Genomic DNA, 127,648 nt, shown 5'->3' on the forward strand with positions numbered 1-127,648 from the left:
GATGGCTTTGGATATGAAGATTTGTCGAAATGAGGTGAAATTCGAAATTTAATGTGAAAAATTGCTGTGGACAATATTTATGACCAGCAGCATCCAATTCCACAGGAAAACTGTGGCCCTGGCCACACTGAGGCCTCTAGAGTTCTCTCACTGACCTGCAGAGGCTGCACTAGCATTATTGATTGACTGCAGGTGTTGGGCTTTAGGTAGGATCCTGATCAGAGAGGCCGGTTTAATCCTGGAATTAGCTGTAGGGTCTGGCAACCAAAAGTGAGTTGTTCATTTTGCTTAGTGATTGGATAATCAGCGTGAGAACCAAAACGGCAAATGAAAATATCAACAACTTGGCTATCATGTATAACTACAATGTTTTTGTAATTAAGTCATTAAGTCATCATTACAATTGAAAAGCAACTGATTTGAACATGTTTACATTGTATCTGGGGAAATAGATAGGTCATGTTTTGTCTGGCTGTTTTTAAATGTGCTATATAAATGAATTGTATTTGATTTAATGGTCATGCCATTTGAAAAACAATTTCTACAAACCCTACCTTTAAGGAAAATATCTTCCCGCGACCCCGGGGAAGAAGAGGAGATGGAGAGGCTGGGGGTGTTTTGTTCTGAGATGGTCGGGTTTGGGAAGAGTTTGGACAAATTGTTTTCAATGGCAGGGCGACAAAGGGGAGTGAACACTTTTACTTTATTGTATGTATTGAATGGATTAAGAGCTGTTTGTCATAGAAGCAATTTGTTCCCAAATACATAATTTCACTTATAAAAGTACATCCTGAGCTTGTCTTACCTGCTTTGATTATCTTCCTGCCCTGTTGTCACCCCCTTGTTCCACTTCTCTGCTCTCACATTTCCAATTTGCTTCTTCTACATTTTTGTCCTTCCTGCCTCCTTCACCTCTGTAATCCTCTGCTTGGGCCGCTTTGCCTTTATCTCTGCTTTCTGCCCCATTTCCACTCTCCCAGTCTTCCTATCCTTCTCAGCACTTTCGAGGCTTCCCTAGTTAGTGCTCCTTCAAATAAATTATACATTTGACACGTTGTAGTTGAAGCCAGCAGTTGCACGTGCACATTACGGCTTCACTGTATGGCTCCCAACAAGAACACTTCTCCCTCCTTTGGGGTCCATTTGAGTTTGTGAGGGCCACATTTCTGTACATGAATATGTATAAGTAGATGTGGAGTATACTATATGTTCAGTGATTCTTGTTCTATTCTCAGACCGAGATGGTGTTCGGCTCGGTTAAACAAGTGTCCGCTCACCGTAGTATGTCATTGGGTGTATTTGTGAGCTGTACTGTACAGCGCTGTGGGCTAGGATTAGGGATCAAGTGGAGAGCTCAAATGATCCGGGCCCAAGGGCATGAGCGCTGGCCCGTCAATGGGGCCCTGAATGCAGCCACACAGACACTGATCCTGCCAAGAGGCTCCCAGGGCACACAGGCAGAGGGTGAGCCCGGTGCAGAGCGGACACTTCTGCTGCTGCAAGACTCTTTATCAGAACTCGTCCAAAAAGGTGGTGTACACATAGGGCTGCATTCATGATATTACACACTACTGTAACAACATCTTTCAAATTGATTTTTACAATATGAAACTAGGGCTGTGCAAGTAATTATGTATATAATTGTGATTTCAACTATTACTCGGGACAGAGGTGCAGACACAAGTTCCATAGCTAAGACAATAAAACAAAAACTTAAGAGTAATAGTATTTACAGTATGTTAAAAGGACATACAAATATGTTAAATACCTTCTGTTCAGAATTATAAGTGCACTCAAAATCTGGAACAACACCCCTTTTCTAAAACCTTGCTAATAAAATATATATTTGTGGTCTATACATTCTCTACAAGTTCATGTTGATAGTATAGAAGTAATTGCTTGAAATATACAAGTATTGATTATAATTAGTTGCCATAATCGAGCAGTCCTATATGAAACTCGACAAAAGTACAAGAACACTGACAATGACAGATTGAAAGACGCTACAACTGCTATGCTCTCTCTTTTTTTTTTACGGTATAGCATAAAACACATGCTTTGAAGACGTACAACTACAGTAGGTGGTGGTAAATGCACCTTTTCAGTTGGTTACCAACCGCCATTAAAAGTAACACAACTACAACGACGCTACAACTACTTTGATTTTCATAGTGTAATAAGAAGGTGAAAAGAACAAGTTAATTAAACAATTTGTTTTGTACAGATTTTTTTTTAATACATTTAAAATGTTTGACTGAATGCTTTTAAACATAGAGTATTTGTAATTATGGTTAGGTGGTAGAAATGAAAATAAATTTAATTTCCAAATGTATTATTTTGTATGTAATAATCCTGCTGTCTTTGTTATAAAAGGTTTTATATGTTTTAGAGTCTGTATAGTCCCGTTAACAATTACGATTATCAAAATACGACTAGTAACTTCTAGTCACAATTATTTCTATTTTTCTATTTTGTTGCAGGCCTAGAAAACTAAATTAATAATTAATTAATGTCAATGCAATCTTACGATAGTACCATTAAATTGTAATAGATAAAATCTTTTAAATCTCACAATTATAGGCAAGGCAAGGTTCATTTGTAGTGCACAATTTGTACCCAAAGTAATGGAAAGTGCCTCAGAGGACAGAAAAGATGCATAAATACAATATATTGTAAGCAGATCAAATCCTTTCAGTCAAATGGAAGGCTAAACACTACAACTGTTTGAGTCTAGATTGTGTGTCTCACATCTTCAGGAACAGTTTCTGCGTAAAAAAGAAATGCTGTCTGTTTAGTCCTGACTAAGTTTAGTCAGGACTGTTTAGTCCTGAAGAGGCCGGTTCCTGAGGTCCTCAGAGAGTTGGTTCATATAGCACTAACATGTACGAGATGTTCTTTGGTGCTAGGCCATGGAGAGCAGAGCTGAGACCTGAGCACAGGAAGATGTGATTGTACGTCTTGGTTGTAGTGAGCATCTGAGCAGCAGCGTTATAACTTAATGTGTCGTTTTTAATCCGACGCATTTTCAGATTGATTCATAATCAATCTGAAAATCATCAATCTGAAAATATGTTGCTTTAGGCTCCAAATACCATTCAGCTGCAACAGTTCTGTTTAATTTAAAATTCAAAAGGCAGCAGTCACCCACACAGAATGTCCAATGTTTAGCACCTACAGGGACAGACTAAACTTTCCACTGATCGGGTAATGGAGCCTTGTCTTGTGTGAAATCACAGAGAAGCATTTTGTCTCCATTGAACAGGAAGTGCTTGTGAATATTCAAAGTGCCCCATCGATTGTCAATAATCCTGCAGTGAAATTGGGCCAGACCTCAATTGCAAAGTTGCTCAACATGTTTTTACAAGTTGCTTTTCCAATAAAGCAAGACCACCTTAAAGACATTACATTCAAGCATATATTAATCAAAAAATTGAGTATTTTCTGTAAAATTCTCACACCCCCAATAAACCAATGCCAGCAAGAAGACTATAAGCGCTTTGTCAAACAACACAATCTGTGTCTCTCTTCCTTTGAAACATTTCTGTTGCTCATCAAGTGAAGAGATGAGTAATACTTTCTTTTCAATGTTACCTTGGACAGTCATTTATATATAAATAATTCAGTTTGCCAGTCCAAGGACCGACAGTCTTTCATGTGAGATTGCTGATCAGTTTTCACCTTACAAATTGGGGTGAATAGACACTGGGCTGTGCTTACAGGCTGTGCCATCTAATGTGAATGTTTTGGCTGTCACCATCACTCTCCATCCCCAAATTGTCCATATGACAGGTGACATATTAAATCCATCATGGGATATTTGGGCTGGAGACTTTGCCACCTCACACTCACTAAATAATGGGAAACATGAGCTGTCCATTGTGGAGCAAAAATAGACATGTAGCATAACCAAATTGTGTGTAAAAAAACAATTCAAAAAAAGAACTGGAAAGGATTTCTTTGCATATATATCTTACTGTGTCAGAACAGTAGCTACATCCCTGCTTTGTGAGGTACTTAACAGTCCGAGCGTTATGTAATTACACCGTGTCGTTGTAAGAGCGGGGAGGGTTCAGAACCGTAAAAGGAGCAGGAAGTGAAATGACAGGAAGCAGCATGACGAGGATGGCAACGCTGGGATCATTGATATGAATAGTACCTGCATTAGCCTTGCAAATAGAACCACTTTCTCACTCCTGTGATGAAGGTTTAATACAGATAATGACACCTTGTGGCATATAGTCAAACTACAGCTCAGTTGGGATCTGGATCAAGACTGGTGTAGGAGTTTCAGGAGTTAGTTCACAGCTTTATTGATACATTAGCCTGAACCGTACATTACATAAAGGTTGTGTTCCCTGCTGTCAATTCTTTCATATGATTATTTATTCATGAGCTGTGTTTTGTCATACGACCAGTGTAAAGTCCTCTGCTCATGGCTCTAACCTCTTTATTGGGAAAAAGCACAAGTCTTCATTGTTCTGTGCGTTTTTTAACTTGATGATTCACCTTGTGATGACATTTACGCTTTAAATTGTGAAGACTGAATGAAAGCCACTACAGAGCTAATGACATCATGAGGGTTCAACCTCATACTCCAGTCAGTGATTTACTAGCACACATATTTTGTGCCGTTTGTCTGTCTCTGGCTTTGTATCTTCATGTTCTTCTTATAGGTGATGTCAGTTGCCTAGCAACCGAGCAATCAGGGCCCGATTGTTGCCATGACGACATGGCAGGGGTATCATCACGGAGAGAATAGAGATGAAAGAAGGGAGGGAGAGGCAGATAAGGAGAGATAGAGCTGCCATTGAGGGCAGTGCTGAAGAGAACCCACAGAGCAGCAGCTTGGAGCAGGTAGGAGGATGACCTCTGGTAGGCGGCAGCACACGCCATCACTGCAGCACAGAATAAAAATGTGGCTGCATGAGATCAGCACACACCGTTTGACACCAGCCGGGCCTCACTATGGTGCTAGAGCTGTTTTTACTCACAGCCTAAAGTACAGGGCTAAAGACCCAGGACTGGAGGTGCCTGACCGCTGCATGTGTCATATCCATCCATCAGCTGACAGAGGGCTGCTAAAGTACTACAGAGGGGTCAAAGCACTTTACTCACTCACTGTGTTAGACTCTCACTGTAGGCAGCAGTTATAGAATACTACAACACTACAGCAGCACAGGAACTTGATCTAGAAGCCTGTCCTTTTGCACTCAGCCACGTATTGTAAGCAGATGATGTGTTGTTCATTCTTATGTGATGCTGCATAATATTTATATTTTTGGGTTAGGATCAGTGTACTTTCAAAACTTGAATTTGTGCAGTTTTAAAAACATCAAGCAACTTCAACTTCAATGACTAACATGCAATAAATGTAGTTCTTTGAGAATGAAAAGATGTATAACATTTACAGCTTCAGAGACTGACAAGGTCAGTGATTCATGTAAGTAAATTAGGTATTCTTGGCATTGAGAAAATCTAAGCTTTTATGAAAGGAGGGAACAAATTGTCACACTTGACAATAGAATCCCATATGAGTCACATTTTGAACAAGACACATAAAAGCACAAGGAAAAAAAAGAAATTCTGGACATGATTTAGCCTCTAATTTAAGAAAGAAAATGTAAGCTTTCTTAGCCGTTTATGTTGCAACAACTTTCAATGAAAGAGATGACTAACTGTTGATGATATTTAGAGAATACAATGGTAAGTTGTGTGTTTCTTCATCTAAATTATGCTACAACAAGATAAATGTCAATGTGGCGACTAACTTTATCATAAACGTTTTATCATAAACGAATCTCTTATCACTGACGATCACTGGCTATGTATAAAAATGCAATTGACAAGCTTCAATGTTTTATTATTTCTATGGCCGCCTGTGAGATACTGCTCCACATTTCTACAGCTGCTCACTCACAGATGTACATAGTCTTCACAATAACAATCAGCCATTATATTGATCGATCACTCTAAACAATGGATTTTCAAAAAATCACCTACAACCTACTGTTTTTTGCATAAGCCTCACTAAACATTTCTCTTAAAATGGAATGCATTATGTATGTGGATTAGTGTGCGCCTCGTCTAAGCAGTAGGCTACATTACATAACAGTAGTAGAGAGGACTCCATTGCGGACTGTTTTCCCTCATCACAGAGACAGAGCAGACCTGAGGCGGATGTGTCGCGGTGCAGATGCTGGCTGTTGATCTGATTATGGGAGAATAAAAGTGAAGTATAGGTTTTATTGTCAGTGTGAACGGCTGCATCCCTCCCCTCCCTCCGCTGCCTCACTCAGCACCACGACAACCATATTTTATGAGTCACGGCGGGAGCGATCTGCTAGTGCTATCTGTTCAGACCCATGCCTTTAATAACAACACATATCCAACACCAACAACTGTGGCTTCCAGGAAAACTCTGCTCTCTCTCTCTCCTCCCTCCTCCCCACTTTTGATCCCCCCCATCCTTCCCCTGTCGAGCTCCCCTCTGTCTGGTGCTCCCCATCCCTCTGCTCCTCTACTGCGGGTGTCTGACGGGGAGGCTGTGTTTTTGCTGTCTCTCGCTCATGAAGGGCCGCACTAAGCTCCCTTCCCTCTGCCCGTGTGTGGTAGGTACATACACCGCGCCGCTTCGGTCTTCGTCTCACTGTGCAGCCCTCTCGTCTTGTTTTGCATGCTAGCTCCAGGTTTGCTATAGCGAGTGATTGCTACTGTGGGGCTGCTACGTCTTCCCCAGTGAAGATTACACAGATTCTCAAGGATTGGAACAGAGACGTGGTGTGTAAAAAATACTTGTTTGGTGCTTTCCTGTACATTTGTGTATCCACATAGTTCTGAGTGGTGCGATTTAATGTGGCCTGCACGTGTGTGTGTGTGTGTGTGTGTGTGTGTGTGTGTGTGTGTGTGTCGGGAAGCATGTTGAAGCATTCCACAACAGGGAAACTCCAGGTGACTTGTTGATTACTGAAATCTGATCTCTATAGAAACTAGTGGAATCATATTGTCATATATTTAGATTATATTGCTTTTAAAGCACAGCAGGACACCAGTTTTCTTAAGTAGACAATGAAAATCCTCTAAATGACCCCATCGGAAGGACTGGGAGCACCTGGTGTTAGCGTCAGGGGGTGCCAGTAAGTTTCCCTCTTATGAACACAAATGAAACACTTTGATAAGGAAATGGGACACAAGCAGTTCCTTTTCATTAGAAGAAAGGAAGTGTGCTGATTGTACAAGCTTTGTGTAATTTAGGACTGTTGCTACAAAAGTAAAGGTATGTGTTTTTGTGTAAACATTGTAACTACTTTGAGTACTTAGTTTCTTGTCACTGATTGTCAAAATGTAATGTTGATCCTGGTTCCAGGTTGGTAGCATTATTTTGTTGATACCTGATTTAGGTTAATTTAAGTTAAATAAGACATTTAAGATTTGGAATAATTGGATGATTGACAACACAGATATGATGAAAAAATGTATGGAATTTGTGGAATAATGTCCATGCATTTAGAGTTAGCATGTTCTGTCTAGGTGAGCTACTCAGTATTCCCCCACCTCATACTAGAGTAATCCCCAACGTTTGGTCAAGTCCTGACCAAACGTAACTCAAGATCTGGAATTTGTCTCCAGACGTTGCAGCCCACTGCTCCTGACATGTCCATCCCCTCTAGCAACAGGAGAGAGCATCCACAACACCAAAGTAAAGTATTATTTCCTTTAACTCAAACACATACAAATCCAAATGTCATTGGTTCAATCCCAGATCCAACCAGTGCATATGGCCATAGTGTCCCTGGGCAAGACACAACTGCCACCTTTCCCTGATAGTTGTGTGTGCCTGTATGGTGGGTATTTATCACATTGTGGGGACTAAAATCTGTATTCACATTATGGGGACCTACCTCAAGGGGTGAGGAGGCGGGCTCAACCCTGGTGATTGACAGCAGCTGCCGAAAGGAAACATGGTGGGGACTGACTGGCTAATCTGGATAGGAGCAGACATTCACTGGATGATAGGATGTTAATAATAATGCTAGTGTGTCCACGGTGTTCCCCGCTCGCTCTCACACGCCACGTCTGACTCAGGGATGGGGCTCACAGGGGGTCAGTCGTGGTGTAATTGTCAGACTTATGTTTCAGCAGCGGCCGCAGGTCCAACCGCGAAATTCAAATGTAGTCGCCACAGTTGAACCCAAAAGTCCAACTTTCAACAAATATGCCCTAAAATGGCTAAATAAGGCAAGGGGTGTGTGTATATATACTTATTTTAGACTCATTTACATGGTTAATCAGTTAAAAAAATTGGTTTTGGTGTTTAGTGGCTCAGTGCACCTGTATTTGCGAGTACATGGCCGAACAGCCACAACCTGTTAAATGATATAAGGTTTGACCTAAGGCCGCGGCATGAACATGAGAAGAAAAGGGAAAGAGCGAAAAGAGAGCTGCGGGGGCAAGCAAGGCATGGAGGTGAGAGCGCAGGGGCACGTTCACGTGGCGACGGTGCAGGTAGATGCTTAAACGTGTTTGACCACATGTGTGAGATCACAGATGTGTGTGTTCATAAACACAGGCAGGATGAATAGGCCAGGCTTTTGCTCCTCAGGTAACCTAAATAAAAGCTTTGGGTCAGGTCAGATTACAGTGAGTACAGTTGTCAGGCTTTCTTTTTTATTTAAACGTCTTAGTCATTAACAAGCTTAAATGCTGAGAAACAAAGTGTCTTATCTCTCCTTTTTACCACTTATTTAAAGTCTAATTTGTTTTTAATTCATTTATTTAAAGCCCATAATTTAATTGATTTGTACATTTGCTATGGTGTACTTTTGTACTTTTACTCAAGTGAAGGAGTTTCCAGCTGTACTTTGACATTTACCAGAGTCATTGTAATTGTACTTTTACTTGAGTCGTGAACTTCAGTACTTTAACCACCTCTGAAGTTTAGATACAACACGGAGGGTTTAGGTTTAGGTTAGGCAAGTAATGACTATGGTTATGAACTCCCTTTATGGTTTCTAAGGAGCATAGAAAACGAACATGCCTGTGTCTGTGCGTTTGTGTGTGTGACAATAATCATTACTTTCTCCATTTTCCTTACTGTCTTTTCAGTGTGCCTGTGGCCTGAAATTTTTGTTTATTATTTAGTGGCATCATTCTCCAGAATATACGCCTTAAATTATGATACTTTGACTTGATATTTCTTTTGGTTTAAATTGTTCATATGTCCAAAGCCTGATTCTGACCGAATCAGACTAGAGCGCTGACAGCAGCAGGAGGCCGCAGCCCTTTTGTTCCTTTCTATTGAGGTGGCAACACACTGACTCTGATGAGCCGTAAAGTCTATGAGCATTCTTTATGTGTATCCACACAGGTGTGTAATGTGTGTACCATGTACTATAGTGAATGGTTAAGTGAGAATAGTACTGTGACATATTCTCCAGAAGGTAGTGTGGTAGGAGCCTGGTTAACGGTTGGTGATCTCTCATACGTGCAGTTCTATAGGTCTGACACAGAGGACAGGTGGTGATAGGCAGTTCAGAGCCTGCTTTCCTTCAGTGTGGGAGGATGAGATCACAAGGGATTGTGGAAGCAGGACCAGTGCAATCAGACCATGTGCTCATTGGTCTGTATTGGCCTAAAGAAATTGCGGGTTGTCTACAGACATGCCAACCTGGCACATGTCAGACTGATATTTGTAGCACTCTGAATTGAGTTATACACATTTATTTCTTTGGAAAGTTTTACAAAATATTTAGTATTTCTGCTAAAAGTAGGCCAAACTACGTCAATCAGCGCTGTCATATTAGTTTTGGTTTGTTCGGGCGCTTTACTTTTACCTGGTGATTGGTTCATTTTCTGCTGGACTCTCAAGAGTTTGTGAACTCAAAAATATCATCAGCTTGCATTCAGATGACCCTAACTCCATTTTACGCTCTCCAAGCCTCATTCTTTCTGTTGTCAAACAAAAAAACACAATTGACTGACTGGTCGAGTGATCAAAGGCAATCTGTCCTTGAGCTTAAACATCCCTGTGGATTTCCTATGATTAGTGTAGTGGTTCATAGTAAAAGTCAACTCATGTAACAGACTGTACACTTTTTTTATACAAGCTGTATGCATGCGCAAACATAACTGTTTTGATCATCCTCTATAATGAAAAAAAGCTCAAATTGCTCATGAGTTTATAGATGTTCAAAGATAGTGCATGTTGTTTAAAGTTATGCTTCAGAGTGGGATCAGGCTGATTGTGATGTTGAAGCTGCGCAGATGAGCTGTATCTGGTTGATGGTGGCACAAATACTATAATTTTCACCTCAGGTGTTTTCCTGTAAGCAGAGCTAGGGCGGGCGCAGCCTCAGGAGATTCCCACTTGTTTGCATGTGAGTGCCGCAGGGGGCTGACGCAGGGGGCTGGAGGAAGCTAACGACCTGGAGCTGTTCTTGTAAAAGTGATCTAAAGTGTCTCTCTAAATTTAGCAAACTCACAGCTTGGAGCTATATTTAGACTGCTGCCGCTTCAAGTGGTATGTGTTTTGTGAAGACGGTTTAAAGTGTGATAATAGTAGTGAAATATGATCGCACATCTCACTGTGATGGCGCTCATGGGGCCCAGGTTCAAAGAGTCTCAGAGGACCAGTGTGGCACATGTCGTGTGGTGTACAAACATCCCTGACACAAGCATTAATCTGTTAGAAATGGGGACCGTGACAATGTTGGCATGTAGATGGTGTGTAAGGGATCTGCAGATGTTGTCATGGAAACATTCTTCTGGGGTGCTCTCTGTTTCACACAATGCAGTATTAAGATGTTAATTTTAATGCTGGTGCTGGAACACCACAGTTCAGGCTTCCATATGACACCCACGCTTACATAATGCTGAGTGGAAAAGGGATGCCACCTACAGTAGAAGATCACCATGGAAATCATCCTCAGAGATGAATACATAGGCAGGAGGCAATATTAATTTTGAATGAGTTATTTTCATTAATACCTAGATTACCTACAGTATCAGTATGAGTAAAGTCAGTCAGCCACATGACTGGATTAGCCAATATGGGGGAAAACTCTTGCCAGTTATACAATGGCAAAACGAGAGAATGGAGGACCAAAGTTGAACTCAAAAGATAATACAATTTAAAAAAAAAAAAAAAAAAAAAAATATAATAATAATAATATATATATATATATATATATATATATATAATTTTTTTTTTTTTTTTTTTTTTTTTAATTGTATTATCTTTTGAGTTCAACTTTTGTCCTCCATTCTCTCGTTTTGCCATTGTATAATTAAGTTTGATCACTATTTATTTAACTATACATACTGGCAAATAACACATTTACCAAATGAATTGTAACTGTAGCTATAGAAACTGAGTTGAGAATGCAGTGCTAAAAACAACTTCACACATACATGTAATTATTATACCACAGTGGTGTTAGCCAAAGAGTATAACAAGAAGAAAGGAAAAACATATAATTCTGCTTAAAAGTGCATCGTTAATCAATAGCCCGATAGGATCAAATCTTGCCTTATAGGTTTTACAGAATTACAGAGGTTTCAGCAAACCATATATACACTATAAAAATACTTTACAAGAGCCGATAAGCACATAAGAACAAACCACTTCACTAACAGGGTTCATCAACCCTTCATCAAGTAGATTTCCTGTTATTTCACATTTTATAGGTGAATAAAATTGAATACCATAAATATTTTAACGAACACATATTATGCTAAATTTACTTTTTTGAGCTTTTAACCATGTTCTAACATTGTTCCGTCATCAAAGAGTGAAGTAGCATTTAGCTTCATTCACGCTAGTTTGATGAAGCCTGGTTAGAAAATCCTCTCCCCTCCGAGCGTCAAAAAAATTCCGTTTTGAATCTCCTCGATAACTGATATTTTTTTGAACTGTGACGTAGCTCTGAAAATATTCTCTGCTGTTTTTCAAGTCCACAAATTATCGCCAGACTTGTTCTGTGAATTTCTCCTGTCTAATCACGATCAGTACAACTGCGTCCTGAGATCCAGAAGTGCGCAGCCAGCTTGAAACATGCTTTGCAATGTTGATCTTAAACTGTGTGTAATTCCTTCTAAAACTCAGCTAGTCCTATGGGTAACAGCAGAGATCCAAATGTAATTTAGTTTGTTTAAAAAAAGGTTGTTTGTTCTAAAACATGAGATCCCAAACTAAATGCCAATAGAAATATTGCATAATATTCGTGCTTTAAAGTGCACAGTATCTAATCCTTCAATTATTTGTAGAATTTACAAATAGAGAAGGGAAAGTTACAGTCTAAACTAAGTCACCCACATTATGTTACTTTCTACACTTCCATAGACTTCTATAACTCTCCAGTGGTGATTGTAACGTATAAGTAGACAGTCAATCCATAATATTGCTTTCTTTGAGCGAAAGTATAAGTGACTTAGTGATTCTAAGTCTGGAGAATCTGGACTTCCCGGGAACCTATGCCAGGATCAACCTGCCTGACTCCACCTGCACCTGGATCACTGACTTCCTGACGGATCAGAGGCAGTGAGTGCGGCTTGGGAAGAGTGTCTCAGACAGCACAGGATGTCAACAGGGCTGTGTACTTTCTCCCCTGCTCTTCTACACAACCTGCTGCACCTCCAGCCATGACTCAACAACAAATCAAGTTTGCGGACGACACCACCCTCATCAGGCTCATCTCGGACGGGGACGAGTCTGTCCACAGGAAAGAGGTGGACGGCTGGTGTCCTGGTGCAGCGGTAACAACCTGGAGTTCAACGCCCAGAAGACAGTGGAGATGGTCGTGGACTTCAGGAAAGTTACAACCCCCCAGCCCCCCCTCACTATGACAGACTATCCCATCACCGTGTGGTACGCTGGAGCCACAGCCAGGGACAAACAGAGACTACAGCGCATTGTGCGCTCTGCTGAGAAGGTGATCGGCTGCAGACTTCCATCTCTGCAGGACCTGTACGTCTCCAGGGCTCTGGGACGTGCAGGCCGGATCACAGCCGACTCTTCTCACCCTGGACATGGACTATTTGAGCCGATTCCTCTCAGGCAGGAGGCTACGGTCCATCCGGGCCAGAACCTCCAGTCATAGATACAGTTTCATTCCCTCTGCCGTTGGACTCATGGATACTTCTTAAACACTGTCACTTAAACTATAACTTAATCAAATTATAGTTAAAGTGCACTGTTCACTTTCTGCACTACATCTGTAAATTTAACTGTACATTTGTGTACATAGTAAGCGTATTTTAATTTTGATCCTATATAATTAAATAGTTTTTCTTTGATGCATGCCCTTTTTGATTTTCTATAGGTTGTTTTATTATTGTTAATTGTTTTATGTTGCACCACATCACCAAAGCAAGTTCCTATGTTTTGAATTTTGTTCATTGACAATAGCAATAAACCTTTTCTGATTCTGATTCTAAAGTGTTAGAATAGAGACTACATGAGACATTCATGGCAACTTTCTGAGCTGGCTCCCTTGTTCTCCTCAGCTGAAAGCTCTGCCGCCTCCTCTCTTTGCTTCTCTCTAGAAAAAAACACATCAGCTGGGACATCCCTTTCTCTCTAAAAGGCAGTGTGGTTTGAAAAAAAAAACTGCTGAATTTGGAGCAGTTTCCCTGTTCGATTTTACGCTGACATCACTGAGAACACCGCAGTTGGCCCTGAGATGAATGCACAATATTTAAATCCATCCTACCTGGTTCTCTCACTCCACCCAGTGGTCTCAGTATGTCAGCACAACACAGAGCAGCAGCAGAGCCATCTGAAGGGGGGGAAATCGTCAAGAAATTTTACATTGATGAGTTTTACTATATTTCATAATAATAGGCTATTGGGATAGATTTAGGATAGAAAATGCTGAACTTCTCTAAACTGACCTGTTCTTACTACAGCACTACAGCAAGAAATAAAAGAATAAATACATTTCACTTTATGTTGGTGTAATCCCTCATTCGTCCAGGAGTATTCCATTGTAGAAAAAAGATTCAGTTGTAGTCATCTGGACTCGAAACGATACGTTTTGTTACTCATCCGCGAGTCATTCTCAATCTGTCAAAACAGAGTCCAGATGACTACAACTAACTTTATGTTTATTATGGCCAATTGACATAATTAATTATTATTATTAATGATAATAATATTATATCATTTTATGCATTCTATTGTTTTTGTGCATTTCTTTTCCGCCACTTCTTTAAACTTATGATTAAAGACATTATTAAGAGCTGTCTTATGTAGTTTTTGTAAAAGGGTGCAAGATGAGCGTGCTCAAGACTTGAGTGCTGAACCCAAAAAAGATAACAATTATTACAAATATTTAGAGGCTTACAAAAAATAGGACAAATAGAACAAAGATACTCACATAACACATAAGATACTCACACATAACTTTCTTATTTGGCTACAACTAGCCAGTAAACGTGAAAGTGTTTCGGTATGAAGCCTTCCCAGACAACCTACAATAATAATTACCAGTATTGTCTATTGGTCGGAGGTTCAGTTTCAGCACCTTGGACAGCACCAGTACATTACAACTCTGCTCCTACAGGGGGCGTGCTGCACACACAGCAACAACACGGAGCAGTGGAAACGGCCAGTAATGTGAGTGAAACAACGCTCCACGTTCTTCTCCCTCGTCTCGACAGGACATGGAAGATGTTTTAGATTGGTTTCCAGCACGAACAAATCTAAAACTTTAGCTCCAAACAGTAAGAAGAGCGTGTGGAGGGAGAGAGAGGACGAGAGAGCAGAGCCAAAGGAGAGTGAGAGAGAGAAAAGGGGAGCGTGAGAGGATGGAGCTCACTGTGAGTAATGTTGCCAGTGCAGCGTCGAAGGGCATCATGATGGCAATGTATGGCGGCACACGGCTGTAAAGAAGATGCATGGTTTCAGACGAGGCTTTGGCACAGCTGAATCCAAACTTGCTCGTACCTGTCCGCGACACCGGGCATCGTCTGTCCTGCTCTGCGCCGGCTTCACTGCCAGTGACCGAGTCCAGTCCGCCTCTCCGGACCAGAACCGCTGCTTTCCCGCGTGTCCTTTGATTTGCTTTGGCCGGCGGCGGATCTCGTTTCGCCGAGGACGAAGCCGCTGCTGCCGCTGCTTCTCTCTTTTGTAGCTCGGTTCTGATGTCTCTGCCTATCAAGAACTTGAAGTGTCTCTCTCCGGTCATGTGCCAGTGCAAGCTCATCTGCAGTAACCGGACATTGTCGCTCATGTTCGGGTGTAAGGTAAGGTTCTGTGCGCGGCCCATGTGGCAGTTTTGGCGCCCTCAGCCCTCTTCTTCCTGATGCCGCTGCTTTGACCCGCGCTTTTGTAATTACACATCGTAATGAGCCTAATCGCTTACACTTGACTTGATCTCTGCTCCTTCTGCTTCAGGTTGTGGCTTATTCAAATCACGCTGGTTTACTGAATGTGTGCGTCGCTCGTTTCCATTTACACTCTCCAGGTGCTTTGGCTGGAGCTTTGGCTTGTGTTGTGTTGCAGTAGCAGTGGAATAACGGTGTGCACGCTGCTCCGGGAGAAGCTGTGAGCATATGGCGGTCACATATTCTAGGTTACAGGCTGGGTGCTTGCATGTTGTTTTGCATCCTGTGTGCCATGCTTTTGACCTTGGGAAAGGCACTTTTTTTCCTCTGCTCAAGGCCTCTTGCATATTAGATAAACAGTGCACTGCAATGGAGGCTTAAGCCTGAAATCAGGCGTCCTAACATGAAGAAGGACAATGCTGCTTCTGGCCTGAACCTAAATTGTATTTGTAGAGCTGAGGAGATTCATTGTAATGCATAGTGTAGCCTTGTGACAGTCGCTTTCCTGCTTTTTTAATACAGTATAAAGATAGCACAAGTTACCCCTCAACAGTCTAATACTATTATTATACAATATCGACTTATTAATCGTTTAACTATTGGTGAAACACTATTTTTGGGGCTCGATATTTATTACATGTATGTTTTCTCTACGTTAAAGGGAAAATTGTCCACAACGTCTTGTAACATTTTAGCGGAGCAGTTAGTTATTTGTTGCTGCTCATGCTTAACAATAAGGTACACTTAGAAAAGGTTTCACTAAGATAATCCTTCTTTAAAGTTATTGTGTCAGTGGCATCAAGCTTTATATCATCGTTTATTGTGATATTTCCTGTGACTAATTTAACAAGAGAGCTTGAAGTAGCTGTGCATTTGCAACATACATTTCTGCCGTTTATACTTTTTCAAGAGATCTGTTTGTTTCATTCCTTGGTTTAACTGGTTGATTACTCACTGACTAGACAGATTTCTATATTTAAGCGCGATTGGTGAAGTCATGTGTGGGTTTGAGTGGTCCTGCTGAGCTGAGCAGAGAGTTGTACTACAGCTCCCTGTTGCTAATGTGCCATGTGTGCCTACATTACGCCACCAGCTCCTGGCGCTCACTGTTCCTTCCTCCAGATCTCCATATGACACACAATGGCTTCCTTGTCAACGAGAACTTCATATAGTCCACCCCCATGTACCAGTCGCTTTACATTCATCACGACTAAGAGAACCCACAGCATATATTTACTAAAAGGGGGTCACAAATCAATTCAATGTTATGCTGCTGTGATGGCAGGCTGACAATTATTGGAAGAAGCAACTATAGGTGATGAAATGGACGTGTTAGAAATAATTCACAGTCTCCATCATTTTTTCCATTATAAATGTCCTTTCCAACTAACATCTTTCCTTTGGGTTTATTTGCATCATTTCCAGGCTGCAAGTCATGACAGAACGCAGAGAAACCCCATAGTTCTTGACGAATGTCCACTAATCTAAAGCTTTCTTGTGCTGTTTCATTCAAAGCCCTACAGTCCTTCACTCACAGTAAAGTCTTTATTAAATGGCTCTTTATGGACACATTTAGAAGAAGTGCTCTTCAATGTTCTCTTTATACTAAGCACTCATCGATGGCCACACAATGTTTAATGAGGCCTCTCTTAAGTTTCCCCTTGCGTTCCGCTACTCTGTGCCTATATATTGAAGGCTGTGTAAAGTTGCAGAGGGGCTGTGCTTTAAAAGGGGAATAGAGCAATAATGTAATTAATGATTTATGACTCTGAGATCAGTGAGCCCTCATCTCGCTGTCTGGATGGGTGACTTCAGCCTCTGGATTGATCCGCAAACGTCTTTACTGGAAAAAAGACAGGAAGCTGAGCCTGTTGTCGGCTCCTTCAGATGAGCAGTGGTGCAGAAAATACTGAATAAGGTGACATTAAAGTTGGGGCTTTGCATTTCCACAGTGAGCGGTACTTGGATGAAGCTCTGGATGTTTTTTAGAAGTACATTTTCTATTTTTCACTAGCTTTGTTTGACAGGGACAGTGCAATTTAAACATTGCCGCCAAGAAAGTGACCAAGGCCATGTCAGGCTTATTTGTCAATCATAACTTATGTGGAGGACGGTTTACTTTAGATATTTTGTACAGATTATTTTGTTCATCGTTTAATCCGAGCAATTATTCTAGGTCACCCTTGAAAATGAGGTTTTGATCTCAACATGTTTTAACTGGTTAAATAAAGGTTAGTAAATACATTTTGACGAATTGATAATTGTTTTTTTTTACAAAGTTTGATCCACAAGCTTAAGTGTTAATAATAACAATACATACCACTTCTCTGGGCGTTCAGAGACACTTCACATTGCATTATTCATTCACTTCACACTTGGTGGTTGTAGAGATGCGAGGCTCCCGATCTGTGCCATTAGCCACCATTCACTCATGCACCTGGTGTTCCAGTTGTTTCCCATTCAAGTACTGACCAGGCCCTCTGCAGCTTAGCCTCCCAGATCTGACCGGATCAGATCAGGATCAGGGTGTGTAAAGTCCAGATGCAACAACTGTTCAGTCACTAAATGAGTGGAGGATTTTCTCATTCATTTACTAGTTGAAATTAATCAATGAATTTGTTTCTTCCTTGTGCTTCCCTCAGCGCAGGATAAAAACACTCTTGCTTTTTTACCAATTACTTTTAACATAAACAATAAAAACAAACACACAAAACGACAACAGCGTTCTACTACAGACGCCTGGGGGTCATCAGGCCGAAGATTGCACGAGGGCTAAAGCAAACTAACATGGCGACTTGTCAATGCAAAAATGTAAATCAGTTTCATTGTGTAGAAATAATTGTGGAAACAATGCAACTGTAATAGACAATCCCACAATAATGAATAGTGTGTGGATGAGTTAATTTATTCCATGAGCATTTTGTGCAAGCCGAGTCTTCTAATGTGCTGTTTACGGTTCCCACAGTCAGTGAACGCCACAGTTCAATGTGAGCTTGAATCCCATTATTGTTTATCTTTTGAAACCAAGCACTATGTTAAATGTTTCTGTTTCTAAGTTCTACATCAGGTATTTGAGAACGATAAAAATAAATGATAGATGTGTGCCTACATGAATTTGTGCAAATGTCACTAGCATATCATTTATGAGGAACATTTGCCCAGTTATAGTGTGGCATTTAAACTGTGAGGTGGGCACATCAGCACTGCAGCTGTCACCAGTGGATTGGTTTAAATCAATATAAGTGTGTTATGTTCACAAGACCATGATTACACACATCCATAATCACGACCAACGACAGAACACCTCACAAACTCACGGTAATAAGGAAAGTTCTTGATTTTAAGTCCTTTTCATGTCTTAATGTTATTGGCATTTGTTTGTGTAAAATACAGAGATATTCAAAAAGAGTCCGTCAAAATGCTTGTATCTGTCTCAAGTCTTTTGCAGGATTATGATATTGGAGATGATGAATCCAAATGTCTTGTATAGTGAGTGAAGATCTGTCTGTGAGTAACTGGAAACGTGTTATTGACTTTTATAATATCACCGCTTACACTAACCAAAGGGGTCCCGGGTTTTGTAATAGTGACACACCCGAAGAAATAACAAAGATACCACAAGAAAATACAACCAAACAGCAAATGTGTGATTGAACAGTGGACCAGCGGCAGTGTGAGGGCAGCTGCAGGGCTGAGCTGGGGCCCCCTGTACAAGTGCAACATACATAAAAATGCCAACTCAGCATCAAATGTGCATGCTTGTGTTAGCAGCAGGGATTAATAAATCAAAAGTGAAAGTGTTAAGGCTGCATCAGACACTTCCTCACTGTCGGGGGCGGTAATGACTTGCAGCGTTGTGGTGTTTAGACATAAAGACAAATACAACATCAACATGTCAATTAGTGAACATCTTTCTTGTCTATTTGACAAAATAGATTGTAAGTTATTAGAAGTCATCGCTGTTGAATCTAATGAAGTGTCTAATTATATGTTAACCAGCCTGTAAACACTAAGTCATAAATAAATTCATCAACATGGTGGGAATGTAAACTAGTATATGTTCACAGTTTGGACGTACAATTACCTTTGCACTAATGCGTGGCTTTGTTGCAGCTGCAACATGCTAAAAAACAGGAGGAACTACATTGACCATGGTCCTTTGCTCCATTTAAGTGGAGAAAGTACTTCAACATTTTTAATCCTTTGAAATATGACAGTAGAAAGAAATATGAATGGACATTTGACTATTCAAAAGATACGGTAATTACTATCGAAACGGTGCTAATTTTTCATCCCTTTGAAACCCATGGATAGTTTGTTTGTTCTTCACCTGAAAATTGCAATGATCAATGTGGTGAATATGGGATAATACTGTGAGATTGGAATATGGGTTTATATTATCAGCCTACTAACAGGAAAAAACATGTTGCATAATATATTTGTGAAGCTGTGGTGGAAAAAATCTGCTGCAGTAACATTATGTATTATGCAAATCCTGTAGTAAGCAGGAGCCCGGAAGGATCTATTATAATAAGATGTTAGATATTCACTGACTGTAATCAGAGATAATGTTGACCTGTTTAGCTCTCGACCTGGCTTTGCACTGACTGACTGTAACAGCTGAAAGAAATGTGGAGTTCATTTCGAGGCATTTGAGGCTTGTCGACCTCTTTACATAAATTCGCTCTTTTCACTAGAGACTGTCTTATACTGCATTGAGCTGAGAGCGCGGTGAAGCTGTGTCTGATCCTTTGTAAATGAGCTGGAATTAGAACTTGGGAGGGGAAACGATCTTGTGCCACAAGAATGATCTCGTGAGATTTATTTTCAAAAAACGTACACCGTTTGACAAGCTGTAGTTCCCAAAAACTTCCAAAATTATTTTGAATAAATTATGTCAAAATCTCATCTTGTATCAATCTCACTGACTTCTCATTCTTGTGTTGCCTTGCCTCTTCTTGTGGAAACTCTGTCTCATCCCATTTTGGTTTGTGCTCAAATATTGCACAAAATGGCCCAAAACGCAGTACAGAAATACTGTATAAAGTTACCTTTGGAAGATTACGCTGCAAATTGCAACATTTCAGTTCTGCTTGTGTAAAACTCATTTGAAATTCAGTGTGTAACTGCTTTAAAGCCAGTTATTTTCTCAATTTGGTGCCGTATTAGTAACAGGATATTCAAATTATACATATGTAATCAAACTTTCTTTTACCAATGGCTGTCATACATTCTGGGCTGAACCTACCCAACACTTTTTACCATGACTGTGGAGCCTCTTTGTAAATATAAAGTGGTTTATCACTGCATTAACACTGGTACTGGACAACAGGAGGACACTATGACCAATTCACATGGTTTCGTGTCCTGACCTGGAAGCCGCACCAGACTGTATCACACTGTATGTGAGTACAATGTTACAGTACAGCGCAGTATTAGAAACATATGGAGAGCCTTCTATGTTGTGCTTGAGCATTAGAATGCATGGTGTAAGTTTACCCTTGGCTAATGCCCTGATTCATCGATTATAATATATTGAGTTTCACAGTGAAGTGAGGCCATGCAAAATATAAAACCCAGTGTTTGGGATAACAACATTATAGATGTAGGGAATGAAGCAGCGTCTCTGCTCACCTGCATTAGGAGCGTAACTTTAGTGAAAATGATATGCCAGAGGGACCGGGTTAGTCATGATTTCATTATATAATTCAAAGTCTGCAGCTTGGTCCTGAAATTATAAACTGGGTTGAGAGTAGATGCGTTTTTATGCGTGCTGTGCAGTGAGGGAACTCATCTAGTAGACGTCGTATTGTAGCATGTGCCAGAAAATAGGCTGTGGAAAGCCGTTTGTATCGACCTTTGCTGCTGCATATTTCCGTTCATTATGTTATGTTAGTACCATAACGCCTGGAAACCCCCGGGGCTCCGTGTTGTAGTGGTTTTCTGGTCCAAATGTACCATTAGAGGAGATTTAATTGCTGCCAGCTGCTTTATTGAAAATAAGAATAAGCATTAGCTGCGTAATTATCCTTAATGTAAATTTTAAACAGATTTGACTGTATTATTCAGTACATTTGTGGCGCGAGGAGGCAATTACAGTGCTTATTTATTTAAAGATACTTCTACAATTAAGTAAATACATAATTGATTTGTTAGATGTATTCATAATTTCATTCCATTTGTTCTATCTGGTCATATTCTATTATTCATCCAAGTGTTGTATTTTTCATATCTTAACTTTTCGCAACACGCCCACAGAAAATGTTGATGAATGAACAGCTTTTTGCTCTGAGGAGGTAGAGAGAGTAAAATGAGCCACCTGAAGCTCCACTCAGACAGATGGTGTGCCTCAGTAACAGGACCAGGCAGTTGGAGCTCACACAGAACAGACCCAGTTCATATTCAAGCTTGCTTTGTATTCACATGTTAAAAGGGACATAGTACACAAAATCGACGTATAATGAGCTGTAAATAATGCTATAATGGTTAGACAAATGTGTTCTATTATCATACATGCTTTAGTACTTCTGCTTTGTTCTGCATTGAAGGTTGCAGAGACCCCCTGTGTCTCCACAAAACCTTGTACTTCCTGATAGGGTCCAAAAACATCTTTTTCAATAATAAAAAAGAACTTGTAAGTCCAAATATACTACTAGCTTTAGTGAAAGCAGAGTATCAGTTAAGAAAAAGGTCACATTCGTATTGTTGTCTGCAATTAACAAAATGTAAAATAATGATCTAAGTTATGGTGCGCCAAAAATGTATATCTTGATTTTTTTTTTTTATCACAATTTGTATATATTGCCCATCTCTATTCTACATAATGTTTTATTTTAACACTGAGAACATGAAAAAACCCAATATGTTTTCTCTCCAAAATGAAAGAAAATAAACTAAATAGATCATTGATATTAGTGTTGAATCCCCTTGTCTCTATTTATTGGTGTTCTTTTCTTTTGTCATTTGGGTCCTTTCCCTCCCCCTTCTCTCCTGAATCTCGGTTTTCACTCCTTGTCTTTATGCTGTCTCAGTGTAACATGATCCAGGAGCAACACTGGCAGCCCCAACTGTGGCCCTGCATCCCAGCTCCGGTTGCTAGGCAGTGGTAGGATCAGTGATGCACCCCCGATCCCCGCACCCCCTCTGTCTGCCCCTGTGTCTGTTTGTGACATAAAGAGAGGAGAGAGACATTTACAGCAGACTTCAGTACAAATGTACATGGTTTGATAAGCACTGTAAGCTATTGCTTCAGCCTACTCCTTTTGAGCTCTGTACAACATTATGAAATTAAATGTAAAGTATAATAACGTGAAAAATTAAACCAAAACCAAACCATGTAAAGAGTGTGAGTGTTGAATTAGGAGTGGGCGATATAGCGGTGATGCACCAACATTCGTTTAGTGGTAGAATTATGGCCAGCGCAACTCATAAATTGCCTTTCTTTGATTTTTATGGCCTAATTTTCATCTCTGGAGCTTTTTTGCTCAAATTAATTATATACAGTAAAATGGAAACTGAAATTAGTTTCTCCAATATTCACTTGAACTGGCCTCACAACAATTAGCTAGCATTGATTTCCTCAACACACTCAAAAAAGGAAAAACAGCTGTAGCTCAACTGCATATGATCCCAAAGTTTGTATCAGTAATAAATGTTTGTTTAGTTTCTACTACTGTTTCCTTGATTTGTGTTTTAAGATGTTAAGATTGTTTTAAGATTTAAGATGGCAGAGTTTTAGACTTTTATGGGGTTTTTTTCAGGCTATTGCAGCTCTTACACATTTAGTAGTGTTTTGTGCTCTTACAGGAGAAAATGTCCTTACTCACCATTGACACTTTTTTCCACTCACTGTTAAAATTCAGAATTATGTGATGCCATCTGCGTAACCTCTACTGACGTCTATCAATAACGATAGTCAGATGATATTATGTCAATCCAACAGAAATGTGTTAAAACATATCTTTAAATGTATTAGTTTCGGTTTAATTATCAGATAAATGTGAGATGTCTGTAAAATGAATCACAAATGTCGAGAAATATCATTTTATACTCTTATTTGAACGTTTACAATCACTTTTGTCATTTTTTATCTGCTCTTTTTGCAGATTGTTTTATTAAATACAATATACAGTAGACAATATTCAAAACAACGTTCATGATCTCATCTAAATGTCAATATATTTCTCACCATGTTGAATACAAGGCCGTAATCCTGCCTCATGACCTGCGCACCTCCTGCCGTGTTTTCGGGATTGGTAGTAAAGCAGCATGTTTTGTTTTTTGGTCCTCTCGCCCCCGTGAGTCCTACAGAGAGTGGCTGAAACAGTGGGCTGCTGGCAGAGGGCCCAGGTGTGGTATATGGGCGGGGAGTGTGGTGACGAGGAAGTACAACGCCATGATCTGATGCTGTGGAGCCGCTGTGACTCAGAGCTTTAGTTTGTGAGCCTGTGGAGGACGCTTTGATGACACACAATGGCCCCATTGTCAGGCCTCTGTCTCTATGATGTCCTCACTTTGCGCTCGTAGGCGTCACTCGGCGTGCTATGTGTGATGTGGTGCACTGGATAGGCATGTACATAATGACTAAGTGTGGTCTCTGTGTGTGTGGTTGCAGAAATACCGGTACCAGGATGAGGAGACGCCCCCCTTGGAGCACAGTCCAGCTCATCTGGCTCCAGGAAAAAGTGCCGAAATGCTTCACATGAGCGACAAGAACCTCGCCGCCATGGAGGCCATCCACGGCTATACTCCTCACACACACATCTCGCCTGTCAAGGTACGCTGCCAACACACGGTACATCAGTCAATCAATAATGACACAATACAAGCGGCCTGTACTCCGGCAGCTGTCAGCACCTCACTGGAGTCACTGTATCAATCGCAACACAAACATGAGCTGCTTCAGAGGTGAGCGCACTGCGTTATGTGGTGGGTGTCGCACATCATTATACAGCAGCAGGTCACACTTGCGTCTCCAGAAGCGTCTCCCTAATGGCTCTGACTTTAATAGTATTTTTGACCTGTGAAATCAGTTGGTTTGAGTATAGCGACAATTTACTGTAATTGCTGTGGTTGGTTCTTTTTGCTCGACCTAGACAATTATGTGTAAGTTTAATTTGTTGTTTGTTTTTTATGTTCCAAGATTATTCACAGTGGAACACGAAGGTACACACTCAGTAGAATGCTTATCAGTTGTAATTATGAACCACATTATAATACTAAAGAATTGTGTGTTTGTTTTGCACAAATTGTAATCCGGACAGACAGTGCTGAGTAGGGGCAGATTATCAATATATAGATAATATTGTTCATGTTTTTTTGAAGACATGCAACATTTCAATATAAATTATACTGTTCATGTAATAAAAATGTACTTTTGTGGGTCATTTCACACTTGTCTGATACACAAACCTCAATTAATACATTTAAAGACATGTCTTAGCACATTGACATAATATCATCTCAATATTGTTATTTGGACATGATTGATATATTCTGTTTTGTAAATGTAGCTCAGCCCTGGTGCTGAGCCCTCTGTAGGCAGAGATCCAGCTGACGTCAGGAGCAACATGATCACACTCACTTACTGGACTGCTTTAGTGATGACAGACTGGAACTGCACTGTTAGCACGTGTACATTTAGCACATATTTGAAATCGTGTGATTATTTCCTATGTAAATTCACCTCACTGTTAGTAGTAATAATAAAACAATACAGAGGCTGTTATTTTGGATAGTATTTTTTTCCGGTTGTCTTATTATACATGAGCTATTAAAGATTTCAGCAGAAGACCAGAAAATTAGAACAGGTTTCCTTTTTAATGACCACTATTGACCCCCAGTGACCTCCCTGATCCCAAGCCCCAGTGGAGTTTGGGACACTTTGTTCACACATGGGACACTTTATAATTGTTATGAGAGCATGAAGGGCTAGTTGAACTCCCTAAATGTTCACAATTTCGAAGTGCTCCATGTTCAAAAGCCTTGTTTTTACCTGACTTAATGGTATCTAAATCTAACCTTACCAATTATGGAATAAAATATTGTCAGAGATAAACATTTGCTGACGTGACAAAACTAAAATGTCAAGCTCTCCCCCAGAATTAATTTCTTAACTTTTAACTATTTGACTCCAATGTAAAGTTGGTTACAATAGCTAATTAATTATATAACCAAATAAAGATGCAATGTTTTCACACTAGTCAAATCTTGCATGATATAAAGCAATCCTAGCCTCAGATTAAACCAAAACGAATAAATAAGAAGTTTAAACTTGGAGTGAACGTGGTCCAAACTGTGAAGAGATAATTAAAGAGGGACAAATCCAGAAAAAAAATAAACACAGACAAAACCTTGATTACAAAGATCTTGTTTTATGACCAGCAATGAGTTTTGAGAATAGGTACATACTGTATGAAACAGATACATCCTTGTCCAATGTAAAGGATTATTTATTTATTAAGTTACATCCTACTTCCTGCTTCCTGCCTGCTGCAACTGTCCTTGCCTCCATGTTATTTAGCATAATAAGCCGGAGTGCCTTCAGCTTCAGAGTCAATAATAGCATGGCCCAGTGTGTTTCTATATTCAGCCGTGTAGGAGCACTGATAGCATCTGCAGATACAAGGAGCGGCACTAATCCACCTCCAGGTACACTGTGACCAGCAGCAGATACAGCAGGAGAAGGGGCTCCACAGAGCGGGCGCCTGGAGGAGTGACACGGTCCAATGAGGGTGGATGGACATAGACTTTTGAAATGCAGCGGTGTTTAAATGTTTTGACATTTTTTTGAAAGGTTTTAACACAATATTATACAGGGGATTAGTACTCAAAATTAGTGTTGTACAATTTAGGGCTGCATCATTAATCAGTTAAGTGTAACGAGTCGACGATAAAAATAGTCGTATTTTAGTCATTGTAATCATTACCTGGACTAAACAGAATCTAAAACGCATACAAAATACCTTTTATAACAAAGCCAGTGCATTATAAATCAACATTTAAACAAATTCTCAGATTTCCTCAATAATACACTTAATTTGTATTTATTTTCTGTCTAGCAACTTTCAGTCAGCATATTTAAAATGTATTTAGTTCATAATGTATTTAAAAAGCAATGTCGTAATGTGAAATAGAAATAATTGTTTGACCAGGCGACAAATTGAAAAAGTAATTTACGAGTTGACTACTAAAATAATTGTTAGTTGCAGTCCTAGTACAAATAAGTGTATTTTCTCCCTTTTTACCCTGTGTCACAATATAATGGTTTAGGAGTGGATTGTAGTGATGTGCGCTTCTTGTTGGTTTATGTATGAGGAAGAATAAAGGAGAAAATTGTTGAAAAAAGAAAGACATTTCTTTTGTATCTCTGTCAAGAGCGTTGCAGGCCCCTCCAGACTGTCTCTTGGGTGTCGTGGGCTGCTCTGGGCAGGACACGCTGCCTGTGGGACATATGTTGTGGCAGGTGTGAGTCTCTGTACACCCAGAGGACTCATTGCTCTCTCTGTCCCCTGTGTCCATCCTCACAACCCACACAATTACCCTCTCCCTTCTGTTATTTTGCAGCCAGTGTTGATGTCTACGGGACACACCCCAATGTACACCTCAGCTGTATCCACACTGGTAAGAGCAAAGCCGCTCTGTCCCGCCGCAAGACTTAGCTCTCCATTGTCTTGTGCCATTGTCATTGGTTTGATCTGTGTCGTCTCCCATGAGTCCTGGGACTGGTCAACCTCTGAGGGCCTATGTCCCACTGACCGCCGTCTCTATATTTAACCCAGCCGGATTATGGCAGGTCATCAGTGATGTCCTGCCATATGTCAGTGTGATCATGAACATCAATCATTTTATATCTGTCAGACTCTTTGTTTTGGTCATGTGACAGAAGTGCCAACGTTTTCTATAATTATGTGCCTAGGACCATCCACACCAGTGTTGGAATATTGTTGGCCACCACAAAGAAGTCAAGTAGAGTGAAGTAAAACTGAAACAGAGCTAGATAAGGCAATGAAAATGCAAAGTGTTAGATATGTATCCAATTGAATATCTAGCTGCAGTAGCTTGAGTGCATAGCACTTTTCACTTTTTGGGCATTTAAAAGTACAGAAAATACCTGTTCCCTAATTATGTATAATATAACTCTATGAACCAGTAATTCTTTATTTGCATCACTGACCCTGTCTCTATATAACTACAAACGTTATCAAATAGATAATATTTTAGTGATCAGACCTCTAGGTGTCAGTGTTTGACTGAGCAGTGTGACTTCCCTAACCTTGAAAAGATGGCAGAGCTCCTTTCCTAATAAAACATTTTTACGAGCAGACAGGCTGCATTAGCCTCACAGTCCGTGAAATCACTTTCCGTTTTTTTGGCTTAAATGTTAGGAACAGACTAAGAAAGCTGCAGAAAAATAGATATTCTGTTTTCAACATAAGTATTTAAACGTTTAACAAACTGAGCAATGTAATCTAATAAAATACCTAAATAGTATATGGGTTGGCGAAACTGTTTATCAATAATAAAATATGGTGCATTTAGGGCACTTCTGTTTCTCAGGGACACTGAATTGCAGTTATATTCAAGGTCAATACGTTTGAATGCATCGTATAATTGTTGTCCGACTGCTGCATACACTGCAATCACCACTGCCATGTGCAAGAGTAATGTCTTCATTTACACTCACTCATTTGGCTCGTTCTAGTGTCTACAAATGTATGCAGCCAATTTTCTACACTGGCCACTGAAATAAGTGGCACTCCCAAGAGGCATTGCAGCATCCCTTGTCCATATAGATGTGTTTGCAGCAGGCCCGCTGCTCGTCCATGTGTAGGTGGAGCCAGTCTGTCGCTTTATTGCCGTAACGCTGTGGGCTTTGCCACTTTCACTTGAGCCACCATTGATTTACATCAGCTTCAGAGCTGCAATGCTTTGGCATAAAAGGAACAGGTCCAGAGGTTAGAGATGCTTTAGCTTAGAGATCGTTCAGCAACGAATGACTCCACTTTTTCACTTGGGGAAAAGTGAAATCAAATAAAACTTTATTGAAACTGGCTTAGAAAAAAATGTGCTGCCCGGTGGTCTAGTGGTTAAGGTGGCAGCACATATGCCAGGCTCCATGTGCAGTCAGCCACAGTGTTGTGAGTTTGAGTCTCAGCTCCTACAGTTTATGTCCTCCCTTTTCTCTCATCCCCACTTCACATGAAGCAGTTCTGTCTAATAAAGCCGACAGGGGAAAAAATCCTTTAAAAGAAATAACTGGAGACGTTTTTGTAAAAGAGCAATCATTTTGTTGATCAACAGGAATTAACTACTAGTTTTGCTATACTTCTATACTTGTTTTCTCCATTGTACTTTACTGTTTAAGCAATGGCTAGAAGAGCCCAATTTCCTCTATCTGAAATTCTGTATAAATCAAAAGAAGTACTTTGCACCTGCCCAGTTTGACACATATCAAAAACCAGCTTTTTGAGTAAGTATTCAATTACTGTTTGTACTGTTTTCCCAAGAGCCCTGCATTACCATGCCTTCACTCTTGAATGGGCACTATCACTCTATCTTCATTTGCTCCGTTCTACTGCTTTTCTTTAATAAATGTTTAAATATTTCCCTGCAGCCCTGGTGTAATTACTGAGCAGCAGCAGCAGCTCAGGTCCTCTGGGACAGACAGAGGTGGTGAGGGAGGGAGAGAAGGGAGAGGAGGAGGAGAGTGGAGTTAATGCTGAATGGTGGACTGAGAGGCATGATGGGAAAGGAGATGAGATAGGTAGAAGCAGGATTTTTTTATTGAACAAAATGAGTCTGTCAGCTGACAGCCTGTCCTTCAGCGTGTCCTTACATAAGGCTGTCCCTGTGTGTCACAAGACTGTCTGTGCTCACTTTTAAAACAACTGTAGTTGTAAGTGCGGTTGTGTGGCCTCAGCACTCTTCACTCTGATGAAATATTACACTGATATAAGTTGATGTGGCACGGTAGTAATTCTCAGTTTCATGGTGGCCATAGCAACTTGTTACTGCCTGATCTCGTCTGATCTTGAAAGCTAAGAAGGGATGGACCTGGTTAGTACTTGGCTGGAAGACCACTGGGATGCCAGGGGCCACAGTGGGACGGTAGTGTTGTTGTTTTGTCCTTGGGCAAGACACTTCAGCCACCTTGTGTCCACTGAAGAGACTTATCTCTTATACAATTGCCAGTTGGGTGCACGGTGGCAAAGGCGGTTAGCGCTCTTGCCACCCAAGAAGGAGATCATGGGTTCGATTCCTGGACCAGACCAACATCACATCTGGTCTGGTCATGGAGTCTGCATGTTCTCCCCGTGTTACCGTGGGTTCTCTCCGGGTTCTCCGGCTTCCTCCCACCGTCCAAAGACATGCATGTGTTAGGCAAAAATTGGTAACTCTAAATTGGCCCTAGTGAATGAATGTGAGAGTGAATGGCTGTCTGTAATGTCTATGTCTCTGTGTTGGCCCTGCGACAAGTTGGCCACTGTCCAGGATGTACCCCGCCCAAGGCCCGAAGTCGCTCCAGTCACCCTTGACCCCAAAAGGGAACAAGCGGTAGAAAATGGATGGACAATTGCCAGTGGTGAGATTGGGCAAATTAAAGGTAAATTAATTGGTTATTTAGACAATTTGTTCAAGAGGGTGATGAATAAAAATGGTGAGCTGAACCTTTGTACATATCTCGAGCAAGCTCTTCTAGCATGTGTTAAATGGCCAAAGTTTTTACACCAGATGCTGTTTTGAATATGCACTATTGCCTCAAGCACGAGTAAACTGTGGTCCAAGACAAATGTATTACCGCAACGAGTTTAAGATAAAGGTACTGTTTAAAGATTCTAGTCACAAGAAGTCAGTAAGGAATAGATTTGTTTGGGCTATTATAATTTGGACCTGAACTCAAGTACTATTCCCTGATGCTGAAGCTGCAAAAATGTAGTGTTCTGGTTGACTAGGTGAAGGAAAGGCCCTGAGCCACGTTCTGAAGAGCACAGTCCTTCACAGTGGCTTGTCCTTCTCTGCGGAGCATAAATGCCCCACGCATGTCGCCAACTTCAGCTCTACGCACAGAGACAGCAAAGTAATTGCCATCAAACTTTCCCTGCTCCACTCCTTTTGCCTTTCTTCCTTGTGCGTGTGGAGGGGAGGGACTGCACAGAACAGCAGAGGCAGAAAATATGAACAGCATTCTCCAGGAGCACAGCGCTGTGGCCGGACCAAGCCTCACGCTGCTAATGTGAAGACAGGACAGAGACGAGAAGGACCTGTTCACATCAATGCTTCTTTTTTCCTTCTGAATGGGGGGAATCTTTGGGATGCAAAATAGTGATGAGTCATTCTTGACACTCCAGCATCGACTCAGCAGGAATACACTACTGCCATTCGGGATTTAACTGTTTTTTTCTTGTTTTTTGTTTTGTTCTCCATGGCCTTCTTGCTCCCTTTTTGCTGAAAATTATTTTTTATTTTTTATGAGGAGGCTTGGCAGGCAATAAACATCATGTTTAAAATGTTTGGATTTTAGAGAAATTTTAAATGTCAATATCCCGGTAAAATGTTCACGTCAGTGTGGTATGCCAAAAAGATGGGCTCCCGCTTCTTCGAAAACGTACGGAAAGCCAAGAAACGCCGACTTTATAAGCGGGTATGACATTTTAATTTGAGTCTCAGGTACATTGATTTAGTGTTCGCAAATTCTTGAATTGTTCGCTCTAAAACTGATTACAGAGTGCCTGGGTAATCATCAAATTAAATTCACAAATGCTAATCAGATGTTGCTGCGGCTTCATGTTTGGGAAGAGATGTGTATCTGGCCTTAATCTCCAAATCGAGTTTTTCTCCAACAAAACTCGTAAATGGCCTCACAACGCAGGCTATAATCTTCCCTTACGCTCCTCCAAATTACCCATGATTCAATGGGAAACAAATTATGTGCGCATTGTGCCTGAATTGAGAGTGGAATTAACCTCCTTTCCTTCGCTAACACAAACACATTTGGTTTGGTTTCCTCTTACAAAGTCGTCTGCGATCGGAGCTGACTCACTAAATTACACCTTCCTCTTACACAATGTACCACTGTCTTGCCTTCTGTCCCCCAAATTGCACAGTTAAACCCCCAAGGTAGGTCAGGCTACTGTTCGTATGTTCTCTCTACTGCTCCAGCATCCATCTAAATTCACTCCTGCTGTTGGAAATACTGCTGACAAAGCTGAGCAGTCAGACTTTGCATATTTTCCACAGAGGTCGTTAGTTTGCATGTTGCCTGGGTAGCTTTTATGTGCTCCCAACCTCCCCAGCTGCTGCGAAGTGTGTGCCGGACAGACACTAATGCAGCCTTTGGGTAGTGTCCAGCTCAGCTCATTCTTCTTAACGATATTGGCGTTTTTTTCCTCCAACAGTAACAGTTTTACCAATCAATGCTGGAGGCTAAGAGAGCACGTTTATAGCATAAATAAAAAGGTAGCTGTTGTTATACAAGGGTTTCTTTTATCTCATGGGCTAAACTGTAGTTGCAGCACGCATCTAAAAATAGGAACACTTTGCACAATTCATTGCTCAGTCTGTGTTGATGGCTAATTCAACAATTCTAGTGTTTCATAGTGTGACTCAAGCATTAAAACTGGGGTGATTTTTACACTGTGAAACCGGGCGCAGGTCAAATCTGTTCATAGAGCTCACAAACCCTTTGGCACATTGTTAATATTCACATGCATTAATTTGGAGGTGCGTGCATGGCTTAAGGACAGCTTTTGTCAGGAAGTGAAGTGAAACTGAGGCGGACCACCAAGCACAGCCAATCAAAGCGTTGCTTTTGGCTCTTACTTCCAAGTTGATGAGAAATTGAATACTGTATTATTATCCGCAGACAATGCATAGTCTCATGCTGCTTTTACAAGATACTCTTTAATGAAAAACACAAAATGTACTCATTTATAAAAAACAGCCTTAAACCCCAGCTTTAAATTCAGATTCTTACACTGCTAGATTTCACCTATCATGTTATACTCATTCTTTTCTGTTGGCTGTTCTACGCATATGTAATGTCAGTGCTAGTGAGCAAAGATTTGTTTATTGATTTACTCTGGATGTAGATGAGGGCAATATATCGATATGATTTAGATCATATCGATAATGTTGTTTTGAAGCAGAAGCGTGTGGTCAGGGCAATCAAGCTAAGCTGGCTGAATTCACAGTATCTTTTAGTGGCCTCTACAGGCGGCTGGGAAATACTGCGCAGGAAGCGTGATTCTTCTTTTCCCACAGCTGCGCAGTCTGTGGCTGTGTTCAGAGGCCCATTCTCTAAAATGTGCTTTTACTACCAGAGCAGAAAGCAGCTTCTTTTAGAGGTCTGCACATGCGCTCTGACCCATGGATCTATGATCAAACCACACTAAATAAACCTGAGAGGGAATTGCATGTTTTGCCTTAACTGAGCTTGTGTGAGTAGAAGCGAAGCAACAGCAGCGCCAAGTCTCAACAAACTGACTTAAAACTATCTTTTAGCGACTTTTGTCTTTTTGTCTTTTGTTTTGCTGTTCACGTTTCTAATGATTAGAAGTTAGTTAGAAATACAGGCAGTATTTTAATAACATAATGCTAATTTGTGTAATGACTTAGTCAATGAAGTGAGACTATTTACTCCAGTCAGCACATTGTGCACGTATGGGTGTTTATCTCAGTAGGATTGGCATTTGCCCTTCATACGAAAGACCGGAGTTCAAAACCCACCCTTGCATGTTAGTTTTTTTTCACTTTTGTGTTATCCACTAATTATTGACGAACACGTCAAGTCTGCGTGCCCATCCGTAAAGTCATGCACGCTACTGTTTTGAAGATATGTAAAATTGTTATATTTATAATAAAATAATGCTACAAAAAGAGCTGAGTGCATAGATATGTATATGTTTATATATATATATATATATATATATATATATATATTTCTGATTTTGAAATGATTTTAACGTCAAAATAATATATTTAAAACATGTTTTAACACATTTCTGTTGGATTGATAAAATATACATATAAACGACAACAACAATATTGATTTTTGTCAATATAGACCCCTAGATACAGTGCTTTTTCAGACTTGTTGACTGCATTCAAGACACACTGGCCTTTGTGTTTATGCACCTATGTATGTCCATAACCTGAGTAAATAATAGTTAATGTGCCTTTTAGCATTCATTTATCATGCAGGGGATATAAATGATATGGTGGGGCATGAATGTGAGTGCCGCCTGTAGGAACACAAGACGAGTTAGCTGAATAGGTTGGTGTTATATTATAGGTGGGCTGATGTCCAATGACTACACAGAGCAGAGAGAGAGGAAGAGCGAGTGGGAGAGAGGAAGAGCGAGTGAGAGAGAGGAAGAGCGAGTGAGAGAGAGGAAGAGCGAGTGAGAGAGAGGAAGAGCGAGTGAGAGAGAGGAAGAGCAAGTGAGAGAGAGGAAGAGCGAGTGAGAGAGAGGAAGAGCAAGTGAGAGAGAGGGGCTTTGTCAAAATCCCTGCAGGAAAACTGCCTGGCACCGGGCTTAGATTTCTGCTGCCTATACCCATTATTTCAGTCTCCAGATAAGGATGAATTTGACGTAATATTCAGCCGCGTGGCTCATTGGACAGAGTTACACAGTATTGTAGTGAGGTTTGGCACAAGGACTCTTGAAATCGAACTATACTGGTTTATACAATCGATTTTACTGAGTGACTTGGCCCCATGTTTTGTAAGAACAATTTAAATCTAATTTTAATCTGACTACGGGATGTTTTTCTAATCTTGAGAGCGAATATACAGCTCTTTGCTCATACACAGACTTAGGCCATTTACTCCTCCTATTAGTCAGCCTCTGTCTCTGATTGACAGGTTAATTTACCCAATCACAGTGAAGTTTGAACTTTCAGGCTGAAGCCGATTGCTAGGGCTGCAGCGTGTCGTGACTGGACGACTATGAAAAATAATAAGTAGTAATAGTGATTGTAATCATTAGCTGGACTTTAAATCAAAATGTCCAAAAAGACACACATTTTTTAATGAATTGTAAATATTCCTCTATCTAGAAGACTTCAGTCACCACATTTCAATCTTCATTTTGTTCATCATGTATTTAAAAAATCCCAATGTACAATAAAATATTCATGCACAGTGTTATGGCTTAACGATGAGACACATCAGTAATTCAACTTGGGCATGAGACTCTGTACCATAAATGACACAACCTCACTGTACACCACAGATACTTCTTTGCCGTTACGTGGACCCATTAGCTGGTGTTGAGCATTGTAACTGAGCTTCTATGTTTCGGATATCGTTGTGCATGTGGCTTTTGTTTAACCGTACAATCCATCAATGATAAAATATTGCTGCAAACCAAATTGTCAAAACACGTCAGTTATTTCATAGACAAGTTGCTTTGTTCTGGCTGTTTAATCATCAAACTGTCTGTCTCTGACTTGCAGTTTCCCGGTCTTGTGCAGACGTGCGAGGAGAATGCCACAGCACAGTTTATGTGAATGTGGTGAGGGGAGGATGGATAAAACACGCTACGCTGTTTTGCAATCTAACTCATAGTTGTACCTAAATGTATCATACCATTTTAGGGACGTCGGGATTAATCGGCTTAGTTCTAAATGTGAATAATCAGGTCACAATTGTATATCACAACAGATAAAAGATAACAATTGTGACTATTTTAGAAGCAAAAGTAGGTCAAAAAGTACAGTGATCTTGCTGTTTATGTAACATGTACTTATTTCTTTATCATTCAAAAAGTTTGATATCATAAAGATGGTCACATACTTGAGGATTAGTAGTGTTAGACAATTGCAATGAAAAAAAATTAAGGATTTCTCTGTTGTTTGGTCATGGTGTCAGGAGGAATGTCAAGATTATTTGGTTAGTCGATAACCGTGATTATCATGAACATTTTAGAAGCATTAAGGCTATACTATAAGAAAGTAACCCTGAATGTAAAAAGCTTTTATATATTTTATGTCACAATAAGAATAATTTATTGATGGTGGCATTTGTTTCTGGTACAGCAAGAATCTCCTGTGTTACTGAGCAAAATACCGACAGGCAAAACACATGTACAACACGACACACAACAACAAGACACGTCACCTTAACTTTCATTTATCGTTCATAAAATGGAATTCGATGCAGCTGGAGGGATTGTGACCTATTAGACAATCTGAAATAGAGAAAATTAAGGACTGTTGTTTGGAAAATGTCACTGTTTTTGTAACACTTGTCAATAATTGACAAATTGTGATTTTTCTACCAATAGTTGTAGCACTGCAATTTGATATTGTGACATCTCTATCCCATACAAATCATGTTATCTTTGTGTGTCTACTCTTCTCGGATATGAATATGTTTTCACTGTAAACGCAGCTGTAGGTTTGCCCGTGCTGGAACAACTCTGAGATATACTCCCAACAATAACCTTACTTCCCATTATTTCTTAATAACTTTTCTCCTCTGTCTGTGTCTCCAGGGAAACACTCCTCCTATGGTGGTGAACACTGACACACTTGACGGCTCGCCATATGTAAGTATCAGGCCTAATCACTCTGTCATTATAATAATTTGCTTCATTACATTAAGTGTATTTGTGTCAGTCCTTTGATGGTTTATGTACTTAAACATAGTGGAAAGGTTTGTTTTGTAGAAAATGCATTACCTTCCTTTAGACACAATTTGTTTTAGATGAGATTAAAAAGTGCACCGCCTCCTCAATAAAAAGTCGACTCTCTGATCAGTTTTATTGCACTACATCACTCCTAAAGATTGTTTTCTAGGTCAACTAAAAGAAAAGCGTTTGTCTGAAGTTTTCTTAGCTTCTTTATCTCCTCTGGGACTGGGACTTAATTGCAGAGGTGTAGCTGATGTGAAGGCAGAAGGCAAATTAGACACTGGAAAAGGGGCCCAAGAAAAGTAGAAGAGAGAAGGAAGTTGGGCTAAATTCAGCGCTTCAAAAACACTCTAAACTTTATTTTCTTCTACAGGTAAATGGAACAGAAGGTGAAATTGAATATGAGGAGATCACTTTGGAAAGGGTGAGCGCAACAAAAGAGTTTTATAACATTGCTAAAATGTCTTTGATGAATAAATGTCAACAACTGTAATGTTCTGTTCCGTTTTAGGGAAACTCAGGCCTTGGCTTCAGTATAGCAGGGGGAACAGACAACCCCCATGTGGGCGATGACCCCAGCATCTTCATCACCAAAATCATCCCTGGGGGCGCGGCCGCTCAGGACGGCAGGCTCAGGTACTTTAATAGATGCTCTTAGCTGACAACATGTTAAATCATGTACTTAGTATTGAACTATAACATAAGTAGCATCATTTCATATTTTGTGTAAACCACAATATTGATCTGAAATGACTTAATAGAAACAATTGCCATATCTTCCTGATCAAAACTTATGGACTTAAGCCCCGCCTCCTTCCCATAACGCACTTTTAAACAGTTGGCCAAAGTTCCGTACACAAAACATTTATTTATTTATTTACATTTCATGTGGAATAACCCCTTGAGATGAGTCATCTCATCTTCAAGGGGGTCCTGAGGTCAAATAAGTGAAGTTAATATAAGAAGAACTGTGGCAAACCTGCCAAAAGGTCAACAAAGTACAACTCCCTCAGTGTAAAAAGCTAATGAGGAAAGGTACGTCTTTAAAAACAGGCAGACTGAGCCTGACAAATCTCTAAAGACAAGCAGCAGATTTTCATTTACATGTTTGGATTTTTGAAAAGTCTCTATGTGACATTTAAGAACCCAACAAGTATCATTTGGAGTCCAAATTTTTCAAATAATTACAGGGATGCGAGCGGGGATAGGGCATAGGTGAAAACATGCATGAATCAAAATACAACTTACAACAAACCTATGATAAGGAACTCCCATGGATAAAAGGTCATTAAAAGCGCTTTATTATGTCCCTTTTAAACAAACTCTTTCTCTTCACTGCCGTCGTTTCTCGCTCTTTCCGTGAATCACACCATTTGGCAGTGGGCTGATGGTGTTGTGCTGTGCTCTGCAGTCGTGTGGCTGCTCCTGTCAGCTGTGATATCTGTGCTTGTGTTCCAGTTCATGATTGTTTCCCACCTCTCACACACCTGGGCCACTGCCACTGCCACTGTCATAACTAATGCTAATACACCCCGAGCAGAGGTTTCTTGGACTGTGCAAGAGGCCGGCTGTCTGTGGTGAAACTAGATCCTTGACAGAGCTACTGTTGCAGATTGAGAGCCTCTTGCCTCCTGTGGCGGTGTATTACATTTGTTTTCTTTATAAACGAAAAACAAGCTTGCAGTTTTTGCTGATTCCCTGCCTGCCTCTCTGTCTTTCTGCCAGTGTGAATGACTGCATCCTATTTGTGAATGATGTGGACGTACGAGAGGTGACACACAGCCAGGCGGTGGAGGCACTGAAGGAGGCCGGTGCTATAGTCCGCCTTTATGTTCTGAGGAGGAAACCTGCGGCAGAAAAAGTGACAGAACTCAAACTCATCAAAGGCCCCAAAGGTAAGTGTTGACGGGGTGTGTATGGCTGTTGTGAGGATTACAGATTCTTTAAATGCCACTAAATCTGCTTTTCTAAATCTGCTCCATACGAACGTACTACTTAGCTTAGCCTCTGCTCTGGCTCTTTGTTCGCAGGCTTAGGTTTCAGCATCGCCGGTGGAGTGGGCAACCAGCACATACCTGGAGACAACAGTATCTATGTCACCAAGATCATCGAGGGCGGAGCAGCCCATAAGGACGGGCGTCTGCAGATCGGGGATAAGATCTTAGCGGTCAGTCACTCTTGTGTAATGCTCAGATACAGAAATGCACCCACACAATTTTCACATATTCACATGATGCAGCCTCAGTGTGTTTGAGCGCAGAGCCAAGAGCAATAAATACCGTTTTAATGGCATGGAACTGCTTTCATTAATATGTTAATAAACGAGTGGGATGGGAGCTTAGAGTCTGGATGCCATGTTCACATTAAACCAGCATTACTGCCATCTGGTGAGGAATGTAGGCAGTGCAGTGCAGGCTGTTCTAGTAAATCAACTATCTTCATCAGTAATTATTGAGTTATTAAGAATAAAGTACTATTTATATTACAAATCTCAAGCTTAAGCCTTTTATGATCTATTGTCTTTGACTCACATTAAATGTCAAATCAAAAATGATAATTGTTCAAATTGTGATGGACTTCCTTTATTGTGTCATTAGACTAAAAGTGGTGTGGCTCTAGCAAAACATCTCAAACCTATTATATATCTCTAATATTTAACCACATAACTACCAAACTGCATTGACAAGACCACGAGATACAGGTGATCACACAATTACAAATATTTACTGTATTTTCCGGACTATAAGTCGCTTTTTTCATAGTTTCGGCCGGGTGCGACTTATACTACTTATTTTCACACTTGCAACCTTATTTCATACTCCAGTGCAACTTATATATGTTTTTTTCTTCTCTATTATGCATTTTTTGCCTGGTGCGACTTATACTCCGGAAAATACGGTATACAGAAATCTACAGGTGAACAGTGTATTCATCTGTAAAAAGGCAGATTCAACTCACAACTCAAAATATCCCATTCCATGCTTTCTCCTAAATATTTTCCACTAAAAATATTCTGTCAACTAATAAATGTTTTGGTCCAACGAGACACCATCAACAATTGAATCGACTAAATAACTAAAAGTCCACAGTGCTACTAAGCATCTTAAATTGAATAAGACCTGTGTGTGTCTGTGTGCAGGTGAACAGCGTGTGTCTGGAGGATGTGATGCACGAGGATGCGGTGGGGGCTCTGAAGAACACAGCCGAGGTGGTTTACCTCCGGGTGGCCAAGCCCAACAACCTGTTCCTGACCAACTCCTACAACCCTCCAGACCTCACCAGCAGTAAGCTCGCCTCTGCACCATCTCAGGGTTTAGTCACATGCATTTATAACACCTACAAAACTGTGTGCTTTTCCCAACTGTGGACTGAAATCATGACATCCTTTTTTTAACACCTGTATTAGGACAAGGCCATATGACACAAAATATTTAGGATTTGTTTTCCTCATATTGACTGATCATGATCTTCAATTTCATTTGATTTTGTCAAATATAAATGGCTTTCAATTTTAATTGCTTGAACATAAACAATACAGAGCTTTAATCATTCCTACTTTAAAAAATCAAATCGAGTAGCCCTAGCATGTGATGATGTGGTCAGCAGTGATATGTGTAAAGTCGAGGATTACATCCAGAGATAGAGGAATGGAAAAGTTACTGATTTTCCTAAGGGCGAATTTGGGGTTTCAGAAATTCAGTTGAATCAGTTTTACTGTCATTGTCTGTGAACAAAATTGAAAAACTTGCTACGGCGATAGGTGCAATATAAAACAAAGAATAATAATTGAAATAGAAAACATAAAGTATGATAAAATAAGGCATGCAGAAATAAATATTAGAATAAAAATGTATGTTGGTTCAAAATGAAAAAGAGCACAAACAACAAGCTTGATAAAAGATTGCCCTTATTGTTGAAAACATTATATTAATAACGTCTATTTGAAGACTGAAGAATATATTCAATGTAGAGATACAAATAATAGTACACAGGCAGACAGATGTAAACAAAAATACACTTTAGAGTTTCTTCCAGAGTGTTCTCATTTGAATTCACTTTGAAGTGTTAAGTTAAATTGTATTCATGAATAACTATTATTCTATTTCTTTATTCTTAGCGTATTCTCACATGGACACAGACCTCAGCCATCCGAACTATCTAGGATCTGATTACCCACAAGCCCTCACTCCCACCTCGCCTAGTCGCTTCTCCCCGGTGCTGCACAGTATGATGGGAGACGATGATATCCCCAGGTTTGTAATGATCAATAAACCTTTTAGTTCCCATGTTGATTTTACATTGTGACCTATTTACGTCTTGTGTTTTCTCAGGGAACCTCGGAGAGTTTTGATCCACCGAGGTTCGACAGGTCTGGGGTTCAACATCGTGGGCGGCGAGGACGGTGAGGGCATCTTCATCTCCTTCATCCTGGCAGGGGGCCCGGCTGACCTGAGCGGGGAGCTGCACAAAGGCGATCAGATCCTCAGTGTAAGGATTCCTCTATCTCTCACATGTCGCCCATCACAACAGCGCCCTTTGCTTTGACGGTTGTCCGCTGTGTTTCAGGTGAACGGGGTTGACCTGCGGATGGCCACACACGAGCAGGCGGCAGCAGCGCTCAAAAACGCGGGTCAGACTGTGACAATAATCGCTCAGTACAGACCAGATGGTAACTACTTTTCAAACATTGGACACAAATACATAGTGTGACGGCTTGACATTGGCAGTGGGCGATATTGACAAAAATGATATCGATAATGACATTTTATTGTTAGGAATGCGCTAAAATGTGTCTGTAAATATCTTGGTTGAGGTTCAAGTGTTGCACAAAAAGTGAATGGACCATTACATTAACCTCAAAAATGCAGAAATATTACTTGTTTGGAATATTATACAATATTTGTTATAACATTTTAAATTGTTTTGATTATAGACAATATACTCCTTATTCTAATTTTGCATATCTCCAAAACAACAACTGTAATATTATCAATTTCCCCCCTTTATTTTAAACATGATTTCTTGTGAACAACCTCATCTCATTTTGATAGCATGCAGACTTTCTTCTTGCTATCTGCACTTCAATCACAGCACGCTTCTTCATTGTACAATTGGTTATAAGTTATATCTTATCCTATTTCCATAGTTAGTTTATTTGAGACAGGACAGTGTACAATATGCATTCACCTGCTCAGGAGAGATGGTTGCAGCTCAAGTGCTAATTTGTGTTGTGTTTCAGAGTACAGTCGTTTTGAAGCCAAGATTCACGACTTGAGGGAACAGCTGATGAACAGCAGTATGGGCTCTGGGACCACGACGCTACGGAGCAACCCAAAGAGAGGCTTTTATATCAGGTACCACGATCACAACATGCAGGGCAAGGTCATAAACATGAATTAACACAACTCTGTTCATTAGAGTCTTTCAAAAGCATTTAAGGCCGTTACCATATTGTTGTTGTACAAGATGCAGCTGTTTTAGTATTTCCCTTCAGGGCTTCCTGTTCAATTATGAATGAACGTTTACACTATAGGAGGAAATTTTAATGTGAACATATTTTCCCACAGTAATGTCAGCATAAAGCTAGTCTCCCATGTTGGTACGCACATAAAAAATACATAAAAGCACACTTCACCTTTGTCATTCATTATAAATGAGCCATGCAACTTCATAGTGGAAGTGTGTGGTGATAATACTATTAAACAATACTTGCATTGCATATAAAACTTTTTTTATAGATAATCTTTTATTATCTTATTGAAAACCGTTTGGGAACCTTTTACATAATCAAGTTACATTGATTAATGCTTGTTTGTGTTTTATTTCCAAGGGCTCTTTTTGACTATGACAAGACAGCAGACTGTGGCTTCCTGAGTCAGGCCCTGAGCTTCAGGTTTGGGGACGTGCTTCACGTGTTGGATTGTGGTGATGAGGAGTGGTGGCAGGCGCGAAGAGTCAGCCCCCAAAACGAGGCAGAGGAGGTGGGCTTTATCCCCAGCAAACTCAGGTGAGACATTACTCATCAATGGTTGTCTTTGTAGAAATGATTACAAAATAATGATTGTGAGTTGTTTTCCAGAGTGGAGAGAAAAGAGTGGTCTCGTGTAAACACCAAAGAGAGGGTAAATGAGTCACAAATAATAAAACCAGGTAACATCATTCAAATCTTTGAACAAAAATAATGTTTTTCTCCCACAGGACCATGGACGTGACAGTTTGGGCCCTCAAGGTAATTTGTCTGAATCTATATGTATAAGACAATCTAATGCATATTATCTCATCTAATCATTTATATGTTGTATCTTGAAATTCTCTTTGGCAGGGAGAGATAAAATCTCACAGAGTTATGAGACTGTCACTCAAGTAGAAGGTGAGGTTAATGGAACAGACATTATTGTTGAGAGTGTTTTGAGCTCTTTCTAAATGTTCCTTTTTTGTTATTTTGAAAATGCTCAGTCCATTACGCCAGGCCCATCATCATTCTGGGTCCTGTTAAAGACAGGGTAAATGACGACCTCTTGTCCGAGTTCCCTGATAAGTTTGGATCCTGCGTCCCACGTAAGTGTTTCTGCTGTCAAATAAAACCTCTACAGCTAAAGACCCAATACCTGATGTCGCCCTCTGACAGAAATTGCATTGGCATGAATCCTCCAAACGTCAGCCCTGAGCTCTCTAAATAGTTGTCACTTGCCTTGACAGACACCACGCGGCCCAAGAGGGAGTACGAGGTGGACGGGAGGGACTATCACTTTGTGTCGTCGCGGGAACAGATGGAGAAGGACATTCAGAGTCACCGCTTCATCGAGGCGGGACAGTACAACAGCCACTTGTACGGCACCAGTGTCCAGAGCGTGCGCGAGGTGGCCGAGCAGGTGGGATGTGACTCAAGGATAAGTGCCAAATCAATCTAAATCAAAAGCAAGATAAGCTGGATATTCATTAATGTTGTGTTTTCTCACAAATAGCAAGGGAAACACTGCATCTTGGATGTATCGGCCAATGCTGTGCGCAGACTACAAGCAGCTCAGCTCCATCCAATCGCCATCTTCGTTCGGCCAAAGTCTCTGGAAAATGTGTTGTATGTTAAAATCCTGTTTTTCATAAGTATGTAAACATGTCACAGCTCATTATATTCTTCCTGAATATGTGTTTTTAAGGGAGATCAACACACGACTGACAGAAGAACAAGCGCGGAAAGGAATGGACAGAGCCCTCAAACTAGAACAAGACTTCCTCGAGTGTTTTACAGGTACATGTGCTCGTTTTGTCACACTTAGTCTACAACTTTACAATTTGCTGATCAATTCTCAAACCAGTTAGTATAGAAAAGCAGAACAAAATGGGATGATTCAGAGACGTTCACAGCTGATAATTGTTGCAAGTAGATCTTATCAACTAAGATGTTCCCATTGGTAACAATTATTTTTGATAGAATCGTGACATTTGTGAGCTATTAATTGTCTTTCCCCTGTTGTTGTCTCTTTCCTCTGTGTTTCTCTTTTGCTCAACGCTGTTCTTTCTCTTTTCACGCCTCGCTGCAGCTGTGGTGGAGGGTGACAGCTTTGAGGAGGTCTATCACAAAGTAAAGACAGTGATCGAGGAGCAATCAGGGCCTTACATCTGGATCCCCACTCGAGAGAGGCTGTGACCATTGCGCCCCCCCCCCCCACCAACGCTGTCCTGCACCACCTGTCACCCTCACAGCCGGGACAGTCCCATATGCCTGTCCTGCTGTCCTCCAGTAAAGTCAGTGCTTAGGCAATCACAGAGAGTGACACAGACAAACCAAGCATATCAAGAGAAAATCGTAAGAGCGAAAGACGACCACGAGGAAGCAGAGAACAATACCAAAACTAACGTGGACTGAGTCATCATCATGTGTAGTAACAGACTGAGAGAAGACTTCAATATTCTGGTTCAATGAGGTGTGTTTGAGCTCTGAGGCCTTGTTCACACTCTGCTTTAAAATGCATCAAGTGGATATCTTTAAGTACTGCTGCCAAAAGTAGGATATCAAACATATTCAACATATATGCGTATTTAGACATGCCAAACAATCCGTCAATGTTAGCGACTGTACAATTAGACATGTTTAATTGGTGCCGCCTGTTTAAAGGGTGTAAATGGTAGAAGCATTTGGGACAAATCCCAAATATGAAAGTCCATTCTAAAGATTTGTGAAAACATTTTGATGCCTTGTGTGAACACTCCATTTCCCAAAAGGATCAACACACAGCTGTATGTGTTACATGTTCTAGGTGTAAGCAGGGCTAGAGACATACTGTAAAGGGTGACCTTCCAGTGATGAACTTGAGATTCACATGGTCTCCTTAATCTTCTTGATCTATGATAGTGGTGCCCAAGAAGACTCTGGCCCCTCTTTTTTAATCACACAGTATCTTGACGTTGTGTCATCCTCCTGCCAGCTCTGCCTTGTCACAGGATGGAGAGAGTGGTTGTCCAATGGGGCGACTGAATCCTCTTTCTGTCATCTCCTTCGCCACCTGGAGGCGCTGTTCAGCCCCTTTCTCTTGGTTCACAATGACCACGACAAAGCAAAAGCTTCAAAACAAGGCTTCACTCGAGTTACTGTGAGGCATTACTTCAAGGCAGTTTAAATAACAATAGAGAAATATGCTAAATTTGTGCATGCATTTTCAAATATGGTGGAGGCAGGGAAAAATAATCAGCAAAACTGACACTGAGAAAGGACGTGTTCCCCTTTCCATTGTCGAGGAAGCATTTTATAGCATGTCTTAGAAAGGACAATGTGAAGCGATGTGAAATTGAATCATGAGGCCATTCCTGTATTCTTCTGAGTACTGTAGATGCTCTGGCATATAGTTTAGCCTCTGCCATCACAAACACACACACATATATATTACTATAACCTCAGCTGTATCCAGGCACACTCCTATAACAGGGGATGAATGTTATCTCTCTAGGCACAAGCAGCACCACAGCCACTGCTCCTTCCTCCCGCTCCATCTGCTGACACACACCACTCCCACTGCCCGGGCCTGTCACAATAATGCATTACTTCATTTAGAACAACCACTGTAACTCTAAAGCAAGATAATCCCTTTTCTAAATAAACCATATCATAAATAAATAGCACAATAAACAATTAAGAAGTCTGGTAGTTGATATAATAGATACAGTATGTTAATTATTCAATTTAGTTTCTCACTTGTGCAAATAAAAGTCACACCATAATTATTGAGCCCAAATGATTATTGCCGTTTGTTTTAAGTCTATTTGTTGATTATTCTGACAGGCCTATGGTTGCCCCAGCTGCAGATACACACCTCATCCACTGCCCCCGCTCCTCCCTGGACACTACATACAGTAAAAGCCATGGCATTTGTGCGTCTGTGTGTGTTTGACAAGGCTGTCGTCAAACTTTGACGGGGACTCAGTGCAACCATATTTTTTTATTATCCAAGGTTAGAGACATTGATACGGTTAATTGTTAACATTAATCTAAACTGCAATAGTCTAAGAAATAGTTTGGGCTAAGATCTGAATGAAAGTTTGTTAAATTTCTATTACTGTTATTGCATTGCTGCTGTTGTTATTGCATTGCATGTACAATAGCACATTTACCCGGCTTAGAAATACAAATGTACAACTGATACTAATGATACTTGAATATTTGAACACTAATATGGAAGAGTTGTGATGTGTGCTTTGTGTCCCCTCCAAAGTGAAGACTGCGGCCGTGTGGTTTGAGGGAGTCCTCTGTGTGAGAGGAACAGGTCTTCTTTTATTCTCTAGCTTCCACTTTCCTCTTCTAATTTTCCCTCTATAGTGTCACGCAGATTAAAGTTAGATCATGCTTACTGAATAAATGGCCTATTATAGCCTATTATAAATATATATATAGAAATATATATATATATATCTTTTTTATGCCTATTTGTAAGGGGACTGCGTCTGTAAAAATCAACACCTCCAACACCTCCAAACTATATCCCACTGATTTATTTTGTTCAAATAATAGTTTGGTTGTTGACTTTACTCACATTCCCATCTTAATGTTGCAGCAGAAAGCTACAGAGAAATATTCCTTGTTGTGGAGCTGCCCTCACTAGAACTTGACATATTAGTCCTTGTGGAACTGAACGTAACACTTGTACAATGCAGCTGTGCGTCTGTGAGACTGTGCGTCTGCTTGTGTGTGCGGGTGACAGAGAAACTGTCCAGTATATATAAATGAAACAATATCTGTCCTATAACATCCACTGTTGGTAATTATGTACAAACTAAAGGGTGGTGTGAGTGTGTGTGAGTGAGACACGCACAGATGTAGTGCAATACTGCTATGATGTTATGCAATGAAGATGGATTTATGAAGATTAAATAGTGTATTTATAATGTTTGCACTGAGAGGCATTTTATGCTACAGGTATAATTGGGCACAGACAGTGGAAGAACATTGTCGTTCACTTGTACTGAAACTTATGTTTTCATTGTTTCTCCCCCAAAAGAAGTTACTAGTTTTCTGTATGAATAATTGTGAAAGTAGGGCTACACTATAGATGCAATATGCTATAATAATATGTATGTGTGGTAAGTGCAAATGCAGCCTTAGCTTCTACACAGCAGTCTAATTAAGTTATGTAAGAAAAGGGGTCATATCATTACCAGGTCTAAATGTTTTAAATTATCTTTAAAAAAGAGTTTACTTTTAATCTTTTGGCGCTGCAGTACAATATGTTGTACATCATTACTGTTGTAAATGTAACATGAGTTTCACCACAGTTTAGGGGGACATTCTTCTACTGTCTGTGCTCTCCACAGATTGTTGTATTGAGAATAAGGAAAAGGGTATCCACAGTTCTTGAGCATGTGTTTGTATTTACTTATAATTTTTTAATTATAAGCTGGAAGCGTTAACTCAAAGTGATCATTCATATTTACTGTTTATTTATTTCACTTCAGCTAACATTAACTTAGCTGGAGATTGTGAATGAGTATCATTTTTATTTATTTATTGAAAAGTGTCACTGGTTTCATCTTAAGTATGTATATTTTTGTATTTTTTCACAAGGCAAGTTTTGGTCAGAAATGCTGTACATAAAATGGAATGGATTTGCTGAGAGGTGATTGAAGGATAAAGCCCAGTTAATAACTCCACCACAAATCAACATTGTGCACACAGTCACACACACTCCAGCACCAAGAACATCACTGACACCTACACAAGAGAGGACACAGCGGGCGCCGTCACCTTATGAATGGATTATTATGTTTCTCAAATTTATTTTCTTTTTTTTCGAGAGTTCTATGTATTTCTTAATATCTCTCTCAGCCATCCATATCATAGTGTGATATTCCTTATCAAATATATGAATTTTTACAGAAAAGACTGATTACAAAAAGTTACAACAAACTCAACTGAAGAGAAAAATATATTTAACAATGAACAATATCAAGCAAAATAAAATGTTCCAGTTCAGTGAAGCGCTTGTTGTAAATTAGCTATAAAATAATAAAATTAATTTAAAATGCTTTCGGAAAATTGACTCTTATGATTGTTTTTTCTTTTTTATCTTAACAGCTTTTCATTATTTGAAATTATTACCATTTTTACACCCTGTCTGAATTGAAGTTTTGCAAATATTAAATGTATTATGGCAAAGATAGGCTATATGTTTATAAATGTTTTTAGAATCCATCTAAATATATGAATTTAGATAGATTCATATTGGTCTAATTGTTCTGCGTTTTACACGCATTCCTTCTCAGTCCTTAGTTTTGATGATTTGCTCAAAATATTTCCATACTGGTTTGTTTGGGTATAAATACTTTCACTGTTGCCATATGTCCGGGAGAGGGCGCTCTTTCTCCTCTGAGCCGCTCTCATGAAACAAGTGCAGCAGCTGAATGTGCAGTTCTTCTCGTTTGTTCCCATCTCTCCTGCTCATAACAGGGGAACCATTTCCTCACACAATGAGGCGCACACAGATACACACTGTGTGTTAGCCTCGTGGCCTAAATACAACCACATTATTTATTTCTATGAATACTTATCAAATGTAACTAATGGAGCAGAAAAAATTCCCATGGGTTTTGTTTTTTGGAAGACAAGACCATATTGATGTCTGTCATATCAACCGTAATTCAAAGTATTTCTTCACTAAATTATCCGTGTGTTTGCAGCTTACGCATGAATAACAAAAATACTTATACCGTGCACCTTCTGAAGTCTTGTCTATAATGTTTTTCTAAAATACTTCACAATGTTTTTGCCCATTTAGAGAAAAAAAAGAAATAGGCCTATCACTAGAAATAGCTAAACACACAACAGCTCATCAATAACATCAACAGTTCACTAATATCTCATTTAGATTCAATACAAATTATTTTTTGAAACACCCTAAATAAAAACAGAATTTGCCTCGAAGTACAACAATAGTATTATTATTCTGTTATTTGGAAAATAATAACAAACCTATTTTCTGTAAAAAACACTATTTACTTTTGAGTGACATAAGTTGCTTTTACAGTGGACTGGGGCAGAGCAGCTGAAGTGTCTCCAGCAGCACCAGCATCAGTCAGGCATGAGACTTTATTGTTTCCTTGTGCACTTTAAATGTCCATAAAGAAGCCAAAAGAACCTAATGTGGACATGTCGAGAAATCCAACCCTCACAATAATGGACCTAATGCTCTTAAACGTTTTCTGAATGTGGGTTTGACCAGGAATAAACCATTTTCTCATGATTTCATTCAACAGCCAGTTATTGTTCAAATTATAAAAAATAAACAATATACTTAACTCAATTTCATATTGATCTCCAAATACTGATCTTCACTTGTTTCCGCAGTCACAGAATGACGCTTTAATTCAAAACCAGTGGTGAATGACGTCACTCACCACATGGACATCCCAGCGCGCTTTGGTGTGAAGTTTCTGTACGCCGTCATGCACAAGAAAAAGAAGTTAGTCACTTTTACAGTTGAAGTCACAGAGACGGCACTTCTTAGAGAAAAGCATCACAGACAATAAGAACTATCAATATACACCATCAACAGTCAGTTTTTGGCTACAATCTTTGATTTGAGAGCCGTTCATCTGAAGTAGAGACTGTTTCTACAGGCAGTTGAGGAGCATCTGGATCCACAGGTCATCGATGTGCCTGTTCAGCTCCCGGCGAGGAAGTGGAATATTGTTTGATAGAAAAAGTAGTCAGAAGCAGAAGATAGTGCTCAAGCTGCCATACTTCCCAGCATAATTGCTCCTAGGGCAATGTAGCTGGGAACCTGAGGCCTGAGTAACAGCCAAGACAAGCCAAAAGAACAGCTCAAGGCTCAAAGCTATGCTGCCATACTGCGCTCAAAAAACAACTAAAACCAACAGGAACCTCGCCCGAGTGGAAAAGTCCGTTCAAAATCAACTGGACCAGAGCTGCCTCCAGAACCAGAACCAAAATATAGGAATCACAAGAACAGGAATAAAGGCCTCAGAGAGTCAGAGACATACTTACAGAATGTGTTACATGCAAACGCTGCTCCGAAAAGGAAGAGCTCCCAGTCTCCAACAACACACCACTGACAATAGTTGAGGAGAGTGAATCCTTCAGCTGGATCGAAGCCTCAGCACACACAATGAATGAGCAGAGTGATTCCTCTCCCCGGATTGAAGCCACTGCAGCAGTCAAATATATCCTGGAACAGGCTGTTCAACTGCGGGAGCTGGAGGGTCTGATAGACAGGGAAAACTGTGAGAATCCATGAGGAGCTTCTGAAGAGCCTGATCCAGTTCTCTGAACACACAGCCTCCTCTACCGTGACCCTCATTACAGAGGATTTGGGCTGGGTGAGTGCCCTCACGTTTGAGGGCAGTTGTTCAAAATATCAAAGGTTTGCTCCTCCTGTTCTATGCTAAGGCTGAGGTCCAGATATCACAGAGAAAACTGTGGTGTAAGTGAAAATGTACTGTTCCGGTGGAGCAGATGATGTGCCTCTCCTCTTCTTCGGGAGAAGGTGCTTGATGAGCAGGACCTATATGAGCGGCTGTCCCAGGACAGCAACGAGGGACAGAAATTGTGAAAAGCTGTGAGTGAAAAGCTCACAGACACCATCTACCAAAGTGGGGGTCCTCCAACAGGGACCTCTTCCGAAAGTGGATGGATGTTCTCATCCAGTCCTACTCCAATTGGCTGCACCTTCAACAGCAGAAATGGGAGAACAACCTGGTCAAAACCATTTTTCAGACAGAGACAGAGACAAGGATGGAATAATAGAGTAAATCCAGACAGACTAGCTCCTCAGTATTCAACATTCTGGTTTGATGCAGAGGAACAACTGGAATCCGGGTCTGGGTTTGATTCAGGTCTAGATCCGATTTGAGGGGTAAAGGTTCTCTATTTGGCAATGATTTTGGACAGAAATCAAATGCTGTTTCACCTCTGACCTGCTGTGTATTTATTCTTTTTCTAATGTTTGATGATTTGTGAGTAGTGAAAATGCGTGTGTGTGTGTGTGTGCGTGCGTGCGTGCGTGTGTGTTGCGTGCGTGTGTGTGTGTGTGTGTGTGTGTTGCGTGCGTGCGTGTGTGTGTGTGTTGCGTGCGTGCGTGCGTGTGTGTGTGTGTGTTGCGTGCGTGCGTGCGTGCGTGTGTGTGTTGCGTGCGTGCGTGTGTGTGTGTGTGTTGCGTGCGTGCGTGTGTGTTGCGTGCGTGTGTGTGTGTGTTGCGTGCGTGCGTGTGTGTGTGTGTGTTGCGTGCGTGCGTGTGTGTGTTGCGTGCGTGCGTGTGTGTGTGTGTTGCGTGCGTGTGTGTGTGTTGCGTGCGTGCGTGTGTGTGTTGCGTGCGTGCGTGCGTGTGCGTGCGTGCGTGCGTGTGTGTGTGTTGCGTGCGTGCGTGTGTGTGTGTGTGTGTTGCGTGCGTGCGTGCGCGTGTGTGTGCGTGTGTGTGTGTGTTGCGTGCGTGCGTGCGTGTGTGTGTGTGCTGCGTGCGTGCGTGCGTGTGTCATTTGTCGTTTATATTGCTGCAATGAGACAGTCTGTGAATGGCCCATGTTTAGACAGTTCTGAGCGTGAAACACGTGGCCTTTAAATAAACTGAACTAATACCACTGAAACTGTTCAGAGGGAGAAATGTATGACACCAAACAGCTCATTCACAGACAGCTGCGGTCAAGCCTCTCACATTATGGTCAAAGAGTCCTGTGATAATGCATCCACCTGACACAGAGCTCTCCTCCTCTCGTCTCCACCTGCTCAGTCCTCTGTTACAACAAGTGGTTATGGTCACGCGGCGTGCACTGTCCTGTATCACCACTCTGCAGCGGCCGCTGCTCTTTGGGACAGGGGCGCTCTCAATGAGGGCATGTAAATCCCCCTTGCCTGTCAGTTAGTTTATTTTCAATTCAGGTTGGATTTTAATTTTGTGCCCAGCAGTGGGGCAGTGCGCATCTTTGTGCCCAGCAGTGGGGCAGTGCGCATCTTTGTGCCCAGCAGTGGGGCAGTGCTCATCTTTGTGCCCAGCAGTGGGGCAGTGCGCATCTTTGTGCCCAGCAGTGGGGCAGTGCGCACCTTGGCTGTAACTAACACTGTACTGTAAACATCGGCTACAAACTCCCGCTCCAGAATCACATGAAAACACAGACAAACTCCATGTTCTGGAAAAACTAACAGCCTCAATAACATCTGACATGAGGTGAAAGAAATTTGTTTGTGTACAAGAAACTTTTGGATGAATATTGACTTTAAGGACCAGAAGTTACCAGACATTAGTATCGCGGGGGTAACATTGTCAGCGATGGATGGACTAAGATGTACGTGTATTCTGGGACATTCAACTTTTGACAGAGAAAATAAGAATAAGACAAACACTGGGATGATCTTACAGATAAACAGATAAAACAATCCAATATAACGCCTTCAAAACTCCATATGCACTTTCCAAAGTAAATCAGCAAAGACATAAGTTATTTATCTGTCAACACAAGTGTGCTGTATATTATTAGAAAGTGTAGTCCTACAAGTCGAACACTGAGGACAAAAGCAGATCCAAACGCATGCCCCTAAAAAATCCCATGCACTGAAAATAATCCATCAATACATAGCTCTGTCATTGCAGAAGTTGATTGCAAATGATGTTTCACCGCTCAGATTCCTTTCACTTTTGCCTTAGAGTAGGGTTTCTTGTTTTCATAGTATACATTATAATTTTAAATAACACCTACAAATTATCGTGCTTCTAAGACATGTGCAGTGTTTACATCACCAGCCACCACTGCGATAAACATAAACTTTTTGAATCACATGTCCTCTTTAGTGTTGCCCACATCTCAGCAGCCGCACAGAGGACTTTGTCAGCGTCATTTGTTAGCTTCATTACTACAAGACAGCTCTGGCTTGCAGTCTGGGATCAAAACGCTTCCTCCATGTTTTATTATTCATTTGAACCCACTGCGTCTTCCACCCTGCCATTCTTCTGCTCAACCCTGTGTCCTGAAAAAATGAAGAAAATCCAAGCTGGCATCCGTCAAAATGTTTGTGTTGGAGAATTCCAAAAATCTGGGTGGTGCATGTTGCAGTCCCTTTATCTGTGATGAATAAAGGCCAGATCATTCACACTTGGATTGGTGCACAGCAGGGTGTGTGGTGGTTAAGATGCATTTTCTCTACGCTGTTTGAAAAGAGATGCCTTCTTAGGTTTAAAGACCAAGATAATACTGGCTCCTGCAGTTCCCCCAAAGCTCTCACAGAGAAGGGGATTTAAGGGAATGGGTCTCAGCACAATCTTATACAGTTTTCACCGCTCTTTTGGGCCGCTTAAGTCAATATTATGGGACAAAAGTGGCAGGACCCCCACGCCAACATAATCCACCAGTTCTTAGACTGAGTGCCAATAGTGGAACACAAGCTTCTTCTGGTGGTGCACTGTCATGTACTGATGTACTGATCTTAAATCTGATAGACATGTTTTCAGTCTTGATTATAGTGGTTTAACTGTCTTAAACACACTAAAACCTGGTTTAGTCCATGATCCTTGTCCCATATTGAGCTTCAGTAGTTGCGTTTTCGGCTTGCACTGCAAAAACAACCATCTTGATTTGATTTTGACTCATCATAATATAATGACTGCCAATGGAATAAGCACAAATAGTCTCATTGTACTTAAAACAAGTGTCTTTGCTGCACTTGTTCTGTTGGCAAGCCTAACAAGACTCAAATCACTGAAACATAGTCAACATTTACTCAAATCAAGATCAAATTGTTATTTTCTAGCTATTTGAACTTATTGCGATCTTGTTTTAGATACCGTAACACAATTTAGGTCGTCATACTTGATGTGCAGGTGTGATTTACATCATGTCTGCCAAACAATGAAAAAAAAGAAAAAAAAGATGTATTTTATGAATTGTTTCGATGACAACACAAACAATTAATTGTTGATTAAAACTTGTCCCAATTCAGGAGCAGTGTTAGTTATTTACAGACAAAACAAATATAAAATTTCAATAATTTTGTCTGGCACCAGGGGATGAAAATAATTTTACCTTAAAGCCTTTGGGTGCTGCAAAAATAAGAGCTTAACCTGCCAAAGACTGTGCCAAAGTCACAAAACTGCACACTTTCTCCAGTGGTGTGATAACAGATGATCCCAAAATTGAAGTAATTACTTCGCTGAGGATTTGATTCTTTTCATTTATTGAATCCAACTTTTCAAGTTGAAAATGGTAGTCAAAATATTCAAAAAATAATTACATTTTACTTCACAAATACTTACAAAGAACTAAATACCAGTGCTAAAAAGGACTACATTCATATTGTTCCAAACTTTGGGTCTCAATACTCAGGGAAAAAGAATGCAACATTTCAACCACTGCAAATTCTGCCCTTATGGAAATGATTGACTTTTATGGTCCGCTTTTCTTAAACCCACAAAAAACATGAAATAGTCCTGACTCTATTCAAAAGTGGTGTAAAGTTTCAGAGTGCATTGAGCTCCCAAAGGAAATAACTGATTCTTGTGAAGATAAATGCGGTGCCGTGTTCTGCGTCTGTCTGCAGGTAGATTGGAAACATGTTGGAGAGGCCTCGACAAACCAGCTCAAACCTCTCACTCTTCATGCTTGTACACGATCAGAGCCATGACTGTGACTGTGGGCTGTCCACCAACACTGCAACAGTTTATATAAAAGCACTCTGTAGTTTTCACATTCTTGGAGTGGAAAGTAACTGGATATCTTCAGTCTCTTCACTGAAATTACCAGGTACTTTTATGACAGTGAATTTGAATCTTTGGATGGTCAGATGAGCCTCACATTTGCCTCACCAGAGAAACTATCCGAAACTTTATTCCATGTGTTTTTAAATGGAGGGTCTGAAACCTTTTCTCCATGAACATTACTTTACTTGAAATGTTCCACAAAATTACAACTTTGAAGACAAGCAGGGGAGCAGTTTGCCAATAAAAATGCCTGTGATTTAATAGATAGTGCACCTTTAAATCGCAGCAATATTCTTGAAAGTATTATTGGCAATATAGCTATTATATTGTATAAGTAGGCCAACAGAAGTGGCTAGTACTCGGTTACATTTACAGATATAATTTAGTTTTTTCACACATCCTTTGAAAATAGGCCGTGGCTGGAGAGCCGCGGCGCGGTCAAATAGCCGTGCAGTTTCAGGGACCGCGGCATTTCCCTTTTAGCCTCATGGCTAACCCTAACCCTAACCCTAACCCTAACCCTAACCTTAACCTTAACCTTAACCCTAACCCTAACCCTAACCCTAACCCTTAACCCTAACCTTAACCTTAACCCTAACCTTAACCTTAACCTTAACCCTAACCCTAACCCTAACCTTAACCTTAACCTTAACCCTAACCCTAACCCTAACCTTAACCCTGACCCTAACCCTAACCTTAACCCTAACCCTAACCCTAACCCTAACCCTAACCCTAACCTTAACCTTAACCCTAACCCTAACCCTAACCTTAACCCTGACCCTAACCCTAACCTTAACCCTGACCCTGACCCTAACCCTAACCTTAACCCTAACCCTAACCTTAACCCTAACCCTAACCCTGACCTTAACCCTAACCCTAACCCTGACCTTAACCCTAACCTTAACCCTAACCTTAACCCTAACCTTAACCCTAACCTTAACCCTAACCTTAACCCTAACCTTAACCCGGCGCGGTCTAAAACGGCGCTAAAACGCGGTCAAATAGCGGCGCAGTTTCAGGAGCCGCGGCACGCGGCCGGCACAAAAATAGCATGTCAGTTTCGGCTGCGCGCCGCGGCTCTGCAGACACTCCCTTGAAAATAACAGATTTTGTGAATTATAAAACAGTGACATTAAAAGAAACTTAGTTTGTCGTTTGGGGGTGTATTTTATGTAAAGATCCTTCTGTTACATATTGTTCATATCAAGCCACAATATTAATTAAGATGGATTAATAATAGAAATGGGTCACGTTGGTGTCATGTCCGGCTGCGGTAGCCACACGGTCGGCAGAAAACACAACACCGCAAACGGAGAAATGCTACTAGTGGGGCTAATAAGCAGTCAAATCACCAGATTTGACCGGGGTGCGACTTATACTCCAGAGTGACTTATTTGTGATATTATTAAAACATTATTATACAATTTTGTTTGTTATTTTCACACTGGCAACCGCAAGAGGGCGCTCTAGGCTCTAAGCGATGTAGAAGAAGAATCTGCACTTCCTCTACCTCCGGAGTTTGTGGAGTTGTTTAGAAGTGACACAGAGGAAGAAGAATTCAATGGATTTAGTGATTTGTGGTAAAACTGATGCTTTGGTAAACTTGTTAGCATGTACTTTATGTTATAGTTATCTGAATAACTGTTAATATGTTACGTTAACATACCAGACACTTACCACAGTTCTGTCTGTGTCTCATGTAGCTGAAGGTGTTAGCGTTAGCATACGTCATGCAGCTGAAGCTGTTAGCGTTAGCATACGTACACCTATTCACCATGTTCTCTAATCTGTTATTATTTTAAACTGTATTTCAAGATGAAATGTCTGTTCTTGGTCTTGGATTTTAATCAACTTCATTTCCCCCCAAAATTTGACTTTTACTCCATATGATTTTTTCTTCTCTATAATGCATTTTTTGGCTGGTGCAACTTAAACTCCGGAGCGACTTATAGTCCGGAAAACACGGTATCTTACGTTTTTGATTGTGGTTATGGGCAAAGAATTTTGCCTATAACACTCAAATTCTCTGTCAGTGTCAGTGGAATAAGAGAAGCCACAGCTCAGCCTCACATTAGTCTCTCTCTATTGGACAGTACAGTCAACAACACCCCAAAAACTGAACTATTAAACAAACTAAGCACTTACAAACATCACTGCATTATACACCTTTTTCTGGAAGCCCACCTGGGGGCCGCTATATGACGTAATCCCTCTTCCGGTTGTATTAGTTAACTTAGGGCGGCCGACCTCGAGAGAAAATAAGCTCAACAAAGACTAAAAAGCCATGTTCATGCCGCCCAATGAATTAGTGCATTGTTGATTTGTTGGTCACATGAACATTGGATATTTTACACAAATTAATCTCCTTTATAGCATATTTAACGGTGATACTTTTCCTTGTTCTCAATTCAAGCCAACGGAGTTCCCGCTCAAGCGGAAGTGCGACGACAACAGAAGTGCCAATCCGAAGCAAAAAGAAGAAAAAGAAGGGAAGGATCGCCTTGACTGTGCCTCATATAGACCAATCTCAATTCTGAATGTATATACACCTCAATTATGTCCAAAATAATGGAAGAAATAATCCCAAATGTAATGATCGGACAGGATTTATTAACAAGCGTTGAACACAAGATAACATAAGATGATCCTAAGACATATTGAATCATATACAGAATAATGAAGCTATAATAAGTCTAAATGCAGAGAAAGCTTTTGATTCTGTTAACTGGCCTTATTTCTTATAAAAGCATTTAGGAAATTTCAAATAGATAATTTAATAATACAAAATATTGAGGCTCAGCCCAGCTGTCAAGAATCAAGGTCACTTTGCAATGGTCCCCCCTGTTGTTTGCTTGTACCTTGTACTATTATTAGCCCAATATATTGGACAATCGGAAACCATTTATAGTGTCTCAATTGATGGGACAGAGCATAAAATTGCCTGCAACACAGATGATGTCCTACTATATTTTACTAAACCAGAAATGTCCATACCTAATTTGATGCACTTCATTCTTATTTTCATCCTATAGTAGACATGTCAATGTAATCTCTCATTCATCCAGGAGTGTTCCGTTGTAGAAAAAGATTGACATCTTGACTGACTGAAAAAAAAAAAAAAAAGATATTTTGACTCCCATCCAAGAGTCATTCTCAATCTGCGAATCTAGTCCGGGAACATTGTTATTTATCCTACTCTGAGTAAGCCCAGACCTCCGGGCGGGGACTCCTGTTAACGGGAGTATTTAGTTTATCTTGAAAAAATACCCTCTTTGTTTACTAACAGCCCTGTTATGGGCTATCTGCATCCTATTGTAACCTGACTTTCGCTCCCTCCTCACTGAGTACCTGAGTAGCATCAGAATCTCCCGGGCGTCAACCGCTCCAGGTTGCTGCCTGGTTTAAAATAAACAGAGCTTTGTGTGTGCTCTGGACTCGGTGCAGGAGGTGGGGGACAGAAGGGTCCTGGCTAAACTCACATCTATGCTGGACCATGAGTCTCACCCCCTGCAGGACACTCTGTCCGCTCTGGAGAGCAGCTTCAGTGACAGACTGATCCACCCTCGCTGTGTGAAGAAGTTTCACAGGTCTTTCCTTCCTGCTGCTGTCAGACTTTATAACAAACACTGTCCTGAACATGTGTATACTGTCATACCCATGTGCAATACTGTGTAATTCTGTGACATAATGTCAATCATTACTGTGCAATATTTTCTGTCAATAACAGCTGTAAATAAGAGTGTTAGTTTTATTAAGAGTATTTTTTTTATTATTATACTTCTGTGCCTAATCTGTTTCTGTACCTAATCTGTGCTGCAACATTGAAATTTACCCACTGTGGGACAAATAACGGTTATCTTATCTAAACTAATCCATCCATCCATCCATCTTCTGCCGCTTTATCCGGGGCCGGGTCGCGGGGGCAGCAGTCTGAGCAGGGACTCCCAGACTTCCTTCTCCCCAGACACTTCCTCTAACTCCTCCGGGGGGATCCCGAGGCGTTCCCAGGCCAGCCGAGAGACATAGTCTCTCCAGCGTGTCCTGGGTCTTCCCCGGGGCCTCTTCCCGGTGGGACATGCCTGAAACACCTCCCGAGGGAGGCGCCCAGGAGGCATCCGGAACAGATGCCCGAGCCACCTCAGCTGGCTCCTCTCGACGTGGAGGAGCAGCGGCTCTACTCCGAGCTCCCCCCGTGTGGCCGAGCTCCTCACCTTATCTCTAAGGGAGCGCCCAGCCACCCGGCGGAGGAAACTCATTTCGACCGCTTGTATCCGCGATCTTGTTCTTTCGGTCACTACCCAAAGCTCATGACCATAGGTGAGGGTAGGAACGTAGACCGACCGGTAAATAGAGAGCTTTGCCTTTCGGCTCAGCTCCCTCTTTACCACAACGGTCCGATGCAGCGACTGCATCACTGCAGCCGCTGCACCGATCCGCCTGTCGATCTCACGCTCCATCCTTCCCTCACTCGTGAACAAGACCCCGAGATACTTGAACTCCTCCACTTGGGGCAAGGACACCCCACCCACCTGGAGAGGGCAAGCCACCTTTTTCCGGTCGAGAACCATGGCCTCGGATTTGGAGGTGCTGATTCTCATCCCAGCCGCTTCACACTCGGCTGCAAACCGTCCCAGTGCATGTTGCAGGTCCGGGTTTGATGGAGCCATCAGGACAACATCGTCTGCAAACAGCAGAGATGAGATCCTGTGGTCCCCAAACCGGACCCCCTCCGACCCCTGACTGCGCCTAGAAATTCTGTCCATAAAAATTATGAACAGAACCGGTGACACAGGGCAGCCCTGGCGGAGTCCAACATGCACTGGGAACAGGTCTGACTTACTGCCGGCAATGCGAACACAGCTCCTGCTCCGGTCATACAGGGACCGGACAGCCCTGAGCAAAGGGCCCCGGACCCCGTACTCCCGGAGCACCCCCCAAAGGACACCCCGAGGGACACGGTCAAAAGCCTTCTCCAGATCCACAAAGCACATGTGGACTGGTTGGGCAAACTCCCATGAACCCTCGAGCACCCGATGGAGGGTATAGAGCTGGTCCAGTGTTCCACGACCGGGACGAAAACCACTCTGCTCCTCCTGAATCCGAGGTTCGACTATCGGTCGGATTCTCCTCTCCAGTACCTTGGAATAGACCTTACCCGGGAGGCTGAGGAGTGTGATCCCTCTGTAGTTGGAACACACCCTCCGGTCCCCCTTCTTGAACAGAGGGACCACCACCCCGGTCTGCCAGTCCAGAGGCACGGTCCCCGAACGCCACGCGATGTTGCAGAGACGTGTCAACCAAGACAGTCCTACAACATCCAGATACTTTAGGTACTCAGGGCGGATCTCATCCACCCCCGGAGCCCTGCCACCGAGGAGTTTGCGGACAACCTCAGTGACTTCAGCTTGGGTGATGGATGAGCCAGCCTCCGAGTCCCCGGTCTCTACTTCCTCTTCAGAAGACGTGACTGAGGGATTAAGGAGATCCTCAAAGTATTCCTTCCACCGTCCGACGACATCCCCAGTCGAGGTCAGCAGGCCTCCACCCGCACCGTAAACGGTGTTTGTGAGACACTGCTTCCCCTTCCTGAGGCGCCGGACGGTTTGCCAGAATTTCTTTGGTGCCGACCGATAGTCCTCCTCCATGGCCTCCCCGAACTCCTCCCAGGCCCGGGTTTTTGCCTCTGCGACAGCACGAGCCGCGGCTCGCTTGGCCTGCCGATACCCGTCGATGACCTCCGGAGACCTACAAGCCAGAGTGGCCTGATAGGCCTCCTTCTTCAGTCTGACGGCATCCCTTACTTCCGGTGTCCACCACCGGGTTCGGGGGTTGCCGCCACGACAGGCACCGGAGACCTTGCGACCACAGCTCCGAGCAGCCGCATCAACAATGGAGGCGGAGAACATGGTCCACTCGGACTCAATGTCCCCAGCCTCCCCCGGGACATGGGAGAAGCTCTCCCGGAGGTGCGAGTTGAATACCCTACTGACAGAGGGCTCCACTAGACGTTCCCAACAGACCCTCACAATGCGCTTGGGTCTGCCAAGTCTGTCCGGCTTCCTCCTCCGCCAGCGGATCCAACTCACCACCAGGTGGTGATCGGTTGACAACTCTGCCCCTCTCTTCACCCGAGTGTCCAAGACACGCGGCCGGAGGTCTGATGACACGACAACTAAGTCGATCATTGACCTCCGGCCTAGGGTGTCCTGGTGCCACGTGCACTGATGGACACCCTTGTGCTTGAACATGGTGTTCGTTATGGACAATCCGTGGCTAGCACAGAAGTCCAATAACTGAACACCGCTCGGGTTCAGATCGGGGAAGCCGTTCTTCCCGATCACCCCTCTCCAGGTGTCACTGTCATTGCCCACGTGGGCGTTGAAGTCCCCCAGTAGAACAACGGAGTCCCCGGTCGGTGCACTGTCTAAACTAATCGGTTACCAAAATAATCGTTAGTTGCATCCCTTATAAGAAATATTACGACGATATCATAACTCAAAATATAATAGTTTAGGGGCACATTGTTATTTAAAGGCGCAATGGACGATTTTTCGGCGATTTGAGAACGCAGGCGGAAGTGCGCATGCGCACTCCCCCGTGCGGACTGATACAACACACACGTGCGTTTGTTTATTAGCGCGACAGGTAGCATTGCATCTTTTGTCTCCCGAAGATTTCCGTCCTAATTTTGTCCCGTACACTGAGGGAACTATATTATGATAGATCAATGCGCCTAGACACGTGGAACCGTGCTGCTCTCGGGGGACGAGCCACACGCGGCTGCAGGTGAGCGGGAGGTGCGTTTTATGATTGATATGTGGCAGGACTAATCGGCAGTCCACACCACGAGGAAATAAGACTCAGATTTGGGCCAAAAAAATCGTCCATTCAACCTTTAAGCTTAAATTTGGGTGATGGCTAAATAAAACCATAACCTGCTACACCACATGTGGACAGTAAATCAAGCCGATCACTTTTTTAAACTCATCATTTGCACTTTGAGTACTTACTGAAAACTGCGTTTGGACTTCATATAATTGTAGTGTTTTTGGGTGGGGACAGTGCTTTTTAATGAACATACATGATACACATATTGTAAACACACAGGACTGTATGAGCTTATTTCCATCTGTTGTCCCATATTTACTCTCACTCGCACAAGGTGGCAGGGTGGGTGAAGTGTCTTGCCCAAGAACACAGCAAAAGTGTGCCCTACCACCCCCTGTGGCTCCTGGTATTCCAGTGGTCTCCTGTCCAAGCACCAACCTGACCCATCCCTACTTAGTTTCCAAGATCTGATGAGATTGAGCATTGATAAGTTGGTACGGCCCAATATTAGGAACCACAGCAGTTTAGGTTTCTGTTTCCAGTTACAGTCAGGTAATCTGACTATGCATTCTGTTTCACAGATCCGATCAAATACCACTTCAAAATAAGGACACAAAGACAGAAGAAGATACAGTGACAGATGCTGAACAGTGTCATGTTTGTGAAGAGGTTTGTCTGAGCTGATCTTGTATTTGTTTTGACAAAGCAATTTGTTTTATTTGTTGTGGAAAAAACATGATCTGTTTGAGATGATTATACAAAGTCGAAAATCCTTGTGCCATCTGCAAATGTATTCAAACATATCTATAGTATAAATCAAATATTAAAGTAAAAATATTAAGTTTGTGTCAGTAGTTTTTTTAATTACTTTGTCTGGAAATGAGAAAAAGCAACTATAATATAATATATCATATAAATAGTCCATTTCATGTGAACCAAAATTACATTCAGCCGTCTTTGTTAGTTTCTTGAATTTCTAATGCTTTATTTACATTTTGTCATTTAGACTTTACATTTGCATTTCCTCTTATTCATGCAGCCAGATATTCTTCAAAAGTGATTGCATTCAATTCCCCCTTGAGCATAAGACCCACTAATTAAACAAGGAAATAGGGCACACTGGGACTCTGATGTAACAAATCTGTAATGTCATGCTCCTCATTTTAATATAGTAGAACATTTTGAAGGGAAAAACAGCATGAATTCGCACAAAAAACGACTTAGATTTAGCACTACTGCATTATTTGGGATTTCTAGCTCACTTTCACCCTGCGGCAAAGAGCCTTATCGGCCTGAGGAGTGTGGCAGCAGGCTATGATCTGCAGTCAGGTGATTATAGTCTAAAGCATATTAATGTTGGTCTATCAGCATTTTGCAGACATTTGTATGTCAGAGCCAGGACCTCTGTTGAACTATATGTGTGTCCTTTGAAGCTCGGAAAGGACACTGGGAGTCCACTAAAGGTCAAGGTGGTTATCCCGCCGAGACAGACTGATTTGTGGCTCTATCTTTCAGGAGACAGGCTACCTATGCCACTCCGCTGTGTAAAGCTGCAGGTGACAATGACGAATTGGACTGAACTACTGGTATTTAACATTTGGTAATTTCATGGTAATTATCTTGTGATTCACTCGTTTAAAGTGTAAACTGGGCTTATATTAAATATTTTAAAAAGAGAGAGAGAGAAAAAGTAGAAGAACACAATCATATCTCAAGTAAATGAAGAAATGTAACCCATGGCACAGGTTGAGGTGCAAGTCCAGACTTGTACATGTGGCTGTGGTTGTGTTTCTGTTGAAAAGATTAAACCTGTGTTCTCCAGAGGGGAAGTGTTCCTTCTTTCTTTCAAAATAAAATTATGAATACCGATGTGTTACATATCGGAGCGATAACATGGGCAAACATAATACGATTTGTATGGTCTATTTATTTTCCCTTTACATTTTAGTAATATTAGGCTATGCAACAGCCTTTTTCAAAAGCATATGTACTATTTCTCAATCAGATTGGTGAAAAATCAGCATGTCACTGTTTCTACAAACCCTTTGCATTAATTCATTTTCATTGTATTGATTTATTTCAAAATTTCTAAATGAAGCCCTGGTACAAATATACCCTAAATGTTGACTAACAAAAGAAAACTGTCTACAAACGTTGTCTACAAAAATGAATAACCCCAGATATTCAGGTCACCAACCAGATAACTAGAATAATCAGATGACCCAATAATTAGATCTGATTTTTTATCTGTGTTTACAAGCAGAAAATACATTTGATCATCAAGATCACCAGGTGACATGTGCCAGTTAATCAAAAGAAGAACTGATACATTTGGAAGTCAATGTTAATTTATTCTAAAATTACATTTTCTCTTTAATTTTTCTCTTTGTCACATTATTTTTTGTGCATAATTTTCCTTGTCAAAGAGTGTGAACAGTCAGAAAGAAATCAGATTCCTCACAAGACATTTCACTAATCTCCATAAATCATACCCACATTTTGTTTGTACGTGAACACAGCCAATTACTCAATCAGAAGTTTTTGAGTCGAATTCCTTTTTATCGTGAAAGGTCCCACAGGAAACCCCTCTCTCACCTTCTCACGCGCGCTTGATGCTGCTGCTGCTATGGCAACAGTGGGCGGGGTTATCGGGTGACACTCTCGGCTTGATGCGGAGATGAAGCGCGAGTCCTCGGTGACCACATTGCTGTAGCGAGAGCCGTGCGAGCCGCTCCAGCGCAAAACTTTCCCCGCGCGTCCTCTTCCGCGGACTCTCACGCACAGCTGCGCGCACAGTCCGACTCAAATTGGAGCCAATTTCGCGTGGAAAAAACCCGGGGGGCCGAGCCGGACCTGCCGCACGCAGTCTCCTCCGCGACAGCAGCGGCAGCAGCTTGGGGTGGTCGCGTGCGCATGCTGCCCGACAGTCTGGCGTCCACAGCCGCACCATGATAAGAAGACTTCGGGCGACTGTTTGCGAGGCGTGACAGGGCGACGTGGGAGAAAGAAAAGAAAAGGGAGACGCTGATAATACATCTTATCTTGAGTTGTGCAAGACCGTGCCCGACCTGGCGAGCCCCCGCGACGAGGAGAAGTCGTGTGGAGGCGCACAAAGAGCGGATCCTGCTGCAAGTTTGGACCGTGCGTTCCATGTGCTGACCGAGGACGCGGCTGGACGAGCGCAGGCGGACTCTCGTGTGGTTTCATCGGTGTCAGACAAAGTTGGCCTCGCGCACATTCACGGCATCAACACCATCATCATCTTCATCATCATCATCTCGCTCTTTTCACGGCGCTGTGAAACGCGCTCTGTATCTCATCGAGCTGCAGCGTAATATCACTTTACACTCGCGAGTTCTTTGTGCGGCGGTGTTTTGATCTCAGACTCTAGAACTTTTTTAAATGCGGACTGGTCTGTGGTCAGTGAGTGCACAGCCGAGTTGCCCGTGCCTCTGGCCTTTTGGTTTGAGCCCAAAGTTTACTTATTGTCCCTTTGTGAAGCCGCTATGGAGCTGACACACAGAGGCGTTTTCTTGTTGTGGTGCGTGGTCCTGGACTGGACTCTTCGGATCTTTGCAGAGGAGGGTAAGTCTGACAGCCATTTATTTGTTTATTCAAACTGTAAGTGTGTGGAAAATCATACATTGTTAGTTTTAGACACAGCATTTTGTTGATCTGTCTTGACTTTCCCCTTTTAAACTGTTTTTTTTGGGGGGTTTATTACATAGTAGCATTGTAACTTCTTGCATCCAAACTTGTTTATCATTTCTCTAGAAAGCAACTCTGATTAAGAACCTCCTCTGTGCTTGAAGAGCCCTTACCCAATGCACTGCTCTTATTGAATCAACAAAATCATTCTAACTAGGAGCCACACATATCTAAATCTTGAGTTGTTGGGGCAAAGAAGTCTTGTCTATTATATGAACCGCATTCTGTTCAGATTTCTATCATCTTAGAAATTGGTTTTCATATACCACAGTAGTAAAATTGTAATGCGTTTTCAAGTTTACCTAATAAAACCCCCAATCATCCGTGGTACTGCTGCTGTACCGATAACCCAAATAAAAAGGACCTCCATCTTCCTGTGTTATAGCCTTTCTGAGCGCTGACACCCCAGTAATAAAACTGTCCATTTGGCCTCCTGATATGTCCAGGAAATCCATTTCTAAGACCCCACTGCAATTACTTTTCAGTTTGAAGTCATCAAAAGGTTCCCAGGGCTTCTTCCTGAGGGACCCTTAACAAGCTTATCCCAAAATCAATACTAAAACATTCTGGCATTGAAGCTAATACACAAGGCTGATGTGATTGCTCTGGGGCTGGCCGTGTGTCTCCGGGTTGTGGTCAAAAGCGGCGTTGGTGGGGAACACAGATGGAGATTTAAAAGGCCTATGGTATTGACCAGGGATGGGGCCCCAATGTAAAGCTTTGCAGGAGATGCTTGAATCCAGGCCATCATTTGCATTAGTTTCAGACGGCAGACTTGCTGTTAATTGTTAGATATAGCCTCGGATGGGCTTTTTGAACCCTGGAAGGACGAATGATAAAGACCCAAATTAGCTGTCATAATGCAAGAGGGAAATTATGATGAATGGACAAAAGCGATGGCTTTCATTTAGCTTCGTGGTGTGAAACATCATTGGATCGTTTGCCTTATGCTGCTTTCATCAGTATGTTTGTGGCATACCTTATATTATGCTTTATTATGCAAATGTATTCTGTTATAATCATCTTGGTTTTTCGAGGTTTATCAAAGCAAATCTTTCAGCATGCAGTGACCATGATGTAGACGGGGTTTTGTGCTGGATGCCCTCTCCACTGCACCGCTGTAGATTTAAGAGGCACAAATCAAATCTTATAACCAAATGGACTGTTCTATTTCAAAATAAAAGAAGGAATACATTTCAAAATAAAAGAAGGAATACATTTATACATTTAAAAGCATCAAGACTTTCTGAAACTAACTGAAATGTCTGTGGAAGTTTCTGTTTTCATATCAATTTTCGTCATTGCAGAACAATTTAATTGAGAACAACGCTACATGTTTGGAAAGGAAATCAGAGCTTGCTTCGAAAACAATACTCCCTCAAACAATGAAACCAAGTTGGTCTTTTATATTTGCCCAATCCAATCGATGGTGGCAGTAAACAGCACCAGCGTGTGAGCATGCCTGACTTCACATATTCTGTGGCAGGAACACAAATTTGTCAGCTGCGTCTGTTTTTGTGCTGGTCACTTTGTTAGAGCCACACTGGATGCCTTTTCTGCAGGAGTTTTATGACTTCATGCGATAGACTTTCAAAGCCCATGGGTGTAGTTTGTGTAATGACACCCGTGGATTACTGAAGGGTGTCGGGTGATGGTTGGGGTTGCGCTTCGCATATCCAGTTCAAGATATTGCGACATGAAGTTGAACACCGAAAATGTTATTTTTTGAGAGAAGGATTATGGGGATTTTTGTGTATGAGATTCTGTAGACGGAGACGAGAAATGAGCTGAAAATCATTTATATATTTATTTTGTGTCCTTATCTTTGTATTTTATTATCATTGGTAGATATAGTCTATACATTCTACCAAAGTGACAACTTCTCTCTTAGCTAGTAGCATTGTTGAAACTGCATTGCTCTCAATCATTGGTTCACAACTGGCCATATGTTATCTCTATATTCTTTTTGTTTTCATTGTAAATACATCAGATTATTATTCTATTTGATAGCTTTCTAATCCTATATCACTTCCTACTCAAACAATGCTAGTTATTTGTCAAATAGGGTGGAATAATGACTTGGTGTAACTGAAACTCCCTTAACGGCTTAACACCTTCTGTGATGGATAGACTTGGTGATGTTTCCAAACAGGTGTATCTGCAGCACAATGTGGGCCACAGGCGCGAAGAAGGCGGCATCCAAACCAGGGCTTGTTCCGCGTCAACCAGCCACCGCGGCATCTGCGTCCCTCGCCAAGTGTGAACAAGACGTCTAGTTTTCATGTCCGGGGTAATAGGGCCCTTCTCTTTCTGCCAACACACTCCGGATCGTCCCACCCTCTTGTTCTCCACCTCACAGGGAATACTGTAATGAACTGATGGGTGGGCAGATGAAGCGCCCAGCTGCCAAATCCCTCCCCTCCTTTAGCTCCAACTAAAGGATAAATGAGTCACTTACACACACCACTTGCTTGTCGGTTCGCCTCGTGGCTCGCTCTCGTTTCCTTCTGTCTCCGTGAAAGATTAAAACACAGACCTCTTGATCAGATAATTACTTGGCTTGAAATTAATAACAAGCTTTGGGTGGAAATTAGTCTGGAGGTTTCACACTAAATCTCACTACAGAGAAATGCACACACACAGCCCTTGTACCCTCGCACATAAAACACCCCCAAACGTATAAAACCTTTTTAACAGATCCATTACAATTTTTATAGTGCGTTTGACTTGAAAATACGAGCTATCCGATTTCATTCCACTCACTGCACTACCTTGAGACTTTGCTATTCTTTACCTAGTCTCTTTTTTATTCTTTGCACATATCCTTTTCCCAAACACTAGATGCAGCATTGTGACAAAAGCTTTGCAGTCTCTGAGCTGTAATGACATTAAAAGCATTGGCAGAGGTGATGCCGAGCTCCAATCTAGACGACACAAAGACAAATTTTCCACCCTCGTGGAGAAGAAAGCATCACTCCTTTTTCATCTTGGTGTCTTTAAGGCATCCATGACGGATTTGGGATCACCTTTGTGGTCAGCGGAGGTTTAACAGATGCAAGGACTCAGCCTGTTAATCTGTCACTTCACATAAGAAACACTTTTTGCATATGCTAATTGGTGGGGAATTAGCCGAGCCTCTGAAGTTTCTCTGGCTGTTCGGTGACATCTTTTTGGCTAAGTCATCTCCTCGCACACAATGGGATGCTGCTGCTGTCTCTCTCGGTTTATTAGTCGGTTTTCCTACAGAGAGCAACAGCCACATTTGTTTAGAGCACCCCGGTCTCTCTGCCTGACAATATTTTGAAGGTTGAGAGTGATGGAGAAGGGGTTCAGGCATTACAACCTGTCTTGCAGCGCCGGCAGCTCCACACAGCAGTTGTTTATGCCACACGAAGCTGTCTAAAACCGAAGCCAGCCAAAATGAAAAAGGTTATATAACGCCTTTTCTTTTGGCGAGAGACCAATTCTTCCAGTCTGCAAAGTGAGCTACCAGTACTGTAGGTATATAGGCCAGAGGCAAGGTGGGACTAATGAGCATGAATATGTGCAACTTTGCTGACGTGATTTTCATAGTTACAGAATGCTCTGAAATATTACCTGATATGTTGCACCATTGTAGCACGTTGACAAAGACGCCAACACTTGCCCACGAGCACAACTTTGCCGCGATCGTCATTGCTCTGCGCTAATGCCCCACTGTGAACAGGAATAACTAATGTATTCAAATCTTGTGCTGCAATGTTGATTGGTGCTGGTATTTTGGTGAAGTCGGCTGGTCTGGCCGTCTGCATCTGTATGTTGCTTTGCAGAAGGGGAGCAACAATACTGCAGCGTTGCCTTTTTTTGAGGCTGTTTTACTGTTATAATACAGTATTCTAAGCGGTAGTTTTGTAAATATAGCCCAAATAAAAGCTCTTTCCTTATCTGGAGACACACAATGACTTGGAAATGGCTTTCTCCTGCTTTTTTACGATTTTAGTTTATGTTGATCACAATATTTATATACATATTCATATAAGAAATCACTAACACTGCTTATACTAAAATAATTCTTATTACTAACTAATTCTCTCTAAATTGATGTATGGTACGGCATTTTTTCCGCCACATTTAAAAATGATATATACATTTAATTCTTCTCATTTCTGTGATAGTTTCTCATTTTGAAGTCACTGAAGACATTAGAAACCATCTTGGCCTTGTTATCCTTTCACTTGTCGCCATGTAAGTCGCGGCATGACTGGTAATTTCTTTTTACTCAAACACAAGCTTCTTCAGTCAACAAATGTAGAAAGAGGTGGTTTTATTCCTGAGCTAAGGGCCTCAATCCCTTCTTTTACAGACATGTAGCCTTTTCTCTTGCTACTCTTTCCACGTCTTCTGTCTCCTTGATGTTTGACTGGTGCTATGCTGTTTTCTCTTGCTGACTGTCTTCCTGCCGTAGAAATGTGGATCGCTTCCCAGAAATCCTTTTAAACGGAACCGATTTTTATACGAAAGGGATTTGCATTTAAAGCAACACCCCCCACCCCTTCCTCTCGCCCCCCCCCTCGCCCCCCCCCCCCCCCCTTTTTTTTTTTTTTTTTTTTTTTTTTTTGCAAGCCCGTCATCCACTGCACCTCAATATGATGATTGGCCTGCTCAAGAATTAAACAGGCGTCTGAGTGCCACAAGTACCCTTTCGGATCCCGCTTGCGATGAGGCAGTGAGCGAGCAATTGCAGGTGGATGGTAGTTAGGTTGGCGAGAGGAAAAGACAACCAGCTCCTCTCCAAACCCCCCCCCACAGCCCATACATCCGTGTCAGGCGTTCACTTTGGAGAGCGCTGGTCTGTCCTCCACCCACACGGTGCTCTGCCAGAGAGTGGGACACAATGGGGACAGGCTGCAGCAGTACAGGGAATGAGGCCACAGCCTATCAGCCATAAGTACCAAGGAGAATGACACTCGCGTCCAGGGATGGGCAGAGGTTTGAAGTGAGTCAAGGAGAGCGGTGGGAAGACTCCAAACTAGACAGAAAGGACTCTACATAATAAAACTTAATACATATAGCCTGCCATTTGCATTCGGTAATCATCTACTCCCGCCGATTCATATTCGCAGCCGATTTGAGAGAAAGGGATCAGAGCAGGGCCTTTAATTAAATTACAAAAGTGATCTGTATTGCACATCAATCATTTAAATTGATCTGATAACAATGCTTGTGCAGGTATTATTCTGCGGCTGTTGTTACTTTATTGAAAAACACCATTATATGATATAGCGGTGCCAATTTATCTGAGTGCGGGTGTGTGAGAAGAATTGATCCAAAAGCCTTGATGTAAAATGTCTCCCCTGCGTCGAGTTCAATGCAAGCCCGGGACATTTTTCTGCGAGCGGCATGACTTGACCTAAATCTTCATGTTTGATATGCCTGTATTATGTGGAAATGCAATCACTAGGTTATGGTAGCAACACTACGCGTAGTTGCCAGCACCTTTATGCATGCGCACGACTCCGGTAAGTCTCTCCGGGCTTGTCTTCATATATACTGCGCTGAACCAAGTGGGCTGTCTGCTATATACGGCAGCGGCAGAGGCATTCCTGAGCAGACTGCCCCCCTCCTGCCTCCACACATCTTCAGCTGCTCCAAAAGGGAGAGGGTCATTGGTGTTAAAGAACCATTCGACACCTTCTCCGCTTCATATGCACAAAGTCTCTCTACCTTGTGCTGTTGCTCCCTCTCTTGCCTCTGTGATATTTGATTGCCTGCTCTCCTCGTCTCTTTCCCCTCAAAGTGGAGATCTCGTTGTTGTTGTTGTTGTTGTTGTTGTTGTTGTGAGGTGGTTCATTTTCCTGTGATTGGACAAAAGTGAGGTTTTCAAATAGTTTGTAAACTCATAAATTCACCCCCTGCTGAAATCGATGTTCAGACGACTGCAGAGGGGAAATGATGCCACTGATGTGAATTCAAAGGAGAAGCTATCTTTATCCCCACTTTCAGTAAACATTCTGTTGCCATGTAGAATTGCACGGACTGGGAGAATACGTTGTTTCGCCAGAGTGGCTTTTTTATATCAAATATGTCTCCTGTCAGAATAAAGGAGAAATCACACCCAGTCTGTGTATCTCCACATAGATGTGTCAATCCTTGGATGGTTTATTTAGCTGGAGTCTGCACTGTTGGCTTCGAGCTGTCCACCTCCCACTGCAGATTAGTCACCGTGCGCTCTTTGCGATTCTAGATACATGCATTTCTTAAGCAAGTTTCTTCCTCCAAAAATGTTGCTTTGATAAAAGGCTGTTTTAAGTACAACAGTAGACATTTTTGGGGCTCATGGATCACGGTTGTTAGAAGGATCTCAGCAGTGGGTGACGCCAAGTCGCTCCTCAAACAGGATTTGAAAATGCTGTCACAGACTGTATATGATTATATCTAAAAACTCACTTCTGTGGTTTGTTTTCCTCAAACAGATGTCTGTTTGTCTGCTCCTTCTGCTATTCTTTTATGCCTCAACACAAACATGAGACGTGGGACCTAAACGTGACAACAAAAGTCGATAATTGGCTTATCAACCACATTGCAGGTGATGTAAATGAAAAGTTTGGCAAGTGCAACAAAAGGATGAAGAGCAACTGATACAAAAGGGTGGGGGAGCGTTTCATGGATTAGTAAGTGTTCTGTCAGTAAAATCTTTATCTACAAATGGAGTCTTTTTTTCCACTTTAAATGGCATCATCTTTTGTGGTTTTGGGCTTGTACACATCAGAATACCCTACATTGTCAATAATTCAGCATACATGATCAATAATAGATGACCAGCATATGCCAATAATTAACTTGTTAGTTGTCCAGCTGTCCTTGCTTTGACATCCCATTATTTGAAGCTACCACGGACATGACAGACTGTGCATCACCTGCTGCTTAGGAAGATCATCCGGCTTTTAGCACAACAGGGGTCCGCAGTATCCACATTGCAGGGAGTCCGGACCATGTCTGACCGTGACCTTTCACCTTTCTACAAACGCCACAAAGGATGAGCAGAGTTTGAAAGGGGAAACTTACCATTTCCCAGGGTGCTTTTGTAGTGATGACACACATAGTTGTGCTGAGCTGCCTTCAAGCCTGCTGTAGAAGATGAGAGCAAATCTGACGCCGAGTTTGTTGTTGGCTTGTACAAAGAACACAGTCAATGAGTGCTGCAGGCACGATCAGGAAGGTTTACTGAAGACTTAGGAATAGTTTCCCAGGTTTCCATTGAAGTGAGAGGTAGCATTGTATACCTGATATGTCAATTATCTTTTCAGACTTAAAGAAATATTTTTTGTAAAATATTTTTTTTATATATATAATGTATATACAATGTATTTTATATTATTACAGGACATATGGACGGTATTTGCTGTAAACCTTAGGACTGTAGTCCCTTAGTCCTTTAGTTGAAAAATCGGTTTATGGAGTCTCAGTCGACAAACACTTTTGTTTTGGTCATTCTATTTATCGGATTATAAAGGATTTCTACTGATCACAATATAGGAGAAGGCATGCAGTGAGTTAGTTGGAGATTTGGGAGTGAATTATGTGTCAGGCCTGTCATAATAACAACTTTTCAAAGTACAATACATCGCTACAGAAAAATATCACGATACTATTGAAACCACTTTATTCCTCTGAAACAATAGTGTTTGTGTTTGTGTTTGTGTGGTGTGTCGATCACATATTTTCCGTGCAGTTTGGGTCATATGCATGGTCAGATCAGAAAGTGACCCTTCATGCCACACCCTATTAAGTCGACTAATCGATACACAAAGCATGTCTTTAATCAACCAAGATATTGTTTACAATACCACAGCCCTCACAAACATATTGTAGGGATGTCAAAAATGTTTACCCAGATACTAATCAATTCTAAAACTAAAAGAGTTGAAATGGTTCCGTGACTGACACGTACTACCATCCTGAACTCTAAGTATTGTGATATTCCTGTTGTACGCAGATGATACAGGAAGCTGTCCTCAAATCTCTCCCAGGTGATGAACTGGGAACAGTTCAGCTCCCTTGATGTGCTGAGTGCTGACTTGTTTTGTTTTTCCCCAGCAGCTAGTTAATTGACAGCCAGCTCGATTTGAAAAAGTCATGCCTCCAAAGAACAACCGGATGCCTCTTTGTAATTGTTTTTTCATGACCGCATCTGTGCACATCTGTTTACAAATCCACCTGCTTTTAATCTGGAACATCAAGGTCTTTGCTCAAAAGGAATGAGAACTTTTCAAGCTTTTAGGAGGGTTATGCCTTGAATTTCAAATGATATGAAAACAAAATCCTCTTTGTATTTAACTAAATCAAGCGTGTCATAATTTTAATCCAGCCGTTGTTTGCATGTCCTGCGCAGTATCACTTTGATCAATCAGGATGAGACGCACATACTACAAGCGTACCTCGGATATCTATTTAGTGCCAGTAGAAGTTATAGATTTTACTGTTCAGTCTAGAAATCAGAAGTCAGCAGTGCACCAGTCTTTTACAGTTCCATCCTCCCAAATCTAATGATTCAAGAAAATGCTTTTAACTTGCTTCTAATTCTTTCCCATCTTCAGTGTTTCTGCAGCCACCCGGGAGTTGGTGTAGCCTGCAACATTGTTCTCCCGAAGGCTTTTTTAGGTTTTCATCGAGTTATTTCTGAAGAGCGCCAGAGAAAAGTGCTGGCCATAATTGGAAGTAGCGGGAGGTGAATTCACTGCGAGGCTCGATCGATATCCCAAAGAGGAGAAATATGCTCTAAAGGCAACACATTCAAATCAATCATTCACAACGCAGCACTGGTCATTAAATGTTTAGCCTTCAAGATTTCTTATAAGGGACATCTTGGAATGATTAACTATAAACTAGGGATCCACCAATAACAATATCGTTAAAGGAGCTGATACTGGAAAATGTAATGGATCAATAATCCACCCCGTTTACCCAATTCTGATCAGTCATCTGGTGGGGACACATTTTTATCAGCTTCAACTAAGTGATTATAGTCATGCGATACTTCATTTGAACCTACAGGATTCAGTCACTGCGTTTCTTTTATAATCCATTCAGTTTCATTAGATCCCTGCACAAAAGACATATAGTGCTACTCAAAAGCACTATTTTCGATTTAATGCATAAAACGTGCCTTACCTTTTAAAGCTCCGAGCCTGTAGAATTCAGTTGCTATTTTACAATCCGTACTATTCTTATTGCCACACAAAAAGACGTCATGTAGCGCTAGCATTGTTAGCATTGTTTGCATCATTATCAACTGCTAATGGAAGCAGCCTGGGTCAAAGTTCAGAGGTTACATACGGTACTAAAATTGGACAGAATTATGTTTGTGAACAGATTTGGTTTGTTAACTGCCTAGAAGCACTGTGAAAATGCAAATAAAACTAATGCACTTAAAGATTAAAGAGGCTTAAATAAACAAATATGACATAATTTGATCAAGAGCCTTTTTAGGTTTATTTTCAGCTGGTTTGTTGTTGCATAGAGACTATTATAAATAATAATATTAGCCCAACTCTAAAATGTTAGGAGCATTTTGATAACATGTAACTAGCTTCGAAGAAAGTCACACAGAATCGGTTGATATCAAGTATGGGCAGATACTTAAAGCCCAAGTATTGGTATCGTTACTGAAAAAACTGGATCGGAGCATCCATACTATACTAACCAAATAAGATGGCCAAGTATGATGTTTTTTGCAGCACATGCACAGTACCTCTCCATCTGGTCTTTTGGGAACAGTCAATGGCCTTACAGTCAGGCTATGTGTGTTTTGTTTGTCTAAAAAAAAATGCAGTCCAAGATGTACAAGCAGCGCTGAGCAGTTGACACCGTGGGTCAAAACTCATTACTTGTAGGCGGCGCTCCAAAAACACCACTGAACCAAGTATGTCTCAAATTCCCCCTAACCCTCAGTTAACCCCCTTTTTATACAAAGTTCAACTCTGAATAAATACCTCCCTCCTTACATACAACACTGCGTTAGATTTTGAGGCAGGTGTGCAAACATGTTGTGAGAGCTTTAGAAAACACACAATTATCTTCAGTTTTTGTTATGAACATTTGAGGGAAAGGTTACACCAAGGGCACAGCATGTTGTAAATTTAGATTAAACCACTTGTATTTTAGATACGTTTAGTTAAGTAATTATTGGCATCTGTGACCTCATTCTTGATTTTGTTTTGTAAATTTTCATTAGCATCAGACACATGTTCTTTGTGTTTAAATTAAATGGCTCTAGATTTACACACAGAACATTTTGTTTTACAAATTGACTGTTTACTTAAAATTGTTGTTCACACCCTCTATTCACTCTAATACTTCTTTGTTCCACCATTTCCTTTTGTAAAAAAATGCCCATGCTAAAATTAGACTAGATTAATATGGTTATTTTCCCTGAACTACAAACATAAATGTGAACAAAACCAGACATCTCACATTCACTTGTTTATTATTGCCTAAAGAAGAAGAATTTATTTTTACTCTGCTATTGATTTTTAACCTAGAGATTGATGTAGTGGGGAAAAGTCTGCTTCCTCAAATCCAAAACAAATACGGGAAATCATTGAGGACATAGTGTGTCTGTTGGGCACTCAACTTACTGTGTAAACCTGAGCCAAAAGATTCAGAGGTCAGTTATCAGAGATGTGTACTTAATCCTCTCTGCTTTGGGTCAGCGACGGCAATTCCCAGCTCGGGCCATGGGTGTCTTTGGTTACTGTCCAGTTTTAGGCTTCCTCCCTGATCTAGGCCACACTTCCTGTGCTGGGACACCGACCAAGCACCCACAGACATTCACATGTAGAAGTGAGAAGTACAGTGTCGGCCATTAACACCTCCCTTCAGCTCCCGGCTCCATACGTCAAGGAGGCTTCAAAGGCTTTTGTTCAGCTGCAGCTGAAAGGGTTAAGATGAACGTAGTAAGAAGATAAGTAGAAGTGTTGTTTATGTTATACAAACATATATATATATTGTAAATGTCTTACAGCTGCAAAAGACAGGAAGTCATTGTATAAGTCCAGTATTTCTAGTTATCTTTGTGGAACCATCTATTTTATGTTCTTACATTCACTTATCTCTTGTGCAATTATGGTAGTTGTTTATTTGCCAGGGACAATGCACATAAAACATTGTAAAATGTGGCCTTAAATCTTTTTGTGTAGAACTATTAAAAAATGGGGAAACATTTTTTTTCTTAGCCATTTTTGTTGATTTGAGATGCAAATTCTGACTTGGCAATGCCCATTTCTTTCCTTGTGTAGTGGCCCCACGGTGAAGAAACTACTAAATCAATAGCATATTACTCTGCTGTGATTTGCATATTGATTTTGAATGTATAACTGGTTTCTGATCTCGTCTCTTTAGCCAATCTTGGCAATGGCTCAAACCGAGCGTACAACTCCTTGATGTTGATTATATTATGTTCAACCAAAGTATTGGACCTTACAATTAGTATTAGCAAAAGAACATTTGAAATTTTTTGCTTCTCCAGTTATCTGAAGCATTATTAGCATTACTGGTTAATACCAAAACGTTCCCATAGTCACATTGGTTTGGGAATATAGTAGTGTTTGCTCTAAATGAATCCTTGCTATGTGGGCTTACTCAAGCATTCATGATAGTAACCGCATCCTCTTCATGTAAACGTTCTGAGCGTCGTCAACCATTAACACCGCTCCCCTCTCTCCTCCCATCTCCATACATTAAGAGAGACTTCAAAGGCCCTTTGTTAAACAGTAGTATAAGGGTTAAAGAGTGATTTGTAGAGTTACCGTGTTGAAAGATGTGAATATTTGGCTCAGGCTGCCTCTCCACCAAAGACCAGGAGACAGGAAAAGAACAGCAGCAGCAGGAAACTGAGGTCTAACCCCTCTAGACACAACTCACTCTGACAAAGCCACATACTGACCATTAACTTCTAAACATCTATGTCCTCATGCGTACGCTCCACTCCCAAACAATGCAGACACGTGACGGGAAGGTCCCTGTGCTGGAGTGGCAGGTTTAATGTGTGTTTGAAGGTGGTTAACCCCTGAGGCCAAGGACAGTGGTACATTTTAAAAGTGACATTCATGTAAGAGAAGAGGGGATTCCTTGCATCACGTTTCCCCTTGTGTTTGACTACAGTTGGGAATGGGAAGAATTAACTACAACGTTTGAATAACAGTATCTAACTCTCCACCACATGTTATTGACAACATGAGGCAGATGAAGAAAGGGACACACTAAATACTTAAAAGATGATGTTATTCATGTTACGTAGATTTAGGGGTTGATTTTTTTTGACAAAAATGTATTTTTCTATTCGTTTTTTGGAGTACCCAGATAACAATAGTCAGACAATATTACGTAAATCTAAGTTATTTTTACAACATAAACCATTTTTTTTGTTTGTAAAGTTAAAGTTTTAGTTATATACTCAATATAAATGTGTTTATATTTTTCTTTTGATAGAAGTACTGACAGTTTTCTTTTTCTGGCAGCACATGCACAGCACCTCTCCGCCTGTACTTTTGGGAACAGTCATTGGCCTTGCAGTCAGGATATGTGTGTTTTTTTTGTCTAAAGAAAAATGCTGTCTGAGTCCAAAATTGTACTTGTTGGTGGCGCTCTAAAAATAAAGTTTTGGTAGATTTTTGCTCATGTGATATGTCCAAATAAAGCTAAGCTGACCTGAACCCGAGCGTGCTCATTAGCTGCTTAGCACTTGGGTCTTTTTAAGTGAGCAGTCTAGAGCCGCTCCTCTGACGGTAACAGCATGTGGTTTGGAGCAGAGTACAAGAAATTGGACTATACAATATTTTGTGTTAAATGGCAATGATTCAAAGTCTGTAATGTTTATTTTCAAGTCATTAATATTGAAAGCAATTTGTATTTCCTCTTTAAACGACAATATAAAACTCAATACACAATGGGGTTGATCAGTATGAGGTAAAACATATATAATTTATTTGGTGGATGTCACTTCTGTCTTTGTGTTGTATTAAAGTGTTTGCCCATAACTAAAGCGACCAAGGCTGTACAAAGCGCTTGTATTCATTGCTATGTAAATCCATCCAACTGTAATCAAAATGTGTAAACAATGACCAATGTGAAATCCTTTTTAAATGAAGGTTTGGAATTGCTTAAGGCTCCAGAACATCCCAAAGCTTGTGTGGTGTTAGCATATTAGCTTTACAGAATTTAAAACGCACGTTGCCATTAATCTTTGAGACACTTAGGGTTTTGAGTGATACCTTGAGGATTTTTATACGTGTATAAAATATTATTTTACCCCCTCAGGAAATGGGACAAATATTCATCGAGGCATCTTTTGAGTAAAGAAACATCGGCTCTCCGGTGAGCTCATTGGAATTGCAGATTTATAAAATACTTTACAAAGTCTCATGTCACCTTTTGTGCTCCTTTTAGGATAATGATAATTTCTCTCAAGTGTTGCATGTTGTTTATGAAAGATTCAAAGAATAAAATGGCCTACAAACTCATGGTTACTGCATTGGTTGTTAATTTAATGATATAATACCTTTTTAGATAAACACTTTCTCCACTTGATTTAATGTTCTAAATGTTATAACATCTTCAACTTGCCTCTTTTTCCCTCCGAGTTGCAAGCCTAATTGGCACTCTGTTTCTTTAATTAAAATCTAGCCTAATTGTTGCCAAAGCATTGCAAATGTGCCTTGGCCTATACTTTCCCTAATGCGCCGCTGAGCCACTGAAGCGTGAGGCTGGAGGGGAGGAGTTTCAAGTGTGAATAATAAAAAACAGAGCTTCACATCAAATAGGTTCTGATGATCGAGGTCAATCGTCTAAAGCCCCAAGACGACTGTATAGAGAGCGAGGGAGTAGGATTTGCTGCATATTATACGCCTTTGTCACCCATCCAGGCTCAGGTTAGCATTAAAAGAAAGAACTGTACAACACCCGCTATTGTTGTGTCCAATGGTTCCCAAAATGTAATACTGTCCTTTTGCATGGGACCGCTCTGACGCTGAACCAAACTATGTCAAGTCCCTTTTGATCGTTAAGTCAATTATGCTCTGACTTTTCACACCAAGTATCTGAAATGTTTTGGCCTCAGACGGAGATTAAGCTGGAAATGAAAACCCTTTACAAGGTGGTGTGAATGGCTAACCCGAATCAGAATTACATTATTTATTCTAGTTAGTTAAGCTGAAATCCTTTATTACGGATGACTATAACCAGAATAACTGTGAAGGATGGAAGAAAACTAGCTCTAAATTGAACCAAATCCAGAATAAAACCGCAAACCTTGCTTGTGCCATGAGGAGAAGTTTGTTTACAGCTATTGCCTTTCCTGCTGCATTACATTTTGCCAGTCAATTGAAATACTAACCGATCAAAAAACATTATCTTTCAATATTGACGGGAGTTTCAAATTTCTGTTTTGTCTACTTCTAATACACTGCCAATTGTACTGTAATTACTGTACAACTGTTTGTTTTGGGCGGTAAATATGGCTGCATGACGAATCCTTATTGTTTCTCAGTTTTTCTTGCACTCAGGGCAATTTTCCGGCGGTGTGTGGCCCGGCGCTGTTGAAAGAATGCAGGGGGGAAACGGCGACTTCCTCTCTCTTAACTCCAGTCTATATGCTTGAGTGAAAGGCAAGAAGGGCCGAGCAAGCTGGGCCTGCACAGAATAAGAAACACTTAGGATCTCATAGACACGCTCTCGTATCCGGACTCATAAACCTTAATGACAGAGTGGCGATAAACAGTGATTAGGATGCCCGCGGCTTGGTGCTTTTTCCTTCTTCAAAAACCCGGGCAGGTGTGCATACGAGAGAGTCGCATTATAAAACTGTGCTCTCAAATTTATGTCAAGTGAACTCAATATGCAAAATGTATCATCTCCGGTCTGAATGATGGTCCAATACTGTTAGCGAGTATACAAGACTAAGAGCTTTATGTTGACTATACTACATGGAACATGTTGTGTTTCTTGCACTGCTCCTTCACATATGATCTCATTTTTGTGGTTTGACCTTTGAAAATACCAGACCGTGTGCATTATTTAATATTTTGTCCTTCCAATTACATTATCTTCAAATTATAAACCAGATGTTACCTCCAGTTACATCCTTACGTTTACAATTACTCTTAAAATGTATTTGGGGAATTGTTTTCCCCAAATACATTTGTACTCTTACTTGTGTCATTCATTGGAAATTTTTTTGAGTATTTATTTTGGCTACGGTCCTCTACCCGCCTCTGCCAATTAACTGCATCCCCCACATATCTCTATCCAAAAATATTATAGTACTGTAAAAGTAATTTGAAACAGACTAAGAAAGTAGTCTACTACATATCTACTTTTAAATCAGAGGAAAAATGTTCAGGATTGATGATTTGGGAGGATTTTTATATTGGTATTGGTAAAATCTTCAGTTATATTATTTGTATTTATTTTCTTTAACCTTTTTTATCCAGGTAGGTTGATTTGAGAACCAATTCTCATTTACAAAATGTACAACAGCAACCTGGTCAAGAGGCAGTATTAGAAATATAGGATTTTTCTGTCATGTGCTGTGTTAACAAACCTATCATATAAAGCAGTTTTTCTCAACCTGGGGGTCGGTTATATTTCTGAGATCAGTCTTATACAAGGCTTGAAATGCTTCAAATGCAGTGGTTAATATAGATTGGATAATATAGAGACGTTTTTGGCTACTAAATGTATTTCCTAGGCCCATTTCCTTAGACATTTGACTATTTCATTGCCTTGCAGTATTGTGTATTTTTGTGTTTGGGGATCGCAAATGCCAACACTTGTTATTGTGGGGGTCGTGACTGAAATAAGGTTGAGAACCCCAATATAAAGTACAGCAGATTGTATTATATCTGAATAAATATATGTGGTAATCATTTTTTACAAGAGGGAAATGTTTATTTCATCTTCTCTTCTGTTTCTTTTTTACTTTGTGTAATATTATATTTGGTTTCTGTATCCTCCATTTCTCTTCCTTTAATGATGTTGAGACATCCTTTATATTCTGCACAGGACCTTTCTCCTCCGGCTGAAATAGTGGAATTCTCACTAATATTGTATAATTTAATAAGACACATTCAAGTTATTCAGTGAATAGAAGAGACTAATGGGGGAGGAGGAGGAGGGAGGGAGGGAGCTGAATTGGTGTGAAATGTACGAAATTAGCAGGGGACGAGAAGTGAACAGATGTGGGTGGGATTGAGTGATCAGTGCAGTCGTTATGGTGTAACGAAATCCTTAGAGTCACGTACTTGCACGCACCATTTCATCTTCTGCCATCTTTTACTGTAAATTAGTTTGTATTAAAAGGTTTATGGGGAAAACAAGCAGGCGTTTAATATCGAAGCAGCTCTGGAAATTGGTGAAAGAGCCCAAATGATATGACGAAAGCAAAATAACAGACCGTCTCTCGATAGAAGCCATATTTACCATGAAGTAGTGACCGCCTTGTGTTCGGAGCTGATGTTTTACAAAATGAAAGAGCATGTGGCAGAACGTGGGAGGTGGGACCAACACATTGTAAACAGAGGAGAAAAGCAACACTTCCACGTTGTCCAGAATCAATCTGAGCTTTTTAACATCTAAATTTAATGCTGCAATAAATACAGTAAATATCTGTTGAATGTATTCCAATTTTGTAGTATTTAAATGAGTGAAAAAATATCTTCATCTTTTTGGGTCATCACTAGAAATCGTCTGCTTCCATTTTAGTCGCAGTAGTATATATTACTAGTATTCGATCCTTTCACCGATGGAAGAAAAAGTATCACTCATTGAAAATTTGGTGCACAGAAAGTCTTGGTTTGAGCAGCTGGGAATGCGTGAGCCGGTGTAGTGTGAATCTAGGTCGCCAGACTTTACTCCTGAACTTTTTATGGAAAGTCTAGTTTAACAAAACATCTTAATAACCTCACGGATAAACCTCCATCAAAACTCGTATTTCTTTACGCGTCCCATTTTCATGCACACAATCTTTCATCATGGCACAGGAATGGCATATTAAATCCTGTTTATTGGTTAAATCTTAAGGGGTCAACCCTCCAGATGAGCTTTGGAAGGGAACAGGGAACATGTTAAAAAGCCGTGTGTGACAGGAGCGCCATCCCATCAGCTCAAATACGTGTCACAATTCAGCTCAGGTAATCTGCACGGACAGCACTGGAAAAAGATGTGCTCAAATTAAAGGAGCCTTTTCACCTCCACCTGGCTGCACCGACTTGCATGCAGTAAGGTCCCGCGTTTTGTTGGGATCCTGAATCATAGCAGCCTGCCCTTCAAAAGATTACAAAAATCAATTCTATTGTAATCACACATAGTGACTGGGGAGGGCTTAAATCTTTTCTTACTCCTGTCTCCTCTCTTTGCCCCCTGTCTTTATGTTTGTGTCTGTGTGAGCCTTGTCAATACCCTGTTTTCACTTTGTGTCCCCTTTCTCTGTGGACAAAAGACTCATTTTGCCTGGTTTAGAGCAACCGGGAGCATGATGTCGCATGGGAACAGCACAGGCAGAGCAACAGAAACAAATGGATGCAGGGGAGACTATTTTAAAGTGGTAGTGGTGAGCATGTTCCTGTAGATGTAATTGACTGGAGAAACTCCATCTTCTCTCCTAATCCCAGTGTAAGCCATGGTACCTACTTGGTATGCAGCTTGGGTCCCAAAATATGTTCTCAGAACGACTTTAAATTACATTTCCCTGGATGTTGTGGAATTGTGGGTACTGTGTGTCATTTTTACATTGCCTCACATGTTTTTTATATCTCCTCCGCAGAGGTCCTGATGAACACCAAGTCAGAGACGTCGGATCTCAGATGGACCATCTTTTCACATGCCAAGCCTGAGGTATGTAACCCAAGATTCAGTCTGTTATCAGTATTCCTAACACAGACCTCATGATGGTTGGGCTTTTTGGCTTCCAGCTGGTCCTTTGTTACTTTGTCTATAAAAGAGCTCCATATATGGCAGGTAACTGACAGAGTAAAAGAAACACAGGGCGTGCACTGGGCTCAGAGTGTATTAAAAACAGATGCTTTGATATATCCCATCAGCCTTGGCCTCCATACGTAGCGCCCACAGTTATGAACATTTGAGTCAGAAAAAGACCTATTTGTAACGTGATCAGCTGAGTAGTGGTTGCTAAGGATTTGTGTGCCAGCAGAATCAGTGACCAAAATCGCCGCTCTAATGACTCTAAGGGAAAAGGGTTGGAATGACGCTAGCAAGGATATATCTGAGACAGGACGGAAACACTCGCTACTCCACAAACGTGTCTGCGCCTTTGAATCCAAAACGGAGGAAGATGATTGGTTTTCAGACGCCTTTCATTTGCATCAGTATATCAAAAGTCCCATTTGTAAGAGTAAAAATATGGCTTGATTAAATTTCTTAAAGCTGTCCTCGAATGAAAAATGTGCTGAATGACGGGTGCGATTGGACACACAGTGTGAGCTTTTTGTAATTGAAAAAGTGCTTTCATTTCATTAACATTGTGGGAAGGGGTTCAAGCTTTTGGCAAGTTCACGTCTATTCTCCCTTTTACTTTTCATCGCCATTGGTTTAGACGTCGGATCATAATAAACCCTGTGCACAATAGCTCCATGACTCAGAGCTGTTTCTGCCATGTAAAAAACAGGGACCAAGGCACATCACAGCAATACTGTACGGTGCTGCGATGTGCCTTGGCCCCTGAGCGTTCTGTGTGAACCACTGCCACAAAGAAAGAATATGACGACTGCTCGCTTTCTCTTGTGGTATCTGAGCCGGGACCCTCCCAGTGCAGGGAGGACTCACTGCAGAATAGCTCGAGGATTAAACATAAAGTCTGGATCTTTTTCATGTTTAATATATTATATTTGTTATTACAAGTTTGCGTGTGTCTTGGGTAAAATCTGGGCTGAGCCTGGTTCAGTTCTGTCTGTACTTGACATGAAAAGTCTGGCAATCCTTTCTGCTTTGCTCAAAATATATTTTTAATTAAAGGAAAATATAATGCTAAATTGTCTTAACTCTTTTCAGGCATGTTTTTAATGGTTTCCCCTCACTTTTAAACACCCGTCACCTTAACAATCATTTAATCGTCAACCATTCATCGCATTGTTCACTTTCTGCACTACATCTGTCAATGTAACTGTACATTTTATGTATATACTTAAGTATTTTTTTTAATCTTATTCGTTTTTTTTTTTTTTATGCATGCCTTATTTGATTTTATTACTGTTCATTGTTGTATGTTGCACCGTAACACCAAAGCAAGTTCCTAGCCTGTGAATGTTGTTCACTGACAATAGCAATAAACCGTTTCTGATTCTGATTCACCATTAATGTGAAATGTTTTAGTAATGTTTGTCCAGCATTTGAGGCACCATTCACCTACCCCCGATACACAGCCACTGCTCTGTACTTACTTTGTTGTTTAAAATAAAATAAAGGTAATCATTTCTTGAAAAATAAACGGCACCCCACTGACTGAAATCTTTATTAAGGCATATAAATCAGAACTTTCAAGGGGAATAAAGTCTAAACTCTATTGTAGCAGCCAATGGCCCTATGCCACAGGCCGCCTGGCTACTGACTTAAAAACTGTTCTGACTTGCATTGTATAATAAATTCACAAAGTCATTCATTCATTTATACAGGGAAAACCTTATGAGAAAAGTTATCTTTTTCATGGGTGCACTGTTAAAACACAACACAGAATAAACAACAAACACAAGACACAAAAACACAAATAATCATACAAAAAATTAACCAATACATAAAAACACATTTACACATACAATATGAGATAGAATTATATAAAACATCAGCCCTGTGGCTTGTCCTTGACCAGTGCTTTAAAATTATTTAATTTGAAAAGTCTCTTTTGTTCCACAGGAGCAAAGTTGTTGAAAGCCTTTTTTCTGTCTCTATGATACGATGGGTCTGATGATACGATGGGTCTGTTCGATGAAGTGAAATGCTATAAATGCCATTTGACAAATAAGTTTGTCAAAAAAAAATTGCCACATTCAGCAGCACCTGTGGCTGCTCCCGTGGCCCTTAAAAACATTTAAGAGGACTGCATACATACATATGGGAAATACTCAGACCCTTTTACATTTCTCATGTGATATTTCAGTTTTGTTTTATTTTAAATTGCATTTGTAAATGTTTCAACATTTCAGTTTTTTTCTGTCAAAATGGGGTGCTGGGTGTTTATTAATGAGAAATAAAATCACCTTTTTGGCTTTTAGCAAATAGCTGCAATGAAACAAAAAGGGAAAAATTTAAAGCGGTCGGAATACTATTTTGTGTTTTAAAAATAACAAAAGGCTAATATATAATTGCGAGTATTTTGGATTATGTCGGCATTGTTACGGGAAAATGCATAATCTTTAAAAGCCATATGAATGTTGCAACACCCTATAAAATATACTTAATATAGACATTTTACCAAAAAGTGTAGAACTGCATTATTGTACTTTTTTTTTTAATTGAATTCCATGTTTTCACCCCATACTTTATTTTGACACATTATTTACTTTCATCTATTTCCCTGAAGTAAATCATACATAATGGTCGATGTGATGTGAGGACCTTCAAAGAGCCCCCAAAGCTATGTTCTTAAATAAATATTGTCAAATCATGCCTATACTTAGTTCTTTATTTGTTTACACAGTACACAGTGGTGCATGTAGGATGAAAGGGAAGTTCCCAGTGCTTTCCTTAAAGAGCATCAGACCCGGCTTCGTCGCTGCACAGTAATTCATTCAGACTTGTATCCTGCCTCACTCCACACATCGTCTGTAAATGGATTTTTAAAGATTTACATATTTACATAACTGAATTTCTGAGCCTCAAGTTCGGCAAATCTGCTAAATTCTGTCCTGACTATGTTAATTTTTTGCTTGTTTACTCCTCGTGGGAACATAGTGATGCTGAATATGTTGTTGACTCACTTCAAACAAGAAGGCTTTTTATGCTGCATAGGTTTCTTCAGAGAAGCTACACTTCATGTTATTTGTGTTGTCCCTCTGCATCCCTGTGTTTTGTTCAAAACATATCTAAGGACCAGAAGCTGTGTCTGTTTTGGAGGTTTTGTGCTGCAGTGTGCCCTGTTTGACAAGTAAGGCCTGTATTCCCACCAGTGGAGACGCAGCTCAGCGGGACGAATGATTTAACCACTTAGATTCAAATTTGGCTTGGTCTAGACTCCACAGCAGGCCTCATCTGCCCTACACGCATGTGACAGGTGCAGCACAGACAAGAGCCAACTACTCTTTGAATGCAGCGGTGATGAAAATAACTTTTTAAATGTCCATTTATTCTTAAGACAGTTGTAAAATGTTGTAAAGATTTGTTGAGCATGTTGTGAAAGTGACTTGAATTTTTTAGGTCATGAAAGATGTTTATTCAACGTGAGATTTGACAAGCCTTTGTTTTCTCTTTCCTCGCAGTGGGAGGAAGTAAGCGGTCTGGATGAAGAAAATAACAGCGTGAGGACTTATGAGATCTGTCAGATGGACAGCTCATCGAGCCAATGGCTGCGCAGCGGCTTCATCCAGCGCAGAGGTGCATCTCAGGTGTACGTAGAGCTGACATTCACCATGATGGAGTGCTCCTCACGGGGAACGCACCACCGCAGCTGCAAAGAAACCTTTAACCTGTACTATTACGAGGCTGACACTAATGAAGCCACTGCCACTTACCCGCCTTGGATGGAGAATCCATACGTCAAGGTATGCCCACATCGCACGCCTTATTGTATGCGAATAGCACCATGTTCTTACCAGCTGTATTTGTACAAACATTTCATTTCATAGCGAGATCAGAACAACGGATCATGGTGGTAAAAGCATTTTCTGTTTTTCATTGCTGGCCTTCCAAGGTGTATTATTGTTGCAATAGATAAAATGCTTGCAGAAATATGCAATCTACTTTGTAAGCCCATTTTCTGTCCTGTGGGTTTCATTTTCACAACAAATGGCTCATGAATGCCGCACTTTTTTTCATTAAACCTTTTCAAAAGCTGTAGTGTGTTCTTAAACAAAAAACAAAAACACACGGCCCTCTCCTCAACTTTACTACCTTTTAATAATGTAACTCTGACAGAAAAATAAAAGTGATGAAATGTTCTCTGTGATGAATCACCCATCACAAGCACGTTCCAGGTCCCCACAAGTTCAAAGCATTCGCTCTCTAACAAATGGGGAACAATGGCTGCCAAGAGGGTAGAGCATCAATCTGATGTCACTGTGCTTTGGAAAGCGATCAATAATGTAAACCATATGTGTCGTTCAAGGGATCAAATGGCAAAAACATACAAAACCACTGGTGCTGCTTTTAGTCTCAAGTCTGAGAGTTGGACTCCTGCCATTACATAATGATCTTTTGTTCTTCTTCCTGCTTTAGGTGGACACAGTGGCTGCAGACTTTCTCCTGAAAAAGGGAGGGGTGCGGAAGTCCAATGTGAAGACCTTAAGACTCGGTCCCTTGTCCAAGAGGGGAGTTTACTTGGCATTCCAGGCTCAGGGAGCTTGCATGGCTCTGCTTTCTGTCAGAGTGTTCTTTAAAAAGTGCCCCCCCCTGGTCAGCAGCCTCTCCTCCTTTCCTGAGACCATCCCTCGTACCCTTGTCCAGGAGGCCCAAGGCGTCTGTGTGGAGCACGCCTCACAGCAGGGGCCTAGACCCCGCCCTCCAAAGCTCTTCTGTGGGGAGGATGGTCAGTGGGTGGGCCAGCCAACCACAACCTGCGCCTGCTTGCCCGGGTTTGAGCCATCAGACGGGAGCACTAGATGCACAGGTAATTGCATTCATGGTTTGGAATGGACACAAACACGAATGCATTGAAAAGGAGAAAACAATGGTGAGATGTGGGTGGGGTGCACTCAGGGGCTAAGAAGGAAGTTAATGAGGCATGGGAACAGATGTGGCTCTGAAAGAAGCCAGAGAGGTCAGATGGAGCTGCACTTATCTCAGAAGGGAAGAGCAGGGTCAAACGCTCGCTGCTGGGGCAACTTATGGTTGGCCTTAGATAGAACGTGCACGGAGGTGGAAGGGGCGCGGGGGTTGGTTTGTTGGGGTTAAGATGATATCAGCGTGAGAAGATCAAAGGCAAACAGACAAAAAGAGTAAGAGCCAGGGAGATTCTCTCAGGAGTCACGCAGCAGCTCCTTCTAATGAGTTCAATTAAGAGGCTTGGTGCAAATAAACCCCCCACATGCACATCCTCGTGTACAAGTGGCATCTAAACACATAAATATTAACAATGCACAATCTAAACATGGGGAGTGTGAAATAAAGCTACATTCTTTAGAGAAACCACTCAATTGCATCTGTCGTGTCTGAAGGTACGGTTCACTTTGATCTCCGTGGGGAGTGTAATGATTTTTTATAACAAAAAAAATAATTTCCAGCATTTTGCTTGTGGTGGAGTCGAGTTGGCATTTCAGGCGCTCTGTCACTTGAAGAGAGCTGCTGGGAAGAAACACGCACGTCTATAAAGGGAAATTACCTTTAGAGGGAGATTGAACAGTTAATTTGCTTCTCGCGCCGGCTATTTCAGAAAATGAAATTGACATCTAAGTTTATAATTAAATAATTTCACCGTAATGCCATTATCTGTTGTAGACAATACAGTTTTCTGGGTCAAACACGGACTCGCTCTAATTTAGAACCTTTAAGTGCATTTAATTGGATAAATGCACTCAAGACCAAGAAAAACTCATGTATTTAGAGCTTTAGAAAGATGTGTTGCTTTATCATATGCATTTTATTTGTCATACTTCTGAAGATGAAAAATTGATAAACAGATTTCTAATTAAGAAATGCCATATGACAGGTAATGTTTGAGTGTATTTTAAGCACACTTCAGTTTGTTTTCAGGAAAAAGTCATTAGTAGAATCACAATAATAGTGTTAATTAGCTAGTTCGACATTGTGAAAGTGAGTGAGACCGGTGCCTGGTGACCATTATTAGCCTGTTGCTTTGAATCAGGAATTGTTGACGGATCAATCTTTTTTGTTGCACTGTGTTTGGCCAAATTGCTATTCTGCCTCATAAACTGACTTAAATTCTCTCAATGATCAATTTAGTTTTGAGCAATTATAGCAAGCTGAGGTATCGCACCCTAATTTTCACTCTTGTTTCAGGGCAGACCTTGCAAAACAGCTCTGCCCTTCCGTATGTTTATTGTTTTAATCAAAGGCCGTTGTCATGCTGTTAGAATGTCAGCAATGCACAGTTTGACCAGTGTGTGTGACTTTCAAACATTGCTTTGTTCAATAAGACACACAATAAAATGACTACTATTCAATCTTTTAATTATTCAATATTTTTATGACGATAGTTTATATAATGTCTTAGTTTGATCATAGAACCAGGGATTTTTGGATTTTTAGATTTATATTCAGTTCCTCCTAGTCTTCCCTATCAAACAGGTTTCCCAGCTTCATATATGCACCACTTATCAGATCTTTTTTGTACTTGTTCAGGCCCATTTTTCACTCCTGTGTCTCCTTGCTGGCTGTTTATTCACTCACTTGTTTTTGTTGAGTGTCTGGAAAGTATATTTGGATCAATTAGCCAAGGCAGTTGAACGTTAGGACTCCCAGATGCTTGTTGATTAGCAGCTCGTTATGTAGAATGGGTCAGACACACTTCCGGGATAAACAGTGTGTCAATGACGAGCACATTTGACCCTTTCCGCTATTCACAATCAGATTCATTTGCTGAGATTGTCTGCATTTTATTGCCCTTATAAGAAGTTATTGTTTGAGTGCGTCGCCATCTGGCAGAATAATTGCACATTTAGTTTGACCAGGGTCACACTGGGACACTGTGATCATAAAGCTTTTGTGTCATGTAACTTTGAGGAGGTCACTAATCTTCAAATTAACTTCATCCGTTGTCTTTGGTTTCCTCCTATTTAGCCTGTCCAGTGGGTCAATTCAAATCTGGGACAGAGGGCCAGTGCACAAGCTGCCCCGGGTCCAGCTACACCACCATCAGAGGGTCATCGGAGTGCACATGTCACCCTGGGTTTCTCCGGGCTGAAAGCGACGCTGCTGATGCACCATGCACAGGTAATGTATTCACCAAAATGTATAGCAGCAGTAGCAGTATATACCAGTAGCAGTATATAGCAGCAGTAGCAGTACATAGCAGCAGTAGCAGTACATAGCAGCAGTAGCAGTAGCAGTATATAGCAGTAGTAGCAGTATATACCAGTAGTAGCAGTATTGGCAGTATATAGCAGCAGTAGCAGTAGTAGTATATAGCAGTTGCATATAGCAGTAGCAGTATTAACAGTAGCAGCAGTAGCAGTATATAGCAGCAGTAGCAGTATATAGCAGCAGTAGCAGTAGCAGTATATAGCAGTAGTAGCAGTATATACCAGTAGTAGCAGTATTGGCAGTATATAGCAGCAGTAGCAGTAGCAGTATATAGCAGTTGCATATAGCAGTAGCAGTATTAACAGTAGCAGCAGTAGCAGTATATAGCAGCAGTAGCAGTATATAGCAGCAGTAGCAGTATATAGCAGTTGCATATAGCAGTAGCAGTATTAACAGTAGCAGCAGTAGCAGTATATAGCAGCAGTAGCAGTATATAGCAGCAGTAGCAGTATATAGCAGTAGCAGTATATAAACTACACACGCCATTTTCTCTGCCAATTACATGAGGGAATCTTATCCACAACATTTTATAGCTGTGTGCACCAATACTGGATAAGAATGGGTAATGTGTTGCTCAATTAAGGACACAAAACCTTATGAAACACTAACAAACGTATTGGTCATTCAAGTGCGATGTCTGTGTCACAACATAGTACATTTAAAGTTTGAAAGTAATTACAATTGTGTTATTCAGTTGTTATAAAACTAACAATGACAAATGTATTGTTTATGAACACAAATAATGAAATGGAATTGACACTAATCAGTATTGACACTGCACATTTTCTGTAACTGTAGTAACACTTGTCTGCCACCTGCCTCTTGTCATTCCTTCCCGTTCCCTGCTCCTCTCCAGTTTTCCTGCTTTTGTTTTTAAAAGTCTATGGCACATTTCTCTTTTCTCGGGTGTCATTTAGCCAGTCTCCTCTAATCTGCTTTGTGCCCATTGTGGCTCTGCTGGGCATTCAGATGCATGTCTTTGTGGCAGGTTGTTGGGGGCAGGGCATTGAGTCCGAAGTGAAGTAGGCATTGATGGTCTTAAGTGACACCTCCATGTGGACTCAGGAATTTCAATTCAGCCACATGTTGGATGTGTGAAAAGAAGCCATGTTTTAATGAGCTGCAGTGTTGGAAAATCCACAAAAAAAGGATGTGAAACTAACTGGGATTAGATGGTTGTCTGTCTGTAGCGTTAACTGCAGTCACCAGGGTTAGCGAGAATTTACATCCGTATAATTCATTTGTCCGTATCTGTAATTACAAAGGACTATCATAATTGTTCATCACTTTATAAGCCCAAACCTATTATATTTTCTGTTTTTGCTCTGTTATTATCTCATCCAATTCTGCAAATGGCTTTAATTTCTAGTTTGCAAAATTGCCAACCAGCACTGCCATCTGTAAATCACAAAGTGTACTGTATTCCCCAAGTGTTTTGCTTCATGATGTAAAAATGGTTCCTTTCAAAATATAAAGTTGTAAAATGAACCCTACTTCCAAAATGTTAAACTCTGAATTTATACGCACCCAGATTGCCTGTGATTTTTCCCCTCTTGGGCTTCCAATGAGAATGCTATTAGCACTTAAGTTAGCTGCAGGCTCACTGACAAAGCTCTGTCTCCTTGGCAGGAACAGAAACTCATTCACAGTTGCTGAGTGGTAATGCTGTTTAGTTATGCTTGGCTTCAGGCAATAGCCATCTTCTGACCATTTCAGACGTAATCATAATCATTGGGTTTTAGACAAATGTAATTGTACTGGTTAAACTTTGTAGCACATATGCTCCCATGGAGACACTCACGCTTCACAGGTCTATTGTGCATCTGTCTAGCAGTGCCAGTAGTTGTAACCAAATTACACTGGTATGTATGCAAACCAATGATTGATTAAAAAAAAAAGATTCTGTATGATGGTCAGAAACTATTCATATTGGTTGTGTATTTTATTAATACAATGAAAAATAATGACATAATTGTGTGTTTGCTTCTGCGGATCACTTTGGCAAAGGCCAAAACAAACAGTCAAACCAGTTTAGATCCTTCTAGCTCTTGCTTGATACTAACAGTATAAGAATAAGAGAACTGTTTATTTGTCGTACAATGAGAAAATGTCTGTGTTGCAGATGACCTGTGTGTGGAGATAGATATCGATTATAGATATATTTTTATATAAGGATATATAGCAATATATATACACACACAGGCTAACTTTTCTAACTTTTTGTCATTGCAGTGCCCCCTTCTGCTCCTCGCAGCATTGTCCCAAAGATCAACAACACGACTCTGACCCTGGAGTGGAACGAGCCGCTGGAAAGCGGTGACAGGTCTGATCTTACCTACTCTGTGCGCTGCATTGTGTGCCGGTCGTCCAAAGGGCCGTGCCTCCCCTGTGGAGACAGCGTCAGCTACAGGCCGTCCCAACAAGGGTTAGTGGGGCGAAGGGTGGAGGTCTGGGGCCTGCTGCCACATACCACATACACCTTCACCATAGTAGCACTGAATGGTGTATCGCTGCTCAGCGGCACAGATCCTGCCAGTGAAAGTGTCAACATCACCACGAGCCACGATGGTATGAGGAGAAACATTTGTATATACAAGACTACGTTATTGTTTTCATGTGTTATAATAAATTGTCTGTCGTCTGTAGTGCCGGCGCTGGTGTCAGTGATTCGGAAGAGTAACTCTACTGAGAGCAGCCTGACTCTGCACTGGACTGTACCTGTGCAGCCACACAACACCATTCTGCAATACCAACTCCGCTACTGCGAGACGGTACACAACCTGTGCTCTTTACATTCAAACAAAATGTAAATCTTATATTAGATATTTTAGATATTGTACATCTTTAAGTATCGTCTTTACGTTTCTCAGAACACATAAATGGTTCCCATAAACAGCCCAACCGTGACAAAAACAATACCATTTCTAAAACCATATCACTATAATCACAATGTAACGTGTTTTAATTGGTCTGAAGAATTAAGAGGAAATTAAACACACAAGCATAAATAATGAATAGAAGGACCAGACTAATCAAATTTCATGGGTTTTATTATTTTTTAATAAAAATGTTAATAAAATCTCACACGCCACCGTGCATACTTTGAATTCCTTCCTTTCAAAGTTATTTATTCTCTCAGAACATCTTTGATTAGTTCCTTCCCTACTTCTATCACACCTGTCTGTCCCTGTTGTCCTCTGTCTAGTTTGCAGCGTGACTAACTTTATCTCTTCCCTTTAGGAGCGCCGTGGTGAGGATCAGTGCTTCTACACAGAGAGTAGCAAGAACCAGGCTGTGCTCACAGACTTGCGCAGGGCCACTCAGTATGAAGTGCAGGTCAGGGCACGGACCATGGCTGGATACGGCAGTTTCAGCTCGACCGCCATTTTCCGCACTCTCCCCGATGGTAAAACATTTTTTTTCATCTCTTTTTGTTATTCTTTCAATGGACGAAAGGTTTTTTGGAGACCTTGGACAGTGTTTGGTTTGCACTCTACCTCTGTCCTTTTAAATTCTTCTTGCGTACTCATAACGTTTTGGAACTCTTATCAACTAAACCAGGCTTGTACAATCATTTAAAAACCATTCTATATAAATTGTTGGTCAAGCCTTTTTGTATCTATGCTATGTTGTTAGAGTAACTCCAGACTACCTTAAATGGTTGTCAAAACAGAAACAGCAGATTTCTTACTTCCGAATGTTAACACTGAAAAAAGGTCATTTCAGTGTAAATTGTGGTACTTAATCATGAATTAATTTGGTCATACGTAAATTTAATCCTAGTGCAGCGGGCCGCAGTGTTCCGAGTTCGAATCCCGACTCTGAATATTTACTGCATGTCCTCCCTTCTCTCATGCCCCATTTCACGCGGTCTTTCCTGTCTAATAAAGCATATGGGCCAAAACCTTTTTTTAAAAAAATCGAAAGCCATCAAAGGACAGAGATTTGAAGACCATAACATTGAGCTAATGGCTAATTTGTGTAATATTCATTCATTTTCTACTGCTTGTTCCTGTCTGGGGTCGCGGGTGACTGGAGCCTATCCCAGTGACTTTGGGCACACCCTGGGCAGAGGCCAGCTCGTCGTAGGGTCAACGAATTTGTGTAATATGAAGTGTATCATTTCTGATAATATCTCACTGACTTATTTTTTCCAGGTCTTGATTCTCCCTCTCTCGTGGTGACTGGCATCCTTATCATGATCGGCCTGTTGCTGCTCATCGCTTTCGTCTTCATGGCGGTCTACTGCATACGGTGAGAACACGGGACACAAAAAAGGACAGATCCGTAAAAGAGGAAAGAAGTTGGCAGCAAAACAGGAAATGGAAGAAGAAAGAGGGAAATGTAAGGGACGTGTACCAAAAACAACCATGACCCCAATTTTGTGACTTTGCTCCTGCTTTGTTCTGTTGTTTACACAAATCGTATCTAATCTGCATTGGATTTGCTCTCTACTTGTCACACCAAGCCCAGACACAAAGCAAGATGTCTTCTGCTTACACAGCTAAAAGTTACCCGCGCTCATCATAACAGTTTTCCACAGGCTTCATTGTTTCGATAAATACACTTGGATCCCATCAGACGGAGAAGAGAGGGAGAGATGAGGGTGGAGCAGAGGGCAGAGAGAGAGAGCGAGAGACAGGATACAGGCGTCCCAGCCCGGTTTCCAACAGGACAGGCGAACAATAGCCACGACCTTGTGACACACATGCACGCTCACACATACACACGCACCAGTGGATGAGGCCCAGATCTGCCACTAAACCAAGGGTGGTGCATTTCAGCTATTTTAGGCTTATGAGGCGGTGGCGCAGGGAGAGAGAGAAATGGTAGAAGGCAGAGATCCAGTCGCTACAGGGCTGTTCCAGTCTTGCGCCGGGGTGGTTTTTGTGCCGCAGCTGAAGTGTAAAGGAGCCGCTTGTGTGAAAGAGGGAGAACTGTGAAGGGGCTGTCGTAGGCACGCACCGCCGTCATCCCAAGTCACTGTGGTTTGTGTGAGAAGAGGTGACTGTGGATGGTTTAAGCTTTACAAAAGGCTTTCTTTCTGCACCACAACGCGAGATTCTGTGTCAAAGCATAATAGATGATGCTTTTGTTTTTTTGGAGCAGTGTGTTCTTACAAGCTGTTGACTCGAGGGGATTGCTCTGTCACTGAACCTTGACCTTTCACCTTTCAGCGCAGAGGGCCAATAAGAGCCCAAGACTCCCTTAAGGCAGATTCATAGTTTAGTTATGACTCTGGCCATCATAAATTTATTTTATACTCCCAATAATGGTGCAACATTTAGTTATTTTCTCTGTTTTTGCACTAGCTGCTTACGGTGCATCCTCTTGTTATTTCATCTCAACACTGGAATTGTGAGACCACTGATTTGCATCATGTCGGGGCGATTAAGGATTAGAAAGGCTTGCCACAAAATATGTCTAACATTCAGTTTGGAGATAACTGCGCTGCCCGTCCTAATCTTCATGCATTTATCCTGATCTCTTTCTACCTGCAGCAGACACGGCAGAATAAAGGATCCGGAACTGGGCGACAAAACCAGCCAGTACCTCGTTGGCCAAGGTAAGGGATCAAGGGCATGTGTCCTCTGTGAGTTGCAGTTCACTCAAGTCAGGAAAAGTATTTTTATGAGTCGCCCTCTGATTTTTGTCTTGATATTTCTTCTTCTTCCTTTCCCACAATTCTGTTTGTCTTTCTCTCAAAGGGGTCAAGGTTTATATAGACCCTTTCACCTACGAGGACCCAAATGAGGCGGTGCGAGAATTTGCCAAGGAAATCGATGTTTCCTTCGTCAAGATTGAAGAGGTCATTGGAGCTGGTAAGTCCTATCATTTATAAATGTTTAAAACTGCTTCTTTACAGCCATTTTCCTGCTACTTTTCAGCACTTTACTGGCTCTGCTTCAATGTTAAAGTTGATTTAAATACATTTACACTTTTTTTGTTCTTAGACAAAGATCAGATTGCCTAAATTAAGCAATTAACTGATAAAAATGTAGGTTAGATTAGGAGCCAACAATCACCATGCAGTGCCAGCCAGCAGCTATTTACTCTCTATGAAGATAAAAACCGCTCTTGTTAATGTTGTAAACAGAGAAAACAGATTAATAACTCTCACTTTATTGTGTTTTGTCATTAGGAGAGTTTGGGGAGGTGTGTCGCGGACGCCTGAAGATTCCTGGAAAAAAGGAAAATTATGTTGCCATAAAGACACTGAAAGGAGGTTACACCGAGAAGCAGAGGCGGGACTTCCTGTCCGAGGCGTCGATCATGGGACAGTTCCAGCACCCCAACATCATTCACCTGGAGGGCATCATCACGGCCAGCTGCCCCGTCATGATCATCACCGAGTTCATGGAGAACGGGGCGCTGGACTCGTTTCTGCGGGTGTGTGTAGCTCAATGGACACAGCACATGGCACTATATCAAACACAAACACACACTTTTGCCTTCTCCTGCTCAACTGTTTCTTTCTGCAGCTGAACGACAGCCAGTTCACTCCCATCCAGCTGGTGGGGATGCTGCGCGGCATCGCCTCCGGCATGAAGTACTTGGCAGAGATGAGCTATGTCCATCGAGACCTCGCCGCTCGCAACATCCTGATCAACAGCAACCTGGTGTGCAAGGTGTCCGACTTCGGTTTGTCACGCTTTCTGCAGGAGAACTCTTCAGACCCAACATACACCAGCTCCCTGGTGAGGAAATCCACTTGCACATCCTCTGGCTAACAAGAACATGTTCTTTTGTCTAGTGGTTTGATTTCTTTCATGTACCGTATGAACACGTTTCTAACTCATAGGATTGTCATGAACTCTAAAAGGTGTGAACAAATGAGTCCACACAAATGAGCCTGTGTAAACATATAGGACGATGCCTAAAATTACATGAACAAGGAAGACCCATTTAGATTGTTTTCCACGTTTATTGAATCAAGTTTTGAACAAGAATTTTTTTTTTTCTAACTCTAACTGCACACCTTATTAGGCCAAAGATAAAGACTAGACATTTGGTAATGTGTATCTTCACTGTTATCTCCTTCTCGTATGACACATTGTTTCAAAGGGGATTATTTTACAGCCCTACTTCCTCAACATTGTACTACTCCAGCTTTGTCAGACAATAGGTGTTTTCTCACTATATTCCTGTCCTTCTAGGGAGGTAAAATTCCTATCCGCTGGACCGCACCAGAAGCCATCGCCTTCAGAAAGTTTACCTCTGCCTCAGACGTATGGAGCTATGGCATCGTCATGTGGGAGGTCATGTCGTTCGGGGAGAGGCCGTACTGGGACATGAGCAACCAGGATGTAAGTCAAAGGAGGACGGTAGGGTCAGCTTTAACACAGACTGTGAAGGGCTCAGCAGGGGGCACCGTTCTGTGGGCGCTCACTATTGTGGGCTGCTGATTCTCAGTCATAAGCCAATGAGTGCGTTCACATATCAAAATTGAAACTAAACCAGGACTAAACCCAAAACTAATACTAGGTGAGGGCTAAACAAGAACTCGAACTGGCCATAACCACGTCTGCATCAGGACTAAATTTAAACTAATAAAGAAACAAAACATGCTTTATTACAAACCTAATCATCTTTACTCCATTGTCCCAGGTAATAAATGCCATAGAGCAGGACTACCGCCTGCCCCCTCCTCCAGACTGTCCCACACACCTGCACCAACTCATGCTGGACTGTTGGCAGAAGGACCGCTCGGCTCGTCCACGCTTCTCCGATCTCGTCAGCGCACTGGACAAACTCATTCGCAACCCAGCGTCACTCAAAATAGTCGCCCAAGAAGCTGCGGGGTAAGAATGTTTGATGATTGACAGAAAAGTTGCATCCTTTTGCCTATGAATAGTATAGTATATCCTAGGAATGTAAAGTGGCGGTGGAATGCATGCCCTTTCAAAATGTCCCCTTTATCTGAGCGCTGACAATTACAGGACAGACATTGCCATCCGCTGTTGTGCACCTTCACGTCCCACTGGGAACCTACAGACACTTGCTGGGCCCATTTCCCTTCCTCCACTTGGTCCCCGTGCGCTGATGGGACACAGCAGAGGACACTCCACCCCTGACAAATCCCATTGTTTGTCTCTGTCAGTCACTGCTCAGATTATACCTTTGCTTGGCCATTGGAATGTGCTGCAGGATATGTATAAGCTAATGCTCTTGTTTCTGCGTCTCTAAGAAAGTCCTTTGTCTTTACCCCCCTCCAGGCCGGCCTACCCCCTGCTCGACCAGCGTGCGCCTCTCGCCCCCTCGTCCTGCTCCTCGGTCGGAGAGTGGCTCAGAGCTATCAAGATGGAGCGCTACGAGGACAGTTTCCTCCAGGCGGGCGTCACCTCTGTGGACCAACTGGCCCAGATCAGTACACAGTCAGTACCTATCTTATCTAGAGGAACATTCATCTTACACCTGTCACCAAGCACTTAATCTATCTACAGCTTTCAGTGCTGCAATCAGGCTCTCAGGACCCCCGATTTCAGTGGTGAAAACAAGGCCTAAGAGCGCTTTGAATGTAATTATAGGGTAATATGAGATGGGATGTATTTGCTGGTCTAATAATTCCGTTCCCGTCAGCAAAATTCATGAATCACTGTTGCTACATGTGGTGTATAATTTTATAACGACTGCTGGAGATGTAACGTATATACATAGTCACTCCTACGCTTCCTTTGTTTATATAAATGTATAATGTCATGCCAATTCAGTGAAATTGATTTGATTTATTCATGACTTTATTTTGAGTCACCAACCATTACATTCATGTAGATTAAGATTTAATTGCAGGTGGAAAATTGCTTTCCATATGTAACCGTTTTTCAAATTGTTGCATGTTCTTTCTGTACAGAGACTTACTGCACATGGGGGTGACTTTGGCCGGCCATCAGAGGAAGATACTGTGCAGCATCCAGACTATGACTTTTCGAAACAAGAGCACTACCACAGTCACCTTCTAGTCCCAGCGCAGCTCACCTGTCTCCCAACTCGGACACGAACACCGGCGCACAGGTGCAGCGTAGCGAAAGCCCACTCAATCATCTCCATTGACCCACTTTGGGCACGGACTCTGGGAGAGATTGATCGAGTTTGCTAATGACCAGAAAAAACACACAAATGAATACGGATGACTTTCCCGTCAGCTCGGGGAGTTGTCTGTGGACCAGAGCGTCCCTGGAGGAGAGACTGGGATGAAGCAGTGTGGACTGCCATAGTTTTTTTTACAGACATTTTGTATCTTCCTGAGATTTAGGATTCAATAAATGTGGAAAACAAAGAGAGAAGAGACACAATTTATAGTCTTTGTATTTTATCATGTCAAAAAGTCTGAAAAGAAAACTAACTACTTTTGCCAAAGGAGACAAAAAGCAAATAGAAGAATGCTTGTTTTACATGATGTGCTGTTATTGTAAGGACTTTGTTCACTTCTCATTTAAATCAAGCTAAACATTTGGACTGTTTTGATCATCTCCATTACCTCGTTTACTCAGGTGTGATTTTGGAGACCACTGTATCAATCATAAGCGACTCTTCCTTTTGAGCTGCTCTCCTCGTCCACCCAGTCGCTGCAGCAGCAGTGTGTGGGTAGAGGGGACAGACTAAAACGTTTAGCACTTTTGGTGAACTGTAGTCTTGGGTTGCTCCACTTGTTTCGCTTGGTTTGTGGTTGGGTATTTCCACTGCCGGGTTGTTTCTGTTGGCAGCTTTTAACTCTGATTGAAGGACCAAGTGGACACACACAGAGACCAGAGAACACTGTAGTATGTCTCTGTTTTCCTATTCTATGCTCAATCTCCATCTTCCAGTGCCAGTCGTTCATGTACTTGCCAATTTTACGAGTGATTAGATTTGTCTGATTTGAATGTACTGTTGGGGATACTTTGACATTGTAATTTATGCTGGTTCCGTGCTTTAGACTCGACACACAGTTAATAAACATTTCTAAACCATTAGGAATAGCATAGCGGAAGGCTAGCTTCCAGTATCCAGTGGTTTCCGTGAGGAATGCAAACAGTATTTGATTAGTAGCACAGACGCCCCCCGATTCTTCACTTTATTACAAGTGCTTGTTTCAGAAGAATAACAGGCTGCAGTTCAAAATGTCTAAGTATTGCCCCAAGACTTTGCATTTCTGAAGGATAATACCAGCCTTTTTGACATTTAGGTGCTGTGTAATTTGCTCATTGCTCGTGTAACAGGAAATAGTCGCAAAAATAATAGTAATGTCTGACACACAGATCTTAATCTGTTTCACAGTACAATAGTTCTGCACCAAACAGCGCTTTCCTTCCAACAAATGTATGTAAACGATTATTACAAACACTTAAATGTGAAGCTGTTTCTCCTTTACAAAAGTGTTTAAGGTAGAAATTTGTATTTTTCTAATATACAAGAAACAAACAACAACAACAAATAACTTAAATATTTTTTCAATTTTCATTGTGAATTCTCTGTAGTTTCTGCCTTTCTGCCATTATTCAGAGATTTTTGAAAATTATAATTATTTATAGGCGCATTGGTAAATATAAAGAAATGCCCCTAATGATGTTAATATGAGCCAATTGTAATTGTTTGTAAGTATTAGCTTTGTGCCTTGCTGAATCTTGTCCATTGTTCTCCCACCAAAGGCACATAGTAGCTGGTTTAGGCTTTAGCCACCAGTAACAAATAAAAAATAACTTTTGTGAAAAAGATTTCCAACATTTCTTACTTGTACTCTGGGCCGGCCCAAGCCTTCAGGGGGCCCTAAGCGAAAACATTTTTGGGGGCCAATCAGTTTTATTGCCATTGTCAGTGAACAATTCACATATGGGAACTTTCTTCAACGCTAACAAAGCGCAACAAAGCGCAACAAAGCGCACCAAAACTCCAGGGCATCCGTTTGCCAGGTAGTTTATTCTCAACACCTCACAAGCTCAAATATTGATAACTTAAATCCCACAATGCAACTTGGTATTCCGCTGACATCACCTCTACTCCCTGTACAAATAACACACGTCCCAGATATGTTTTTGGGCGTATTTGTGGGCGTTAAGGGTCTACAGCCACATTAGCAGTTTAAATTAATGAACAGGGGGGGTCTGGGGGCTCTCCCCCAGAGATTTTCAGACCTTTTTTGGGTCTTCTGGTGCATTTTAATGTGGTCCAACCGGCTAAAGTAAGAGTAAAATGTTGAGGTTGTAATGCTATAAAATGATGATGTGATGAAACTGTGCCAGGAGAAAAGGACTAAAGCCAGTTATTAATACATTAGTGTACTTAATTACTCAATACAATAATGGCTATGAAAAATAATTATGGTCAAATTGATTCATTTTAACTGAAAATGTAAAAGTAATAGTTATCCTTACTAATTTATCTTTTACAGCTCCCAACTGTTCCTTCTTGCTAAAGTGACAAAACAAGTTATATTAAATTAAACAAATGGCATAAGCGTTGCTTGATTAACAATTAACACTGATAAAACAGTGCAAACATGTTATTCCCAGAGAATGAACAGAACGAGAAGTGAAGGTCCAAACCTAGCTATAGTGAAGAGACTGTGTTTCTGCAACTTTGCCACTTTTGTATAAAAATATATAGTATTATTCTATAACAGACGTAATTTTAATATGTCTGGTTATTTTTCACTATCAGTTTATTATAATTTATAACAAATAGTCTAACGATGCTTTTTAAATAAATTTAAATGTTTTATTGCTCTATTAAAAGTGAATTACAATATAAATGTTTGTTCAGAACATCACACACTGGACATGAAATAATGCTGCGATGTGATTGGCTGATGGACCTTACGTGCATAAACCTTTACGTTCCTCTCATTGCACTTTAAGAAGTAAAACAGACATCACGAGTCACGATTGATCTCACACATGGTGATGTGAGAGAGAGGGACGCAAACTCAAACCCGCTCATCTCTGACTGAGGCTGCACAGGGGCCCGGGACAGGGGCCCGGGACAGGGGCCCGGGACAGGGGCCCGGGACAGGGGCCCGGGACAGGGGCCCGGGACAGGGCCGCACACTGTTCACTCCAAAGTCTCACATCAGAGGTTCTGGACGAGACGGCGCTCGTCCGGACCGGATCTCCGCCTCTTCGTGACCCGGGCCATAGACGCCCCTCACCGGCCTCACCTGCAGCTAACACTACGGGGCTGGTGTAAATGTTAAACTTATTATCTTTCATTCAGGCATATTATTATGCGCGGGACAGAGCTCTCGTCGACTCGCGCCTTGTGCAGTAGCGCCAGCATCGCTACTACACTAGTGGCGCACGCTGCGCTTGCACTTCGCATAAGACGGGTTGCCAGATTGGGGGCCCTATTAAAGCCTCGGGGCCCTACGCGTCTGCTTAGTTCGCTTATAGGCTGGGCCGGCCCTGCTTGTACTGTATACTTTTTGTCTTTGACAAATGTTATCATCCACTGTCATACATGGTAGAGCTGAACATAATGTTGTCTTCATATTGAAGACCTCGATACAATAAGTTTGAATGAAAAACTAGACCAAGTATGTACCATCTTGTGTGTAGACAAATGTGTACTCAGTATTCATAATAAAATGCAGCAGTGTTTTCATGTAGTCGTTTTTCCCCTTCAAATGAATTGTCACGTTGACCAGACCTTATCTCCGTCTCTGCAGCTGTGTCTATTATGGACGCCGTTTGGAAGTCCATACCACGTCCAGACATGAGCACTTCACCTGTGGAGCCTGTTCTGATTCATGTAACGTGGCATCTGTGAAAAATCAATAAAATATAGAATAAAGTGGTTTGTTTTTATATAGGCCTGTACGGTCAGTACTGTGCAAATGTTGAAATTGACTAGATATTTCTAAATGTTTTGTTACAATGCCACAGTTGGAGAGAATATTGTTAAGAGGATTGGTATAAATCTAAATATGTATAACTTGGATGAGAAAAATCTAGAGCAAAACTAAATACGGAAAAAGACTTCTTCACCTTAATCAGGTCTAAACTCAAATCAAAAGGTTTACGATGAAACTAATATGCATTAACTTATCTTTTTATTTTCCTTAAACAATTCATAAGGTGTGTAAAAAGCTTGTACACAATAGATCCAGCATTAAAAGCTAAGATTCCAAAAGTACATCTCTATTTCCTTTTGTCATTTTTCTGCTTTTATCTTCAGTTGGATAACACCAGTCCTAAAACTGAGATCACAGACAGAATGTGTGTCACTACAGTGTGTGCGACGCTCTTATTTGCTCTTATTTGCGTCTCTGGTTGCAAACATGCCTCTCATCTATCCTCCTGTTTTTAATAATGAGGCTGGTGAGGAAACCGGAGACTGTCGTGGTTAGACCCAATCTTTCCCCTTAGCGCTGTAGTTGTTCCCTCTGCCTTGTATTTCTCCAGAGAGGTTTTTTCACCCCTCCAGGGCTGCTAGCGTGTCCTCGTCCATGTTCCCCTTCTGGTCCTCAGCTCTTTTAATCATAAAGAGATGTTCTATTCTTCTGCAGCGCCCCAGGCTCTGAGCAGCTTATAGCATGGCTTAAAAGGTCTTTCATACATACAAGACTGCTGTACTGTGTTAAAGTTTTAGTGAGGTGCTAAAGGATGCTGATAATGTATTTTGTTGTGTGCGATAGCAACTGCAATATTTGGAAAGATTAGGTCCAATCATATTAGGCCTACCTATAAGAAGTGTTTTTTTTAAATCCAATGAAACCTATTAATACAGTAGGTTTTACCAGAAACACCATATTTATTATGAACTAACGATACCAACATATCTCTCTTAACATGTGTGTTATACATGAACAGTCAAAAAAGACCAAGAAAGAAAATGATTTGGAGGCTCAATTGAAACGTCTGCAGATCCAAACAGGTCTGGGCAATGGCCACTACTTTGCCATCAATAGCCCTCATGCTATCTTAGGGTCTGGGTGACCACTTCCCACCTCCCCCTCCCCCTCCAGAACTTGAAAAATATATTTAACCCGCACACACTATTTTGGAGAGTAGCTCAAGGGTTAAAAACCTGCTTGTTTTGTACAGCCAATTGTCTCTTCAACCGTGTTCTTGCCATAACCTGCCAGCATTTCAAAAGTCTTCAGATCCCTTGATTAGTGTGCTCATTATCTGTAAGTTACTGACTCAAAGCTCCTGTTGTACTGCCCTCATGTGGCTCCGTCCCTGTCCATAAAGAACTTTGGCTAGCAGTTATGGTGCGTGTGTTTTCCCTTGCAGAGCCATAGCGACAGACCAGTATTCTATGTCTGTCAGTGTTTTGGATGAACTTTGACCCCAGCATATAGTGCAGATCTGGCCCTGGCTTTGTGCTCTCTATCAATGGCCATTCATTATGTTGTGCTGTCGAGAAAGCACCAACCAGATTGTAGAGTTTTGGAGGATTGTGTCATGGGCTTTACATTCCTCTGTGCATTCAAGTGAAGCGTGCGGGTGCGAGCGGAGTGATGATGGTGGGTGTCACGTTTGGGGTTATCAAGCTGTGGGGCAGGTATGTTTGGGATAGGAGAGGGTGTAGGCAGCAGACAAGGGCTGTAGTCATGCATGGGCCATGTGGGAGGTGTTCACAAATGTTCACAAATTCTGTAATTTCTGGGTTAGTCTGTAGACCTCTGAGACCTCTTTGTCTTTGTTTAGGCCTAATGAGGCTGGTTAAGGCATGGTTAAGGCATGGTTTAGCTTCAGGGTGCGGTCCAGGCCTGTTGATTTAATCCTATTATTTATTCTTGGCATTTAAAACCTGTTTATTCTTGATTTACGAGGAACAATTATGGGTGTGTATTTAATTTCCTGTTCTGATGAAGACTATTTCAGCAACAATGGGCCTTGGGCAGTTAGAAGTGGTCATATTAGTACTACTTTGTGGCTTGAAAAATAATAGAATACAGTTGTGTCCTTAAAGACAAAATTACAGCACACCCTGTAAATTAGTACAAAGGATGTAAAAGATTACACTGGGGGGAAAATCTATTTGCTTACATTTTGTTTATTACATTTTGTATCATTAATTTACTATTTCCAAAGTAAGAATAAGTCAAAGCTTGTTAGAAATGGCACCTACAACATGTGGAGGGGAAAACCTTCTCTAGTGTGTGTCTTTAGCAGCACGTCTGCACAAAGCACGCCTCTGAAGTGAGCTTCAGAAGGTAAAAGACGTGGAAAACTGCTTCAGTAATTGGAACCTTTTTTGAGTATTGTAGTTTGTCTTTCAAATATATGAAGTCAAACCAATATTTACCTGACAAAAATACACATCCGCAAAAACATACTTACGTAATTAAGTACTTAAGTACATTTACATATTGACCGCCTCTGCGTCTAGTAAGACGTCTGAAAAATCTCTGGCTTTAAATTACTTTTTTCTTTTCAGGTCAGACCTGGGTCAAGAACAAGATTTATTTGTTTATGGCATGGATCTGGACAAACCAGCAGCCTGGTTTAAGCCCAGGTCTCAACCAGATATATATGTTTACCATAAGATAAGACCAAAGCTCTGGTTCAGGTTTGTGCTCTCAGAACGCTCTATGCCAGGAAGTTTACAATTACACAAGATTCCAGGAAGTGCACAAATGTGACCACCATACACACTTTCCTCCTCAAGATCTTTTTAATTACAAAATGCTGGATGGACTCTCTTGGATTTGTCTGTGCTTAGGTTCTTTAAGCCTGGATTCTCTTTCTGTGACCAAACAGCCACAGGAAGAAATGTTGTCCCTGCTGTTGTACAGAAATGTGTGTTGATTTTGCAGTTAGTCGTATCCAGTCCATCACTGCATTTTCACAGACCCACCTGGTTAAATAGAGTGTCAAAAGAACTTAATTATACTCCCAGGCTCCAGTACAGTTTGATGTAGTGCCAGCCTTGTTATTTTAGCACTTGCCTAATCCACATAAGTAAATCCTTAGATTGCAGGTCCCGCTGTCTTCCTGTTCCTCTTACTACTGTTTGTCGTCAAATATAGTTTAAAGTATTTACTTCGCCCGCCTACTTCCTGAATCAATTTAGACTCAATACAAATAAATTATTCACAACATCTCCTTTGCCTTTCAGCTGTTCCTGTTCAGGGGTGCAAATTAGCTTTCTCCATTTAGCTTTTTAGCCTTTTTCCAGCTTTATGACTATTCATGAACAAATGTGTCCTCCACTCATAAATGATAGCGTCACCCATTTATCTTGTATTTATATTTTGACGTAACATCATATTTCAAGGCGAATCACCCCACATACCACTGCGAGAACAGTTTAGTCTGTGTTGATCAATAAAGAATGATCTATAAAGGATCCTTCCACAGCAGTTTACGTGTCAAACAACATTTTTCCGCCTCAGGATCATTAAAAAGTGCTCACTAGGGTTCTATGGTGATAACTATCCAATTGTGATATAATCCCTGTGATGTTCATTTCGTGATTCATTATTCCTCTATTTAATGCCTCTATAAGGCTCTGAGTGAGTGACAGGTGGGTTTAACCAATCACAGAGCAGTGTGAACTTTCTAAAGCAGCAGATCAATCACTATTACTACATACTTTTTACTTATTCACTTCACTTGCTATTTATTTAAGACAAAACAAAGACACAAACTGTACATGGATATTGATTAAAAACGTATTGAGAGTTGTATATATTTTTTCGTTTTGTTTTTAATTCACTTTGATTTAGTTTGATGTATTCTATAGTTATTTATGGGCTATTTTCTGGGACAGTGGCACACAGTTCACCTGAAAATGATCACAGTGCATCTTTAATATGAGCCATATGAGTCATTCACAGGTATTCTACACACATCCTTCTTCCTCACTCCAAAAATGAGGCACTATCTTTGCTTTGTCTGTCCCCACAGTCCCAGGACAGCATCCCTGATCCCACATGTTTCTTACTACACCTGGGCACTGCAGATCTATGCCACTCTGTCTGGTTTTCACTCCGCTCACTGCAGCAGCAGCAGCAGCAGCAGCCATCAGTCTCTCCTGTAGCCCCCTTTTGTTCAGCGCCTCCTCATCCACTGGAAATGAAATAACTTTGACCTTCCTTGCATCTTCTCCCTAAATCACCCCCTTGTTCAGATCCGATCCACGCTTCAAGGACCGCGTTGGAATTCAAACCCCGGCGAACTAAAGAGAGCGAGAAAAAAAAGACGTATGAAAGTCTTTTGAGATAATGGAATCAGTTTGGTGTGTGATATACGTCCATTTTGAAGCTAAAATCAGATGGACGGCTTTAGTGGTTAGTGCCGTGCTTAACCTTTCACACATGCCTCACCTTCCAGCACTAACTCAAGCTGACTCCTCTTCTCCTTTGACCCCTATCTGTGTATATCTTTACGTTGAGCACAAGAATCCAACGCACCCCTTCCCGAACTTTTCCAGACCCTCCAAACGTGTTTTGGGTTCGATCTGGTTACAACAATTCATCAACTCAACAAGGCATAGGCCACTACTTCTACTTCATCCAGTGCTACCGCTAAACATACTATAAATACTACTGCTTTAAGAGGTGGGCAATGATCAGTAGTATTCTCATAGCCTTTTGAATAATATAATCATCCAAAGTAGTGAGAAGTTTGACTTAGACTGAGGCAATTATGCTCTAATGCAATAAAAATAGAGTGTTAACTAATCCATTATTGCATTTTGATTGGAAAGATTGAACTGTTCTGTTTCTCTCTTTTTTTACATGCTTATAAGTTCTTTCATCCCACCCATGACCCGTGAATGTGGAATTTAGATTGAAAGGTTTGAGCTGTAGCCCTGTGTAAAACATCAAAACCCTCCTCTTGTTGTGTTCTGCTTGTTTTCTTGATTACATTGAACTTCAGTCTGTATATTTGCTCTGCGGTGTGTGTGTTTACCTCAACAAGAGTTCTCCACTTCTTTTTTTGTATGTAAATTACAGATTGGCGACCTATGGCCTAAACAGTCTATTTTCACACACGCACATTGAGTAAACATTCAGAAGGAGGAGAAGGCTGTGAATCTAAGTTCGAGTGCTGTTTTTCTCAAACAATCTGACTCAAGAAGAAAATCAATGCATAATAAACTTGACACCGAGTACAAGAAGAAAATATGAAGTCATTTCTATGAGTCAATTTCTTGAAATAAAAGGCATAGATTTAAATTAAAGCAAAACATCTTTAAGTTTGTTTGATCAGTTTTAATTGTTGTCACGATACTAACATTTCAAATTGGATTTTCATTCTGAGGAATAGGCTTGATATATATATAATATAATAGTACTATAACAGTACTCTTCATGTACCAGTTCTGATGAAGCTCAAAATCATCATACGTAAAACTGTTCAGGAAAGGTCAAACTTTGTCCTGTTTGTCATTTATTTAGTATTGATACAAATTAATAAGCCTATGGATTATATAAAAAATTTCATTTTCTGATTTACTTTAACAACCATGGTTTTGATGATTTTTTTTAGAAACGAGTCACTCAATGAACTGGAAGCACCTGAAGAGGGTCAAGTAAGTCCATGAGACCATAAGTGAAGAATAGGCCAACTCAAACCTGACTATTCAAACCAACACGCATGGCCTTGACTTTAAAACATGCACATTTCCAGTGTGTTTCTTTGTGGATGTGGATGTGGCTCCCAGCACAGCAGGCCAGAAGATAACAACACCCCCTTCTGTTCCCCTCAGGACCCCAAACACACGCCCTCAGCCTCTTTCTGGCTCAAATTAATGCCCATCCATCACAACTGTTGATTATACTGTGAAAACACCAGCGCTCACGTGTAATAGTGACCTCTCCAAAGGCCCACAGTGAGACACAGCTCTGCAGGCTTGACTGACGCGGCGCTGTTTAGAGCCTTTCTGTTCTGCGCTCCACTTAGAAACCTGAGCAGGGGCATATGGTTATGATTTGAACGGCATCTGGGCGCAATGCACCGACATTTACACAAATATAAAGTGTGTTTATGTGACTCACAGCGCTATTGAATGTAATCAGATTACAGGAGAGGGGCGAGTGGTCCAGTCTGGGTGGACATTTAACACAGAGACTACCAGTCTTCTGCTGTAACACGCAACATCCCCAAAAACATGTTGCGATGGAGCTGCTGCTGATGGTGTTTCACTCATGGAATGACTGTGTCTGGCACTCCCCCTAGTGGACGGAACAGGGACTCGCCCCGCCACTAGAGGGAAGCATGCTGCGTGGAGTTCTGTTGATTTATGACTGACTGTTCCCGCAGTCAGAGTTCAAGGAGTCACCTCGTTAGCATGTGGACCAAAGCATATCTGCGCTGTCCATGTCATTCAAAACAGCCCAGCTTCAAAATATGAGAAACAGCTGCACGAGGGTGAGGCAAGTCTCAGGAGGAGGCGCTCTCTTTACTCAGAAAAATAGGATTGTTTGTTTAAAGGAGACACATTGAGCTTTTTTTTAGGTGCTTAGTATTGAAATATAAATAAGTAGATCAATAAAATAGAAATATTGAAACATTGACTTGACATGTTCAAACTCCAAACCTGATAAGCCCCACCTCTTATTAGGCATTTCACCCTTGTAAAAGAGGACTCAATCTCAATGGATTTATAAACTGGTTAAATAAAGGTTAATAAAAATGAAAAATAAACAACTAGAGGATCACTGCATCTGAACTCTTCAAATAATCACACAGTACAGAGATTTGGGTGGGGATAGGGGGAAGGTTAAAACGGGAAATCCCTGAGCACTGGAGTCTCAGTTGCAGAACAATACAGGAATACTCAAACATGCAGGAATCAGTCATTCAAAATGCATCACTGTGTAAGCTAATGAGTAAACACAACTGTATCAAGGTGAAATCTGGATGCAGACGTAGGCATATATTGCAGGTAGATTCAATATTTAGTCTTCTGTTTTCAAGTCAAGATGTAGGTCTAGTGAAAAACATTTTAACATTTCATCACAAAAGCAGCATTATGAGGGAAATAAGATGAGAAAAGGGCCAATACAAGAATAGTATTGTAATTATTAAACGCATACAAATATTACAGACTGTTGTTTAAGGTGCACTGTAATTTTTATAGTGGGGATCTTGTCTCCATGGAGAGGTTATTGTTTTACCTTGGAGTTTCCTTAGCGTTGCATGTAATCTCTATCTATCTAATAAAACTAAAAAATACCTTGGAAAACATGTGGACTCTTGTAGACACTGATATGAGATCTCCAAAGATCTGACTTTGTCCAAGATTAATGCCAAACTATGGAATATTCCAGGCAATTCAATCAAATATCCTGAAAAGATACTCAGTGCACAGAAAATATACATGGTGCAACTTTAAAGTAGGCGACATTAAAATAACAGGGAATAGTTATTTTGAGTGTAGTGACATTTCAGAATTGTAAAAAAGCCTGTTTCGCCTGCTAAAGCTCATGTGGATTCTGGTTAGTTTAGATTATTTGCCATGTGCAGTTTGAAAAGATGGCAGAAAACAATCTGAAGGTAATATTGCACTGCTCTGTCTCCCCCTAGAGGTGAAGTGAGGCAGTTACACCCCTGGGGAAAGAAGCCTCAGATACATTAGTCACAGAGCACACTCACTTTGGGACCAGGACCATGTTGTTACGGTCCAACAGCTAATGGATGAGGGTCTCTTTGCCCTTCACACTTCACCCAGCTGCTCGGGAATACAGTACACTTGTATAATCTTATTAATAATACATGGAGACGTTCAAGTCTGGTTATAAGTCAAAACAGACCAGTAGTATTTAACTCTAAATAAAAACAATGCACCTTTTAACTATAAGAATTCTTAGTATTTATAACATAGTGTATGATTCAAACTTCAAATGTAAAGCTTTGTTGGTAGGTTCAAATACCAGATGGCACAACGGATATAACTGCTTCCCTGAGGAGTCTGTAAAGGAACAAATCATTACTTACAAATCATTTTGATGCCTTAGTTGCCAGAGGTCTGCACTTAAATGCCTTTATTTCTATTGTAGACACTTAGACGTTTTGATAAAAGCAGTAATATTTTATTGTTTCATCAAAACTGTATTTCGCTTCTTGTGTTGCGCTTAATACTGGTACTTTAAAGAGCTTTAATACTGAGTACTTTAAAGTCAGAAAAAGAATCATTACCCCATTGGTTTTACCTCTCATTGACTATGCTGAATGTACTCTTCAATTCGTTTTGTAGATTCATCCTTGAACATCCACATCAAACTCATCATTGGATTTTATTTGAAAAAAGCAATGGGTTGAATTTTTTCAAATACAATTGATGCATGTTCCCAGTATCTCAAACAATTAGTTTATTATCCAACAATGCTTATGCTTCTAGTTTAGATTAGCACTCTACACTTTGATATTGCTGAAAAATGCATTATCTGCTGTGATAATATACTATGTTTTTTTGTTTTGTTTTTTATGGACAGTGCTGGGAAGTAAGTCAAATAGAAAATATCTCTGTTTATACCGGTGTTGTCCCCATCGGTCTATTTTATTGTATGTATCACAATGTCTTTGTGTTTTGGACACATAACACATCGCAAGGGGCTTTCCACTAAATAAAAGTAAAAGTAATTAAGTAAAGGCTATGGTGATATGGGCTAATATTTTTAGTGGGCCCAAAATTAAATGTGGAACTAACTCCAAAGTTACTTCTTCACTCAACTAACACAGGTAGATATAGCATATTCCGTCTGATGAGCATTACATCGATACACACAAAACACCAGTGTTGAACTAATGAACTGCAACAGCTTTAGCTTAGCCCTGACGGCAAAAATTCCTCCAAAATATAATCCTCTGGTTTCTAATTGCGTTCTCACATATTTGCAACAGCGTGAAAATCCTGCGGCATTATCTTATTTAACAATGAATGACACGCTCCAAGTATAACAGCAGTTCATACAGCGGTCACTGTTGTCATTAAAATGTTCACTCAGCACTACCATTTTAATAATTAACAAGAAACAGAAACAACACATTTTCAAACCAGTTGTAACATTCAGCATTGTCTGTAGTTATATATCTATTTTGGAACTTTGGACCTGCTTTATAAATAGCTTAGTGTGCAGAGGATTGTGAGTATGTTCTTTCATCTTCTGTTTTTTTCCTGCCAGAGCCTTAGTTACTGTAGATCAGACCTGGGCATTTGTGGCCCCAGGGGCAAGATGTGGCCCTCGGCATGTTTAATCCGGCCCCCAGAAAGATTTGAGTTTCTATTTTTTAACTGTCTGTAACATCTGTCTGCACTTGTGTCCTTAATAAAGATGACAAGAAATTAATGAAATAATAGATCCAATAGTCTATATTTGACAGAAAAGTTATATTTTATTTGATATTTAATTTTTCAGATTTTCTTTTTTTCACTTCAATGATCGCGGGCCGGCCCTCCTCTACTTGCCTGGATTCGAATATGGCCCTCGGAGGAAAATAATTGCCCACCCCTGCTGTAGATGGTTACAGCTCGGATGGGCTTTTGGACACTCCCTGGACACTGGTCAGACGCAAACAAACAATACAAGGGAGAAAACAGGTTGGAGATGAGAGAGTTCAAATCCACATGGTTAGAGGTGGAGCATGAACCACTATAATATGTGTCATTAATGTGAAATGTGACAAAAACTTTTCAAGACAAGATATACTCGGGCAGGACACTATAACAGGGCTTATCGTTATCACTATCACCGATTCCTCTGTATATTTAATCATGGTAGTAGCTTATTACGCATATTAACTCTTGTGAGATAAAATTGTGAACAAGTGTAAAATGTATTTAGTCAAAATTCTGTTTTGTCTTCTTCTTTTTGTAGGAATTGTGTCCTGCCCCACCCCTGGCATTACTAAAATGTTTCCATTTTTAGTAGCCAACTTGTATTGAATTTGTTGTGGTTTCATGTCACAAAGTTAATGTGTTGTTGAAAATGATTTAATCAATCAATCAATCAATCAATTAATCAATTTTCAGAATACATTTTGCCATCTATCATCGGCGTAAAAAATGTCCTGCATATTCCCGTATTGAAGCGCCACTGTTCACTGTTCCATCACTCATCACATTACTCACTAAACTTATGGTCTTTTCAGTGTTACGTAACAATATTAAAAACCACCTCAGAGCCTGTCCCAGGTCATGTTACACAATCACACATATTTCCCCTTCACGCACATATCATAATTCCCTTCATCCTAGTGGAACATTAGCATAATCAGTTTTTACCTGAAATCCTATAGGTCCAAAAACCGTCTGGATTTGTAACATACACCGTGACGGATGGAGAGAGTGACCTCAGCCAGCTGCCTCAGAGTGTGGTCAATCGAAGCGGGACGATTATGGGGGCTTAATCCCAGATGATCTCTCTGCTCTCAAAGCCACTGCTACCGAAGTCTGTGGAGCTGTGTGTTTATACTGGAGCCTCTGGATGAAGGAACAGACACATGAATGAGTTGTCAATCATGAATGAATGAAAAGAATGCCACGTTTCATTCATCTTCTAATCCCTTGTTGTAATCATATTGTATGTACAGTACACAAAACAACCTCTGCATGATAATCCTTAATTTCTCATCTTTCATACTCATTTTGGGTGAATTCCGTCACGCTAATTAGACCGTGATGTGAAGAATCCGTGCCTGTGTAATTACTTTATGATGCCATTTTGTTCATTAGCGGCGGCTTTTGAAATGAGAGATTGGGATGTCTCACAGGGAGGAAATAGTCTGGTTTGATGTGGGATGTAACCCGCATTGTTTTCCAGATATATACATTTTTCTAATTGTATCCTCATCCAAAGAAGCGCTGACCTTTATCCCGGTGTGAGGCTCGGAGCAGTTCTGTGGAGAGGGTGTGAGCAGAACAGTGCACTGGGGACTTGGCATCGCGTTAACCCAGAGCTTGACCATGACACTGTCAGAAATGCCCACAGCTCGTGCCACTCGCTAAGTGCTACTGTCGTCTGCAACAAGGCAACTTTAGTGAAGCCTTGGTCGACTTAAAGGTCTCTGGGGTGAATCCAAAAGTTATATTTTTTACATTTTTAGTAAGACGTGAATCCAGTGAAGGCAAGCAAGTGTACATATGATCCGGTTTTATATCCGAATGAATGTTGAAATCTGTCGAGACTGATATTTAGCATGAAAAGCTGGTGAAAATCATGCTATAATGTAACAATGTGCAAATCTCACGGTCTATTATTATCATGATATTCACTTAGCGGTACAATAATTATTGTGATATAACAGAATTGTAGCTATGCTTTCAAAACACCTTGACAGTGCAAATCATTACTGTTGTATTCCAAAGACTTTGAATTTTAAAGTGCTAATAATGCTTAATTCTGCACTGAAATGAATGTTGTTCCCTATGTTTTTTGGCTGCAACAAAACTATTTGTTTAAGAAAAAAAGCTTCTTGTTCAATTGAGGCTTTATGACACTTTATTATTATTGTGAAACCTTTGACACTACGATATCACAAAGGTTTGGTTATTGTTACATCTCTTGCTATTAGTCAGTATACTTGAAACCAAGCTATACTATTCACAAGTAGCTTAAAAAAACTAAAGAAAAACTCTACAGGCAAATAGCACTGCATGTGTGCCCATTGCACAGTATCTACCTCCTGCAATGATTCAATATGGACGACTGTCTCCATTTCCTCAGGCTAGGGACAGCTATGTGTTGTAAGTGAACATAAAACTGTATTGCACAAGCTAAATCTTGTTGTTGCTGTGTGTACGGTGACTGGTTTACTGTCAGTTATATGGCCTCTTATGATTGCGGCCCACTTCTATAGCTACACAGGACAACACACCATATTAATAGATGATATCACAAACACCAGGGGACTGCTGTGTGTACGTGTGTGTTCGAGTTGCCACATCTGTGGACGAGGTCATAACTCTGACCTGCTGATGTTTGAGATTATATGAAGAGCAGCAGTTCTGGCCGCACTTAATCTGCACAAATGTAAGCTGGCCAGGCTGCCGCACAAATCCCTCACTGTCCCTCCTTTCAGAGATAAAAGATGCAGATTGCTCTGCACTATTCATTTTTTGCGACTCAAAGGGACACCTCACATCATCTGTTGTTCCTCTGAAATCTTTGAACTGTTTTATTTTGGTATCAACAAAAGACCAATCAGGAGTTTTTGTAGTTGATACTTTCCAGGGTATTTTAGCTTCTCATTTGACGTCTGACATCTTCCAAATGCTTCAGATCTTTGTGCTCCTCTATCAAAATAGCTCTGCTTTCTTATTTAGCGTCTGACTAAAGAGAGAAGCGTGTTTCCTTAGTCTTGTTTTCGGAGTCTAGACATCATGTTCGCGAGCCGTGGTAAAGGAGGAAAGTATTCCGTGGAGGACCTGTATGGCATCAGTAAGAAGCCCAAAGCCTCGTCTTCTTCTGGGAGCATTGTGGCCAAGGCCCGCAGTAAGCCGCAGGAGCAGAGACATGAGGAGGCCCTGGCGTCTCAGATCCTGGAAGCGGCTCACAGGCTGGTGGAGCGCAGACGGCTGGAGCTGTACCTACGAGAGTGTGGCCTGTCTCTGGCTGAGTGCGAGGGTCAGCGCTCTGCTATGGTCTACAGGTGAGAGACACCAGCAAGGCAGTGGAGACAGGAGGAGATGTCAGGAGGGTCACACACACACACACACACACGCACGCACGCACACACACACACACACACAAGCACACACACACACGCACGCACGCACACACACACACACAAGCACACACACACACACACGCACGCACGCACACACACACAAGCAGACACACACACGCACACACACACAAGCACACACGCACACACACACAAGCACACAGGCACGCACGCACGCACACACACACACACACACAAACTATGCAAACTATTAATCAGGTTACAGTATTCTGCCTAATAACGATTTTAATCTTTTTCTGATACCAGTAAACCATCTCTACTTCAGTTTAAAGTAGCTAACCCAACTATTGTTAATTACACAACTAAAACAAAATAAATATCTTGCATACAATTAAAACCCTAAAATTTAACTGGAATATTTCTACTTAAGTTGCAAGAGAACTCTATTATGTAGCTTATGTTTCCTGCTGTATTATTATTTTTTATCTGATTTAAAAATGGCTTAACAAAACCAACAATTTGAATGATAATGATAATGATAATTTAGTTTAGTTTATTAAGATCCCCATTAGCTCCTGCATTATACATATGCTGATAGTCAGAACAGTATTACATAACAGCAGTAGTTGTTTACATGGCACAGCAAATTCAGATTTTGCTGTTGTTTTTCTTGTCTCTAGTGCCGTTCCCTGATTGTGTTTATGGTTTAAAAGAAGCTTTGAAATATATTGTTAGGAAATGGTGGGAAAAATCCTAAAGCATTTGTGAAAGCCTTTTTTTCCTCCACTGAGAACGACACATGCCATGTTCAGAGCTCAGCATTGGTGAATAATACATTTTCCTTTGTTATAGGCGTATGAATGTGTATGAACCAAAACTAAAATTGGTAAATAATATGCATAACTTCTATATTGTCTGAGGTTTAACAATGGTAGTTTAAACTTATTTAAAGGGAAATACTGCTACTAGTAATGTTCTAAACTAGTATTGTATCACATATTTATTATTTATTGATACTTCTGTGCTAAAGTCGCTCATGTTTTCACTGGTTTACTCTTATTTTACAATACTAATAGTTGTCTCTAGATGGCAGTGCAGCACCAGAAGCTATTAATTCAACCATATGCACATTTCACATCCTCTGAAGCTGCCCACTGCGCTGTACAACCCCCAGCAAACTAATACAGCATTATAGCATTATACATATGCTGTAGGCCTGTAGTGACACATGTGACTTTAGCTTATGACTCGTGTCTATTCCCTGAGACCATTTTGGCATGGGCAGCATCACACATAACATGAACTGTAAGAACGTTATATTTTAAAAGTATTTATTTTGTGGATTAAATAGAAGATTAAAGCATTTCAACACTGTGTTTTTGTTTTTTAAAGATTGACAAACTTGAAGCCGCATCATTTTTGAGACGGGCCAAAGCTTTAGAAGAACAAGATGTCTGACAAGAGAACTTCAAAGTTGCAGTTTTTCAGAGTGGATAAATTTAGCTGTTAGCCCTCCCAGAGCCATGCACATTTGATGCAGAGGCGCAGCACAAACAATCGTCTTGGCTGCTCCAGAGTGCAAAGCAGCTGTCATCTGCAGCGCTCCCAGCAAAAAGGGACAATGTGACAGATGTGTTTATTCTGTGGCTCAAGTCGCATTATCTTAACCACCATTGGACCTTTACATGACTCCTCAAGCCGGACAGGGCATTTGATAGACACGTGTGGGAAGGTAGATAAAGAAGGAGTGGTGCCAAATATGCAAAATGTTTGAGAAGACTGTAGCTGAGGCATTTACAATAGAAGTGAGTCAGAGGACAGTGGTCATTTATACAGCACGTGTCATACAAAGCAGCAACTCAGTGTGCTTAACTGTGGAGGAAAAATACAACATCAAAGCAGTAGATTAACATGCATGCTCACAAGTGTTAAAAATGTAAATGATTGAAAAGTGTCATTAGATAAAAACGTTTTTAATCTGGTTTTAAAAATTACACTGGCAGCAGATTCCTTTAATGACATTGATTGGAGTCTTATCTCTTATCCTGTCTGTAGAGATGCACGGAGGATCTAAATAGACATAATATTGTGACTGGTGTTTTAAATACAACATTTGTACATTGTTTCTAATAAAATTTCCTGCAAAAAGAGCTGCTTGAAAAGAAAACTATACTATACTATATATACTAAAGAAGTGTGTAAAGTGACTATATTTTTTGCACTTTTGTCATTTTTGTTCTTTCTGATACTTAAACCTCAACTAATACATTTAAAGGAAACAACACGTAATATTGTCTGAACAGCTCGTATTGTCTCGTTGTTGGGATCTAATGAAAGCAGCTCTCGTCTTTGGTCATCTTCCTCACATAATGTCCTTTTTAAACTGTAAATAACTGCTTAACTGACAATATTGGTTAGAGTAGTGTGCGGGTGACCTTTTGTGCATGTGACTCTATTGACGTGTGAATACAAAGCTGCTCCTGATGTTTGCTCATTTTGGAGAGATTGACTCAATGCTCTGTAACGCACCCTGGTGACCTTGGCCCGCTGGAAGAGGGCCATGTGGGTGCTGCTGACTGCGTTTGAACAGGACGGAAGATCATTAATGTCACAGCGGATGGCATGCACTTTGCTCTGTCTCTGTGCAGATGGAAACTTTGCCATCCCAACTTGCTCTAAATGCTAAATGGGTCCTAAAAAGTGCTGATTGCCTGACACTCTTTGCTGCCTGTGCTTTCCCGTTGTGGAGGAGGCAGATTTTTCCCTTTGAGAACAGATTATAGACAGAAGTTTAAAAAAAGGTGTGTGTGCTGTGTGCCTCTCCTGAGTGAGCATTGTCATTTTTCTTTTAGGTTGTGACAGAATAGTTACAGTGATTTGGACAAAACAATGAAAAAATACAGTACAAACAATTTAATCTTTTGACCATTTAGATGTTTGTCGGCGAGCAAGGTTAGAATTGTTTCACCAAACATTGAAATTCATCCTGAGAACATAGTAGGATCAGAGAAAGTTTTTGTTTCTGTCTATACTTAACTGCTTTGACATTGACTATATTTTCAAATATAGGCCATACGTTAAAATACATAAAAGAAAAGTCTCAAATGAATGTCCTGATTAGAAAATGAGTTGCCATAGTATTTAAATAATTGCATTTTTTTTTTAAATGACCCAGTTATTAGTTCCATTAGTATTAGTCTACAGCTCATTACAGTCGGCCTATTGTGCCATTCACGCTGTTGATCAAATACATCTTTGCCTCCATCAGAAATGTGTCTTTTGTTGTATTTACCTAATAAATTAAATGTTTCACACATTCTGTTAAATTTATTGTTATTATAATTGTTAAGAAATGTTGTAAGTAATTGGACTTGCTTAAGGTTAGTGTTTGCACAACAATTTTAAGTAAAAATAAATATAAAATTATTGGCTATTTTAATAGTAGATTTTCTTGAACATTGGTTTGGAAAATCTTGTTTTTAAACCTTTCCCTTTCACTAAATTGCAAGTGCAACTCCACGTCACGTCATGTCACGTCATGTCACGTCCAAGTGATTTGATGGTCATGATATTGTGCTGTGACGTGATGAAGTGAGAGACTGTCCCTGAAATGACAAGAGCATCACTGCTGCGCTGTGGGTGTGGCGGCTGTAGTAAAGCATGTGAGCTGGGCTTTTGTATGTGGGGAGCATTTCTACATTTATTTATTTAATAACTCGAATCCCAATTGAAGCCAGTGGAATAGTGCGGGCGCAATAGTAGGATTTTCATCGTAGGCAAACGCACGCATGAAGGTTTTATATGATTTATGCCGTCAAAAGAAAACACTGCTGATAAATGATGGAAGTACTCACACCCCACAGACGGAGAGAGAGGGAGAGAGATAGAGGGAGATAGAGGGAGACAGAGGGAGAAAGAGAGATAGAGGGAGATAGAGGGAGATAGAGGGAGATAGAGGGAGACAGAGGGAGAGAGAGATAGAGGGAGAGAGAGGGAGACAGAGGGAGAAAGAGAGATAGAGGGAGATAAAGGGAGATAGAGGGAGACAGAGGGAGAAAGAGAGATAGAGGGAGATAGAGGGAGACAGAGGGAGAAAGAGAGATAGAGGGAGATAGAGGGAGATAGAGGGAGACAGAGGGAGAAAGAGAGATAGAGGGAGATAGAGGGAGATAGAGGGAGACAGAGGGAGAAAGAGAGATAGAGGGAGATAGAGGGAGATAGAGGGAGACAGAGGGAGAAAGAGAGATAGAGGGAGATAGAGGGAGACAGAGGGAGAAAGAGAGATAGAGGGAGATAGAGGGAGACAGAGGGAGAAAGAGAGATAGAGGGAGATAGAGGGAGATAGAGGGAGACAGAGGGAGAAAGAGAGATAGAGGGAGATAGAGGGAGACAGAGGGAGAAAGAGAGATAGAGGGAGATAGAGGGAGAAAGAGAGATAGAGGGAGATAGAGGGAGAAAGAGAGATAGAGGGAGATAAAGGGAGACAGAGGGAGACAGAGGGAGAAAGAGAGATAGAGGGAGATAGAGGGAGACAGAGGGAGAAAGAGAGATAGAGGGAGATAGAGGGAGATAGAGGGAGACAGAGGGAGAGAGAGATAGAGGGAGAGAGAGGGAGACAGAGGGAGAAAGAGAGATAGAGGGAGATAAAGGGAGATAGAGGGAGACAGAGGGAGAAAGAGAGATAGAGGGAGATAGAGGGAGACAGAGGGAGAAAGAGAGATAGAGGGAGATAGAGGGAGATAGAGGGAGACAGAGGGAGAAAGAGAGATAGAGGGAGATAGAGGGAGATAGAGGGAGACAGAGGGAGAAAGAGAGATAGAGGGAGATAGAGGGAGATAGAGGGAGACAGAGGGAGAAAGAGAGATAGAGGGAGATAGAGGGAGATAGAGGGAGACAGAGGGAGAAAGAGAGATAGAGGGAGATAGAGGGAGATAGAGGGAGACAGAGGGAGAAAGAGAGATAGAGGGAGATAGAGGGAGATAGAGGGAGACAGAGGGAGAAAGAGAGATAGAGGGAGATAGAGGGAGACAGAGGGAGAAAGAGAGATAGAGGGAGATAGAGGGAGAAAGAGAGATAGAGGGAGATAGAGGGAGAAAGAGAGATAGAGGGAGATAAAGGGAGACAGAGGGAGAGCGCGGGTGAGGGAGGGGGAGCCAGCGCGCCGCAAACCCCCACATACGTCGCTCGTGTGTCGTGAATATACAAGAGGGAGAAACACATTAAAAGGTAAGAGAAAAAACGCTAAAGTGTTGCCATGAAGCTCGGAGGCGGCGGGGAAATTACCGGCCGATCAGAATGATGCGATGCGTGCTGCAGATCCCCCTCTGAGCCAGGATACCGGCGTTTTTCCTCCCCCCCCTCCTCCTCCTCCTCCTCCTCTCCAAAAATCACCGTGTGCACCGTAAGGTTTTTTGGGTGAATTCGGTGACACCTGCACAGCCGCTCTGAAGCTCACTGCGGCCGCCGGCGCGCGCTCCGGTCCCGCTGCCGTAGAAGGTAACGGCTGTTCAGTGATTCCAGTCCGTTCCCCCCCTTTCCATTCCCTTGATTGAAGCCGATTTTTGACGCTGCGTAAAGGCTGGGCTCGGGATGCATCCATTGGCTTTCCCTCTGTGATTTCTGCCTCACGCCAGCCTCATCAGGGACCTTCATCAGGGACGTCTCGTGCTGGTGCGGAGTGAAAGTGTGTTCGCAGCGCGCGCCAGACAACATGCCCTGCCGCTTGTGCCGGAGGTGCGGGGATGCCAGCGGCCGGGGCGGTTGTGTCATTGCTGCAGTGCACTCTGGAGCCTTCAGACACAGCGCAGACACGAGCTGAAGACAAGCTGACAGGTGCCGGACCAGCCGACAGGAGTCACAGGACAACCAGTGATGCATTTGGGGACAGAGGAGTCGCTTTGAAGACCGGCCCCCCTTGGCTTTGCGCTATAATGTAAAACGGGTTTGGGGTTTCCCTTTTTGCTCATCCCCAGAACCCATCTGTCGGAGGGACTGCTGAGAGCTTACAAGCTTCCTGATGTTTTTTGGAGGGCTGCCCCCATGCATCTTGTGAGTGTCAAAAGTCCCAGCATCCTTTGCCAGCTTTGCATCAGCAGACAGGAGCAGAAGGCAGCGCTGTGTGTGCCATGTTAGACACTGGACACACTGCTCCCTTTACAAAACTCTCCATTGACTCCCGGCCAAAATTTATGACAGCACTTTGTATGTGAATGCTGTGTCCAACAAGAAGCAGCTACTGTCTTGGAACCTCTAGACAAACGTTTGAAGTGAGTCAAAACTAGAGAGATTCGACACCCCAGAGAGAGGACGACAGGGTCAGGATGCAGGTCTCATTCGCCTGCACAGAGCACAACCTAAAAAGTCGAAGTGAGGATCGACTCTGCGGCCTTCGCACTGCCCCACCACCGGGGGGCAGTAGTGGGGGGGTGGGTGGCAGCAGTGGGGGAGGCGGTGGTGGTGGTGGAGGAGGTGGCGGTGGAGGTGGAGGCGGTGGAGGAGGATCTGGAGGCGGCGGACAGGGCAGCAATGGGAACTACCTCTCCCAAGGGTCGGTGAAGATCAAAGATGCCCAGTCGTCAAGGCAAGCCCCCCATGGACACGCCCACATGAAGGAGGCCATAGGGAGACACACCACCATGAAGTACAGGTGCGTATGTGCAGCACTTAGACCCTAGGTACGAGAGGAGACATGTGAACAAAACAAGCACATCATAATTGTGACATGGTGGAATAGAATTGTGAAGTTCAACGTTTTCCCCGGGCTCCAGACTGGGATCAGAGCCAGTCCAAGCTCTACTCTCAAGCACCACTGAGAGTAGAAGTGGAGGAAGAAGTCCTGGTTTAGACCCTGCCAAGTTTTAATCTTATCAGAGCATCCTCAAAACTCAAGATCAAAATATGTCCTTCTGCTGGTCTTCTGCATTTGACCCACCTTTGTTTAGTAAACTTTATCCAAAGCTGGCAGGCCTTTTTATTTATCATGTATTATTATTATTATTATTATTATTATTATTATTATTATTATTATTATTATCTTAAATGTAAGTTCAAGTTTAGTTCAAGTTTAGCTCTCACCTTTGATATGGCCATTTCAAGTCAGTCTCTATATTTATGGCCTGTATTAACATTTGTTTGTTATTAGGGCTGCACAATATATCACAATCGATCTGGCACAATTATCACATTGCAAAGGCTGTAAATATTCACATTAACATTGTCTCTGCAAAGAACAAAACAACCTGCCTTTTTATAGAAAAATCTTGTATCCCTTGAAACATGTTTTAAAATTCATAGGATTCTTGTTTTTCAGTCTTCTCTCAAATGTTAATGCTGCTGGAGTTGTTTACCACGTGCACACTGAACCGAAACCAAGTTTTTAAACATATAATACAAATTCAAACGTAGCTGGAAAAAACAGAATTTGATTTATTTTCCATAACGTAGCAATCCTATTGGCTTTTTGTGCATGAAACTGTGGGTCTTAGTACAATTCAAAGGTCAGACGTGGAGGTAACAGAGCTGAAGATGTTCCGAGTCTTCTGGATGCTGTTCTCAATGAGTGCGTGATCTCAGTCCCCAGTCACAGAGTTACATTCATATTGAATGTACTACAAAGTAACATCTGCACATGCCCTGTTGATCTTCAAATACACATTTGAGTCTGTAGTGTCCCATTGTGTAGGGGGTGAGAAAGGGGAAGGGTTACATGTAAGTGAGGACATATTAAATAGGAAATGGTTTGCATTTCAGATTGATTGTGTCGACCTTTTGACCTCAGATCATCTTTTAGGCTTTAAATGTACATCATGAGCATTATTGCAATTCTTACATGAGTAACTAGATCGCAGGTGATGCTGTTTATAGACGTGTCTGTGAATGCACACAGTTATATTATGAACACTTATTTGATTACATGATAGAGATAGTAGAGAGGCCTCATTGCTAAAGCAAGGATCCAAGACATCTCATTCATCTCACAGAACAGAAATGAACATACCATGTCTTTACTGGAAACACGCAATTAACCTTCTTTTTGTCTCTTTAATTGTGGAAATTGGAAAAGTAACATCAACAGAAGTTTTTTAAATGATTCCCCAAAGTTTCAAATTGTGGTCTCTGCAGAAAACAAGTGCACATTTACCAACATACATCTGATGATTTATTGTAATGAATTACTTTCCAGGTGATTTTAGATTGAAGTTGTGTTTCGACATGATTCTGTGGCATTTCGAGCGCTTTGCCCACGTCTGCACCTCATAGTCATTTTACTAAACGTTTAAACTGCTCACCTTCAGAGATGTGATTATATAATCTATAGCAAAGCGCCATATTGTAATGGGTGATAGCAGACAGTACAGTGTGTGCAGTCAAAGCCCCTGAGCCTGTCGCCTATGAGCTTTATGGAGATGGCCCTTGCCTCTCGTGCTCAACTGCACCAGAATAAAATGTCCGCAATAGCAATGCTCCAATCACCACAGGAGTCCAGCTTGTGCTTTTACAAAAGCAGAGTATGTTATTTGATGTCACAAAAGCATCTTGCAGCAGTCTTCCCATTTGAGTTCGATTATGGAAAAACAAACAAACATAGACTAGTGCTGAGGAAAATGTGAAAATACATTATGTACGTATAACTATACTTCATGCAATCTGAAAGCTTCTTCTGTCTCCAGCAAGATGTTCTTTGAAATCTAGAATAATAGTATCTCGGAGGACATTTAGGTCTCTTGTGAATCAAGTAGATTGAGATCTTAGTTTTCCATTAATATGCGTTTAAAAAAGGAAGGAGCCACAAGGCAAACCCAGATTCTGCTCACAGTTTTCATTAATTGCACACACAGTGTACTTGTGAGTGTGCTGCACTAAGCTGCTTTCACTGCTGCTGTCACAGGGAAGTGTCACTAGCAGAGAAGGCTGCAGCTCAATAAGTCTATCCAGCATATGGCCAGCTGCAGTTGCCAGTGGCAACACCCAGAGCATTGCCTTTAGTTTTTGTGTGTCGTTCTTCCCCATCAGCGCCGCGCTGGTCCGTCTGCTCCGTCAGGAGGTCGAACCCACAGTTACACTTGTGTCAGTGACGAGCTGTGGTCAGGAACAAGCAGCTCCCCGTCTGCTCATGACACGTCCTGCTCCACAGATCTCAACATCGTCGCCGTCGCAACTTAGATCAATACAATGAGACCTGTTAGAGATCAGTTCAAAATCTAGAACCCAATCAAAATTGAAAATGAAATCCATTCAAACATCAGTTTGAGCTGTTGGACTAAGGACATATTATATCAGTTACAACAATGATGGCTCATATTAATGATGCTTTTAAGCTTAACAAGCTCCTCAAAGCACTTGACTGTAGTTCATTTTGATTCACTCTGCACAGTGGTAAGTTACTCCATTAGACACAACTATTCTGCGCCAACGTCACCAGCCAACGTAAAGTCGACTGAGTGTCTTGCCCAAGGACACAGCAATACCATATTTTCCGGACTATAAGTTGCTTTTATCATTTTTTTGGCCAGGGTGCGACTTATACTTCAGAGCAACTTATATGTGTTATTATTCGTTACTGGCAACTGCATGTCACATGTTGATTATTTTCACACTGACAACCTCAAGAGGGCGCTCTAGGCTCCAAACGACGTAGAAGAAGAATCTGCACTTCCTCTACCTCCGGAGTTTGCCGAGCTGTTTAGAAGTGACACAGAGGAAGAAGATTTCAGTGGATTTAGTGATTTGGGGTAAAACTGATGCTGTGGTAAACTTGTTAGCATGTTCTTTATGTTATAGTTATCTGAATAACTGTTTATGTTACGTTAACATACCAGACACTTACCACAGTTCGTTGTCTGTGCGTCATGTAGCTGAAGGTGTTACGTTAGCATACGTACACCTATTCACCATGTTCTTTAATCTGTTATTATTTTAAATTGATTTCAAGTTTAAATGTCTGTTCTTTGTCTTGGATTTTATCAAGTAAATTTTCACAAAAATGCGACTTAAACTCCAGTGCGACTTATATATATTTTTTCTTCTTCGACTTATAGTCCGGAAAATACGGTAGTTTGAGCTGGTGAGAGAAAGACTCAAATGGCCAAACTTCCAGTTCAATGTATTTGGTATTTGATGGGAATGGTGGGGTTCAGTCTCGGAGGGGACTCACTGTAGCTGTTTGCCCTGTGTGACAACATGTTTCTGGTGTTTCATGCTGGGCCATTAACCTGAGGATTCATCAGTCTCTGACAGGTCACACACCAGAGCATCTGCTCCCACTTAACACTCGTGCAGCTCCGGCTGTCACACCGGCCCGCTCAACTTCACTTGTAGACCACACAATCTTTATATTCATTTAAAAATGTATACTTTATCTGTGTATGGGAGAACTTAGGAGAACGGAAGAAACTGCTGTGTCATTGTGTAATAAAAAATAGATAGAACATAAACTTCTTGAGTTAGCGCTCACAAGGGATGTCAAGATTATTACCGGGTTAATCGAAAATCGTAATTATTCAGGTCAGAATTTAATCGTAAGAACAAAAAAATAATAATTGTGATAATTTTAGATGGAAACTTAATTATTTTTAGTTAAATCTATAGCCCCAAAATAGACCTAAATGTAAAGAACATTATATGGCAGTTTTTGTCACATTATTACACACTTTTATTTGTCTTTCAGAAAGTTCAATTTTATATTTCTATAAACATTGCAAATAATTACCAAAATAATTTTGCGTTTGTTTCATGACACAATTCAGGTTGAACAGTTTGTCTTAAACAGACAAACTAGTAAATTTAGAAAATGTCTTGTTTGAGGTATTTATACAGTCTTTTCTATGTATGATTTTCTAATTAAATAAGTACATCTCTTGCCTTGTCTACTACTTAGTGACTGCGTTTGAAAACAATAATTACAGATCTATTTTTGGACACTGGAGGGGCAAATGTCACACTGGCTGAAATATGTCACTCTGTTTCCATGGTAACCAGACTCTTTACGCCAACAGCAGCCAAGAAGCAGATCAGGTGTGTTGTCTGTGTAGGTTGATCTAAAATTTAGGACAAAGTTTATTATGGTTCGTTATCAAATCTACGTTTGTTCTTTAAATGTGCTGATGATGTAAACCTGGCACTTTCTGATGCATTTCACCTTTTCAGCAGTTTTCTCTCTTGCCAACATTGACTCCCATGCTTAGAAAATAGGCCATCCTTAATATTTTCTTCCTGACATGGATACATTTTGATATATCTAAACCCCTCAGGCCAATTATAAGAAAGCAACAGTTGAGGCTGGGCAGAAAAATCACTATTAAACAATGGGAACGGTTTATTCATTTAATTATTTATTTCAAAGATTTTTTTAGCACTTTTCATGGCAGACAAAACCAAAGACCTCTCCACAGATCCAATATAACAATATGTAACAATGTAACAATATGTATCATAGTTGCTGTTACTTATTTGAACCAAACGACGCAGTTGGGTGCAGGAAATGATGTATTGGTATTATCACTATTATTACTTTTCCATAATTCTCTCTTTCGACTTAGTATCAAGAGCACATGCGTCTTACTTAAGCTGTGCGGGGGTCACTTGAGCTTATGAACATGCAATTTAAATCCAGTAATATATAATCTGTGCATCTGACACATTTTGTACATTGCAAATCACTTAATGGCAAATCTCTATGTACTAAGAGGTTGAAATGCCGCATATATTTGCACAGAAAGTCATTTTTTCCCCGGCGGTTTGCCAAGTGAGAAGCAACGGCTGCTGCTCATGTGATTTGACGAGGCTTACGGTTCTTTCCCCAGCTCCTTTCTGTGAATAGCTGTGCGATGACAGCGTGATCTGCACAACGTCATCAACAGCATTATACAAGCAAAGCGGAGTCTCCTGTAAACTAAAGACAGAGGGCACAGGGAGTACGAGCCGAGGTGTTCGTTGTGTTAGATATTACATCGGTATCGAAAATGTCTCATCCTTAGCATCAAAATCAAGCTTGACATGTGGAAAATTCAAAAACGATAAGATAAGTGTGTTATGTTTAATTCCAGCTACGCACAGTTCAAGAACAGCTGGAGAATTGAAACATGCCATAAATATAGATACATAAAAAGACACTACTACTAAAGTAATGTGTACAATAAGTGGCTATGACTATAGGTGTCTACATTACAAAGAGGATTTGCACAACACGTTCACTTTCTAACTGTTCAGCACTCAAACAACGTGTTACCAA

At 41.1% G+C, this 127,648-nt stretch overlaps 3 protein-coding genes across 6 annotated transcripts in view; all 3 read left to right on the forward strand.

Moving 5' to 3' along the window:
• Positions 1–14,885: 14,885 nt before the first annotated feature.
• Positions 14,886–45,521, forward strand: dlg4a (discs, large homolog 4a (Drosophila)). 2 transcript variants are annotated; one of them, XM_072446255.1, is made up of 22 exons: positions 14,886–15,240; positions 23,936–24,097; positions 26,887–26,943; positions 35,820–35,873; positions 36,331–36,381; positions 36,469–36,593; positions 37,683–37,852; positions 37,988–38,124; positions 39,097–39,241; positions 40,075–40,210; positions 40,289–40,445; positions 40,524–40,626; positions 41,197–41,311; positions 41,788–41,964; positions 42,037–42,079; positions 42,156–42,186; positions 42,280–42,327; positions 42,414–42,515; positions 42,657–42,829; positions 42,923–43,035; positions 43,115–43,206; positions 43,499–45,521. In XM_072446255.1, exons 1-22 carry the CDS (start codon positions 15,139–15,141, stop codon positions 43,603–43,605), a joined length of 2,400 nt encoding a protein of 799 aa, XP_072302356.1. In that variant the 5' UTR covers positions 14,886–15,138; the 3' UTR covers positions 43,606–45,521. The 2 variants fall into 2 exon arrangements, with proteins under 2 accessions (XP_072302356.1, XP_072302357.1); XM_072446256.1 differs by lacking the exon at positions 26,887–26,943.
• Positions 45,522–64,310: 18,789 nt separating this feature from the next.
• ephb4a (eph receptor B4a) lies at positions 64,311–100,601 on the forward strand. Of its 2 annotated transcripts, none has more exons than XM_072446253.1 (17): positions 64,311–64,558; positions 82,479–82,549; positions 86,143–86,424; positions 87,098–87,488; positions 89,618–89,770; positions 92,093–92,428; positions 92,507–92,631; positions 93,101–93,266; positions 94,018–94,114; positions 95,362–95,426; positions 95,569–95,682; positions 96,003–96,250; positions 96,343–96,558; positions 97,018–97,167; positions 97,469–97,662; positions 98,077–98,235; positions 98,712–100,601. In XM_072446253.1, exons 1-17 carry the CDS (start codon positions 64,480–64,482, stop codon positions 98,818–98,820), a joined length of 2,955 nt encoding a protein of 984 aa, XP_072302354.1. In that variant the 5' UTR covers positions 64,311–64,479; the 3' UTR covers positions 98,821–100,601. The 2 variants fall into 2 exon arrangements, with proteins under 2 accessions (XP_072302354.1, XP_072302355.1); XM_072446254.1 differs by having other exon boundaries at positions 95,365–95,426.
• Positions 100,602–114,787: 14,186 nt separating this feature from the next.
• Positions 114,788–127,648, forward strand: part of LOC140360830 (voltage-gated potassium channel subunit beta-2-like) — a 46,269-nt gene continuing 33,408 nt past the window's right edge. The window contains exon 1 of one of the 2 annotated variants that reach the window (XM_072446245.1): positions 114,788–115,383. In XM_072446245.1, coding sequence (XP_072302346.1) covers positions 115,115–115,383 — 269 coding nt within the window. In that variant the 5' untranslated portion in view covers positions 114,788–115,114. Of the gene's footprint in view, positions 115,384–121,319; positions 122,066–127,648 lie in introns of those variants that run through there. The other variant, XM_072446244.1, reaches the window with a different exon arrangement.

This window comes from Eucyclogobius newberryi, unplaced genomic scaffold (assembly GCF_026437365.1).
Source record: "Eucyclogobius newberryi isolate DKJ021-1_F unplaced genomic scaffold, fEucNew1.0.hap1 SCAF_15, whole genome shotgun sequence".
Taxonomy (NCBI): Eukaryota; Metazoa; Chordata; class Actinopteri; order Gobiiformes; family Gobiidae; genus Eucyclogobius; species Eucyclogobius newberryi.

Excerpts from the sequence above, each read along its gene's own strand:
- dlg4a (XM_072446255.1), top strand. The coding sequence starts at position 15,139 with ATGTCTCTGCCTATCAAGAACTTGAAGTGTCTCTCTCCGGTCATGTGC. Across the intron at positions 35,874-36,330 it reads CACTTGACGGCTCGCCATAT|GTAAATGGAACAGAAGGTGA; the intron begins GTAAGTATCAGG and ends TTTCTTCTACAG. Across the intron at positions 37,853-37,987 it reads ACTCATCAAAGGCCCCAAAG|GCTTAGGTTTCAGCATCGCC; the intron begins GTAAGTGTTGAC and ends CTTTGTTCGCAG.
- ephb4a (XM_072446253.1), top strand. The coding sequence starts at position 64,480 with ATGGAGCTGACACACAGAGGCGTTTTCTTGTTGTGGTGCGTGGTCCTG. Across the intron at positions 92,429-92,506 it reads CATCACCACGAGCCACGATG|TGCCGGCGCTGGTGTCAGTG; the intron begins GTATGAGGAGAA and ends TGTCGTCTGTAG. Across the intron at positions 94,115-95,361 it reads ATGGCGGTCTACTGCATACG|CAGACACGGCAGAATAAAGG; the intron begins GTGAGAACACGG and ends TTCTACCTGCAG.